This window comes from Hordeum vulgare, chromosome 3H (genome assembly GCF_904849725.1).
Source record: "Hordeum vulgare subsp. vulgare chromosome 3H, MorexV3_pseudomolecules_assembly, whole genome shotgun sequence".
NCBI classification, from domain to species: domain Eukaryota; kingdom Viridiplantae; phylum Streptophyta; class Magnoliopsida; order Poales; family Poaceae; genus Hordeum; species Hordeum vulgare.
The window spans coordinates 281,414,947-281,559,125 of record NC_058520.1 but is presented as its reverse complement, the minus strand read 5'-3'; the positions used below and the strand labels follow the sequence as shown (position 1 = coordinate 281,559,125).

Here is a 144,179-nt window from a genome sequence, read left to right as displayed (position 1 = left end):
TATGGAATAGGGATTTTCATGCAAATGATGCACTAGAGCTATAAGTGTATGGAAGCTCCACTAAAGCTAAGTAAGGTGTGCATCCAACTTGCGTGCTCATGAATACCCCGGGAATTTGAGGAATCCCTTCATCACAATATACATGCCAAGTTTATGAAAAAGTGATTCCCACTAGCATATGACTGATGGAACATGAAACTCTCTATATAAAGAACAAGGCGAAAGTTCGAGGCACAAGTGTGGCAAAGGATAGTAGCAAAGTCCCTTCTCTATTTTTCTATCGTTCATTCATAATTTGATGGTGGGATCATATGGCCTCCCCCATTTTTATTTCCTCACTCGGACAATGCTCTAATAATGATGATCATAACACTTTTATGTACTTACAATTCAATATGAAAACTAATAGGACGATATGACTATGTATGAATGCCTCTGGAAGTGTACTAGGATGTGCAAAGATCTAGAACGACATTTATCTAAAATATGATGAACGGTGGCTTTGCCACAAATACTATGTCAGTTCTATATGATCATGCAAAGCATTATGATGATTAAGGAACTAGTCATGGGAAGTGACGATGGCAATTGCATGGCAATATATATCGGAATGGCTATGGAAATGCCATGATAGGTAGGTATGATGGCTGTTTTTAGGAGGATATAAATAGTTTTATGTGCAAGAGAGCATGTCATGTCACGAGGTTTGGATGCACCGGCCAAATTTTCACCAATCCTCAAGGTGAGAACGAGCGATTCACGGTACCGAAGAGGCTAGCAAATATGAGGAGGTGGGATTGCGTATGTCCATGGTGTCACATTAGTCAAGAAGAACTCCTGTACTTATTGCAAAGTTTTATTAGTTTTATCACAAATCAAAGTACTACACGCATGCCCCGAGGGAGAGGTTGGTAGGAAGTAAACATCGTGTGACTCCGACTCAAAACGACACTAGGATTTGAAGAGGAAAAGAAATGATAACACATCATCACCATGCCCTTTTATTTTTATTATACAAACAAGAAGTTTAGCATATCTTAATATCGACACCTCTCTAAATTAATAATAATGCACGCACACCTTTTTCATATCACCACATCAATATCATTAACCCACAATTTCTCTATATGTGCTACATGATGGTTTTAATTATCACTCATCGAATACCCATTATTTTTGATCTAGTCTTATGACCCATGCAAATTGTCGTCACTATTTATCGAACTCTCAAACAAATATAAGTGAAGAACAATAGCATAAAATTTCTGTAAAATCTACGCGCCACCATGCTAAAAAAATATAGAAGTGGAGTACTAAAGCATCTGCTAAGCTCAAAAGATATAAGTGAAGCACATAGAGTATTTTTAACTAATTGTGATGTTATGGTATCTCCCGCAAATACGTGCGTACAAAAAAAATGATTGTGATGAACTGAAAGTAAAGAAAACAAAAGCAAACAACGCTCCAAGAAAATCTCATGTCATGTCATGAATAAAAATATAGCTCCAAGTGATATACCGATGGATTAAGAAGGAAAGAGGGCATTCCTTCCTGGCCATCCCCAAGCTTCGACGCTTGAGTATTCCTAGAATATTACCTTGGGGTGCTTTTTTCATCCCCAAGCTTAGGCTTTGGCTGCTCCTCAATCCTTTGTCCATCAGGATAATGCCCAAAACTTGAAAACTACAATCACATAAAACTCAACAAAACTTTGTGAGATCCGTTAGTATAAGCAAAATATCAAATAATTCCAGGTGTTATTATAATTTTCATATTATTTTATATTAATATAGGATACTGTATTCTAACTTTTCCATGGATTATACCACCCGATACAATCCATAGAATTATCAAAACAAGCAAACTACAAACGCGAAAACATGATCTGACCGAAACAGATTAGTTTGTAGTAATCTGTAATGAACCTACACTCTGTAACTCCAAAAATTCTGAAAACTTAGGATGGCCTGAGTAATTTGTATATGAATACTTTGTTAAAAAGTAATCTTAAAAATACGTTCTAGTAAAATCACAGAAATTGTGGACTGGAGGTCAAAGTTTCTGTTTTTGCACCTTATCAATTCTAATCATCATGCAAATCATCCCAAAGGCTTTACTTGGCACAAACACTAATTAAAACATAAAAACAAAATCATTACAAAGGCAATAATCATGTTATCAGAAATAAACATGAAGTAAAAAAGCAAAAATAAAGATAACTATTGGGTTGTCTCCCAACAAGCGCAAATGTTTCACACCCCTACCTAGGCATATTGCATAGTTTCAAGTGTTGGATCCCTTCATATATTTCAAAATTAGTTCCTCCAAAATATTACTTTATAAATCACCCTTTTACAACATGGTTGAAGCACTCAAGTACTCAAAGGGGTTTATACAATCATTTCTAATATTACTTTCATCTAAGGGTTCTTAATATAAGACATGGATTTCATCACTAATAGGGTCCCTAAAAGTGTTTTCTTGCCAATCTTCACAAAACCCTTCATTAATTACTTTAGCAACCCATTCAATTTATCACATGTATGGAGAAACAAAATTGTGTTAACTCTTCGGGAAGCACATTCCTCCTCATATTCATGTGAAATATGTGAAAGTCATTAGATTCCAACCTACACATTGCGTCTTTATTATGGTGGATAGCTTCCATGGGAGGACATTCCGATTTTATTCCATAGAAGTTAAAAAACTTCCTTTGCTTACAAAAATATAGTAAAATTCATCCATAAGGATGGTGATGGCAAATTTCTTAATCTTGGGATCATGCAAGCTAGGGAGTCCCAAGAATATCTTTTGAAGCAAATGATGGATATGCACAATTTTTCTTTCCATTTTCAATATAAGCATGGTTATAGCATCCAAATAACAATTTGTTTCCTCAAGTATAGATATTTTAATGAGAGGGGAAGCTAAAAATACTCAGAGAATTCTTGGATCAAATGCTTTCCAATAATGTTCCCACTACCCATATGATAAATTTTAGAATTTAGATTTGTGTGAGTTTTAGTAGTAGGGACTTGATCCATAGAAGGATCATGAGTGGAATCAATAAATTTTAGTCCTGCTTCCCAAGTCGTTAGTGCTATCTTCTATATCATTTTCAACAATAACTTTCTCAAATTCAAACATGGTAGAAACTTTCAAGCAAACTAGAGAGCAAAGATGATATCAAGTGACAAGCTAAGCAAGCAAAGGTAAAAAAATCTATTTTTTTATAAGACAAGCTGAATATAGCAGCAAATAAAAATAGGAACAAGTGAATGAAAACATGTGTGGAGTTACTTGGTAGTTGGTGATGATACTCCCCGACAACGGCGCTAGAAATCCTTCCTTATACTTGTGATTTGCGTTGGGTTTTTAGTGAAGAGGAACGTGTTATCGCAGCACAATGTGGGTAAGTATTCCCTCAGTTATGAAACCAAGGTTTATCTAAACAATAGTAATATCAACCACAACCCTGTTCAGCGGCTACACACAAAAGAACAAACAAATTTTACCAAGCACGGGCAACAGGGTTGTCAATCCTCTTGTCTTGTTATTTGCAAGCAAGTGAGGTGTGCAGATAATTGTAGATAGCAAAATAAAATAAAAACAAATGAGTGACAACAAGGTATTGAAGGTTTTATCAATGTGTTGTGAATAGACTAGGAGGGGCATATTTTCCCCTAATGGCATCTCTCATGAAAAATAGCATACGGTGGGTAAACAAATTATAGCTGGGAAATTGACTAGAAAAACGGATAGTTATGCGATATTCACGATGATGATCATGTGTATATATGCATCACGTCCATAAAAGAATAGACCGACTCCTGTCTGCACCTATTACAATAACTCCACTCATTGTGTGCTATGTATCATGCATCTAGAGTATTAAATAAAACAGAGTAATGCATGGAGAACAATGACTTGATGTAGACAAAGTAAACTCAAACAATATGAATAAACCCCATCGTTTTATCATTAGTAGCAGCAACACAAAGATACATCTTGTCCCCTTCTGTCACTTGGATATAGAAATTCGGTAGGTTGAACCTACCACAACGCACTTCTCTCACCGAAGAAATATTGATCTTTTTTCCAAACTATTTCAATATATCAGAGAAAATTACGAAGCTATCATAATCATGCACGTAAGAATCATATAAGTATTCAGAGGAGACTCAAATATTTATCACGAATAAACTGAACATAAAACCACAATTCATCGGAGCCCAACAAATGCACCACGCAAAAGGAATTACATAATGTCGATCATAGAGAAGATGTGATAATCATTGTATTGAAGATCAAGAGAGAGAGAGAGCGATTGCCATCTAGGTACTCGCCATGGATCCATAGGTATGTGGTGAACTACTCACACATCATCGTCAAGACAACAAGGTTGATGAAGAGGCCCTGCGGATCAACCCCCCCCTCCAACAGGGTGCCGAAATAGAGCTCCACATAGCGTCTTGTGAAAACAAAGACTTGCGATGGCTTAAAAAGTGTTTTGGGACTTCTTCTCGTGTTTCTAGGCTCAAAGATAATATATAAGACAAATAATGGACTTGGCAGGGCTAGTTGGAGGCACAAGCCATGAGGGCGCACCCCCCAGGCCTCGCCCTGTTGGCTTGGGGCCCATCATGCGGCCTCCAGCATTCTTCCGATACTCCTCAGTCTTCTTTTGGTCCAGAAAAAATCACAAAAAAGTTCCAGGTCAATTCGGCTTCATTTGGTATTCAAAACCTAAAATGTGAAAAATGCAGAAAACAACAACTCGCACTGGGCACTGTGTTAATAGGTTAGTGCTAAAAATAATATAAATTAGTAAATAAATACCCCAAAGTATTGTAAAATGATAATATATCAGCATGGAACAATAAAAAATTATAGATACGTTAGAGATGTATGAGCAACCGAAGACCCAACAAGCTCCGTGCACTACTGGAATCAGAGAATTTGCCATGAGCTTGTTCTTTGCTGTGTGTTGGCTGATGGCAAAGACCGTCGTTGTTGTCAGCTGCCAAAAACCAGACGGCAAAGAGAAGACTGATGGCAAATATACTCTTTGCCATCAGTGACCATTTTGTCGTCTGCCAGCTGACGGCACAGAGATGAATGGCACACGACAAAGAACTGACCGCTCACTGATATTTCATTTGCCATCTGTGAGCAGCTAACGACAAAGAACAAGCAGGAGGACGGCAAAGAGCATGGGTTGGCCCACCCCACACCCCCTCTCTCCCCCATAACGGTCTCTCTCTCGGTGCCGTCTGCCTTATACCTCTTTGCCGCCGGGGACAGACGACAAAGAGCCAAAGAGCCCTAACGAACGTCGCCCCACCCCACACCCCTCTCTCCCCCATAACGGTCTCTCTCTCTCCCGCACCCCAGAAACCCACCGCGCCGCTGGAGCTCGCCCTGCCCTCATCCCCGAAACCACTGCCGGAGCTCGCCTTCCCCACCTCCCCGTGACCCGCTACCGGAGCTCGCCCTCCCCGCAGCCCTCCTCCACCATTGCCCCTCCTCCACTACCGTCATCCTCCACCCCGGGCCCTCCTCCTCCCTGCGACGCCCACCTCCACCACCTCCCTCTCCTCCCCGCGCGCCCTCCTCCACCACTGTGCCCCCATCTCCACCACCCCTCCTCTCTATGACCCTCTCCTCACTGCGATCCCCTCCTCCACAACCACGCCACCCCTCCACCACCACTGCTCCCTCCTCCCCAGGAACCCCCTCCTCCCTGCGCCCCTCCTCCTCTACGCCCGTCCTCCCTGCACCGTCCTCATCGCCCGACCGCCCCCTCCCATGATTCCCTCTTTTTTCCTCTTATTTGTTTAAGTTATTACTTAGCTTAGTTAGGTTAGTTGCTAATTAGCTACTATTAATTATCTTAGTTAGGTTAGTTGCTAATTATCTTAGTTAGGTTAGTTGTTAATTAGCGACCATTAGTTAGCTTAGTTAGGTTAGTTCATAATTAGTTATTGTTAATTAGCATAGTTAGTTAGTTGTTAATTAGCTTAGTTAGAGGAGAAGAAAAGAAGAATAAGAAGAAGAAGAATAGTAAGAAGAAGAAGAAGAAAAAGAGGAGAGAGGAGAAGAAGAAAGAAGGGGAAAAGGAAAAGAAGGAAGAAGAAGAAGAAGATGAAAAAGGAAAAGAAGGAAGAAGAAGAAGAAGAAGAAGAAGAAGAAAAGAAGAGAAGAAGAAGAAGAAGAAGAAGAAAAGGAAGAAAAGGAAGAAGAGGAAAAAGAAGAAAATGAAGAAGAGGGAAAAAAGAAGAACATGCAGAAGAGAACGACACCACGACACAATGCCCCGACACCCCAAGGTGACGCCCCGACTCCCCGAGATGACGCCCCGAGACCCTGACACGACGCCCCGACATGACATCCCGACATCCCCGCACGAAACTTCGCGCAGCTGTTAATACGCCGCCCCCGACGGCACTTACCCCCAACCCCCGACACCTCTTCGGCCTCTGATTGAACGATAACGTGCTCTTCCGCCTTCCAGAAGAGAGGAGAGGCAGAGTGGAGAGATCTCCGGAACCGGAAGAGATGGCATGCTCACCCTTCGATCGTACGTCGCCATACCTGAGGGCACCGGGGACGAGCGAGTTATGGTGTTCCTCGGCGTCGATGGAACCCTAAATGACATCTATATAGGTTAGGGGTTCCTCGAAGTTGATGGAACCCTGAATGACATATATTTCGTGTAGGGGTGCCCGATATCTTTACAAAGTCACTTGATGAGAACGTTTTGATAAAGGATATATTAATTTCAAGCATGTACATACTGATAGACAAGCGGAGGTGGAGAAGTGCGAGATGTTTTTTTATAACATGGCAGTGGCATCCTATTGTAAATTATTTAGTTAGGTTGATAGAAAAACAATAATGATATGTTACTCATCTTTGGAATTAAATGTGCACTTATTTTAATCGTTGCGAGGGTCTGGTGTTCGACGAGCTCCGCCCCTGCGTTCGACTAGGCAAGATAAGTGATCGTGCATGGATGTACACCGGTCACCCTACTCAGAAAGAGATGACCAAATAATGGTTTCTAAAAACCAAGGAGTTTGTGAAAGCCGCATTTTCAAATGGCCAGGAAACAAACTGGTGCCCCTGTCCTAGGTGCGAAAACTATAAAAAGAGGACAAAGCCTGAAATGATTAAATACCTGCAGAGGAGGGGTTTTAAGACTAATTATATGGTGTGGAGATTTCATGGTGAGTGTATACAACGCACCAGAGCTGAGGTGGTTCGTCGTTGCACCGACGAGCATGGTATTGGGATTGAAGACATGGTGCACTCGTAAGGTATTCGGACGATGAAATGGAGGAATCTGCAAAGGCCTTCTATGAAATGTTGGAGTCTTCAAAACATCCTCTCCACGAGCACACTGAGCTTTGTCAGCTGGATGCCATTGCACAAGTAATGGCTCTGAAGGCTCAGTTCAACTTGGGAAGAAAATGCTACAACGTGATGGTGACACTATTTGGACGCTTTCTACCCAAAGGCCATGTCATCCGTGCAAACATGTACTAGTCAGATAAAATACTTAAGATGCCCTATGAGAAGATACATGCCCGTAAGAAAGGATGTGCCTTGTTTAGGAAGGAGTATGTATTGGAAATATGCCCTAGAGGCAATAATAAAGTGGTTATCATTATATTTCCTTGCTCATGATAATTGTCTATTGCTCATGAATTGTATTAACCAGAAACCGTAATACATGTGTGAATACATAGACCACAACATGTCCCTGGTGAGCCTCTAGTTGGCTAGCTCGTTGATCAATAGATGGTCATGGTTTCCTGATCTTGGACATTGGATGTCATTGATAACGGGATCACATAATTAGGAGAATGATGTGATGGACAAGACCCAATCCTAAGCATAACACAAGATCATGTAGTTCGTCTTCTAGAGCTTTTATAATGTCAAGTATAATTTCCTTAGACCATGTGTTTGTGCAGCTCCCGGATACCTTAGGAGTGGTTTGGGTGTATCAAACATCAGAACGTAACTGGGTGATTATAAAGGTGCACTACAGGTATCTCTGAAAGTATCTGTTGAGTTGGTATGAATCGAGATTGGGATTTGTCGCTCCGTGTGACGGAGATGTACCTCTGGGCCCACTCGGTAATACATCATCATAATGAGCTCAATGTGACTAAGGAGTTAGCCATGGGATGATGTGTTATGGAACGAGTAAAGAGACTTGTTGGTAACGAGATTGAACAGGATATAGGGATACCGACGATCGAATCTCGGGCAAGTGTCATACCAGTAGACATAGGGAATTGCATACGGGAGTGAGTGAATCCTCGACATGGTGGTTCTTCCGATGAGATTATCGTGGAACATGTGGGATCCAACATGGATATCTAGACCCCACTATTGGTTATTGGCCGGAGAGATGTCTCGGTCATGTCTACATGTTTCCCGAACCCGTAGGGTCTACACGCTTAAGGTTCGGTGACGCTAGAGTTGTTATGGGAATAGTATATGTGGTTACCGAAGGTTGTTCGAGGTCCCGGATGAGAACCTGGACGTCATGAGGAGTTCCGGTGGTAAAGATCTATATATGGGAAGTCCAGTTTCGATCGCTGAAAAGGTTTCTTGGTTTATTGGTATTATACCGGGACCACCGAAAGGGTACTGGGGGTCCACCGGGAAGGTCCACCTGTCCTGGAGGGTACTTGGGCTGAAAGGAGAAGGGAACTAGCCCCTAGTGGGCTGGTGCTATGCAAGGAGGGGGCCCAAGGCGCACAAGGAGCCCAGGGAGGCTAAACCTAGGGTTTCCCTAGGGGTGGCCGCACCCCCTCTCCCTCCCTCCTACATATAGTGGAGGTATTGGGAGGGATGCACACACACGTCTCTCTCTCCCTCGGCAAAGCCCTACCTCTCCACCTCCTCTCCTCCACGGTGCTTGGTGAAGCCCTGCCAGAAAGCCATGAACTCCATCGCTACCACGCCGTTGTGCTGCCGGGTTTCTTCCTCAACTTCTCCTCCCTCCTTGCTGGATCAAGAAGGAGGAGACGTCCCCGGGCTGTAGGTGTGTTGAACGCGGAGACACCAAACGTTCGGTGTTTGGATCGGATCACCGCGAGTACGAATCCATCAACCGCGTTCATAGTAACGCTTCTGTTTGCGATCTTCAACGGTATGAAGATGCTCTTCACAACTCGTTGCTGGTTTCTCCTAGATTATGTTGGTGTGATGTAGGATTTTTTTTGAATTATTACTACGTTCCCCAACAGTGGTATTAGAGCTAGGTTCTATGCATAGATTCTATGCACATGTAGAATACAAAAGTTGTGGACGAGGATTTTGTCAATTGCATGCCGTTACTAGTCCAATATTTTTTGGCGGTATTGTGGGATGAAGTGGCCCGTGCTGACTTTACACGTACGCTTACGTGAGACTGGTTCCACCGCCTTACATGCACTTGTTGCATAAGGTGGCTAGCAGGTGTTTGTCTCTCCCACTTTAGTCGAATTGGATTCGACGAAAAGAGTCCTTATGAAGGGTAAATAGCTTTGGAATATCAACGTTGTGGCTATCACGTAGGTAAGAAGCGTTCTTTCTAGAAACCCAAATCAGCCACGTAAAACTTGAAACAACAATTAGAGGACGTCTAACTTGTTTTTGCAGGGTATGCTATGTGATGTGATATGGCCAAAAGGATGTGATGTTATATATGTGATGCATGAGATTGATCATGTTCTTGTAATAGGATTCACGACTTGCATGTCGATGAGTATGACAACTGGCATGAGCCATAGGAGTCGTCTTAATTTATTGTATGAGATGCAATGCCATGTGATTACTTTACTTTATTGCTAACTGTTAGCCATAGTAGTAGAAGTAATAGTTGGCGAGATGACTTCGTGTAGACACAATGATGGAGATCATGATGATGGAGATCATGGTGTCATGCCGGTGACAATGATGATCATGCCATGCCCCGAAGAAGGAGATCAAAGGAAGAAGATGATATTGGCCATATCATGTCACTATATGATTTGCATGTGATGTTCATCATGCTTTCATCTTATTGCTTAGAACGAAGGTAGCAAAAATAAGATGATCCCTCATTAAATTTCGAGATATGTATTCCCCTAAGTGTGCACCGTTGCGAAGGATCGTTGTCTCGAAGCACCACGTGATGATCGGGTGTGATAGATTCTCACGTTCGAATACAACGGGTGTAAGCCAGCTTTACACTCGCAAAACACTTAGGTTGACTCGAAGAGCCTAGCATGCATAGAGATGGCCTCGGAATACGAGAGACCAAAAGGTCGAACATGAGTCGTATGGATTATACGATCAGCATGGAGATGTTCACCATTGATGACTTGTCTGTCTCACGTGATGATTGGACACGGGCTAGTCGACATGGATCATGTATCACTTAGATGACTGGAGGGATGTCAATCTAAGTGGGAGTTGATTATATAATTTGATTAGATGAACTTAATCATCATGAACTTAGTCTAAAAATGTCTTTACAAATATTGTAGATCCAATGGCCAACGCCCATGTCAACCTCAATTTCAACGTGTTCCAAGAGAAAACCAAGCTGAAAGACGATGGTAGCAACTATGCGGACTGGGCTCATAATTTAAAGCTCATCCTCATGGCTCCCAAGAAGGCATATGTCCTTGATGCACCGCTAGGTGACCCTCCCATTCCCATGGAATCCCAGGACGTTCTGAATGCCTGGCAGTCGCGAAGTGATGACTACTGTCTGGTTCATTGCGGCATGCTTTACAGTTTAGAACCGAGGCTCCAAAAGCGTTTTGAGCATCATGGAGCATAGGAGATGTTCGAGGAGCTGAAACTGGTTTTCCAAGCTCATGCCCAGGTCGAGAGATATGAGGTCTCCGACAAATTCTTCAGCTATAAGATGGAGGAAAATAGTTCTGTCAGCGAGCACATACTCAGAATGTCTGGGTTGCACAATCGTTTGTCTAAGCTGGAGGTTAATCTTCAAGATGACACGGTTATTGACAGAATCCTCCAGTCACTTCCACCTAGATACAAGAGCTTCGTGATGAATTATAACATGTAAGGGATGGAAAATACCATTCCCGAGTTATATTCAATGCCGAGATCAGCGGAGGTGGAAATCTAGAAGGAACATCAAGTGTTGATGGTGAATAAGACGACCAGTTTCAAGAAAGGCAAGGGTAAAAAGAACTTCAAGAAGGACGACAAAGCAGTTGCCGCGCCCGGTAAACAAGTTGCCGGGAAGAATCGCAAGAATGAACCTAAGCCTGAGACTAAGTGCTATTATTGCAAGGGAACCGGTCACTAGAAGCGGAACTGCCCCAAGTAGCGGATAAGAAGGCCGGCAACGTCAAAGGTATATTTGATATACATGTTATTGATGTGTACCTTACTAGCGTTCGTAGTAGCTCCTAGGTATTTGATACCGGTGTTGGTGCTCACATTTGGAACTCAAAACAGGAACTGTGGAATAAGCGGAGACTCGTAAAGGACGAGGTGACGATGCGCGTCGGGAATGGTTCCAAGGTCGATGTGATCGTCGTCGGCACGCTACCTCTACATCTACCTTCGGGATTAGTTCTAAATCTCAATAATTGTTATATAGGACCATATTTGAGCATGAACATTGTATCGAGATCTCGCTTGATGCGAGATGGCTACTCATTTAAATATGAGAATAATGGTTGTTCTATTTATATGAGTGATATATTTTATGATTATGCCCGTTGGTCAATGGTTTATTCTTAATGAATTTTGAACATGATGCTACACATATTCATAGTGTGAGTACCAAAAGATGTAAGGTTGATAATGATAGTCACACATACTTGTGGCATTGCCGCCTTGGTCATATCGGTGTCAAACGCATCAAGAAACTCCATACGGATGGAATTTTGGAGTCTCTTGATTTCGAATCATTTGACACGTGCGAACAGTGCCTCATGGGCAAGATGACTAAGACTCCGTTCCCTGGAACAATGGAGAGAGTAACCAACTTGTTGGAAATAATACATATTGATGTATGCGGTCCAATGAGCGTCGAGGCTCGTGGTGGCTATCATTATGTTCTCACCTCACTGATGAATTGAGCAGATATGGGTATGTCTGCTTAATGAAACACAAGTATAAAACTTTTGAAAAGTTCAAGGAATTTTGGAGTGAGGCAGAGAATCAACATGACAAGAAAATAAAGTTCCTACGATCTGATCGTGGAGGAGAATATTTAAGTCACGAGTTTGGCACGCACTTAAGGAAATGTGGAATGGTTTCACAACTCACGGCGCCCAGCACACCACAGCGTAACGGTGTGTCTGAACATCGTAATCGCACTCTATTGGATATGGTGCAATCTATGATGTCTCTTACTGATTTACCACTATCATTTTGGGGATATGCATTGGAAATGCCACATTCACTTTAAATAGTGTACCGTCTTAATCTGTTTAGGCGACACCGCATGAATTATGGTATGCCAAGAAACCTAAGTTGTCGGGTATACCTTCTATCTTAGATCCGAAGACAACATCTTTGTTGCCAAGAATAGATCCTTTCTAGGGAAAGAGTTTCTTTCGAAATAGGTAAGTGGGAGGAAAGTACAACTTGATGAGGTAATTGTACCTCCTCTCTAACCGGAGAGTAGCGCAGCGCAGGAAAATGTTTCTATGGTGCCTGCACCGACTAGAGAGGAAGTTAATGATGATGATCATGAATCTTCGGATCAAGTTGCTACTGAAGCTCAAAGATCCACAAGGACACGTTCCGCACCACAGTGGTATGGCAACCCTGTCATGGAAATCATGTTGTTGGACAACAGTGAACCTTCGAACTATGAAGAAGCGATGGCGGGCCCTAATTCGAACAAATGGCTTGAAGCCATGAAATCCGATATAGGATCCATGTATGAAAACAAAGTATGGACTTTGGTGGACTTGCACGATGATCGGCAAGCCATAGAAAATAAATGGATTATTAAGAAGAAGACTGACGCGGATGGTAATGTCACCATCTATAAGGCTCGACTTGTCACTAAGGGTTATCGACAAGTTCAAGGAATTGACTACGATGATACTTTCTCACGTGTAGCAATGCTGAAGTCCGTCCGAATTATTTTAGCAGTTGCCGCATTTTATGATTATGAGATCTGGCAAATGGACGTCAAAATGGCATTCCTGAACGGCTTTCTTAAGGAAGAATTGTATATGATACAGCCGGATGGCTTTGTCTATCCTAAAATGTTGACAAGGTATGCAAGCTCCAGCGCTCCATCTATGGGTTGGTGCAAGCATCTCGGAGTTGGAACATTTGCTTTGATGAGGTGATCAAAGCGTTAGGTTTTGTACAGACTTATGGAGAAACTTGTATTTACAAGAAAGTGAGTGGGAGCTCTGTAGCATTTCTCATATTATATGTGGATGACTTATTGTTGATGGGAAATTATATAGAACTTTTGGAAAGCATACATGCCTATTTGAATAAGTGATTTTCAATGAAGGACCTCGGAGAAGCTGTTTACACATTAGGCATCAAGATCTATAGAGATAGATCGAGACGCCTCATTGGTATTTCACAAATCACATACCTTGATAAGATATTGAAGAAGTTTAATATGGATAAGGCCAAAACGAGGTTCTTGCCTGTATTGCAAGGTGTGAGGTTGAGCATAGCTCAACGACCGACCATGGCACAAGATAGGGAAAAGATGAGTGCCATCTCGTATGCTTCAGCCATAGGCTCTATTATGTATGCCATGCTGTGTACCAGACCTGATGTGAACGTTGCCATAAGTTTGGCAGGGAGGTACCAAAGTGATCCAGGAGTGGATCACTAGACAACGGTCAAGAATATCCTTAAGTAGCTGAAAAGGACTAAAGATATGTTTCTCGTTTATGGAGGTGTCGAAGAGCTCGTTGTAAAGGGTTACGGTGATGCTAGCTTCGACATAGATCCGGATGACTCCAAGTCACAAACCGGATATGTGTATATTTTAAATGGTGGGGCTGTCAGCTGGTGAAGTTGCAAGCAAAGCGTCGTGGCGGCATCTACATGTGAAGCGGAGTACATAGCTGCTTCGGAAGCAGCACAGGAAGGAGTCTGGATGAAGGAGTTCATCACCGACCTAGGAGTGATTCCCAGTGCGTCGAGCCCGATGACTCTCTTCTGTGACAACACTGGTGCTATTGCCATTGCCAAGGAGGCGAGGTTTCCCAAGAAGACCAAGCACATCAAGCACCGCTTCAAATCCATTCGTGGATACATCCAGGATGGAGATATAGATATTTTAAAGTACATACGGATCTGAATGTCGCAGATCCGTTGACTAAACCTCTTCCACGAGCGAAACATGATCAGCACCAGAACTCTATGTGTGTTTGATACATCACAATGTAACTAGATTATTGACTCTAGTGCAAGTGGGAGACTATTGGAAATATGCCATAGAGGAAATAATAAAGAGTTTATTATTATATTTTCCTTGTTCATGATAATTGTCTATTGTTCATGCTATAATTTTATTAATCAGAAACCGTAATACATGTGTGAATACATAGACCACAACATGTTCATAGTGAGCCTCTAGTTGGCTAGCTCGTTGATCAATATATGGTCATGGTTTCCTGATCATGGACATTGGATTTCATTGATAACGGGATCACATCATAAGGAGAATGATGTGATGGACAAGACCCAATCCTAAGCATAGCACAAGATCGTGTAGTTCATCTACTAGAGCTTTTATAATGTCAAGTATCATTTCCTTAGACCATGAGATTGTGCAACTCCCTGATACCATAGGAGTGCCTTGGGTGTATCAAACGTCACAACGTAACCGGGTGATTATAAAGGTGTACTACAGGCGGGTGCTTCTTCGTCCACGGTGTTGCCCACTCGGAGAGGAGGTCAGGCAAGGAAGAAGAGGTAAGGTACAGGATGTGGCTGCGGGAGAGGTAAGCGGACTGCTACGCCGTCCTCGCCACCACCACCAGCTCATTCACTCGAGCACATGACTAGTATAGTGGACCCGTTTGCGGTGGATGCTATGGGGACTCCAGTCCAGGAGCCTTGGTTCGGCGGGCATTCGGCCCGTGAGACTATCATTCCTAAGGCTACATCCAGGGAGACTCCCACCACATAGGCTTTGGCTAATGTGGAGACGTCCGGATGGGGTGCCTGGCCGGATCGGACCAAGGGGTCGGGTGGCCATTCTGTTGGTCACAGGGATGAATCTATGTATAGTGAGGGTGATATGGTGGACAGATCTCCGTGTACAAGCGTGGTAGTACACGTCTCCCGATCGTACCAGCGACCCACGAGCAGAGGCCAGTGACTAATCCTGAAGGGGAGAGGTAAGTGCATTTCCTCTTTTATTACTTTTTGCCTTGAAGTTTCTTCAAATATGTAATGTGTTGACCTTGTCATACTGTAGGGGTTGGAAACACCCCCCTTGGATTCCGCAAGGCGAACCCCTCCTTGGTGTGCTTTGCCGGTAAATTTCCTGGGGTTTGTCACGTTGCCCGGTGAGGGTCATGTTCCTACACTAGGATTTACCTGGGAGCACTACTAGGCTACGCAGGCCCCGCCGAAGGATATTATGGATGGTGCATTGTTCTACATGAGGGCCGAGATGGTGATCAACACCTTTGGGGTTAATTCTCCATTTACACAATCTAAAATTAACACTATAACTAATTATTGTACTAATCAGTGTTCTCTCGTTTGATTGCAGACCTTCTACACGTGTGAGGAGGGATATGAGGAGGTGACACCCAATGTTCTCGAGGCCGAGTGCAGGCGGCTATTACAGAACATGCGCCACGAGGCTCAGCCGCATGCTATTTGAGACTACTATGCCACGCTGGTGTTAAGAAGCATAAGAAGGAGTGTCTAGGAAAGTATCTGAAGAAGGAGCAGTACATGAAGGTAATTACCTATTCAAAAGGCCTTGAAGGTGTAGCATTAAAAATTCTTTTTACTAACTTATAGGTTCCCCCGAGATGGTGTGCAGATAAGATGGATTGTTGGGAGGCGTTGGTGGATGAGTGGTGCATGGGCAACTGGCTAGCCGTCCACGACAATGAGAAGGATCGGCGTGCCCAAATGGTTGGTGTGCCACACCATCAAGGCAACACCAACTTAATTTAGTTCGGATAGAACTGGGTATGTGGTTTGCTTCCTTATTCATGCAATTAATTCTTCATGCTAGCTTGATCCCTTTACTAATACTTTGTTCCTCTCTTTTAGCCGCATCACAATGAAACGTAGGTTCCAAAGTTGTACGACCTTTATGGAATGGCCCATACTGCCTCCTACGAGAAGGCCAAGGCATTCAGTGAGTCTGACCTGGAACATCCAGAGAAGTTCACCAACATCTCGTCCCACCACAAACTCGTGAAATACAGGTACGTGGGGAAGGCTAGGAAAGGGGAGGACTTTAACCATAGCCAGGAACCTTTGGATCCAGAGCTGGTGATGATATCTCGTGGCGGGAGACCCCATGGCTCAATAGCCATTGGAGATGGGATAATACATTGTCCACTCACTCTCCCGAAGATCAAGGCGCGACAGTCGAGCTCCTGTCCTGAGATAACGCCTCGTCCGCGGCCAGTCGATCTCGCCATCGAGGTTAGTTGTACACAATCAAAAAACTTCCATCCATTTCATTGTGTGTGTGACCATCGATCATTATAGTGGTAGCAAGGAGTGGTGTTGCAGGCTGCTCTTCTTAAAGAGAGAGCATAAAACCAGGCTACTCTTGAGAAAGAGAAAGCGGCAAACCAGGCTCCACTTCAGCTGATTCTGCATGAGAGGGACTGGACCACGGCTCGGTTGTTGGAGGAGGAGAGGGCCCGAAATGATGCGAGTCACCTGGCCATGTACGAGATTATTGTGGTAAGTTTCCTATTCACATTAGCCAAATCATGCGTGTAATATCATTTTCATTACTAACTAATACAACCGACTCTTTGATATGTCTCCAACGTATCTATAATTTCTGTTGGTTCCATGCTATTATCTTGTCAAACTTTGGATGTTTTGTATGCCTTTTATATATTTTTTGGGACTAACTTATTAACTCAGTGCCAAGCGCCAGTTCCTATTTTTTCCGTGTTTTTGACCCCTTTTAGAGGAGAATTTTAAACAGTGACCAAACAGAGTAAAACATCCGAAAAGATTTTTCCGGAACAGAAGATACGCACGGGACGTCAGAACCAAGGAGAGGCCATGAGGGGAGGCCACAAGCCCCTTAGGCACGGCCAGGGGGGCCCGCGCCTAGCAGGCTTGTGGTCCCCCTGTGGCTCGTCTGCCCTACCTCTTCCGCTTACAAATTCCCGAAAAATCCAAAACTGTCGTGGAGATCTACGAAAATACTTTTCCGCCGCCGCAAGCTTCTGTCTCCGCAAGATCCCATATGGGGCACGTTCTGGTGCCCTACCGGAGGGGGAATTCAGATATTGAGGGCTTCTTCATCAACACCATGACCTCTCCGATGATGCATGAGTAGTTCACCATAGACCTTCGGGTCCATAGCTAGTAGCTAGATGGCTTCTTCTCTCTCTTGGATCTTCAATACAAAGTTCTCCATGATCTTCATGGAGATCTATCCGATGTAATCTTCTATTGTGGTGTGTTTGTCGAGATCCGATGAATTGTGGATTTATGATCAGATTATCTATGAATCTTATTTGAGTTTCTTCTGATCTCTTATATGCATGATTTCATATCCTTGTAATTCTCTTCGAGTTGTGGGTTTTGTTTGGCCAACTTGACCTATGATTCTTGCAATGGGAGAAGTCCTTGGTTTTTGGTTCATACCGTGCGGTGACCTGACCCAGTGACAGAAGGTGTAGCGAGGCACGCATCGTGCTGTTTCCATCAAGGGTAAAAAGATGGGGTTTACATCATTGGTTTGAGTTTATCCCTCTACATCATGTCATCTTGCTTAAGGCGTTACTCTGTTCTTCATGAAGTCAATACACTAGATGCATGCTAGATAGCAGTCGATGTGTGGAGTAATAGTAGTAGATGCAGAAAGTATCGGTCTACTTTCTCGGACGTGATGCCTATATGTATGATCATTGCCTTAGATATCTTCATGACTTTGCGCGGTTCTATCAATTGCTCGAAAGTAATTTGTTCACCCACCGTAATATTTGCTATTTTGGGAGAAGCCTCTAGTGAACACTATGGCCCCCGGGTCTACTTCACATCATATTTTCAGCCTTACACTTTTACTTCGTTGCACTTTCCGCCTTCAGATCTCACTTCGCAATCAATCATGAAGGGATTGACAACCCCTTTATAGCGTTGGGTGCAAGCTCGTTTGTGTTTGCGTAGGTACTCTGGACACTTGGGTTGATTCTCCTACTGCATTGATGTTGGGTAACGTAGCATAAATTCAAAATTTTCCTACGCATATTCAGATCTTCCTATGGAGAGACCAGAAATGAGAGAGGGGTAAGAGCATCTTCATACCTTTGAAGATCGCTAAGCGGAAGCGTTGCTAGAACGCGGTTGATGGAGTCGTACTCGCAGCGATTCCGATCTAGTGCCGAACAACGGCACCTCCGCGTTGAACACACGTGCAGCCCGGTGACGTCTCCCGCACATTGATCCAGCAAGGAGGAGGGAGAGGTTGGGGAAGAAATCCATCAACACAACGGCGTGGTGTCGATGGAGAGACGAGGTCTCCCGGCAGGGCTTCGCCAAGCACCGGCGGAGAGGAGGAGGAAGAAGAGCAGGGCTGCGCCGAGAGAGAGGGAAAAACCGTGTGTCTCAATGGCCAAAAGTGCCCGATATATATAGGGGGAGGGGAGAGGGGGTGCCACCCCTAGGGTTCCCATCCTAGGGGGTGCGGCAGCCCCCCCAGATGGGAGGTGCGGCGGCCAGAAGGGGGAGGAGAGGTGGCGCACCATCTGGTGGGCCTTAGGCCCACCTGGCCTAGGGTTTGCCCCCCCCTTTTCTCTCTCTTGCGCTATGTGCTGGGTGAGGAGGCGCACCAGCCCACCTAGGGTCTAGTTCCCACCCCCACTTGGCCCACCTTATCTCCCGGGGTCGTTGCCCCCCTTGGGTGGTTCCCTTGGGCCACCTCCGGTGGTCCCGGTGGTCCCGGTACGTTACCGGTGATGCCCGAAACACTTCCGGTATCCGAAACCATCCGTCCTATATATCAATCTTTACCTCCGGACCATTCCGGAGCTCCTCGTGACGTCCGGGATCTCATCCGGGACTCCGAACAACTTTCGGTAACTTCGTATAACAATTCCCTATAACCCTAGCGTCATCGAACCTTAAGTGTGTAGACCCTGCGGGTTCGGGAGACAGGCAGACATGACCGAGACACCTCTCTGGCCAATAACCATCAGCGGGGTCTGGATATCCATGGTGGCTTCCACTTGCTTCACGATGATCTCATCGGATGAACCACGATGTCAAGGATTCAATCAATCCCGTATACGATTCCCTTTGTCTGTCGGTATAGAACTTGCCCGAGATTCGATCGTCGGTATACCTATACCTGGTTCAATCTCGTTACCGGTAAGTCTCTTTACTCGTTCCGTAGCACGTCATCGTGTGACTAACTCCTTAGTCACATTGATCTCATGATGATGTTCTACCGAGTGGGCCCAGAGATACCTCTCCGTCACACGGAGTGACAAATCCCGATCTCGATTCGTACCAACCCAACAGACACTTTCAGAGGTACCCGTAGTGCACCTTTATAGTCACCCAGTTACGTTGTGACGTTTGATACACCCAAAGCACTCCTATGGTATCCGGGAGTTGCACAATCTCACGGTCGAAGGAAAAGATACTTGACATTAGAAAAGCTTTAGCATACGAACAATACGATCTAGTGCTATGCTTAGGATTGGGTCTTGTCCATCACATCATTCTCCCAATGATATGATCCCGTTATCAATGACATCTAATGGCCATGATCAGGAAACCATGATCATCTATTGACTAACGAGCTAGCCAACTAGAGGCTTGCTAGGGACACATTGTGATCTATTTATTCACACATGTATTACTGTTTCCTGTTAATACAATTATAGCGTGAACAATAGACGATTATCATGAACAAGGAAATATGATAATAACCATTTTATTATTGCCTCTAGGGCATATTTCCAACAGTCTCCCACTTGCACTAGAGTCAATAATCTAGTTACATTGTGATGTATCGAACACCCATAGCATTATGGTGTTGATCATGTTTTGCTCGTGGAAGAGGTTTAGTCAACGGGTCTGCAATATTCAGATCCGTGTGTACTTTACAAATATCTATCACTCCACTCTGGACATGGTCCTGGATGGAGTTGTAGCGGCGCTTGATGTGCTTCGTCTTTCGATGAAACCTAGGCTCCTTGGCTATGGTAATGGCTCCAGTGTTATCACAGAAGAGTGTCATAGGACCCGACGCGCTTGGAACCACTCCAAGGTCGGTGATGAGCTCCTTCATCCAAATTCCTTCATGAGCCGCTTCTGAAGCAGCTATGTACTCCGCTTTACATGTAGATGCCGCCATGACTTCTTGCTTGCTGCTGCACCAGCTCACTGCCCCACCATTCAACACATATACGTATCCGGTCTGTGACTTAGAGTCATCCGGATCTGTGTCGGAGCTAGCATCGACGTAACCCTTTACGACGAGCTCTTCGTCACCTCCATAAACGAGAAACATTTCCTTAGTCCTTTGCAGGTACTTAAGGATATTCTTGACCGCTGTCTAGTGTTCCGTACCGGGATCACTTTGGTACCTCCCTACCATACTTATGGCAAGGTTTATATCAGGTCTGGTACACAGCCTGGCATACATTAGAGAGCCCACGGCTGAAGTGTAGGGGACATAACTCATCTTCTCTCTATCTGCTGCCGTGGTCGGCGACTGAGTCTTACTCAATCTCATACCTTGCAAAACCGGCAAGAACCCTTTCTTTGAGTTTTCCATATTGAACTTCTTTAATATCTTGTCAAGGTATGTACTTTGCGAAAGACCTATGAGGCGTCTCGATCTATCTCTATAGATCTTGATGCCTAATATGTATGCAGCTTCTCCAAGGTCCTTCATTGAAAAACTCTTGTTCAAATAGGCCTTTATGCGCTCCAACATCTCTATATTATTCCCCATCAATAATATGTCATCCACATACAGTATGAGGAAAGCTACAGAGCTCCCACTCACTTTCTTGTACAGACAGGCTTCTCCGTAAACCTGTATGAACCCAAATGCTTTAATCACTTCATTAAAGCGAATGTTCCAACTCCGAGATGCTTGCACCAGCCCATAGATGGAGCGCTGGAGCTTGCACACTTTGTTAGCACCCTTAGGGTCGACAAAACCTTCTGGTTGCATCATATACAACTCTTCCTTAAGGTTCCCGTTAAGGAACGCTGTTTTGACGTCCATTTGCCAAATTTCATAATCATAAAAGGCGGCAATTGCTAACATGATTCGAACTGATTTCAGCTTCGCTACGGGAGAGAAAGTCTCTTCGTAGTCAACTCCTTGAATTTGTCGAAAACCATTTGCGACAAGTCAAGCTTTGTAAACGGTTACATTACCATTTGCATCAGTCTTCTTATTGAAGATCCATTTATTTTCTATGGCTCGCCGGTCATCGGGCAAGTCCACCAAAGTCCATACTTTGTTCTCATACATGGATCCTATCTCGGATTCATGGCCTCAAGCCATTTGTTGGAATCCGGGCCCGCCATTGCTTCTTCATAGTTCGAAGGTTCACCGTTGTCTAACAACATGATTTCCATCACAGGGTTGCCGTACCACTCTGGTGCGGAGCATGCCCTTGTGGACCTTCGCGGTTCAGCAGTAACTTGAGCCGAAGCTTCATGATCATCATCATTAACTTGCTCTTCAGCCAGTGTAGGCGCCACAGGAACAACTTCCCGCGCTGCGCTACTTTCCTCTTCGAGAGGGGGTGTAATTACCTCATCAAGTTCTACCTTCCTCCCAGTTACTTCTTTCGAGAGAAACTCTTTCTCTAGAAAGGATCCGTTTTTGGCAACAAAGGTTTTACCTTCGGATCTAAGATAGAAGGTATACCCAATAGTTTCCTTAGGGTATCCTATGAATACGCATTTCTCCTCTTTGGGTTCGAGCTTTTCTGGTTGAAGTTTCTTCACATAAGCATCGCAGCCCCAAACTTTAAGAAACGACAACTTAGGTTTCTTGCCAAACCACAGTTCATACGGTGTCGTCTCAAACGATTTAGACAGTGCCCTATTTAAAGTGAATGTTGCAGTTTCTAATGCGTATCCACAAAATGATAGCGGTAAGTCGGTGAGAGACATCATAGATCGTACCATATCTAATAAAGTGCCATTACGACGTTCAGACACTTCGTTGCGCTGCGGTGTGCCAGGCGGTGTCAGTTGTGAAACGATTCCACACTTCCTTAGGTGTGTGCCAAACTCGTGACTCAAATATTCTCCTCCACGATCAGATCGTAGACATTTAATTTTTCTGTCACGTTGATTCTCAACCTCACTCTGAAATTCCTTGAACTTTTCAAACGTCTCAGATTTGTGCTTCATCAAGTAGATATACCCATACCTACTCAAATCATCGGTGAGAGTGAGAACATAATGATAACCACCGCGAGCTTCAACGTTCATTGGACCACACACATCAGTATGTATTATTTCCAATAAGTCAGTTGCTCTCTCCATTATTCCTGAGAATGGAGTCTTAGTCATCTTGCCCATGAGGCACGGTTCGCATGTGTCAAATGACTCAAAGTCAAGAGACTCTAATAGTCCATCAGTATGGAGCTTCTTCATGCGCTTAACGCCGATATGACCAAGGCGGCAGTGCCACAAGTATGTGGGACTATCATTATCAACTTTGCATCTTTTGGTACTCACACTATGAATATGTGTACCATCACGATCGAGATTCATCAAGAATAAACCATTCACCAGCGGAGCATGACCATAAAACATATCACTCATATAAATAGAACAACCATTATTCTCTGACTTAAATGAGTAGCCGTCTCGCATTAAGCAAGACCCTGATACAATGTTCATGCTTAAAGCTAGTACTAAATAACAATTATTAAGGTTTAAAACTAATCCCGATGGTAGATGTAGAGGTAGCGTGCCGACGGCGATCACATCGACCTTTGAACCATTCCCGACGCGCATCGTCACCTCGTCCTTGGCCAGTCTCCGCTTATTCTGCAGTTCCTGCTTAGAGTTGCAAATGTGAGCAACAACACCAGTATCAAATACCCAGGAGCTACTACGAGCGCTGGTAAGGTACACATCAATAACATGTATATCACATATACCTTTAACGTTGCCGGCCTTCTTGTCCGCTAAGTATTTGGGGCAGCTCCGCTTCCAGTGACCCTTTCCCTTGCAATAGAAGCACTCAGTATCAGGCTTGGGTCCGTTCTTTTTCTTCTTCCCAGCATCTGGCTTAACGGGTGCGGCAACAGCTTTGTCGTCTTTCTTGAAGTTCTTCTTACCCTTGCCTTTCTTGAAACTAGTGGTCTTGTTGACCATCAACACTTGATGCTCTTTCTTGATTTCTACTTCCGCAGACTTGAGCATCGAGTACAACTCGGGAATGGTCTTCTCCATCCCTTGCATGTTGTAGTTAAGCACAAAGCCTTTGTAGCTTGGTGGGAGAGACTGGAGGATTCTGTCAATTATAGCATCATCCGGAAGTTCGACTCCAAGTGAAGTCAGACGACCGTGTAACCCAGACATTTTGAGTATGTGCTCACTGACAGAACTGTTCTCCTCCATCTTACAGCTGAAGAACTTGTCGGATACTTCATATCTATCGACACGGCCATGAGCTTGAAAAACTAGCTTCAGCTCCTGGAACATCTCATATGCCCCGTGTTGCTCAAAACGCCTTTGGAGCCCCGTTTCTAAACTGTATAACATGCCACACCTGACCAGAGAGTAGTCATCACTCCGCGTTTGCCAGACGTTCAGAATGTCCTAGGCTGCTGCGGGAGCGGGAGGGTCACCTAGCGGCGCATCAAGGACATAAGCCTTTTTAGCTGCTTGAAGGATGAGCTTCAAGTTGCGAACCCAGTCCGCATAGTTGCTACCATAATCTTTCAGCTTGTTTTTCTCTAGGAATGCGTTGAAATTGAGGTTGACGTTGGACATCTACAATATTTATAAAGACAACTTTTAGACTAAGTTCATGACAATTAAGTTCATTTAATAAAATTAAGTCTGAACTCCCACTTAAATTGACATCCCTCTAGTCATCTAAGTGATACATGATCCATGTTGACTAACCCGTGTCCGATCATCACGTGAGACGGACTAGTCACCATGGTGAGAAACTTCATGCTGATCGTATTCAACCATACGACTCATGTTCGACCTTTCGGTCTCTTGTATTCGAGGTCATGTCTGTACATGCTAAGCTCGTCGAGTCAACCTAGGTGTTTCGCGTGTGTAAATCTGGCTTACACCCATTGTATGCGAACGTTAGAATCTATCACACCCGATCATCACGTGGTGCTTCGAGACAACGAACCTTCGCAACGGTGCATACTTAGGGGAATACGTTCTCGAAATTTTAAGAGGGATCATCCTATTATGCTACGGTCGTTCTAAGCAATAAGATAAAAACATGATAAACATCACAATGCAATCATATAGTGACATGATATGGCCATTATCATCTTTGCTCTTTCGATCTCCATCTTCAGGCATCGCATGATCATCATCGTCACCGGCATGACACCATGATCTCCATCATCGTGTCTCCATGAAGTCGTCACGCCAACTACTACTATCACTACTACTATAGCTAACCGTTAGCAATGAAGTAAAAGTAGTAAGCACATGGCGTTGCATCTCATACAATAAATTAAGACAACTCCTATGGCTCCTGCCGGTTGTCATACTCATCGACATGCAAGTCATGAAACCTATTACAATAACATGATCATCTCATACATCATACATGCAACATCACAACTTTGGCCATATCACATCACATGTCAAACCCTACAAAAACAAGTTAGACGTCCTCTAATTGTTGTTGCAAGTTTTACGTGGCTGATTTGGGTTTCTAGCAAGAACGCCTTCTTACCTACGTGACAGCCACAACGATGATATGCCAAAGCTATTTACCCTTCATAAGGACCCTTTTCATCAAATCCAATCCGACTAGAGTAGGAGAGACAGACACCCGCTAGCCACCTTTATGCACGGTGTGCATGTCTGTCGGTGGAACCAGTCTCACGTAAGTGTACGTGTAAAGTCGGTCCGGGCCGCTTCATCCCACAATACCGCTGGAAAAGAATAAGACTAGTAGCGGCAAGAAAATTGACAAATCATCGCCCACAACTTTTGTGTTCTACTCGTGCATAGAATCTACGCATAGAAAACCTCGCTCTGATACCACTGTTGGGTAACGTAGCATAAATTCAAAATTTTCCTACGCATATTCAGATCTTCCTATGGAGAGACCAGCAATGAGAGAGGGGTAAGAGCATCTTCATACCTTTGAAGATCGCTAAGCGGAAGCGTAGCTAGAACACGGTTGATGGAGTCGTACTCGCAGCGATTCCGATCTAGTGCTGAACAACGGCACCTCCGTGTTCAACACACGTGCAGCCCGGTGACGTCTCCCGCACCTTGATCCAGCAAGGAGGAGGGCGAGGTTGAGGAAGAACTCCAGCAACACGACGGCGTGGTGTCGATGGAGAGACGAGGTCTCCCGGCAGGGCTTCGCCAAGCACCGGCGGAGAGGAGGAGGAAGAAGAGCAGGGCTGCGCCGAGAGAGAGGGAAAAACCGTGTGTCTCAATGGCCAAAAGTGCCCGATATATATAGGGGGAGGGGAGAGGGGGTGCGACCCCTAGGGTTCCCACCCTAGGGGTTGCGGCAGCCCCCCCAGATGGGAGGTGCGGCGGCCAGAAGGGGGAGGAGGGGTGGCGCACCATCTGGTGGGCCTTAGGCCCACCTGGCCTAGGATTTGCCCCCCCTTTTCTCTCCCTTGCACTATGGGCTGAGTGAGGAGGCGCACCAGCCCACCTAGGGGCTGGTTCCCACCCCCACTTGGCCCACCTTATCTCCCGGGGTCGTTGCCCCCATTCGGTGGTCCCCCGAGGCCACCTCTGGGGGTCCCGGTGGTCCCGGTACGTTACCGGTGATGCCCGAAACACTTCCGGTATCCGAAACCATCCGTCCTATATATCAATCTTTACCTCCGGACCATTCCGGAGCTCCTCGTGACGTCCGAGATCTCATCCGGGGCTCCGAACAACTTTCGGTAACCTCGTATAACAATTCTCTATAACCCTAGCGTCATCGAACCTTAAGTTTGTGGACCCTACGGGTTCGGGAGACAGGCAGACATGACCGAGACACCTCTCTCGCCAATCACCATCAGCGGGGTCTGGATACCCATGGTGGCTCCCACTTGCTCCACGATGATCTCATCGGATGAACCACGATGTCAAGGATTCAATCAATCCCGTATACGATTCCCTTTGTTTGTTGGTATAGAATTTGCCCTAGATTCGATCGTCGGTATACCTATATCTTGTTCAATCTTGTTACCGGTAAGTCTCTTTACTCGTTCCGTAGCACGTCATCGTGTGACTAACTCCTTAGTCATATTGAGGTCATGATGATGTTCTATCGAGTGGGCCCAGAGATACCTCTCCGTCACACGGAGTGACAAATCCCGATCTCGATTCGTACCAACCCAACAGACACTTTCAGAGGTACCCGTAGTGCACCTTTATAGTCACCCAGTTATGTTGTGACGTTTGATACACCCAAAGCACTCCTACGGTATCCGGGATTTGCACAATACCCAGTTACATTGTCGAAGGAAAAGATACTTGACATTAGAAAAGCTTTAGCATACGAACAATACGATCTAGTGCTATGCTTAGGATTGGGTCTTGTCCATCACATCATTCTCCCAATGATGTGATCCCGTTATCAATGACATCTAATGCCCATGATCAGGAAACCATGATCATCTATTGACTAACGCGCTAGCCAGCTAGAGGCTTGCTAGGGACACACTGTGATCTATTTATTCACACATGTATTACTGTTTCCTGTTAATACAATTATAGCATGAACAATAGACGATTATCATGAACAAGGAAATATGATAATAACCATTTTATTATTGCCTCTAGGGCATATTTCCGACAATTGATACCTTGGTTCTCAAACTGAGGGAAATACTTACTGCTCCTGTGCTGCATCAAACCAACGCAAGCTCAAGAGGTAGCAAAAGGATTTCTGGCGCCGTTGCCGGGGATGATCAAGTCAAAGAATAGTCTCCCGTCAACGTGTCAATCTCTGGCACCGGGGATTATTCTAGGTGAAGCTCATCCAAGTAAGTGTCGCAAACTCATCTCTTGCATTTACTTTTTTGCCTCTCGTTTTCGTCTCCCCCACTTGTGAACAACAAAAATTTACGAAAATATTTGCCTTTTTTGTTCACCCTTTTCTCTCGCTTGCTTTGTGTTCGGTTGTGTGATTGTTTGCTTGCTAAAGTCACCATGACTGAAAACACCAAACTTTGTGACTTCTCGAATACTAATAATAATGATTTTATTAGTACCCCAATTGCTCCCGCCACTAGTGCGTAATCATACGAAATCAATCCTGCTTTGCTGAATCTTGTTATGAAAGAGCAATTCTTCGGCCTTCCTAGTAAAGTTGCCGCATCCCATCTTAATACCTTCATTGAGTTTTGCGATATGCAAAATAAGAAAGATGTGGATAATGATGTGATTAAATTGAAGCTTTTTCCATTCTCATTGCGAGATTGAGAAAAAACTTGGTTTTCATCTTTGCCCAAAAATAGTATTGATTCTTGGAACAAGTGCAAAGATACTTATATATCCAGGTATTTTTCGCCGGCTAAGATTATCTCTCTCCGTAATGATATCATGAATTTTAAGCAACTTGATCATGAACATGTTGCACAATCTTGGGAGAGAATGAAATTAATGATTAGAAATTGTCCCGTTCATGGCTTGAGTCTTTGGATGATTATACTACGCTGGTTTGAATTTCGCTTCTAGAAATATCTTGGACTCTGCCTGAGGTGGAAGATTCATGGAAATCACATTAGGAGAAGCCACAAAACTCCTAGACAATATCATGACAAACTACTCTGAGTGGCACACTGAAAGGTCACGTACTAGTAAGAAGGTAGACGCTATAGAAGAAATTGACTCATTGAGTGCTAAGATGGATGAGTTAATGAAATTGGTTGCTAGTAAAGGTGCTCCTTTAGATCCTAATGATTTCCCTTGTCTTCCTTGATTGAGAGCAGCAATGCGAGCGTGGACGTTAATTTTGTTGGTAGGAATAATTTCGGCAACAACAATGCTTTTAGAGGAAACTATGTTCCTAGGCCTTTTTCTAGTAACCCCTGTAATAACTTTGGCAACTCCTACAACAATACTCATGGAAATTACAATAAATTACACTCTCATCTATAGAGTAATATCAAAGAGTTTATCAACTTGCAAAAGATTTTCAATGCGTCCATATAGGAAAAACTACTCAAAATTGATGATTTGGCTAGGAGCGTTGATAGAATGTCTCTTGATATTGATGCTTTGAAAGTTAGATGTGCTCCTCCCAAGATCAATATGGATGAAACTTTGAAAGCTATGCGTGTTTCCATGAATGAGAGCAAAGAAAGAACCGCCCAAATTCGTGCTAGACATGAATGGCTTAAAAAGGCGTGTTCTCGTAATGAGAATCACGAAGATCTTAAAGTGCTTGGTGTGACTCCCATTGAATCCTTGTTTTCTTGTGTCAAACCTAATGATGATGGGACTGGATATGAATCCACTTTGGTTGAAAAACGCCCCAATGATTCAGAGTCTATCTATCTTGATGCTAAAAGCATTGAAAGTGGAGTAGAAGATATCAAAACTTTGAGTAGTAATGAAACTACTACTTTGGATTTCAAGGAATTCAATTATGATAGTTTCTCCTTGATTGAATGCATTTCCTTGATGCAATCCATGCTAAACTCTCCACACGCTTATAGCCAAAACAAGGCCTTTACCGATCATATCGTCGAAGCCATGATAAAATCTCTTGAAGAGAAACTTGAGTTGGAAGCTTCTATTCCTAGAAAGCTTCGTGATGAGTGGGAACCTACTATCAAAATCAAAATCAAAAACTATGAATGCAATGCTTTGTGTGATTTGGGTGCTAGTGTTTCCGCGAGTCCAAAGTCTTTATGTGATGTTCTAGGCTTTAATGAGATAGAGGAGTGCTCTCTTAATTTGCATCTTGCGGATTCTACTATCAAGAAACCCATGGGAAGGATCAATGATGTTCTTATTATTGCAAATAGGAATTATGTACCCATGGATTTCATTGTGCTTGATATTGATTGCAATCCTACATGCCCTATCATTCTTGGTAGACCTTTCCTAAGGACTATTGGTGCTATCATCGATATGAAGGAAGGGAATATTATGTTTCAATTTCCTTTAAATAAGGGCATGGAGCATTTTCCTAGAAATAAAATAAGATTGCCTTATGAATCCGTGATGAGGGCTACTTATGGTTTGAGTACCAAAGACGACGATACGTGATTCCATCACCTTATGCCTAGTTAAGGGCGTTAAACAATAGCGCTTGTAGGGAGGCAACCCAATGAATTTATCTTTTTCTTTCTGTTTTTTTGCGTCCGCACCATCATAATTCTGTTAGGATTTTGTTTTTGTGTTTCTTTTTGTGTTTGAGCCAAGCAAAAGCTTTATGACTAGTTTGGTGTTGGTTGTTTGATCCTGCTGGAAAAAGACAGAAACTTTTCGCTCACGACATTATTTTTCATTTTTATCTAGAAAGAAATTTTGAGTTGATTCTTTTTGCTTCTGGTTGATATGCATTTTTCCCAGGCTGTCGTAATTTTTCAGAATTTGTGAGGTACCAGAAGTATACGAAGTATACAGATTTCTACAGACTGGTCTGTTTTTCACAGATTATGTTTCTGTTATGTTGGTTGCTTGTTTTGATGAAACTATGGATAGTATCGGGGGGTACTAGCCATGGAAAAGTGAGAATACAGTAATCTAACAGCAATATAAATAGAAATCAAGATTGCTACAGTACCTCAAGAGGTGTGAGTTTGTTTTCTTGTGCTAATGATATCACGAGTTTCTGTTTAAGTTTTGTGTTGTGAAGTTTTCAAGTTTTGGGTGATGTTCTCATGGACAAAGGGATAAAGAGTGGAAAGAGCTCAAGATTGGGGATGCCCAAGGTATCGCAAGAAAAATTCAAGGACACCAAAAAGCCTAAGCTTGGGGATGCCCCGGGAAGGCATCCCCTCTTTCGTCTTCAATCCATCGGTAACATTACTTGGAGCTATATTTTTATTAACCACATGATATGTGTTTTGCTTGGAGCGTCTTGTATCGTAGGAGTCTTTTTTTTTGTCACAATCTACCTTGCTGCACACCTTTTGATAGAGACATGCACTCATGGTGAATTCGCTAGAATACTCATTGTGCTTCACTTATATATTTTGAGCTAGACAATTTTGCTCTATGTGGTTCACTTAGATCTTTTAGAGCACGACGGTGCGTAACTTGGTAGTTGGCTTGTGCTATCAAAGTAGTCCCAAAGATGATAGGTCCCCAAAGAGGATACAATAAAATGTCCATCTTCATGTGCATTGAGTAGAAAGAGAAGTTTGATTCCTCTCAATTAGTTTTGAGACGTGGATTTGGTAATATTAAGAGTTATGTTAGTAGGGTGTTGTCAATCTAGAAATACTTGTGTTGAAGTTAGTGATTCCCGTAACATGCACTTATGGCGAACCGCTTTGTTGGGAAGTCAGAGCATAATTGATCTATTGATTGTCATGCTTTGTGTTGCGGTCGGGATCGCGCGATGGTTAACACCTACCAACCCTTCGAGTATGTGTTTAGCACTTTGTTTTGATTACTAATAAAAACTTTCGCAACAAGTATGTGAGTTCTTCATGACTAATGTGAGTCCATGGTATATATGCACTTTAACGTTCCACCTTTGCTAGCCTCTCTAGTGCCGCGCAATTTTTGCCGGTGCACAAACCCACCATATGCCTTCCTAAAAACAGCCACCATACCTACCTACTATGGCATTTTCATAGCCATTCCGAGATAATATTGCCATGCAACTCCCACCGTTCTGTCTCATGACTTGTGACGTCACTCTCATATTGCCATTGCATTATCGTAAGATAGCTAGCGAGATGTTTCAACGTCATACGCCAAGCTAGATCGTTGCACATCCCGGTACACTGCCGGAGGCATTCCCTATAGAGTCATCATCGTTCTAAGCTTTGAGCTGTGCGTAAATAAAAGTGTGATGATCACCATTATTAGTGCATTGTCCCATGTGAGGAAATAAAAAAAAAGAGGCCAAAGTTGCCCACAAAAAAATAGATATAGGGAAAGAGGCCAAAGAGCCCAAAAAAAGAGGGAGAGAGAAAAAGAGAGAAGGGACAATGCTACTATCTCTTTCCACAGTTGTGCTTCATAATAGCACCATGTTCTTCATGATTGAGAGTCTCTTGTTTTGTCACCACCTTATTCTAGTGGGAATTTTCATTATATAACTTGGCTTGTATATTCCAATGACGGGCTTCCTCAAAATTGCCCTAGGTCTTCGTGAGCAAGCAAGTTGGATGCACACCCACTAGTTCTCCTTTTGAGCTTTCACATACTTATAGCTCTAGTGCATCCATTGCATGGCAATCCCTACTCTTTCACATTGATATCTATTGATGGGCATCTCCATAGCCCTTTAATACGCCGAGTCGATGTGACCATCTCCTCCTTTTTGTCTCACAACCTCCACCACACTCTATTCCACCTATAATGCTATATCCATGGATCACGCTCATGTGTTGCGTGAGAGTTGAAAAAGGTTTGAGAAAGTAAGAGTGCGAAAACAATTACTTGGCCAATACCGGGGTTGTGCATGATTTAAATTTGTTGTGTGAGGATGATGGAGCATAGCCAGACTATATGATTTTGTAGGGATAACTTTCTTTGGCCTTGTTATTTCAAAAGTTCATGATTACCTTGCTAGTTTGCTTGAAGTATTATTGGTTTCATGTCAATAGCAAACTATTGTTTTGAATCTTACGGATCTGAACATTCATGTCACATGAAAGAAGTTACAAAGGACAAATATGCTAGGTAGCATTCCACATCAAAATTCAGTCTTTATCACTTCCCTACTCGAGGACGAGTAGGAGTTAAGCTTGGGGATGATTGATACGTCTCCAACGTATCTATAATTTTTGTTGGTTCCATTCTATTATCTTGTCAATCTTTGGATGTTTTGTATGCCTTTTGTATCTTTTTTGGGACTAACTTATGAACTCAACGCCAAGTGCCAGTTCCTGTTTGTTCTGTGTTTTTGACCCCTTTCGGAGGAGAATTATAAATGGTGTCCAAACGGAATAAAACTTACGAAAAGATTTTCTCCGGAACCGAAGATACGCAGGGGACGTGAGAACCAAGGCAGAGGCCACCAGAAGAGGCCACAAGCCCCCTAGGCGCGGCCAAGGGAGCCTGCACCAAGCAGGCTTGTGGGCCCCCTATGGCTCGTCTGCCCTACCTCTTCCGCCTATAAATTCCCGAAAATTCCAAAACTGCCGAGGAGATCCACGAAAATACTTTTCCGCCGCCGCAAGCTTCTGTCTCCGCAAGATCCCATCTAGGGCACGTTCCGGTGCCCTGCCGGAGGGGGAATTCGGATACGGAGGGCTTCTTCATCAACACCATGACGTCTCCAATGATGCGTGAGTAGTTCACCATAGACCTTCGGGTCCATAGCTAGTAGCTAGATGGCTTCTTCTCTCTCTTGGATCTTCAATACAAAGTTCTCCATGATCTTCATGGAGATCTATCTGATGTAATCTTCTTTTGAGGTTTGTTTGTCGAGATCCGATGAATTGTGGATTTATGATCATACTATCTATGAATCTTATTTGAATTTCTTCTGATCTCTGATAACCCACAAGTATAGGGGATCGCAAGAGTTTTCGAGGATAGAGTATTCAACCCAAATTTATTGATCCGACACAAGGGGAAGCCAAAGAATATTCTCAAGAATTATTAGTTGAGTTGTCAATTCAACCACACCTGAAAGATTTAGTATCTGCATCAAAGTATCAGTAGCAAGGTAGTGTGATAGCAACAGTAGCAACCGTAGTAGCAGCAAAGTAACAGTAGCAGCAGTGACAGCAGTAGCGACAGAGTAACAGTAGCAGCAGTGACAACAGTAGCGGCAAAGTAACGTAGCAAGGACTAGTAGGAAAAACTCGTAGGCATTGGATCGGTGATGGATGATTATGCCGGATGGTATTCATCATGCAACAGTTATAACACGGCGAGATTTGTAACGAGCTCCAGTTCGTCAATGTAATGTAGGCATGTATTCCGTATGTAGTCATACATGCTTAGGGAAAAGAACTTGTATGACATCTATTGTCCATCCCTCCCGTGGCAGCGGGGTCCTAATGGAAACTACGGGATATTAAGGTTCTCCTTTTAATAGAGAACCGGACCAATGCATTAACACTTGGTGAATACATGAACTCCTCATACTATGGTCATCTCCGGGAGTGGTTCGGGCGATTGTCACTCCGGGGTTGCCGGGTCATAACACATAGTAGGTGACTACAACTTGCAATATAGGATCAAGAACACACATATATTGGCGATAACTTAATAGGTTCAGATCTGAAATCATGGCACTCGGGCCCTAGTGACAAGCATTAAGCATGGCAAAGTAGTAGCAACATCAATCTCAGAACATAGTGGATACTAGGGATCAATCCCCATAAAAACTAACTCGATTACATGATAGATACCATCCAACCCATCACCGTCCAGCAAGCCTACGATGAGATTACTCATGAACGGTGAAGAGCATCATGGAATTGGCGATGAAGGAAGGTTGGTGATGACGATGGCGATGATCTACCCTCTCCGAAGCCCAGAACGGACTCCAGATTTGTCCTCCAGAGGAAGAACAGGAGGTGGCGGCGCCTCCGTATCGTAAAACGTGATGCACTCTTCTCCTTTATTTTTTCTCAACGAAAGGGACTAAATAGAGCTGGAATTGGACGCGGTGGAGCTTCGTGGGCCCCACAAGCCTGTCAGGCGCAGCCTGGGGGGCGCGCCTGGTGGTCTTGTGGGCTCCACGCTCCACTTCTTTGGTTGATTTTTGCGCCAATATTTTTTATATATTCCACAAAAAATCCTTGTAAATTTTCAGGTCATTCCGAGAACTTTTATTTGTGCGCAAAAACAACACCATGGCAATTCTGCTGAAAACAAGGGCAAAAGAGTTTGTAAAAGTAGATACGACGAATACGTATCAACTCCCCTAAGCTTAAAGCCTTGCTTGTCCTCAAGCAATTCAGTTGACAAACTGAAAGAGACAAAAGAAAAACTTTTACGAACTCTGTTTGACCTTGTTGTCGCAACTATGTCTAACTCATATCCAGAATTTCAGCAAGATCATAAGCTAACCACATAACCAAATGACATCTAGGTCTCATGGTGAACTCATATCAATGGCATAATCAACTAGGAGCAATACTAAGAAGTTTCGAACGACAACACTTCAATCAAAATAATCATGAAGCAGTACAAACAGATGGTATCTCGCTAGCTGTTTCTGAGACCGCAAAACATAAATGAAGAGCACCTTGTAAGACCAAGCGCTGGCTAAACATTGTAATTCATGGCAAAGAAGATCCAGTCACAGTCATACTCAATATCAGACAAAAGCAAAGCATAAAAATGACAGAGGTGCTCTCTAATTGGTGCTTTTATAAGAAGAGGATGACTCAACAGAAACATAAATAAACATGCCCTTCGCAGAGGGAAGCATTAATTTGTAGAGGTGCCAGAGCTCAAGCTTTTAAAACAGAGATAATAATTTTGGGTGGAATGCTTTCATTGTCAACGCAATGACCAAGAGTTTTCACCATCTTCCATGCTACACATACTATAGGCGGTTCCCAAACAGAAAAGTAAAGTTTTGACTCCCCCACCACCGATCAATCACACTCCACGACTAGCCGAATACTCAGGTGCCGTCCATATCAACATCAATCCAGGGGAGTTTTGTTTGCAATTATGTTTTCGATTTGAGCATGGAACTGGGCATTCCAATTACCGGCCCCTTTCTCGTGAATGATAGTGAATAAACACATATCGAGGATAACATGCCTGGCATGGAAGATACTGATAGTCCCCTGTCACCACATGAGCGGTTCAGGCATGCAAAAGAGATTATTTCTTGAAAATTTAGAGAGTGGCACATGCAAATTTACTTGGAACGGCAGGTAGATACCGCATATAGGTAGGTATGGTGGACTCATATGGAACAACTTTGGGTCTATGGAAGTGGATGCACAAGCAGTATTCCCGCTTAGTACAAGTGAAGGCTAGCAAAAGACTGGGAAGCAACCAACTAGAGAGCGACAACAGTCATCAAAATGCATTGAGATTAACCAACACGGAGTGCCAGAATGAGTAGGACATAAAGCACCATGAACATGAATATCATAGAGGCTATGTTGATTTTGTTTCAACTACATGTGTGAACATGTGCCAAGTCAAGCCACTTGAATCATTAAAAGGAGGATACCATCCTATCATACTACATCATAATCATCTCAAAATTCATGTTGGCATCCAAGACAAACCATTATAAGCTCCTATCTAATTAAGCATGGCATCAGAAACTACGATCTCTAAGTTGTCATTGCAAACATGTTTCTCTCACAACAAAGCTGAACTAGAAACGATGAGCTAGTCATATTTACAAAAACAAAATAGATCGATTTCATACCAGCTTTTCCAGGCTCAGTCACTTCATCATACAGTACTGGAATTGATAAATTTGCCGTCTGCCTTGCCTTTGCCGTCTGCTGACGCATGGCAAAGATGCTCTTTGCCGTCAGTTCGTACAAAGCGGACGACAAAGAGGTTGCCGATGGCAAAGGTCTTATTTTGCCGTCTTCCTTGCCTTTGCCGTCTACTGACGCATGGCAAAGGCCATAAAGGCTGGCGGCAAAGATCACGCGGACGGCAAAGGGGCGGCCAACTCGCGCCGCACCCCACCCACCCCTTTGCCGTCTGCCTCCCGGCCTTAGCAGACGGCAAAGGAGCTGCCCCTAACGGCGCCCAGCCCCCACCCCCCGCTCCCCTAACGGCCCACTCCAGCGCATAGCCCCCTCCCCGCGCACTACCCACTCCAGCACCGCCGCCCGCCCCTCCTCCCCGCGCAACTCCTCCCCTCGCCGGAGCTCGCCCTCCCCTCCTCCCCTCGCCGGAGCTCGCCATCCCCTCCTCCCCGCGCAACTACACCCCGCGCAACTCCTCCTCTCACCGGAACTCGCCCACCCGAGTGCCGCCGCCGCCACCACCGGAGCCGCTCCGGCCCACCACCGCCGTGCGGCCGGAGGTCGCCCTCCCCTCCTCCCCCCGCACCTCCTCCCCGCCGCCGAGGGTCGGAGCTCGCCCTCCCCTCCTCCCACTGTCCTCCGCCCCGGCCTCCCACTGCCCCTACACAGGTAAGGTTTTTTTTTTCTTTTTCGCTTTATTTCTTGTTTTTTCTTTTAAATTAGATAGTTAATTTAGATAGTTAGTTTATTTTGTGTTTTTCTGTTAAATTGGATAGTTAGTTTTTTCTTCTTCTGTGTTTATGTTAAATTAGATAGTTAGTTTATTAAGTAGAAAAAGTAGATAGAAAATAAAAAATAGATAGAAAAAAGAAATGATAGATGAAGAAGGGTATGGGCCCCAAAAAGAAATGATAGATTTGCATTTGAAGGGTATCCTCCTACTCTACATGCTTTATCTACTCAAACTTAGAAGAAAATAAGAGAATAATAAACTAGAATAAGAAAGAAGAAGAAGAAGAAGAAGAAGAAGAAGAAGAAGAAAGAGGAGAGGAGGAGAAAGATAAAAGAAAGAAGAAGAAGAAGAAGAAGAAGAAGAAGAAGAAAGAGGAGAGGAGGAGAAAGATAAAAGAAAGAAGAAGAAGAGGAGGAGGAGGAGGAGGAGGAGGAGGAGAAAGAAGAAGAAGAAGAAGAATATGATGATCAAGAAGAAGAAGAAGAAGAAGAGGAGAGAGGAGAAGAAGAAAGAAAAGGACCCCGACCCCCGACCCCCGGCCCACGACCCCCGACGCCCGACGCCACCAACCCCCGACCCTCGACCCCCGACCTCCGACGCCATTGAGACCCGACTCCCGACCCCCGACGCCCGACACCCTTGACCCCCGACCCCCGACTCCACTAACCCCCGACCCCCGATGCCCGACGCCATTGACCCTCGACTACAGAAGCCACTAACCCTCGACCCTCTACCCCCGACGCCCGACGCCACTGACCCTCGACTCCCCACACCACAGACCCTCGACCCCCGACCCCCGACGCCCCTGACCCTCGACCCCCGGCCCCTTACCCCCGACCCCCGACACCATTGACCCCCAACCCCCGACCCCCGACACCTCTTCGGCCCCTTGTTGACCAAAGAGACCCCAACCCCCGACGCCAGTGATCCTCAATCCCCGACAACACTAACCCCCGACCACGGACACAACTAACCCCCGACCGCCGACGCCACCGACACCCGACACCACCGACCATCGACGCCACCGACACCCGACACAACCAACCATCGCCGCCACTAAGCCGACGGGGTCATAATTTTGTAAATTATGAGTTAGGTCACATATTTTCCGAGTATGTTAATTATAAAAACATCATATTTGTGTTGATCGGGTGAATTTCAATGTGCAGTTGTTCGACGACCTCCACGTGCGTTGGACGAGCTCCGCCCTTGCGTTTGTTGGTGAGCACAAATGACTTCTCCTCCTACCCCCTTACTTTGCTCTGTCCCGGTCTTCGTGCCGATGAAACTTGCTAGCTATAGGTTTCTTCAATCATTAGTATGCGTGACCAGTGTGCGTCTCCCGTTCGAAAGGGCGACATCTATAAATATGCATTTCTTTGCATATTTATAACCGACATCCTTTTGAATTGTCCAACATTATCCACGGACAGCCCGAGTATGTGTAGATTGGGTTTGTTTTCCCGTATGCTGTGCTCCGGATCCGATGCGGAATTTCGTCAGCGCCTCCCCTGTTGTTCTCCGGGTACTCATCCTCTCTGCTTATTGTCGAGACGTGTATCAGGAGAACAGCGGGGAGGTGCTGCCGAAATTCTACGTCGCATCTGGAGCAGAGCATGGGAAAACGAACCCAGTCTACACATACTCGGGTGGGATTAGGACCTATCTTTACCTATTAGCGCGTAGGTTGCATGGACGTAATAAAACTGACAAACTTGATTAGCGTATGAATATAGATGATGAATTATATATTTATTTCTTGTGCCCCCATAGGTAGCTAGGCAACATGAGTGATCGTGCTTGGATGTACACTGGTCACCCTAGTCAGAAAGACATGACCCATGAATGGTTAACAAAAACCAGGGGGTTTGTGAGAGCCGCATTTGCAAATGGCCAGCATAAAACATGGTGCCCCTGTCCCAACTGCGACAACTGGAAAAAGAAGACATAGTTTGAAATGGGTAAACACCTGCAGAAGTGGGGTTTTACGCCTAATTATATGGTGTGGACTTTTCATGGTGAGTCTGACCAACGTGCCAGAGCTGAGGTGATTCGTCATCGCACCGACGAGCATGGTACCAGGATTGAAGACATGGTGCAAGACTTTGATGATGCTCGTGATTCGGACGATGAGATGGAGGAATCTGCAAAGGCCTTCTATGAAATGCTGGAGTCTTCAAAACGTCCTCTCCACGAGCAGACTGAGCTTTGTCGGCTCGATGCCATCGCACAAGTAATGGCTCTGAAGGCTCAATTTAACCTAGGCAGAGAATGCTACGACGTGATGATGACGATATTTGGACGCTTTCTACCCAAAGGACATGTACTGCCTGCAAACCTGTACCAGTCAGAGAAAATCCTCCGTGTACTTAAGATGCCCTATGAGCAGATACATGCCTGTGAGAATGGATGTGCCTTATTTAGGCTTGAGTATGCGGCCTTGAACTATTGCCCCATTTGCAATTCTTCCAAGTATATTGTGGTAGACAACGGCATGGGCAAAAGAACCGAACTAGATGCGGATGGGAACAAGATGCTGGTACACACTTCAGATGGTTTTGCATGGAGGCACTTTGATGCATTACATAAGGATAAATCGGAAGATCCGAGGCAACCTAGAGTTGCCATCAGCACGGATGGGTTGAATGTGTATGGTATGACGGCAGCACAATACAGTTGTTGGCCTGTATTTGTCATTCCACTTAATTTGCCACCCGGAGAGATTATGAAAAGAAAGAACATATTCCTGACGTTGATAATTCGAGGGCCCAACTATCCGGGGAAGAATATGAATGTGTACATACAGCCGCTTAAGGATGAGTTGCAAGAAGCCTGGGATAATAGGATCAAGACCTACGACGCGGCTACGAAAACAAATTTCAAAATGCATGTGTGGTACATGTACTCGACGCATGATTATCCGGCGTTTGCACTATTCGCTGGCTGGTGTGTGCATGGAAGGTTCCCGTGCACCACATGCAAGGTAGCTCTTCAGTTCCGTTGGCTGCAGGCTGGTCGCTAGTATTCTTTCTTCGACATGCATAGACAATTCCTGGATCCTGACCATAAGTTCAGAAAAGACAAGAAGAATTTCATCAAATGTAGAGTTGTCAAAAACACTACACCAGCTGCGTTGACAGGCCAACAAACCCTTGATCAGTTAAACGCTCTCGAGCCTGATCCTTTGCGTCCAGGATACTTCAAAGGGTATAATACGGAACACGCCTGGACTCACAAGTCATGCTTATGGGATCTCCCTTACTTCAAAGACCTCCTTTGCCCACACAACATTGACGTGATGCACACTGAAAAGAATATTGCGGAGGCCATTTTTGGTACATTGTTCGGCATAGAGGGGAAGTAAAAAGATAATACTAAGGCTAGAATCGACCTGGAGGCTCTATGTGATAGACCGTTGCAAAACTTGCGACAACGGAAAGGAAAGCAAAGCATAGCGAAGCCAAAGGCATGGTTCAATCTTGAAAGGCCAGCTATGAGGGAAATGCTATTGTGGGTGAAAATGCGGTTGATGTTCCCCGATGGGTATGCTACGAATCTAAAGAGGGGAGCGAGTCTTGAGAAATTGAAAATATTTGGGCTCAGAAGTCATGATTGGCACATATGGATTGAGCGGGTAATGCCGGTGATGTTGCGTGGCTTTATCCCTGAGGATGAATGGCTAGTACTGGCAGAGCTGAGCTATTTCTTCCGTTCTCTTTGTGCGAAAGAACTATCGCCTGGCGTGCTAGATGAAATGGAAGAGTTGGCGCCGGAGTTGATCTGCAAATTGGAAAAGATCTTTTCACCGGGCTTCTTTAATCCAATGCAACATTTGATTTTGCATCTCCCGATCGAGGGAAGAATGGGGGGCCCGTTCAAAATCGATGGTGCTACTCAACTGAGAGGATGCAGAAGACGCTTCGAGCTAAGTGTAAATATGAACGTAGAATTGAAGCATCGATGGCCGAGGCATTCATTACTGAGGAGGCGGCAAACTTCGTGACAGCACACTACGAAGCCAAAAATCAATATTTGCATAACCCGAAGCCTCGGTACAGTGATGGCGCTCAAGAAAAAGTTCGATCCAATCTCAGCCTATTCAAAGCTAAGCTCGCACCATCCGGTGCTTCGAAAGGGAAATCGTTGGATGTCGAAGAATGGCGGATCATTTCATTGTATATCTTCACCAACCTAACAGAAGTGCGGCCGTACATCAAGTAAGTTCTCGGTAATTTATTGTTCCGCAACTTCTAATTGCTTTGAAATACTCTTATTCCCGGATATTTGATATAGTCGATATGTCGCCGAATTCTCGGATGGAGCGGTCATCGAAAAGGATTCCGTCGAAGAGTATGAGCTTCTCGCAAAGCATGGAGGCGACTATCCCGGTTTCATCTCTTGGTTCAAACAAAGGGTAATTTATTACCATTAAGGGCCCATTTGATTTATTGGTCTAATTTGCGGCTAATGCATCCATTCTTTCGTATTAAACTTGTAGGCTGATGCAGAGTCTATGGACGCCGAGTTGAGACAAGTCGCTAATGGTTTTGACTATAAGGTCCGTTCATTTGACAAATACAACATCAACGGGTATCACTTTCGTACCTTTGGCAAAGAGCTATCTATGCCCGACCTAAAGACTACAAATTGTTCTGTCTCTGCTATCGGCGAAGGAGACACCGAGTATTATGGAAGAGTTGAAGCAATTTATGAACTTCTCTTCTATGGTGAAAACCCACCGAACGTCGTAGTCTTCAAATGTTATTGGTTTGAGCCGAGGGAGACTAGAAGGACTCATGAACATATAGGACTAGTCGAAATCAACCAAAACACCCACTTAGATGTTCCCGATGTCTATATTACGGCTCAACAGGAGACACAAGTTTTCTATCTACCGTGGGCCTGCCAAACTGATCCAAATCTCAAAGGTTGGGATGTCGTTTATGAAGTGCCTCCACATTTTAGACCACCTACCCTCAATGAAGAGGATTACGAACCTCACATTAACCCAGACACATATGAAGGAGAATTCTTCCAAGAAACACGTTTGTCCAAGAAATTTTTCAAGAACCTCTCTACTTCACCCCAGAACGTTGAAGTAGACAGCGATAGTGAATCCGTCTTAACCCCTGAGCCCGAACAGGAAGAGCTGGAAGAAGAAGAGGTTACTGTTGCGGATGACCTGTCACTTCTTGACCAATTACATAATGGTGGCCTTCCACATGTTCTTCGTGATAGTGATGATGATGATGCATTTATTGATGATAGTGATGATCATGATGCATTTATTGACCCCGAAGCATATATAGACGAGGACGATTGTTATTAGTTCATGTCAGGTATTCAACTATTATACTATATATAAATTTTGAGTTCATGTTAGGTATTCAATTTTTATTAGTCATGTTGGTATTTATGATGATGATACACTTAAATTATATACATTTTATTACTCCTGTTTGTATTTATGTTGTACTAATTTCATTTACTCTTTGTCATGACAGGTGTTGAAAGATGGTGGGAAAGGGTCGAAAGCACTCCGCGGCTGCTTATTCATCGTCGGGTGATGGGATGGGTACTTCCATTCCTGTCTTGCCTCTTCGGAGAGTGTTGCTCTCTACTTTGCAAGGAGCGGCCCCCGTGAGAGGAGGTCGACCCCCCGCGAAGCCGAGAGGCACTAAAGGTACACGTTGTATTCATGTTGGTATTTATGTTGTACTCATGTTGTATGCATTTTATTACTCATGTTGTATGCATTTTATTACTCATGTTATATACATTTTATTACTCATGTTGGTATTTATGTTGTACTAAAGGTACACGTGGCCGCGGGAGAGGTAGGGCTACACGGTCTCCACCACCAGCCCAAGCTGATTCACCTGAGCACAGGACTTCTAGGGTGGATTCGTCTGAGGTGGAGGCTACACGGTCTCCAGTTCACGAGCCTCGGGTCGACGAGCCTCAGGTCGACGAGCCTTCGACCCACGAGACTCCTGTCCCAGAGGCTTCCTTCCAGGCGACTCCAGAGCAAGGCAGGGATGAGGGTACGTCCCAAGAGACCCAGTGGGATACCTGGCCTGAGGCAAGTGGCCATGCTGGTAGCGACGAGGAGCTGGGTGAGGGGCCTACCGTGTACCAGCGTGGTAGTTCGGGGCTCCCGCTCGTGCCAGTGACCCCCGAGCAGAGGTGGTCGATTAGGCCAAATGGGGAGAAGTAAGTTAATTTACTCTTATTTAACCTTTTGCCTTCGGGTTTCTCTAATATCTAATATTTTGGCTTTAATTTGTCATACTGTAGGGGTTGGATAGTTGCCAAGGGTGTCCGCAAGCCCAACAGCGTCGTTGGTGTTCTTTGCCGTCAAAACTTCCGAGGGTTTGTTACGTTGCCCGGTCGGGAGCGAGAGGTAGGAATGACCTGGGAGCACTACTTGGGTGCCCCGGCCCCGCCGGAGGTGGAGATCGACGGTGTTTTGTGTGACACGAGGGCGGACATGGTGATCCGAAAGTTCTGGATAATTTCTCCTTCACACAATTATAAATCAACCATAGCTATTTATTGTACTAATCGGTGTTGTCTCGTTTGCAGACCTACTACAGGTGTGAGGAGGGATACGAGGAGGACGCGACAAAGGTTATCGAAACCGAATGTCGCCGCCTACTTCAAAACTTTCGGCACGAGGCTCGGGTGCAGGCTGTTCGAGACTACTATGCCACGCGGCGTATTAGGCTTGACAAGGCGAAGTGCCGTGATGCTAAGATGGACAAGGAGCATTACATGAAGGTAATTACATATTATTAAGGCTTTGTAGTTAGTTTCCTTGATTTGGTTCTTACGCACTCAAATTTCTCTTTATTAACTTAGGTGCCCCCGAGATGGTGTGTGGCTAAGATGGATTGTTGGGAGGCCTTGGTAAATCAGTGGTGCTCCGAAATGTGGGAGGCCAACCACAACAACGCCAAGGAGAGGCGTGGCAAAATGGTTGGCGTGCCACACCATAAAGGGAGCGTCAACTTAATCCAATTTGGCGAGAAATGGGTATGTGGTTTGCTTCATGCCTCATGCAATTCAATTTTCCTTCTCCTTTACCAATACAATTTTCCTCTCTCTCTCTCTCTCTCTTTTAGGTGCGTCACAATAAGACTGAGGCGCCACAGATGTACGACCTGTATGCGATGGCCCATACTGCCTCGTACAAGAAGGTCAAGGCATTCTCTGAGTCTGACCTCGAGCATCCAGAAAACTTCACCAACATCTCCTCGCACGACAAGCTCGTGAAGTACAGAGATCACGGGAAGGCGAGGAAAGGGGAGGACTTTAACCCGAGCGAGGGGCCTATTGATCCAGAGCTGGTGATGATAGCTGGCAACGGGAGGCCCCATGGCTCGATCGCCATTGGAGACGGCCTTATACGTTGTCCTAGCTCTCTCCGGTAGATAAAGGCACGCCAAACGAGCTCTTGTCCGGAGATAACACGTCGTGCACGGCCAGTCGAGCTCGCCATCGAGGTTAGTTTAATGGACTCAAATATCTTTCCGCATTATGTTGTGCGTTGGAACCAATATGCTAACAATAAGTTGCGTTGTAGGCTGCTATTCAGAAAGAGAGAGAGACAATGCAGGCGGCTATGGCGGAGAAGGATAAGGAAATTAGGGAGCTGGAGGAGAGGACGACTGCATTGGTGGAGGCGGAGAGGGCACGGAATGATGCGTCTACCAGGGCCATATACGAGCTCTTCGTCGTAAGTTTATTCTTCATGTTATTTCAAATCTTGCATTTGAATGTCCGTTTCATTAATAAATAAAAAGTTTGACTTGTCGAAACCAAATGTTCAGTCTATGTGCGAGAAGAACGTCCAAGTCCCTCCGCCGATGCCAGTTGTTAACGTGGCGGGGACGGTGAGTTTCATTTCAGTGGAGTGATCTTAAGAGTGTCCTCATGCTAACTACATATTGCAAACGATGTTTGGTGCAGAATATGTCCCGAAACGCAACGCACGACCCTTCTACAATCGAGCCTTCTCCAGGGGAGCCTTCTCCAGGTGAAACAAGCCAAAGCCACCGCGCTTGACCCTAACTTAGGTATGTAATTTCTAGTGTTTTAATAAAAGATAGCTAGATGACATAATTAGCTTAGTTAGCTCCAAAAAGACCTATTTAATAAAATATAGCTAGATGACATAGTTAGCTTAGTTAGTTTAGTTAGCTTAGTTAGCTTAATTAGCTTAGTTAGTTTAGTTAGCTTAGTTAGCTTAATTAGCTTAGTTAGCTTAGTTAGCTCCTCCTTCTCCTTCTTCTTCCAACAAAGCCTAAATCGGCTAATTATCCATATAAATGACATAATTAGCTTAGTTAGCTCCTAAATTGTCTATTTAATAAAAAATGACCTATACTTAGCTAATTATCCTCGAAATGACATAATTAGCTCCAAAAAGGCATTCTTAGCCAATTTAGCCCGAAGAAGGAGATGAGAGGAGAAGAAAGAGGAAAAATGAAAGGAAGGAAGAAAAAGAAGAGGAGAAGAAGGAGAAGGAGAGGGAGGAGGATAAGAAGAAGGAGGAGAAGGAGGAGAACAAGGAGAAGGAGCTCCTCCTTCTCCTTCTTCCTCCTTCTTCCTCCTTCTCCTTCTCCTTCTTCTTTTCTTCTTCTTCTCCTCTTCCGTCTCCTTCTCCTCCTCCTCCTCCTCCTCCTCCTTCTTTTACTTCTTCTTCTCTTTCTCTTATTCTACGTAGCTTAATTAGACTCATCCAACAAAGCCTAAATTGGCTAATTATCCATCTAAATGACATAATTAGCTTAGTTAGCTCCTAAATGGTCTATTTAATAAAAAATGACCTATACTTAGCTAATTATCCTCGAAATGACATAATTAGCTCCAAAAATGCATTCTTAGCCAATTTAGCCCGAAGAAGGAGACGAGAGGAGAAGAAAGAGAAAAAATGAAAGGAAGGAAGAAGAAGTGGAGAAGAAGGAGAAGGAGAGGGAGGAGGATAAGAAGGAGGAGAAGGAGGAGAAGGAGCTTCTCCTTCTCCTTCTTCCTCCTTCTTCCTCCTTCTCCTTCTCCTTCTTCTTTTCTTCTTCTTCTCCTCTACCGTCTCCTTCTCCTCCTCCTCCTCCTCCTCCTTCTTTTACTTCTTCTTCTCTTTCTCTTATTCTACATAGCTATATTAGACTCATCCAACAAAGCCTAAATTGGCTAATTATCCATCTAAATGACATAATTAGCTTAGTTAGCTCCTAAATGGTCTATTTAATAAAAAATGACCTATACTTAGCTAATTATCCTCGAAATGACATAATTAGCTCCAAAAAGGCATTCTTAGCCAATTTAGCCCGAAGACGGAGACGAGAGGAGAAGAAAGAGAAAAAATGAAAGGAAGGAAGAAGAAGAGGAGAAGAAGGAGAAGGAGAGGGAGGAGGATAAGAAGAAGGAGGAGAAGGAGGAGAAGGAGATCCTCCTTCTCCTTCTTCCTCCTTCTTACTCCTTCTCCTTCTCCTTCTTCTTTTCTTCTTCTTCTCCTCTTCCGTCTCCTTCTCCTCTTCCTCCTCCTCCTCCTTCTTTTACTTCTTCTTCTCTTTCTCTTATTCTACATAGCTATATTAGACTCATCCAACAAAGCCTAAATTGGCTAATTATCCATCTAAATGACATAATTAGCTTAGTTAGCTCCTAAATGGTCTATTTAATAAAAAATGACCTATACTTAGCTAATTATCCTCGAAATGACATAATTAGCTCCAAAAAGGCATTCTTAGCCAATTTAGCCCGAAGAAGGAGACGACAGGAGAAGAAAGAGGAAAAATGAAAGGAAGGAAGAAAAAGAAGAGGAGAAGAAGGAGAAGGAGATGGAGGAGGAGAAGAAGAAGGAGGAGAAGGAGGAGAAGAAGGAGAAGGAGCTCCTCCTTCTCCTTCTTCCTCCTTCTTCCTCCTTTTCCTTCTCCTTCTTCTTTTCTTCTTCTTGTCCTCTTCCGTCTCCTTCTCCTCCTCCTCCTCCTCCTTCTTTTACTTCTTCTTCTCTTTCTCTTATTCTACGTAGCTATATTAGACTCATGCAACAAAGCCTAAATTGGCTAATTATCCATCTAAATGACATAATTAGCTTAGTTAGCTCCTAAATGGTCTATTTAATAAAAAATGACCTATACTTAGCTAATTATCCTCGAAATGACATAATTAGCTCCAAAAAGGCATTCTTAGCCAATTTAGCCCGAAGAAGGATACGAGAGGAGAAGAAAGAGGAAAATGAAAGGAAGGAAGAAAAAGAAGAGGAGAAGAAGGAGAAGGAGAGGGAGGAGGATAAGAAGAAGGAGGAGTAGGAGGAGAAGAAGGAGAAGGAGCTCCTCCTTCTCCTTCTTCCTCCTTCTTCCTCCTTCTCCTTCTCCTTCTTCTTTTCTTCTTCTTCTCGTCTTCCGTCTCCTTCTCCTCCTCCTCCTCCTTTTACTTCTTCTTCTCTTTCTCTTATTCTACGTAGCTTAATTAGACTCATCCAACAAAGCCTAAATTGGCTAATTATCCATCTAAATGACATAATTAGCTTAGTTAGATCCTAAATGGTCTATTTAATAAAAAATGACCTATACTTAGCTAATTATCGTCGAAATGACATAATTAGCTCCAAAAAGGCATTCTTAGCCAATTTAGCCCGAAGAAGGAGACGAGAGGAGAAGAAAGAGGAAAAATGAAAGGAAGGAAGAAGAAGAGGAGGAGAAGAAGGAGAAGGACAGGGAGGAGGATAAGCAGAAGAAGGAGAAGAAGGAGAAGGAGCTCCACCTTCTGCTTCTTCCTCCTTCTTCCTCCTTCTCGTTCTCCTTCTTCTTTTCTTCTTCTTCTCCTCTTCCGTCTCCTCCTCCTCCTCCTCCTCCTCCTCCTCCTTCTTTTACTTCTTCTTCTCTTTCTCTTATTCTACGTAGCTTAAATAGACTCATCCAACAAAGCCAAAATTGGCTAATTATCCATCTAAATGACATAATTAGATTAGTTAGCTCCTAAATGGTCTATTTAACAAAAAATTACCTATACTTAGCTAATTATCCTCGAAATGACATAATTAGCTCCAAAAAGGCATTCTTAGCCAATTTAGCCCGAAGAAGGAGACAAGAGGAGAAGAAAGAGGAAAAATGAAAGGAAGGAAGAAGAAGAAGAGGAGAAGAAGAAGAAGGAGAGGGAGGAGGATAAGAAGAAGGAGGAGAAGAAGGAGAAGGAGCTCCTCCTTCTCCTTCTTCCTCCTTCTTCCTCTTTCTCCTTCTCATTCTTCTTTTCTTCTTCTTCTCCTCTTCCGTGTCCTTCTCCTCCTCCTCCTCCTTCTTTTACTTCTTCTTCTCTTTCTCTTATTCTACGTAGCTATATCAGACTCATCCAACAAAGCCTAAATTGGCTAATTATCCATCTAAATGACATAATTAGCTTAGTTAGCTCCTAAATGGTCTATTTAATAAAAAATGACCTATACTTAGCTAATTATCCTCGAAATGACATAATTAGCTCCAAAAATGCATTCTTAGCCAATTTAGCCCGAAGAAGGAGACGAGAGGAGAAGAAAGAGAAAAAATGAAAGGAAGGAAGAAGAAGTGGAGAAGAAGGAGAAGGAGAGGGAGGAGGATAAGAAGGAGGAGAAGGAGGAGAAGGAGCTCCTCCTTCTCCTTCTTCCTCCTTCTTCCTCCTTCTCCTTCTCCTTCTTCTTTTCTTCTTCTTCTCCTCTACCGTCTCCTTCTCCTCCTCCTCCTCCTCCTCCTTCTTTTACTTCTTCTTCTCTTTCTCTTATTCTACATAGCTATATTAGACTCATCCAACAAAGCCTAAATTGGCTAATTATCCATCTAAATGACATAATTAGCTTAGTTAGCTCCTAAATGGTCTATTTAATAAAAAATGACCTATACTTAGCTAATTATCCTCGAAATGACATAATTAGATCCAAAAAGGCATTCTTAGCCAATTTAGCCCGAAGAAGGAGACAGAGGAGAAGGAAGAGAAAAAATGAAAGGAAGGAAGAAGAAGAGGAGAAGAAGGAGAAGGAGAGGGAGGAGGATAAGAAGAAGGAGGAGAAGGAGGAGAAGGAGCTCCTCCTTCTCCTTCTTCCTCCTTCTTACTCCTTCTCCTTCTCCTTCTTCTTTTCTTCTTCTTCTCCTCTTCCGTCTCCTTCTCCTCCTCCTCCTCCTTTTACTTCTTCTTCTCTTTCTCTTATTCTACGTAGCTTAATTAGACTCATCCAACAAAGCCTAAATTGGCTAATTATCCATCTAAATGACATAATTAGCTTAGTTAGATCCTAAATGGTCTATTTAATAAAAAATGACCTATACTTAGCTAATTATCGTCGAAATGACATAATTAGCTCCAAAAAGGCATTCTTAGCCAATTTAGCCCGAAGAAGGAGACGAGAGGAGAAGAAAGAGGAAAAATGAAAGGAAGGAAGAAGAAGAAGAGGAGAAGAAGGAGAAGGACAGGGAGGAGGATAAGCAGAAGCAGGAGAAGAAGGAGAAGGAGCTCCACCTTCTGCTTCTTCCTCCTTCTTCCTCCTTCTCGTTCTCCTTCTTCTTTTCTTCTTCTTCTCCTCTTCCGTCTCCTTCTCCTCCTCCCCCTCCTCCTCCTCCTCCTTCTTTTACTTCTTCTTCTCTTTCTCTTATTCTACGTAGCTTAAATAGACTCATCCAACAAAGCCAAAATTGGCTAATTATCCATCTAAATGACATAATTAGATTAGTTAGCTCCTAAATGGTCTATTTAACAAAAAATTACCTATACTTAGCTAATTATCCTCGAAATGACATAATTAGCTCCAAAAAGGCATTCTTAGCCAATTTAGCCCGAAGAAGGAGACAACAGGAGAAGAAAGAGGAAAAATGAAAGGAAGGAAGAAGAAGAAGAGGAGAAGAAGAAGAAGGAGAGGGAGGAGGATCAGAAGAAGGAGGAGAAGAAGGAGAAGGAGCTCCTCCTTCTCCTTCTTCCTCCTTCTTCCTCTTTCTCCTTCTCATTCTTCTTTTCTTCTTCTTCTCCTCTTCCGTGTCCTTCTCCTCCTCCTCCTCCTTCTTTTACTTCTTCTTCTCTTTCTCTTATTCTACGTAGCTATATCAGACTCATCCAACAAAGCCTAAATTGGCTAATTATCCATCTAAATGACATAATTAGCTTAGTTAGCTCCTAAATGGTCTATTTAATAAAAAATGACCTATACTTAGCTAATTATCCTCGAAATGACATCATTAGCTCCAAAAAGGCATTCTTAGCCAATTTAGCCCGAAGAAGGAGACGAGAGGAGAAGAAAGAGGAAAAATGAAAGGAAGGAAGAAGAAGAAGAGGAGAAGAAGGAGAAGGAGAGGGAGGAGGATAAGCAGAAGGAGGAGAAGAAGGAGAAGGAGCTCCTCCTTCTCCTTCTTCCTCCTTCTCCTTCTTCTTCTTCTTTTCTTCTTCTTCTCCTCTTCCATCTCCTTCTCCTCCTCCTCCTCCTCCTCCTCCTTCTTTTACCTCTTCTTCTCTTTCTCTTATTCTACGTAGCTTAATTAGACTCATCCAACAAAGCCTAAATTGGCTAATTATCCATATAAATGACATAATTAGCTTAGTTAGCTCCTAAATGGTCTATTTAATAAAAAATGACCTATACTTAGCTAATTATCCTCGAAATGACATAATTAGCTCCAAAAAGGCATTCTTAGCCAATTTAGCCCGAAGAAGGAGACGAGAGGAGAAGAAAGAGGAAAAATGAAACGAAGGAAGAAGAAGAAGAGGAGAAGAAGGAGAAGGAGAGGGAGGAGGATAAGCAGAAGGAGAAGAAGAAGGAGAAGGAGCTCCTCCTTCTCCTTCTTCCTTCTTCTTCCTCCTTCTCCTTCTCCTTCTTCTTTTCTTCTTCTTCTTCTCCTCTTCCGTCTCCTCCTCCTCCTCCTCCTTCTTTTAGTTCTTCTTCTCTTTCTCTTATTCTACGTAGCTTAATTAGACTCATCCAACAAAGCCAAAATTGGCTACTTATCCATCTAAATGACATAATTAGCTTAGTTAGCTCCTAAATGGTCTATTTAATAAAAAATGACCTATACTTAGCTAATTATCCTTGAAATGACATAATAAGGCTTACGTAGCTGCAACATGACCTATTCCCCCTAAGTTAGGTATTAAATGGCCTATGATTAGCCTAGCTAGATCAAAAATGGCTTAATAAGCATAGTTTGCTCCGGAATGACCTATTTTACCCAAGTTAGCTCTGAAACGACCTATAGTTAGCTAGGGTTCCACCTAAATGACATAATTAGCTTAGTTAGCTCCTAAATGGTCCACACTTAGCTAATTTCTCTCCGAAATAACCTATATATACACTACTTCATCTACTATTATTCTTCTAACTTTCTTATTTGTCATTTTGCAGATTACCTTCACTTCACGGGAAGCTTGGCAAATATTGATGGAGTGCTTGAAGATGATTTCTTGTAACATGGATTGTATTGAAACTATTGTAGTATATGAATATATGAAACTTTGTATGCACATGGATGAAACTGGTGTAATATATGAAACTTTGTATGCACGTGGATGCAACTTGATAGCTGGATATAAGAGGTTATTTTAATATGGTTATGAGTACGGAAACAAATTTATTTATGTCAAATATATATATATATATATATATATATATATATATATCTTGATTATTGTTAAAAATGCTGGATATAACAAAAAATAAATAAAAAAGTGGCTGGTTCCTCTCTTTGCCGTCTGCCCCCACATGGCAAAGGGTGGGAGGCAGACGGCAAAGGGGGGAATCTGCCCCCTCTCTCTCCCCTCTTTGCCGTCTGCCCCCGCATGGCAAAGGGGGGAGGCAGACGGCAAAGGGGGGGGAATCTGCCCCTCTCTCTCCCCTCTTTGTCGTCTGCCCCCACATGGCAAAGGGGGGAGGCAGACGGCAAAGGGGGGAATCTGCCCCCTCTCTCTCCCCTCTTTGTCGTCTGCCCACGCACGACAAAGGAGGGGAGGCAGACGGCCTGCCGTTAACACTTAACAGGGACGTTGCACCCTTTGCCGTCCCAGCTAATTTGCCGTCAGCCCACTCATGGCAAAGATTCTTTGCCGTCCCCTTTGGGAAAGCTGACGGCAAAGAACCTCTTCACCGGATTTTTTTTACCGTCTACTTTGCCGTCTGCTGACCGACGGCAAAGCCTTTGCCGTCCGTGGTTGCACCCTTTGCCGTCCGCTTTGGCAGACGGCAAATTTATGAATTTCAGTAGTGATATATCGTCATTATTGCCTTTCACTTGCACAACTAAATGATGTGAACAATAATAAGAGTGCTCGTGCATTGGACTAAGATGGAATCTGCAAGCAAACACAAAGGAGAAGACAAAGTAATATGGCTCTTTGACGAATAAACAGATATGCATGCGAGAGCCACTAAACATTATAACCATGGTCTTCTACCTTGACCCAAAGAAAAAGAAAACTATTTACACGGGAAAGCTCCCAACAAGCAAAAGAAGAACAAGAAATCTTTTTGGGTTTTCTCAACTAGACAAACACACGAGAAGAAAGCGAGAAAAAGAAATAAACTAGCATGGATGATACAGTGGCAAAGTGTGAACACCCACTAACAAAGTGAAAGTGTGAGCAAGAATATAAAGTCGGTGAATCACTCATACTCCCCCAAGCTTAGGCTTTTGGCCTAAGTTGGTCTACTCCCAAGGAGGGAAATAACCGTCTCCGGGGTACTCCGGAGTGTACTGAGGGTGCCACTTCTGTGTGAGCTCCTCTGGCTCCCACTCATAAACTGGCATCTGGTACTCGACTGGTAGCTCGGATACGGGCGCCTGTGCTTGGGCTATGTCCCAATATGTGTAGATGTCCAAGGGCATAATAATGTACCTGCCTAGATGAAGATTGAACAAAGAAGGAGCAGGCAAGGTAATAGTCTCACGAGTACCCTGACTAAATACCAGGTTATAAATCATCCTCTTATTTATATCATTATCAAGAAAGTCATGGCGAACCATGCTATCATAATCTATATATCTCTCAGGAAGAAGAATCTCTTCTTCCTCGTGCATTCTAATAGGTAACTTAAAATGTCTAGCAAGACGGGTAGCATAGATACCTCCATAAACAACGCCTTTAGAATGGTTCGTGTTCAACCGTTGAGCTACTATAGCGCCCAAGCTATAAGTTTTATCATTATAAAGGGCTTCGCGCAAAACCGCAAGATCTAGGGAGTTAAGGGCCCCAGCTTTCCCACGGCCAATCAAGCATTTTCCCACGAATAATGAGAAGTACCGAAGCACGGGAAAATGTATGCTAGCAGGTCTAGTGCAAGACACTCCTCTCTCCTCTCCTACAGCAATAGTAACTATGAAAGCCTCCAAGTCCCGTGGACGAGGTTCATGAATATCTCCACCATAAGGTAATTTGCAAACATTGCAAAAATACTGAAGTGACATGCGCTGGGGCATATCATATAACTTGAACTCAACCATAGGAGGATTCTTCCTTGGATAGAAGTTAAAGCTTTGCACGAAAATATTAGTGAGGAGGAGGTATTGCGGACACTTATCTTCAACGAAGGCGGTAAGGCCTGGGTTCTCCACCAAGTAGTAAAAGTCCTCATAAAGTCCGGCGGCACGTAAGAACAAATCGCTTGGCCACTCGCACACTCGAACTTCTGCAACTCGGGGGACCGGTTACTCGGGTTTGTTCTTCCCATGTTCATCATCCTTGGGATCACGGCTTGAAGAGCCTCTTAAGAACCTCCTCATCTTTTCCTTTTTCTAACTCTAAAATTTTTTGAAATTTTTAGTGATTCTAAGGAAAAGTGAACAAGGCACAACGAAACTCATAGCAACTACTCTGACAAGTGCCTAGAGGCCATATCACGCATCAAAACTACTTGGGACCAGTTAAAATTAGCATGCAAAGCTCAAGAACAGGGTCACCAAGGCAGCAAAAATATGCGATGTATAAGGCACTAGAGCAAAAACTAATTTGACCTAATGGAGGAGTCACATACCAAGGAGTAATTTCCCCAAAACAGTTTGGTGAATGGGGCTTTAAACAAGGAGATCAAAAATTGCAGCAAGAAGAGCAAGAACACGGGTTTGAGCTGCGAAACGATTTTTTCTGGAGGTAGGAGAAGGTGATGGGAGCTAGAATAAGTGGAGTGGGTACACGTGGGCCCCACAAGCCTGGTAGGCGCAGCTAGGGGGGTGCCCGCGCCTCCAGGGCTTGTGGCCCACTAGTGCAGCCCCCTCACTAGATCTTCGTCTCAGAATTTTTCAAAAAATCCAGAAAAAAACATACTTGATTTTCACAGCATTTGGAGAACTTTTATTTTCGGTTCACTTTTCTAGGGGACGCTAAATGCAGAAAACAGGAAAAACTAAAGCTAAATCTATGATTTTTCTTCTAAGAAACCGAAGGTGAAAGCTTGGAACAGAGGTTTGTGACTCCTCGATTCATCCATCCCATGGTCATCGAAAGAAATCTGTCAATGAGGTTGATCAAGTCTCCTTGACAAACTTTTTTGAATCGCAAAAGGAAACAGAGAATTTTTCGAATAGTCACTAGGTTACCTCAATGGGTATATGCATCTCCCCAACAAGCAAATCATACTTCATCTTAACAGTAGGTATAGGTCATTCGAAGCTCCCAATAAGAATCGATGAAGTTTTTTCGATAGCATTGATGCAATGTACTCGATATTGTTTCTTCGGAAAGTGCACGGTATGCTCATTACCATTGACATGGAAAGTGACATTGCCTTTGTTGCAATCAATAACAGCCCCTGCAGTGTTTAAAAAGGGGTCTTCCGAGGATGACCGCCATGGCATCGTCTTCGGGAATATCCAGAATAACAAAGTCCGTTAAGATAGTAACGTTAGCAACCACAATAGGGACATCCTTGCAAATGCCGATACGGAAAGCAGTTGAGTTGTCGGCCATTTGCAGAGAGATTTTAGTGGGTGTCAAGTTATCCAGTTCAAGTCTATGATAAAGAGAGAGAGAGGAATAACACTAACACCGGCTCCAAGATCGCATAAAGCAGTTCTAACATAGTTGCCTTTAATCGAGCAAGGTATAGTGGGCACTCCGGGATCACCTAGTTTCTTAGGAGTTCCACCCTTCAAGGTACAATTAGGGAGCATGGTGGAAATCTCAACCTCGGGTATCCTCCTCTTATTAGTCACAATATCCTTCATGTGCTTAGCATACAGAGACATTTTGAGCATATCTATCAAACGCATTTGCAGAAAGACAGGTCTAATCATTTCAACAAATCGCTCAAAATCCTCATCATCCTTTTTCTTGGATGGTTTGGGAGGAAAGGGCATGGGTTTCTAAACCCATGGATCCCTTTCTTTACCATGCTTCCTAGCAGCGAAGTCGTTCTTATCGTACCTCTTATTCTTAGGCTGTGGGTTATCAAGATCGACAGGTTCAATCTCCACATCCTTATCGTTGCTAGGTTGAGCATCAACATGAACATCACTATTGATATCTTCATTAGGCTCATGTTCATCACCAGATTGTGTTTCGGCATCAGAGACAGAGACATCATTTGGATTCTCACGTGTAACAGTGTTGCTAGCGTGCAAGTTCCTATCATCTTTCTTTTTCTTTCTAAGATGACTAGGTGCATCAGTGCTAACTCCTTGAGAATCTTGTTCAATTCTCTTAGGATGACTCTCAGGATAGAAAGGTTCCTCGGTCATTCTACCGCCTCTAGTGAAGACTCTGACATAATTGTCATTCAACTCATTGAGCAAGTCATTCTGAGCTTTAAGTACTTGTTCTACTTGAGTAGTAACCATAGAGGCATGTTTACTCAAAAGCTTAAGATCATTGACATTTCTGTCCACACAAGCACTTAAATGACTAAGCATACGAGCATTCTGTTCCAATTGTCTGCTAACATAATCATTGAAACTCTGTTGTTTGGCAACAAAGTTATAAAATTCATCCATGCATAAGCTAGCAGGTTTGTCAAAAGGAATATCACTCTCATTGAATCTACGAAGAGAATTTACCTCTAGTACCTGTATCGGGTTATCAAGGCCATAGATCTCTTCGATAGGTGGTAGATTTTTGACATCTTCAGATTTAATGCCTTTCTCTTTCATAGATTTCTTAGCTTCTTGCATATCTTCAGGATTGAGGAATAGGATACCTCTTTTCTTAGGATTGGCTTCGGAGGTGGTTCGGGAATAGTCCAAGCATTCTCATTGCACAAGATGTTATTCAATAGGATCTCAGCTTGTTCTACAGTCCGTTCCCTCAAAACACAACCGACACAGCTATCTAGGTAGTCCTTAGAAGCATCGGTTAGACCATTATAGAAGATATCAAGTATTTCATTCTTTTCGAGAGGGTGATCAGGCAAAGCATTCAGTAGCTGGACGAGCCTCCCCCAAGCTTGTGGGAGACTCTCTTCTTCAACTTGCACAAAGTTGTATATTTCCTGCAAGGCAGCTTGCTTCTTATGGGCAGGGAAATATTTTTCAGAGAAGTAGTAGATCATATCCTGGGGGCAACGCACACAACTAGGAGCAAGAGAAGTGAACCAAGTCTTAGCATCATCCTTTAGCGAGAAAGGAAACAACTTAAGGATATAGATGTGGCGGATCTTTTCCTCAATCATGAATAGGGTGGCTATATCGTGCAGTTTGGTAAGATGGGCTACAACCGTTTCAGACACATAACCGTGAAAGGGATCAGATTCGACCAGAGTGATTAGCTCAGGGTCGACAGAGAATTCATAATCCTTATCTGTCACAAAGATAGGCGAAGTAGCAAACTTCGGGTCGTATTTCATCCTAGCGTTCAAAGATTTTTCTTTCCACTTGCGCAGTAACTTCTCAACATCATAGCTATCCTTACAAGAAATAAAGTCCTCAGCTATCTCTCCCTCCATAACATAACCCTCAGGCAAATCAGGCGATTCATATCTAGGAGAGCTAGTTCTAACAAGCGAAATAGAAGGTTCTACTTCAATAATCTCAGTAGTTTCAGAAGTATCATCACATCTAGCAGCAACTCTAGAAATTTGTGCATCAAGAAATGCACCTAATGGCAAAGTAGTATCAAGCATAACATCACCACAAGCATCGTGGATAGCAGAAGTAGCATCATCAAGCACAGCCGACACATCAAAATTTCCAGCAAGAGGTGGTGTCGCAAACTTACTCATAACTGAAGGTGAATCAAGTGCATAGCTACATGGCAGTTCCTTACTTGTCCTCATAGTTGAGGGCAAGACTTTAGTTTTTGGATCTTTCGGATTCCTCATAGTGATCAGCATGAGTAAATCCCAAGTGACTCAAAGAATAGAGTTATGCTTCCCCGACAACGGCGCCAGAAAAAGGTCTTGATAACCCACAAGTATAGGGGATCGCAACAGTTTTCGAGGGTAGCGTATTCAACCCAAATTTATTGATTCAACACAAGGGGAAGCCAAAGAATATTCTCAAGTATTAGCAGTTGAGTTGTCAATTCAACCACACCTGAAAGATTTAGTATCTGCAGCAAAGTATCAGTAGCAAGGTAGTGTGATAGCAACAGTAGCAACAGCAGTAGCAGCAAAGTAACAGTAGTAGCAGTGACAGCAGTAGCGACAGAGTAACAGTAGTAGCAGTGACAGCAGTAGCAGCAATGTAACGTAGCAAGGACCAGTAGGAAAAACTCGTAGGCATTGGATCGGTGATGGATGATTATGCCGGATGGTATTCATCATGCAACAGTTATAACACGGAGAGATATGTAACTAACTCTAGTTCGTCAATGTAATGTAGGCATGTATTCCGTATGTAGTCATACGTCCTTAGGGAAAAGAACTTGTATGACATCTATTGTCCATCCCTCCCGTGGCAGCGGGTTCTTAATGGAAACTACGGGATATTAAGGTTCTCCTTTTAATAGAGAACCGGACCAACGCATTAACACTTGGTGAATACATGAACTCCTCATACTATGGTCATCTCCGGGAGTGGTTCGGGCTATTTTCACTCCGGGGTTGCCGGATCATAACACATAGTAGGTGACTACAACTTGCAAGATAGGATCAAGAACACACATATATTGGCAACAACATAATAGGTTCAGATCTGAAATCATGGCACTCGGGCCCTAGTGACAAGCATTAAGCATGGCAAAGTAGTAGCAACATCAATCTCAGAACATAGTGGATACTAGGGATCAATCCCCATCAAAACTAACTCGATTACATGATAGATCTCATCCAACCCATCACCGTCCAGCAAGCCTACGATGAGATTACTCACGAACGGTGAAGAGCATCATGGAATTGGCAATGAAGGAAGGTTGGTGATGACGATGTCGACGATCTCCCCTCTCCGGAGCCTAGAACGGACTCCAGATCTGTCCTCCACAGGAAGAACAGGAGGTGGCAGCGCCTCCGTATCATAAAACGCGATGAACTCTTCTCCTTTATTTTTTCCGGACGGAAGGGACTAAATAGAGCCGGAATTGGAGGCGGTGGAGCACCGTGGGCCCCACAAGCCTGCCAGGCGTGACCATGGGGGCTCCTGGTGGGCTTGTGGGCTCCACGCTCCACTTCTTCGGTTGATTCTTGTGCCAGTATTATTTATATATTCCACAAAAAATCCTCGTAAATTTCCAGGTCATTCCGAGAACTTTTATTTCTTTGCAAAAACAACACCATGGCAATTCCACTGAAAACTGCGTTAGTCCGGGTTAGTTCCATTCAAATCATGCAAATTAGAGTCCAAAACAAGGGCGAAAGAGTTTGGAAAAGTAGATACGACGGACATGTATCAATCTCTTATATGCATGATTTCATATCCTTGTAATTCTCTTCGAGTTGTGGGTTTTGTCTGGCCAACTTGATCTATGATTCTTGCAATGGGAGAAGTGCTTGGTTTTGGGTTCATACCGTGCGATGACCTCACCCAGTGACAGAAGGGGTAGCGAGGCACGCATCGTGTTGTTGTCATCAAGGGTAAAAAGATGGGCTTTACATCATTGGTTTGAGTTTATCCCTCTACATCATGTTATCTTGCTTAAGGCGTTACTCTGTTCGTCATGAACTCAATACACTAGATGCATGTTGGATAGCGGTCAATGTGTGGAGTAATAGTAGTAGATGCAGAAAGTATAGGTCTACTTGTCTCGGACGTGATGCCTATATGTATGATCATTTCCTTAGATATTTTCATGACTTTGCGCGGTTCTATCAATTGCTCGACAGTAATTTGTTCACTCATCATAATATTTGCTATTTTGAGAGAAGCCACTAGTGAACACTATGGCCCCCGGGTCTACTTCACATCATATTTTTAGCCTTACATTTCATTTCGTTGCACTTTCCGCCTTCATATCTCACTTTGCAATCAATCTTGAAGGGATTGACAACCCCTTTATAGCGTTGGGTGCAAGCTCGTTTGTGTTTGCGCACGTACTCTGGACACTTGGCTTGATTCTCCTACTGGATTGCTACCTTGGTTCTCAAACTGAGGGAAATACTTACGGCTCCTGTGCTGCATCACCCTTTCCTCTTCAAGAGAAAAACCAACGCAAGCTCAAGAGGCACCACTCTTTAAAACTAAATGTATAGTCTATGTGCGAGAAGACCGGTCATCCCCCTCCAACGATGTCGGTCTTTTCTGCGATTGGCACGGAGAGTTGCATTTCAATGGTCATTATAAAATAGTATTAACATTTGAGTGTCAACATGCTAACGAGACATTGCAGAATATCTTTCCTAAAGAATAAATCCCGAGCAGCATCGAACGACCCTTCTCCAGGGCAACCGTCTCCCAACGCACAGGCCCGAGCAACCGTGGTGCTTCTCCTTGATGACCACGCGGTAAGTTTTCTCTAGTTCATTTAAGACATAGGTAGCTTATTTAGTTCATTTATGACATAATTAGTTAATTTAGTTCATTTATGACATAATTAGCTTAGTTAGGTAAAAACATCACAAGAACCCTGGTTAGCTCATAACTTAGCGTATCTTCCTCCTAAATGACATAATAAGCTCGAAATAAGAAAAGTATTGTAATCATCCTCTACCTCTCCTTCTCCTTCTTCTCCTTCTTCTTCTTCTTATTCTTGTAATCATCATCTTCTCCTTCTTCTTCTTCTTCTCGTCCCCCCTTCTCCTTCTTCTTCTCCTCTTTCTTCTCCTCTTTCTTCTTCTCCTTAGCCTATTTTCCCCAATAAAGACAAATTTATCTAATTATCCTCCAAAATGACATAATTATCTAATTTAGTTTATTTATGACATAATTAGCTTAGTTAGGTAAAAACATCACAAGAACCTTGGTTAGCTAATAACTTAGCATATCTTCCTCCTAAACGACATAATAAGCTCAAAATAAGAAAAGTATTGTAATCATCATCTTCCTCTCCTTCTCCTTCTCCTTCTTCTTCTGCTTATTCTTGTAATCATCCTCTTCTCCTTCTTCTTCTTCTTCTCCTACTCCTTATTCTTCTTTTTCTCCTTCTTCTTCTCCTCTTTCTTCTCCTATTTCTTCTTCTCCTTAGCTTATTTTCCCCAAGAAAGACATACTTAGCTAACTATCCACCAAAATGATATAATTAGCTAATTTAGTTCATTTATGACATAATTTGCCTAGTTAGGTAAAAAACATCAAAAGAACCTTGGTTAGCTGATAACTTAGTGTATCTTCCTACTGAATGACATAATAAGCTCAAAATAAGAAAAGTATTTTAATCATCCTCTTCCTCTCCTTCTCCTTATTCTTCTTCTTGTTGTTATTCTTGTAATCATCCTCTTCTCCTTCTTATTCTTCTTCTCCTCCTCCTCCTTCTCCTTCTTATTCTTCTTCTCCTCCTCCTCCTTCTCCTTCTTATTCCCATCTTTCTTCTTCTCCTTAGCTTATTTTCCGCAAGAAAGACATACTTAGCTAATTATCCTCCAAAATTACATAATTAGCTAATTTAGTTCATTTATGACATAATTAGCTTAGCTAGGTTAAAAACATCACAAGAACCTTGGTTTGCTCATAACTTAGCGTATCTTCCACCTAAATGACATAATAAGCTCAAAATAAGAAAAGTATTTTAATCATCCTATTCCTCCTCTTCTCCTTCTTCTTATTCTTATTATTAGTATAACCATCGTCTTCTCCTTATTCTTCTTCTCCTCCTCCTCCTTCTACTTCTTCTTCTCATTCTTCTTCTCCTCTTTCTTCTTCTCCTTAGCTTAATTTCCCCAAGAAAGACATACTTAGCTAATTATCCTCCAAAATGACATAATTAGCTAATTTAGTTCATTTATGACATAATGAGCTCAGTTTGGTAAAACACATCACAAGAACCTTAGCTAGCTCATAAGTTAGTGTATCTTCCTCCTAAATAACATAATAAGCTCAAAGTAAGAAAAGTATTGTAATCATCCTCTTCCTCTTATTCTCCTTCTTCTTCTCCTTCTCCTTCTCCTTCTCCTTCTTATTCTTCTTCTCCTCCTCCTCCTCCTCCTCCTCCTTCTTCTTCTTCTTCTTCTTCTTCTTCTCCTCCTCCTCTTTCTTCTTCTTCTTCTTCTCCTCCTCCTTCTTCATCTTCTTCGTCTTATTCTCCTCCTCCTCCTTCTTCTTCTTATCCTTCTACTTCTTCTTCTTATTCTCCTTCTCCCCCTCCTCCTCCTCCTTCTTCTTCTTCTTCTTCTTCTTCTTCTTCTCCTTCTTCTCCTTCTCCTCCTCCTTCTTCTTTTTCTCCTTCTTCTTCTTCTTCTTCTTCTTCTTCTTCTTCCAGTTTTATTCCTCTTCTAGTTTTATTCTTCTTCCTCTAACTTTCTTATTCTTATTTTGAAGGTATCATTCACTCATGGAATCTGCCATACATGGAAGCCGACATTGATAGACTGCTACTTTTAACCTTTTTTTATGATCAGTATGAAACTATGTGTATGTATGGAGATAAGATGTTCGATACATGGCCTATGGCCTATATATACGATGTTCTTGATCTTATATGATGTTCTATACATGGCCTAAGGGGCTTATTTGATGTTTGAAAGTATATGTCGATGTTTGAAACTATATGTTGTTAAAAACTATATGTGAAACTATATGTATTTTAAAAATGCAGGGAAATACATAAAAGCAAACAAAAAAGTGACAATATGTCCTCTTTGTCGTTTGCTCGCTGATGGCAATGACCTTTGTCGTCTCCCCGCATATGACAAAGGGGACACGTGGCACCCACACGTGCATCCTGGGGCAGCAGTGGCTAACCCATATGGTCACCTTGCCATCTGCTGCCGTCTCTGCAAAGAGCCGCCACCTGGCGGCAGTGGGGGGCTCCCCATGTTAACGTATGGCTGACGACAAAGCTTTCCCAATAGGCATACGACAAGGCCTATCAAATAGAGCACACGACAAATACTCTATCAGCACCTAACGGAATAGTTGCCTGTTGGCTGCTGTCTAAGGGGCTTTGCCATCTGCTAGCCATGGCCCTTTGCCGTTCGCTTTCACTAGGCATACGGCAAAGAAGGGCCTCTACCGACAAAATTAGTGGTAGAAGTTTTGCCGACCGGAGGCTGACGGCACATCCCTTTGCCGTCTGTGAACTACCCCTTTGTCGTCCGTTATGGAAGACGACAAAGAAGCCGATTCTTGTAGTGGTGACGACACTACCTACACACTACTCCACCTCACGAGCACACACTCACTAGTCAGGCAGGTGTTGAGCGGCCATGCGGTTTGGTGAGGCTTGTTGGGGTATTTGTGAGCTAACCTGTGAAGAAGGAATTTTATTCCCACCCGTCCAAGTGGCATGTCAATAGAATAGAATGTAGCTGGGTGAACGGGGCAAGATGAGAGACTCCTCTGAAAAGGGTCAAAAACACGGAAAAAACAGGAACTCGCACTTGGCACTGAGTTTATCAGTTAGTCCCAAAAAAGATATAAAAGGCATACAAAACATCCAAAGTTTGACAAGATAATAACATGGAACCAACAAAAATTATAGATACGTTGGAGACGTATCAAGCATCCCTAAGCTTAACTCCTGCTCGTCCTCGAGTAGGGAAGTGATAAAGACTAAATTTTTGATGTGGAATGCTACCTAGCATAGTTGTCCTTTGTAACTTATTTCATGTTACATGAATGTTCAGATCTGTAAGATTCAAAACAATAGTTTGCTATTGACATGAAAACAATAATACTTCAAGCAAACTAGCAAGGTAATCATAAACTTTCGAAATAACAAGGCCAAAGAAAGTTATCCCTACAAAATCATATAGTCTGGCTATGCTCCATCATCCCCACACAACTAATTTAAATCATGCACAACCCCGGTATTGGCCAAGTAATTGCTTTTGCACTCTTACTTTCTCAAACCTTTTAAAACTATCACGCAATACATGAGCGTGAGCCATGGATATAGCACTATAGGTGACATAGAGTGTGGTGGTGGTTGTGAGACAAAAAAGGAGGAGATGGTCACATTGACTCGGCGTATCAAAGGGCTTGTGAGATGCCCATTATTAGATGTCAATGTGAATGAATAGGGATTGCCATACAAAGGATGCACTAGAGCTATAAGTATGTGAAAGCTCAAAAGGAGAACTAGTGGGTGTGCATCCAACTTGCTTGCTCACGAAGCCCTAGGGCAATTTGTGGAAGCCCATCCTTGGAATATACAAGCCAAGTTATATAGTAAAGATTCCCACTAGTATATGGTGGTGACAAAGCAAGAGGCTCTCAATCATGAAGAACATGGTGCTATTATGTAGCACAAGTGTGGAAAAAGATAGTAGCATTGTCCCTTCTCTATTTTTTTGTCTTTTTTGTTTGGGCTCTTGGGCCTATTTTTCTCTCTTTTTTTATTTTATTGTGGGCAACTTTTGCCTCTTTTTTTATTTCCACGCATTGGACAATGCTCTAATAATGATGATCATCACACTTTTATTTACTCACAGCTCAAAGCTCAGAACGATGATGACTCTATAGGAAATGCCTCCGGCAGTGTACCGGGATGTGCAACGATCTAGCTTGGCGTATGACGTTGAAACATCTCGCTAGCTATCTTACGATCATGCAATGGAAATATGAGAGTGACGGCACAAGTCATGAGACGGAACGGTGGGAGTTGCATGGCAATATATCTCGGAATGGCTATGAAAATACCATAGTAGGTAGGTATGGTGGCTGTTCTGAGGAAGGCATATGGTGGGTTTGTGCACCGGCGAAAACTGCACGATACTGGAGAGGCTAGCAATGGTGGAAGGTGAAAGTGCATCTATACCATGGACTCACATTAGTCATGAAGAACTCCACATACTTGTTGCGAAAGTTTTATTAGTAATCAAAACAAAGTGCAAAACACATACTCCTAGGGGAAGGGTTGGTAGGTGTTAACCATCGCGCGATCCCGAGCTCAACACAAAGGATGACAATCAATAGATCAATTATGCTCTGACTTCCTAACATAGCGGTTCACCATACGTGCATGTTACGGGAATCACTAACTTCGACACAAGTATTTCTAGATTCACAACACCCTACTACATAACTCTTAATATTACCAAATCCACGTCTCAAAACTAATTGAGAGGAATCAAACTTCTCTTTCTACTCAACGCAAATGAAGATGGAAGTTTATGTATCCTCTTTGGGTACCTACCACCTTTGGGTCTACTTTCATAGCAGAAACCAACTACCAAGTCATGGACCGCCGTGCTCTAAAAGATCTAAGTGAAGCACATAGAGCAAAATTATCTAGCTCAAAAGATATAAGTGAAGCATGATGAGCATTCTAGCAAATTCAAGATGAGTGCATGTCTCTCTCAAAAGGTGTGAAGCAAGGATGATTGTGACACAACAAAAAGAAAAGACTTCTACGATGCAAGACGCTCCAAGGAAAACACATATCATGTGGTGAATGAAAATATAGCTCCAAGTAATGTTACCGATGGATTGAAGACGAAAGAGGGGATGCCTTCCCGGGGCATCCCCAAGCTTAGCCTTTTTGGTGTCCTTGAATTTGTCTTGGGATGCCTTGGCATCCCCAAGCTTGAGCTATTTCCACTCTTTATCCCTTTGTCCATGAGAACATCACCCAAAACTTGAAAACTTCACAACACAAAACTTAAACAGAAACTCGTGATATCATTAGTAGAAGAAAACAAACTACCACCTCTTGAGGTACTGTAGCAAACTTGATTTTTATTTATATTGGTGTTAGATTACTGTATTCTCACTTTTCCATGGCTACTACTCCCCGATACTATCCATAGTTTCATCAAAACAAGAAACCAAATCAACAAAAACAAAATCTGTCAAAAAACACACCAGTCTGTAGCAATTTGTATACTTCGTATACTTCTGGTACCTCAAACATTCTGAAACATTACGACTGCCTGGGAAAAATATATATCAACCAGCAGCAAAAAGAATCAACTCAAAATCTCTTTCTGAATAAAAATTAAAAATTATCTCGTGAGCGTAAAGTTTCTGTCTTTTTCCAGCACGATCAAACAACCATCACCAAGACTAGTCATAAAGGTTTTGCTTGGCTCAAACACAAAAACAAACACAAAAGACACAATCATAACAGAATTATGATGGTATGTACGCAACAAAACAGAAAGAAAAAGATAAATTCGTTCGGTTGCCTCCCAACAAGCGCTATTGTTTAACGCCCTTAGCTAGGCATAAGGCGATAGAATCACGTATTGTCGTCCTTGGTGCTCAAGTCATAAGTAATGTGATCACTCATCATCTTAAGGTCTTCGTCTTTCTTACTAGATGATTCACCACTATTTTTAGTAACAAAAATAAGCTTGCTGGCCTTATTGTGGGCAAAGTTTGGAGTATTCTGCACAATGACAAAAGCGAAACCCAAGTTAGTTATAACATCCTCTAGTTTGCCAATCATAGCGGAATCATGACCTAGTTTTTCGTTAAATGTGGTTTCCTTCTCCTTTAAATTTTTCAAAATCATTCCCACCTTGGATCCGTACTGAGTGATTTGATTGTGGATATTTTTATCCAAATTCTCAATGAGTTTGATCGTAGCAACTTTATTTTCAATGACGTCCAGCCTACGCATCACATGTTCCAGAGTTAAGGTAGTTCCATTAACCATGAGTGGGGGTGATCCTACCAAATTTATTACACCTCAGCAAGAATCAACGGTATGGCTACCCAAGAAATTTCCGACTACGATGGTGTCAAGAATATACCTATTCCAAGGATAAATACCCACATAAAAACTGCGAAGCAGGACAGTAGTGGATTGCTTACGAATAGATTTACTCTGAGCATTGCAAATCCTATACCAAGCGTCCTTTAAGTTTTCTTCCTTATTCCGCTTGAAACTGAGAACTTCGTTCTCGGGACTATTGTTCGAAGCAGTGGGTCTAGCCATGAGGACAGGTAGACTATCCCACACAAGCGAACAGGAAGGAGGTGAGAGAAAAGGGCAAACGAAAAAGGCGAACGAAAAAGGCAAATATTTTTGTAAATATTTGTTTTTCAGAAGTGGGGGAGAGGAAAACGAGAGGAAAAAAAGTAAATGCAAGAGAAGAGTTTCCGACACTTACTTGGATGAGTTCTTGACTTGATCCCCCCCGGCAACGGCGCCAGAAATCCTTCTGCTACGGCGATAGAAATTGGCACATTGACGTGAGATATTCCTGAGTTGATCCTCCTCCCCGGCAACAACGCAGAAATCCTTCTGCTGCCTCTTGAGCTTGCGTTGGTTTTTCCCTTGAAGAGGAAAGGGTGATGCAGCACAGGAGCAGTAAGTATTTCCCTCAGCTTGAGAACCAAGGTATCAATCTAGTAGGAGAATCGCGTCAAGTCCAGCGTACCTGCGCAAACACAAAAGAGCTTGCACCAAACGCTATAAAGGGGTCGTCAATCCCTTCAAGATTGATTGCAAAGTGAGATCTGAAGGCGGAAAGTGCAGCGAAGTAAAAGAGTAAGGCTGAAAAAATGGTGTGAAGTAGACCCGGGGGCCATAGTGTTCACTAGAGGCTTCTCTCAAAATAGAAAATATTACGGTGGGTGAACAAATTACTGTCGAGCAATTGATAGAACCGCGCATAGTCATGACGATATCTAAGGCAATGATCATACATATAGGTATCAAATCCGAGACAATTAGACCGATACTTTCTGCATCTACTACTATTACTCCACACATCGACCGCTATCCAGCATGCATCTAGTGTATTGAGTTCATGACGAACAGAGTAACGCCTTAAGCAAGATGACATGATGTAGAGGGATAAACTCAAACTAATGATGAAACCCCCATCTTTTTACCCTTGATGGCAACAACACGATGCATGCCTCGCTACCCCTTCTGTCACTGGGTGAGGTCACCGCACGGTATGAACCCAAAACCAAGCACTTCTCCCATTGCAAGAATAATAGATCAAGTTCACCAAACAAAACCCACAACTCGAAGAGAATTACAAGGATATGAAATCGTGCATATAAGTGATGAGAAGAAACTCAAATAAGATTCGTAGATAATGTGATCATAAATCCACAATTCATTGGATCTCGACAAGCACACCGCAAAAGAAGATTACATCGGATAGATCTCCATGAAGATCATGGAGAACTTTGTATTGAAGATCCAAGAGAGAGAAGAAGCCATCTAGCTACTAGCTATGGACCCGAAGGTCTATGGTGAACTACTCACGCATCATCGGAGAGGTCATGGTGTTGATGAAGTAGCCCTCCGTATCCGAATCCCCCCTCCAGCAGGGCACCAGAACGTGCCCCAGATGGGATCTTGCGGAGACAGAAGCTTGCGGCGGCGGAAAAGTATTTTTTTGGATCTCTCTCGCAGTTTTGGAATTTTTATGGATTTATAGGCGGAAGAGGTAGGGAAGACGTGCCACAGGGGGCCCACAAGCCTGCTAGGCGCGGGCCCCTGGCCGCGCCTAGGGTGCTTGTGGGGTCCCTTGCTGGCCCCTGCCTTGGTTCTCATGTCTGGCGCGTATCTTCTGTTCCGGAAAAAATCTTTTCGGAAGTTTTATTCCGTTTGTACACCGTTTAAAATCCTCCTCTGAAAAGGGTCTAAAACACGGAAAAACAGGAACTGGCACACCGTCTCCAGCTTGCATCTAGTGTATTGAGTTAATAATTTAGTCCCAAAAAAGATATAAAAGGCATACAAAACATCCAAAGTTTGAGAAGATAATAGCATGGAACCAACAAAAATTATAGATACGTTGGAGACGTATCAAGGATCCAGGTCCTCCCTCTCTCCCCAGACATCTTGCGTGAGTTGCTCCGTCGACTGGCGGTGACGTTCCTAACGATCTTCCCAGAATGGCCTCCCATTATATAACTTCAAGGCTCTGAAAGCTCTCGCCACGGAGATGCCGCTCTTTGATGAGTGAGGGTTCCTCCCGGGGGGAATGGACGCCCCCAAGGGGCCTCGACCCATGGTGCCCAGGCCCACGAAAACTACGGTTGTGACACCCCTCCCGCAGCTGGGGTGGGCGGTGTATCGTCGCCTTCTCCCCTGGGTCTTGCTCCAGGTTGAGCCGGGGTTGGTGGTGACGACCGGTCGACGGTGGAAGCTTCCGCCCACATTTTCAAGCTTCGGCCGAGGGCCGTTGGGTCTCTTCGCCACGCCACCCGTGTCGGCAGGAAAAGGAGGTCGCCTAATGGCGGCCACCCCTCGATGTGGTTTGCTCCGATGAGGAAGAAGTGGGTCGCCGTAGACGAGTAAGCGCCCGTATCTTCCTTCGTCCTTTATTTCTGTGCCTCCCTTTTGAACACTTGTTATGGAGGCTCCCCATTGGTCACAAGGGAGGAGGGTCGGCACCGCTCGCCCCCGATATCGCCGAGCATCTTGTGGTTTCTACCCTTGCAGTACACGGGGTTCAACCTCCCGAGTCCTTCGCGTGTGAGCCTCCCGCGGCCTTCCTTGCCCGCGGCCTCCGGCTTCCGAGAGGAGTGCCACTCCCCTTGCCTGTAGCCCCTCATAGCGTCGTGCTGCAGCTCCCTTCCAGACCCTTATGCTTGGTAATGTGGGGCCTTAGGGGGCGCTTCCTTCTGACGAAGCACCCCGCGCGAGCCCCCAGACCTCGAGCATGGATTCGGATCGAGAGGCTCCTCGCCTGCCTCTCCCATTCATCATGTACAAAGTGAGAACTCTTGTTGGCCACTTGAGCCTGTGGGAGGTTCGCGTGCCGCGCCGTAGAGTTTGGTACACACCTGGTGAACGCACTTCAGTATCTAGGGGCGGGGCTTGCCAGCAATGAAGTCCGCCTGGAGGATGAACGCCGGCACCTTGCACCAAAGTGGCGCCAGCTTGAAGTCTCCGTGAACCTTGTCCGCCTGCAGTGTGAGTGCGCCTGCGCGGGGGCAGAGGGGTACCTCCCCGCAGCGGAGGAAGCCCGCGAGCGTGCTTTGTCCGAGGCTCAGGAGGCTGATTGTCAGCGCAGGGCCTCCGAGGATCGCCACAGGGAGCTTTGCACCGTCAACACCGATCCGAAGAGCGGGCTTAGCTGAGGGCCGCCCTGGGGGCCTTCCTGCTAAGTTCTTTCCTGCCGGCGTGGGCCTTCGGCCACCCGCCGATTCGCTGGTGCTTGTAGAGGTGGAGCAGAGCCTGGAGCAGGAGCGTCTGGAGGTGAGGGAGCGCCATGTGTCGCTTGTTGAGGAATTCCTTGCCTCTCGTGAGGCGAAGGTTCAGTAGGACGTCGACAGGGGGGTGGTGGAGGCCTGACATTCCCTTCTTCTTGACTATCTTCGAAGTTGAGGGTCCAAGAGTCTCGCTTCCACAAGCTCTATGGCCACCTGAAAATAGAGGACGATGCCCTGTGGAGAAGGTTGGATCAGGAAGTGATACATTGGCATGCTGCACAGGACACCCAGGCTGTAGCTGAAGGTAAACTTTAGGAACAGGTGAAAGGTGCGGCTTCTATGGTGGAGAGGCCTCAGAAGAGGTGGCCCATGCTCGCAGCCTCCAGCTTGAACGTTCCCGGATGTTCCAATCCCTCGAGAGGAGAGCTTCCCGAGCTTTGAGCGACATCTGTGGCGAGGGTGTCTCAAGCCCTCTGGTCCCCAACGAGGCTGGGTACTTGGGATTCTTCCTTCGTGTTGTTGAGTGTCTTGAAGCGGGCGCCGAGAAGTCCCACGCGCTCGCTGAGGAGAGGAGTCATGACCTCTTGGGTCAAGCTACCTCAGACATCTTCAGCGCCCTCCTCCGCCTCGGCCCAGACTCCGACTTCGGCGGAGTATTGGATCCGGTGCCAGAGACGATCCGTGCTGCCCTGGCTGAATGGGTCGAGGTCCACGTGGAGGGCCTAGTGACAAGGTTTGTTCCCGAAGGCTGCGGCGCGAGCTCTGGCGATGATATGTTCTCCAGATCTGCCGCCTGTTCCTCCTGATAGGGTTATGTAATAGGTTTAACAATAACTTTGATGTATCTAGGTTACCTTTGAATGCGTTCTCCGAAGTCGTGGTGTGCACAATGCCTCCCCATGTCGTCACGATACTGACGGCCCCATGTCGTCGCGATACTGACGGCCTAGCCTGCGAGCACGGCTCCTTTCGTGGCCCTGTCTCCCTGCTTGTGGGGTGGTTTGAGGACCCTTTGGACACTCTGTGTCTAAAGGTCCTAGTGCCGCATGGTTCCCTGCCATCGTGAGGCCCAACCCGTTACCAAGGTTGTTCCTCATGGGGCCAAGCCCCGGCGCCCTAGGTGACAACATGGGCGGCACCTCGGTGGCCGGGTGGCCTTATGACCGGTAAGCCTCCCGAGGCATGTCGCTCAGGATTCCCCCTTGACACTCAAACCGCTCTACGTCGACAGGTCCCAGTCCTGCACATTTCCCCACCACCATTAGGCATGGCCACAAAGGGCGTGTCTAAAGGGTGGGGCCCCGCCTACCCTAATACCGAGCAGAATTACAAGACGACATCAAAGAGGGCAAGTGGCATTATGACCAGTAAGGCTCCTGAGGCGCACCTCAGGAGTCCCCTTTGTTGCTCGAGCGATTCCCCATTCCGCCCCTCTTTTGGTTGCCTCGGGAGGCGGGCGGTCTCCCGAGGTTTCCGTGAAACACCAATCAAAACAAAGGTAGAAAAAGAACTAGAGTTCGGTAAAATGAGAGAATGATAGAGAAAAAATCCCCGCCCTTCTTTTCTTTTCTTTTCAAAACATTTAGGAAAGAGATCCCCGACCCTTTGATAGCTCAAAATACAAAATGGGAGACCCTTGAGGGTCACAGCTTGAAACGCAAGAAAGGAACAAGAAAACTGCCGCGTCCGGCACATAAGCTATTCTCCGCCTCCTTCTCCCCCCAGCGCAGAACGTAGGGCTTCCACCAGGCGTGGGATGGACCCCTCTGCGTCCTCCGGGGGGCCTGGGCGTATACAGCCTTAGCTTGTTATTACATGAGAGTGTCACGGTGGGGGTGTATATGGGAGGTCGCGAGGATGCCTTGGCCTCGCAAGTGTCCCTACCCCTGAGGCATAGGCGCATGATTCTGGAAACGATTGATGGACTGTGTTGATTACCTCCATCTTCTCCCTAGCGCGGAGCGTAGCGCTTCCACTAGGTTTGGGATGTACCCCTTCCGTGTCCTCGGGGGTCCCTGGGCATATACAACATCGGCTCGTTATTACGTGAGAGTGTCACAGGATGAAGTATGTTCCGGAAGGATTGAAGGACGATGCAGATGTGCTATGGGTTGATGCAGGTCTTGGGGACACTACGGGAGCCCCATGCCTCACAGGCGCGTGCCCCGCTCGTGGTCTCCGATCTCGTAGCGGCGTGGCATGGCCCCTCCTGAGCAAGCCCTCGAGCGTGGGAGGACCCACGGCACTCGCTGGCCGGAGAGCCCGCCAACATGGTACGTCCTGGGTTCCGGGGGCGTTGCCCCAATGCACCTTGCTAGGGCCCCCATGTTCCTTCATTGGTACCCTGGGCCATGCCCCCAGGCCGGCATGCCCATCCTGAGGGCAACGACGGGAACCCGAACACCCGCTGGCGATCGAACGAAGCCCGCACTGGCGACATGGGCATGTGTTCCACCCTCAGTCCCCAGGCGGGTGTCGCGCGCCCCGGACGTAGGGGCGGATATACCACACCCGGCCTCAAGGTTAGAATCATCTAGCCCAGGAACATGGGCGTATGCTTCACCCTCGGTTTCCAGGCTAGGGCCCCTCGGCCTGGATACCAGGGTGCGTCCACCTGCCCAAGGCGAGAGGCTCACGGTCCCCAGACCGAGACATCTGCCCGAAGCAGCTTCTCGGTCAGCTAGTGTGCCCCGCGAGGACACCCGCGTTGGGCATCCCAGCGAAGCCACCCCCGTGGGCCACCCCCGCGATGTTATTCATACCTGTTTGCGTAGAGGTCGCCCTCGGGATCACGCGCATGCCTCCTGACGTAGCGATGGTCTATGCTGGTCCCTCCATAGCCCGGACGTGTGCCCACGCGGTCGTTGTTGAATTGTGCCTCCCTCTAGAGGTTGATGTTGTCGGGCCTCCGGTAGTCCCTCCTCGTCCCGTGAAGTATGCCGGGGACGCTAGATTATGCCCTCCTAGCGCAGCCAAGTCCCGTGTCTCTGGTAGCTCCCGCTGGATCCCCAACGGGGCGAGCGTGATGGACGTTTGTGACGCGCCCATGTGGTTCTCCCGTTGTAGCTCCTCGCGATGCGGGCCTACGAACGTGGCTCCCACCGGGGCGTGCTTGGGTCTCGTAGGGGACGTCGCGCCCAGGGGCGCGCCTGTGCCCACCGACGCGATGGCGGCTGGTGGCGGGCGGCGTGTCTGCGTCTGAGCTCATGTGCCACTCGGAGCGCGACGTGTCGGTGCGTTTGGTGCTGACAAACTCGGAGGGGGAAAGGAACAACATGGGCGTGTGGAAGAGTCGGAACGACGGGGGGATGCCATATGATTAGTGAAGGCGGTAGCCCTCGGCGCTCGTTGGAAACCTGTCCGACGTGAGCGCCGGCCGACGGTTGGCGGAGCGTTGCAGGGCGTCTTGGCCCGCCTACACCGTCCGTGCCACGCAAGCGGCCCGCCTCTCTGCGTGGATTCGCCATCTCCCTACCATGAGTGCGACCACCTTCAGGAGGCCGAGCCCTAGACGAGACCTTCACACACCCCTACCTAGCGCGCAAAATATCGGATTTCGGGCACCGCAAAACCCTAAAATTCGAACTCAAGGGCGTGTGGGAAGATCTTTCTCGGACTCGCCTCACCTAGCTCGCTACTCGATGGGCAATGGTGGAGAACTCACTCAATGTTGAGGGAGACACAAAACACATCAGTTTACCCAAGTTCGGGCTGCTGGGAAGCGTAAGACCCTACTCCTGCCTTGTTGGATTGCCTCTCTTGGAGGTGGGTGGACGAACTAGTACAGTGCTCGGGAGCCTCCGGAGGCTGGGTGGCTTTGTGTGGTGCTCGTGGGTGAATGAATCAATCCCCCTCTACATAGTAACCTACCCTCTATATATAGTGGTTGCCCCGGTCCTCTTCCCTTATCGTTTTGGCGGGAAGGGATCCCACAACAGCCAATTTTGAAGGGGAACATGGGAACGTGCTCCCCTGCCCAAAGGTGATCTTCGCCAGCAATGTGGCTGCCAACGCTGTAGGGACGGGTCCAGGGGTGACGTTTGTCCTGCTGGTGGGCGGCGCCGGTCTGGTTGCACTAGAATGGAAACCTTTAGAAGATGCCTTGGGAACCCCGATACGTCCTTGCCCCCTTTGCACTAAAGGGGAAACTGCACCGCCCTGTTGTCTACAGGTCGCCCGTCCTTCCTCTGCGTCATCCTTGATTCCTGAGGCCGAGCCTCGCCTCGGAATATCCGCCGCTTCAGAGGGGTCCTGAGGAGTCCCCCTACTGGTCTTGATGCTCCTCCTCCTCGCGTGGCTTGGCCCCTTGCGATGGCCTTGCGTTGTGCTGTGCCGGGCCTGTCGATTTTCGGTCGCGGACAGGAAGGTTTGTGTACCCCATTCCCAGAATGCCGACAGTTGGCCATGTCCAAGCTACCCAATCTGACAGCTACAAGAGACGGGTATGTTGGCCAACATCGCCCTCAACACACTAGTGAGCATAGCTACGGCACCAACATCATTCGAAGTGCTGGGATTCAAGACCTAGCGGACCCTGCTGCAATTACCTCCAAGGGTGTGGACATGATGTCCATGGATGTCACGACAATATCCAAGGGTGTCACAATAGCGGCAATGAAGCACATGTCGCGTCCATCACAAGATTGCCATGACAAGCTTCCTCAAGTTGCTCACGGCTCCGGACGACGAGGAGATAAATACTCTAAGAGTCGTGCTGAGGATGCTCATGGGCACCCTCCATGCCAAGTAGATGGTGAGTATTGGACACGGTTGCAGGAGCGAGACGGGACTGCTCTCGCTTTTTCACAAGCAAATGTATCACCCACTCTTTGCACCATGCTATGCCGAAGGCGAAGGCATAAGCTTTGACATGAGCCAGTTGTTGTTGGAATTCCTTCCCCGCCGCACAGGATGGAAGAATGGAGAGCTACTATATAGAGCCCACTCAGCTTCGCCAACAGTGACAAGACTGATCAGGTGGGGCCTTCTCGACATCTTACAGCGTCGGAAAATCTGGATGGTGAGCATACCGGAGGTGGTGCACCAACGGTGCAATCACCCCCACAATAGTAGCAAAAAGGCTAGCAGGACAACACACGGGACGAGGGAATCATTGCATCGTAGGACTGCACATACACGAAGATCAATGCCAAGTTCTACGGGACTGGCGAGTCGAAGACGCCTACACTACAATCGAGCGACACCAGGAAGACACCGTCAGTCCAATGACCATGCCGGGCCAAAAGTTGACGATCCTGTGTTCGAGTTACCGATAAGTTTACCTTAAGAGGTAGGCTGCCCTGCATTTACCCGCGATTTGTGGCAAGTATGCTGGCCCTTCTCGAAAACCTTCAAGCTGGACCTACCATACAAATACGACGACAAGATCAGCCCGTCGAAGTTTCTTGGCATCTACACCATTGTGGTGCAATCTACCAAGGGACACGCCGAAGAAGTATTCTCCAACTACTTTTTGTTGGCACTCAAGCCCAACATGAGAAGCTAGCTAATGAACTTGTTGGAGAACTCCATCTCTTCTTGTGCTAATTTATGTAACCAGTTCCTTGGTGCGTACCATGGAGGCCACTAGCTTCCTAGGCAGCCCAGCGACATGCACGTACTTACCTAGAGGGAAGGCGAGTATCTCCACAGGTACATCGAGAGATTCAGCCATGTACATCAAAACATCCCTTACATCCATCCTACCACAGTTAGTGTTGTGGTCCACATGAATCTACGCAAGAGGAGAATGAGGGAGGAGATGAGCATCAACAAGGTGTAGGACATCATCAAGCTCTACGTTCTGGATGATAAATGGAAGTACGCTGAAGAGGGGAGGATACTTCTCGGGGAGGATGCCGACCTGGAGGTCGACTCTGACGATGATGATGCATTTACCCCAAAGAAGAAGGGATGCAAGCGCAAAGGATGGATAGTGATGGTTGTTACGGGCTCCGGCAACTCCAGCACCAGCAAGAAGGCCAAGATCGACGGCTCCGACAAGGATGCCGCCGTGTGTTCTTGTGACCACGAAGCCACCACTATCGATGAGAATGGCAAGACTGATGGCCCGTACTGCCAAACTCACCGCACCAAGGGCCACGACCTCCATGAGTCCCGTGAAGTTGAGTAGCTTATGGAAAAGCAAAAGCAAGAATATGAAAAACGCGACAAGGAGAAGGGCCAAGATGGTGATGATGGTTCCAGCAAGAAGAACGATGGTGGTCATGGAGGACGTCGCGGCAAGGCCAAGTAGCAAATAGAGAATCCTGCACGTGGTCATGACAAGAAGGCGGATGATCAGGATGAGGACAATGACGACAAAGAAGAGTCTGGCGATTAGGAATACCATAAGCAACACACGCCATGTGGATTGACGAAGGCACATCCTTGCACTCCTCTCCTCGACGGCTCAGACGATGGGCGTGTGAGATCAATGCGACTGAACCGGTAGTGGAGGTGCTGAAGTGGAGCCAACCATAGGGGAATATTACCTTGCCGGTGAAATTTGACGGGGAGCTCAACTTTAGGACGGAGAAGATCATCTTCAACATGATTAAGATGCCACTACCATACAATGGAATCCTGGGTTGCCTCATGTCGGTGAAGTTTATCGCGGTGTCCCATGATGCCTACAACACTCTCAAGATGGCTGGGCCGATCAGCATGATCACCATCCCCTCTGACAATAAAACACAATTATTTGTGCTAAGAAGCTCTACCAGGAAGCAATGACAACATATGCCTACAAGGCACTTGATCCTGCCAACAAAGCTCCCAAGGGGAAGAAGGACAAGAAGAGTAGCATGACATCTAGCAAGGACATTGAGAAGCGAACTACAGAGAGCGACACACCGGTTGAGGCCTTATCAGTGATCTCTGCCATCAAGAGCAAGAAATACAAGGTGGCTACACCCAAGATGAAGAATGTCTTTGCAAGGGAAGATGGATCGGGAGGCACATTCACCATAAGTGCCACACTTGATGACAAATAGGAAAACATGCTCATTGCCTTCCCGTGGGCGAATGTCGATGTGTTTGTATGGCAACCATCTAACATTCCCGACGTTCTCAGGGAGGTTATTGAGAACCACCTTGCCGTATGACCTCATTCAAGGCCCGTCAAGCAGGAGATCAGAAAGCAAGCCTTGGAGTGGCAATATTTCATTGCCGAAGAAATTAAGAAGCTAGAAGCAACATGCTTGATAAGAGGCATTATCCACCCGACATGGTTGGCCAATCCAGTTGTAGTGTGCAAGGCGAATGGGAAATGGCGGCTTTGTATTGACTTTATTGATCTTATGTCATATCCTGTGTTTGTACCACTTTGCCACATTATGATTTTTGTTAAAATTAGAACCATTTAAAACTTTTTGAGTGCTTGTGATGATTGAATTGGTTGCTATATGCTTGTTTCCTATTTGGGTTTTTATTCACAAAAATTGCCCTTCTATCAAAACTCATCTTCTTGCTCCAAATCCTTACCCAATGACCATACCATGTGTATAGGACCTAAAACTATTTTTTTGAAATACTATTTTGACCAAAAAGCTTTTCTTTAATTTATGTTTTCAAAAGCCCCTGAATTGAGGTTTGTACTACAAGTCCTCAAATTAGGGCAGATGGTTTGCCCCAAAGATTTTATTTGGATCCTATTATCAAAAGGAATTCCCAAAACCACAAAATTATTATTTTAAAATTATTTTATTATTTTAATTAAATACCTTTTTCTCAGTCTAGAAATGGTCTTTTATAGGGAAAAAATTATTTTAACGTGTTCAAAATATTTAAGAAATTTAGAGAAACTCACTGGACATATATTGTCCATATATAAGAGTTTCAACACATGGTCATGTTCTAAATATTGGGCAAAAACCTTCAAAACCTTCCGTGCCTATTTCAAGTATGTGAAATATTTCTATAAGAAATATTCTAAAATAGTTCTAGGATAATTCTAGCAAGACACACATGATATATGTGAACATCTTGCCAAGTTTCACCTCAATCCAAATTGATTTCGTGCAGCAAAATATTTCAAAACCCTGTGTGTCCAGAACCAAATTTGAGCAACTCTACATTGCCAAGTTCTCTCAAATAATCCTAAACTTTTTGGACATGCTCTAATCACTAAATTATGCCACCACACCAAGTGGTGCATTAGGAAGAGTAGTTTTGCATGACTCGGTCTATAGAAACCTAATTATGTTGATTTCTATGGTTTTCAAAGTTTTCACTGTCAACTTTCCTCAAATGAGTTCAAACCTTGTGCCCCCTCTCATTTTTAGCCATCATTGGATCTTGTTTCTTCACACAACACATTGGGAAGTTTACCCTGCCCAAACATCTATCAATTACCTTTTGCATAATTCCAAAAATCACTGTTTTCACCTCTTACACCATTCGTCTTTGCCTCCAATTTCTACCACAGCTTCACCTAGACCCCAGCACCTCCAGTAGTAACCCGAGGGATTAAGCTCAATTATTGATGGGGTAAAACCCCATTTTCCCCCCGTGGAGCATCACCCCCCTTTGTTTTCTCCCACTTGTGGTCAATCTAGGAGCATCTCAGGACACATCCCCTTTTTTTACTCCTCTGTGCCTCTTCCAAACACTAAAGGACATGGCCAAGCGCACCAGAGCATGCCACGTGATGCCCATGCAGGCTAAAATGCTCCTGTGGAGCGTGCAGCCGTGTATGAGACAGTTGACCTCCCGCCCTGCCCACACCGTGGCCAACTCAAGCCCCTCCTCCTCACCAGCCGTGGCATCTCGACGTCTGTGTCGTGCCAAGGCAACGGCCACCTCCTCCTGTGCCCCAATTGTGTGTGCCAAAGAGCCACCCTACTCGTCCAACGAGCAAGATCGCACGTGCGAGACTCTGGCTGCCTCCCCACACTCCCTCTACCTCCCTAGACTTCTACACCACTTCCCCTCCCACCCCAGAGCCTCCCATTCCTCCTCATGTGACCTCCAGCACCTCTGCAGCCAACTCCGGTGGTCCACACACATGGTGGACCATAGCCCTTAGTATATATAAAGCCTCCCCGAGCCCTCTCTTCCCCTCTGGTCTCTCTCTTCACCTCATAATCAAGCACCAACACCCTCCATTTTCTCCCTAGAGCCCTCGAGATCGAGATTGAGCTCGTTCCGCTACGTCCGTACCACCACCATCTGGCCAGTGTAAGCCTCCTCTCCCTCGCCTTTCGCTCGATCTGGAACGACAGGAAACCCCTGACCCTTTCCCCCATCTCTCCAGCTCTGATTGCAGCTCCATACATCGATGATAATTGTTTCCCGTAGCTCTCAGTCGCGGCCTCCTCATCACCGCCGACCATCTCGACAACCACCCGAACAACGGGAGCGCAAGGAACCCATTCCTTCCCTTAGCTCCCCTAGTTGTGCCCTGCCTCGCCGACGGTGAGCTCACAGTTCTCTGGACAAAGTTGACAGCGACCTGCCTATGGGCCCCGGTCATCGGCCTCTGCCTCGCCATGCGCTTCTCTCTCTCTACTTTCTATCACTGACAGCCGGGTGAAAGTGCGTTATATGAACTAGAGGGATGGGGTGAATCTGCGTTTTTTATGAATTCGTCACTCAAGAATTTCCCTATGAGGAAATTGCTAAGTAACAAACTACTTGTAGCAGAATAGGCACTCAGGTGTAAGTGTAACATGGCAAAAGCATGGTCATCATGATGGAATAAAACAAACACCTAATTTGAGTAGCCTGACGAGGATAAACAGGTGAAGAACAAGTTGTGTGAAGAATTTGAGATGAGGAAATTGAGAAAGTCTTCATTCAAATTCTTCAAACAGTAATGATCAATTTTATCAACACGTAAATGACAAAATACAAGAATTTAGGAAATAGAACCAGGTACTCGATGAATACATTGATTTGATGACCCAGCTCCAACTGATGTGATATTCGTACGTCTATTTGGAGTGGCTTAGTATTAAACCAAAGGACACACAATCTCAGGACACACAGTCCTTACCATATTCTCCTTGAGCTAAGGTCACATAGACCTCACCCAACACTCGTGGTAAGTCTTCGGGGTAGAATTCCAAACCCTCACAAACTTGGTCACCCGAAATCCACAATTTAACGCTGGATGCTCTATACCAATGATGCTTAGCTGTCTGAAGATGATAGTCTTGAAAGGTAACAAGCATTGGTCCCACACGGGAACAATCTCTATAGTGATGCTCAATCACATTGGATTTCTGGTTTTGCTTTGGGTGTTTGGGTTTTCCTCACTAATGATTTTCTATCAAAGTCCTCAGAGGAAGGGATGCTCTCAAATGACAACTGTCATGTTTTGTCTCAGAGCAGCCACCAATCTAGTGGTTATGGGAGCGGCTATTCATAGCCGGGGAGCTATCCCAACATGATTTCACATAAATGCCCCAATGATATGACCGTTATGTGGATAAGATTTGTAGACATCTAGCGCTTGGCGAAGCAAATGTTGGAACTTTCAAGCTATGGAAGTCCTCATGTCTCTCGTGTTCCTCACTTTTAGGCAATTTGCACTAGCAAAATCTTAACTTCTCAGTTAGAGCAATTTCCTCAAAGACCAGAAGATCTTTGTGTGTGTCACTGAAGAAATTGACTAAACTGTAAAATATTTCCAAATGCTTCACTTGAAGGATTGGGTATGTGTAGGATTTGAGATGAGCATCACATGGAAACTTTTCCTTGGTATTACCTCGACACCCTCTAACAGTATGGTGTTCCTATGACTCAAAAGAAAGGAAATGAAACTACAAAAAAGAAAAGTCTTCACACTTCAAAGTCCTCGCATCAATATCTTCATGGACACACCAATTTCCTCACTTTCAAAATCATCACGAAAGTATCAAAGTCTCAAGTTGAAGACATTCATTTTTACAGGTCAACCTTATTCTAAAATCTAAAACTCCTGAGCGACATATAGAACATGTGTACACTCACAAACATAGTAGTCCCTTAACCTACAAGTCTTCAATACACCAAAACCACTTAGGGACACTAGATGCACTTACAATGTCCCCCTTTTTGGTGATTGATGACAAATAGGTTAAGTTTTCAATGAGGATAAATATGTGAAGTGTAAGTACAGATTTTGCGGAATTTGATAGCAAGATATAAAGAAACTCCCCCTCAAGATGTGCATATTTGAATAATTTGTTTTTGACTAAAAATACACATTGTAGGTTTATACCATGGATATCTCCCCCTATATCTTGTAATCCATACACACATTTAACATAAACCATGAGGAAATTGATATGCATGATGGAAAGTGGTGTGTGAAGAAATTTAGCATGCGTGCATTAATCAACATGAGGAATAAGCATGCGAAGAAAATGGTTCAAAAGTGTTAGACCACCATCGGACATAAGTTTACAACTCATATAGCCAAACACTTCAGAAGAACGAGAGTTGCAACTTAACAAAAATATAACCCATATAGGTAGACTCGCTTGAGGACTAACTCAAATTTCACCCCCTTTGTCATAAAGTGACGAATAGGGACGAAATTTAGCACTAATGCCCCTAAAGAATTGCATCTTGTTAGTTGTGGAGGAGCGTGAGCATTGTCGGGTCGTTTGTCGATGAAGGGACGGCAGCAGTGTCATCAAGATCCTCAGCTTCATTCGTTGAGCGCAATGAAGAAAATGAATTGGTCACTAGCAGAGGAACTTGAACCTTTTTGAATTTATTCTTGGGCAGAAACGACCAATTGAAGTCGTGATGAAATTATGTCTCCTTGAGTTCTTCAGGAGTCTTCAGGTCAGACAGAATGGCCCATGTGCGATCGAAGATTTCATGAATATAATAGTGATTCTTGTGCACATCATTATGTGTCACAGTGAGGTCACGGACAATTGCACCAAACTGACGCTTTACCCACTCGTGATTTTGATCGACCTTATAGTGAAGACTTAGTAGAAGTTCATGGTTAGTCGTCACGCGTGGGGCAGTTTCATGAGGAATTTGAGTTGATGCTTTTGGACCAGAATATTTTGGTGCATTGTCATCATTGGTGGAGTAAGATGTTCCTTGATGAAATTTTCCATGAAGGGGGCGAGATCCCTCATCAATGACAGTTTTTCCCTTACTTTCAATTTGGTTGAAGGTCTTCTTGATGACTTTGATTGGGGGTAGGAAACTGAAGTGATTTTGGAAATTAGCTTTGTAAGGAATTGAGGATTTGGCCGTGCTGAATTTCATGATCCACAGCGCATAAGGCTTCACTTCAAAAGGTGTCAGAGTAATATTGGCCAAAGTCCTTATGAAGAAATCGCGAAGATTTATGGGAATCCCATGAATCATGTTGAACAACAAATTCTACATGATTCCCACAACATCTTTTTCAGAGTTATGACCCTTGATAGGACCGGGGTTTTGGTCAAGATATGATAGATTGTCCTTGGCACATAAAGCACGTACATGACAAGGAATGTGGTTCTTTGTGGTTTGCCAGGATCCAAAGGCTTCATCAGCACTTGCATCATGTGATTGGGTAGTTCAGGTTCATCATAGATGCATCTCGCTCGTTCTGAGGTGATACCAACTCGGACCACATGAAGCAATTCCATTGCAGGCGCAGTGCAGTATGTGTGTTTGGTCATCATTCAAGTACCCATGTGGTTATGTCCTGTTCTTCACTAGAGAGATGCAAGGTTGCATCGAATTGAAGAATTAGCTCTTCATTGCAGTCGCAGATATCCATGCAGAACGACAAGGGGCTAGCATCATGAAGAACACTAAGGACTGGAGTGAAGCAAGGAATGAATTCCATGTCTGCATGAGGAATTTGATGGTGCTGCAAGAGTATGTTCTTTCCAAAGAGTACAACTTCGTAGAAGTTCACTTGAGTGCTAGTCCAGAACCTCTTGGGCCTTATCCTTGCAGAGTCATTCAGATTTGCACTTGTGAAGAAATGATGTTCATCATAAGAATTCCCCATGAGGAATTTGTGTCGATTTGTTCCTTTGTATGGCTGAAGTGGCTTGGGTTGAAGATTTGGCTTGTATATTGCAACAAGTCCTCTTAGATCATATTCAATTTGAGGAACATGAACCACAACAACTATTGACTGAGGATTTTGAGCAAGGGCCTCATCACCAGTAGTCTCAAGTTGAGGAATGTGAGGTGCAACGTCTTCAGTCACTGGTTCTTAAGTCTGAGGAATATTGGAAGCAGATTCATCAATGACAGTGTGACTAGTAGTGTACTGATTGACATGAGCAACAAAATCTTTAATAGCAGTTTGGCCAACAGTTTCTTCAGCTGATGTAGCTGGTACTTCTTCCAGAATTGATTGCATCCGAGTATGACGGTCATCAGACCCAGTATGAACTTCGTGAGTGACGACAAGGGACCGAGGATTTTGATGAAGTGTTGTGGCTAGTGGTGAATTGGGGTGAGATATTTCCCAATATTCATCATTGATTACTCATATGTGGCAGCCAATATCCACATCTTCTTCAATTTCTTCAATGCCCGCCTCTTCATCATTGGATTGAAGTGTTCAGATCCACTGCAATTTCTTCATCCATTGGCTGTGTGGAAGCACCAGATCGATTTTCTTCATCCACTTCAGGGATGATATATTCTTCACCAAATGGCACCATCTTGTAAGATGGTATCATACTAATGGGAGTAACATCAACTAGTTTACTTGAGAACTTTGTCCTCAAGCGTTTGGCTTCTGAGGATTCTGAGCTTGTTGATGCTTTCCACTTCTTAGCGGCTTCCTTTTCAGTAGCTTTAGTTTTCTTTGCTTCTGATGCAGAAGGAAGTGTCAATTTCTTTACCTTTGAAGGTTTTACAATTGGAGCGGATTCTTCAGGCACGACTGATGCACTCGTCCATGCACGAGCATTTTCTTCACGCGCAACATGTTCTTCAACTGGCTAGTCAGGTTCTTTAGGTAACACAGTGGATGTTTTCCTGGAAGTTTCTTCTGGTGCTTGAATTTCTTCACCTGGCCGAACAATTTCTTTAGCAGGTTGGGAAGATGAGCTTGCCTGAGTAATTTGTGGTTGTCAAGGAGCTCCCACCCTGGTGTTTTGATCTGATATGTCCTTGGTTGCCAAGTTGAAGAATCTAACCTTGGACCCTTTCCACTCAACATGATAGCGGTTGTATTCTTCACTGAGGTTTTTGATCTCAGTGTACAAGGAAACGAGTTGTTCAGGAGACAAAGAGAGGAGATTGTTCTATAGAAACCATTCCTTCCGAGTTTGTTCCTTTCTAGCCCTCTTGGCCTTCTCAACCTTCCACTTTTCTTTGGCAATGAATGCCGTCAGCACATGGCTTGGCCCAGGTGGAAGCTTCAAATCATCAATTGGAGTTTGAGGATTTCGATACCATACGTCAATGAAGTCTAGCACCACACTGGGGTCCAGCTTCAGAGGAATGTTTGTGCCTTTGGCCTGAGAAACCCTTTCTTGTTTGCTTCTGATGATTTGAGCAAGTTCTTCATCATCTTCAGATCTCGAGGGAACGTTAAACACCACCTTGTTGGCACTCGGTCTTTTGCCTCGCCCAGTAGGCATCTTTTTCTTCATAGTTGCACTTGAAGAAGTGAGTGCAGATCTAGATGAAGAAGGTCCTAAGGGAATTGCGGTTCAGTGACTTATATCAAGTCGCACTAGTGTTGAGGACTTTTCAGCAGTTGTAGAGGAAGTTGCAGCCACAGTCGGAGATGGTTGAGGATTTTGCTGTGAGGATTTTGAAGTTGAAGATTTTGTCTTCACAACAGATTTCTTCAGAGCTTGTTTTGGAGCTGTTTAGTGCCATATGCTTTAGCGGTAGAGGAGGTGGCAGCAGCAGCTGCAACAACAGTCTCCAGGTTGAAGTTCCTCACTGCCTCTTTGGCAATCTTATTCAGCTTTGCTTGACGTTTTGACCATTCTACGAGAAATTCTTCACCACTAATGATGCTAGTGGAATCAGCAACTTGTCCTTCAACAAGTGGAGGTCTTGAGCATGGAGGGTTCATTGCGATTTCTTCATGTACTTTGGAGTCACATATGTGTACTCCTTCCATTCTCTTGCCCATCGCCTCTCAATTTTATGTATGCGAGTTTTGTGCTTTTCCTTGGTTTCCTTGCCATAAATTTCCTCATGTGGAGTGCAATATTCATTATAGATGTCCTTAGGGATTTCAAAAGCAGTGTTGGTCTCTACCTTCTTTCCTCCTTTCCAAGGTCTTTTCCCTTCAGCCATTTTCTTCATTTGGGGAATTTGAGCTTTTGATGATTTTGAGGAAGTGTGCAATTTTTGTTGAAGAAATGTTGCAAATGAGTTAAGGTAATGAGAACCTAGAGATTCACGAGCAGCCATTTTGTACCTGTGAACAGAGTATAGGTGCGAAGAATTTGAAGAGGTCATATGCGTTCTCAGAAGCTTTTCAAAAGTAAATCTAGTTGAAGAATTTGACCAAAGGTGTGTGGAAGATTTTCGCTAAGTGTTCTTGACTTATGTTCCAGAGTTGTGCAGAGCTGAGAATTTACACAATTGAGGAATCTTTTGAAGAATAACATGTCTTAGTGAAATAACTCAAGTGAATTAAGCTTAGGAGGTGTTCCTATGATGAATTGTTGAGGAATAAACACGTTTTGAAGATTTTTTAGAAATCATAAAGATCTACTAGGGCAGTAAAATTAGATTTTAATTACCCTTGCTTGTGAACACGACAAGCATGGAGAAGTGGAGGAGGAGAAGTTCGTCGGTCTAGATCTTCTATGCCCTAACTTGGCGGCCGAAGACAACTACTGCGGCGGTGGAGTGAAGATGAGTTTTAGCGGCGGCGCTAGGTCTAAGCTTTAGCGGTGGAGAGTCAGATTGAGAGGAAAAGAGTTACTCAAGGGGGTGAAGGGGTATTTATAGCTCACGTAAAAACAATCCGGCCCGAATATTTTGGACTAGATTACCTGTGACAGTCCGAGACCGACGCTCCAGAAGATTCGCCTTTTATTCCATTCTTGTCGTGTGGTTCGTTTGTTTGTCGCATTCATCATCGCATTATTCGCATCATCACCATTGCATCGGCACTCCGTTGCCGCCAGTTTTTAAAACTGCATCCGTTATTACTTGCCGGTTCTCTCCGTTCTCGTTGTTGCCCGTTTTGAGCTCGACCACAACTGCACGCGCCCGCGGCATCGTCAAAACCTTGTTTTTAAAAGTGTGTATAAAATATTCTTGGATTGGGATGAAACTTGGCGTGCGGCCTTATTTTAATATAGGTAGGCCGCCTGCGAATTTTCGTCTCAATATGAGTCCGTGTGGTACCCGATAGGTCGACCGTAGCGGCACCGTCTTCGGTTATTCCTCGGACGTTTTTGGTGTTTTAAAATACGTTGCCGGGTGTTGTTTTCCCTCTCATCTCCGGCTAGCCTACTCTACACAACCACTTAGACCGTCCCCACGTTCGGGATTGTCCGATTTAGATCGTGCAGTTGGAACCGGGGCGAAAATCTGCTAACCCTAGCCCCTCTATCTATAAATAGACATCCATCCTCTCTCTCTCCCTCGGTTCTCGTGCAAACCCTAACCCTAGCTGCTACTTACACCTCCTCTCACTCCCACCTCCAGCGCCGCGGGCCCGCCGAGCCCATCTAAGGACCGCCCCGGGCCCAAACCGCCACCGCAAGCTAGCCCCGCACCCACCTCCTCCTCGAGCACCCGAGGTGGCCACAACCAAGTAGCTCCTCGAGGCCGCCGCCGCACTACGTGCCGCCGCCGTCCTCGCACTGCCCCGAGCCCTGTCGGAGCCACCCCGCGCCACCGCCCTCCGCTCGCCGGAGTAGCACCGCAAGATGCTTGCGCCGCCCGCCTCCCTCCCTCACCCTAGAGCTTGTCGCCGCCTGCACCTCGCCGCCTCCCCTTGGCTGGAGCCAGCTGCACCGCCCCTTGCCTCCCAGCGCCGCGCCGCGTCTCACCGCCCCATCGGAATTCTCGCACCGCCCCAAGTCGCCATCACCCGAGCCCTCTCGATCGGGATCCAGATCCAGAGCGAGGCGCTGGCACCGCCCGTTGACAGCCGGCTGGGCTGCGTGGCCTACGCCCCGGCTCCCGTGGGCCGCGTTGGCCACTCCTCGGCCCAGCCGGTCCGAGCCGGCCCAGCTCCGCTGCCCCTTCATCCTTCCCCAGCTCCTCTCCTCCGACCGGGCCGAAGCCCACTCAGGTGAGCAGCCCCCAAGCCCGCTATTAAGAGCCCGTGGCGCGTTTTATTAAACTGCGCCATGCTTTGTAGGCCCATTAGGAATTCGGCCTGCGTAGATTTTTTATTTAACCGCGAATTATTCTTTTTTCAGGAATAGTAGTAGATATTTCAAACGCCCGTAGATTATTATTCATGCATCGGATCGCGACGTATTATATATGGAACTTGATTAGTTTTTTGCGTAGAACATTATTTTGCAACTTGCATGCATGTTTGGAGTATTTTGACCCGCCATTTTCCTAGAATTGCTTGTTGTCCCAATAGGTTAATTATTTTGTAGCTAATTTTGTGCACGTCCGGATTGTTCAAATTCCATATATGAAATGTTCATGTTGTTCGGGACCCTTTTCCATGTATTTTAGCGTAGGTGTTTCCATTTTTGCATGTAGGTTCCGTCGCTTGTTTGCTATGTCGTGTTTAGGACATATTCTCGCATATATGTGTGACATTGGTTTTATTTTTCAACCTCACATATTATATATGTTTTCGGGGTAGAAAAATCCATAGAATTTAACTGTGCATCTAGTTTTAGCTTTTGAGCAAGTTAGCGTGCATGATATTTCTGCCATGTTGCCCTCTTGTCTATTTTGTGGGATTTATTCCGTGCAGGATATTAATGAGTTGTCAACTAGAGGTATGCCCTTGGATATGCATGCTAGCCCCTGGTAATTTTGGTTGCAATAAAAATCCATGTTTAGTTGTTGTTTGCTTGTTGTCAACATGCTAGAAAATAGTGCTGATTTGGAGATGCTGAAATATTTCTAAGTCTAAGATCTCTATTATTTTGTTGTTGTGTTGCCATGAGTTTTTCTAGTGATCTACAACTCCTTTTGGGGTGGTATAATGGAGTTATTTGTAGTACTTCAGATTCTACAGCATGATATAAATTTTCATGTCATTCGGTGCCTCGTAGCATACAGTTTTGCTGCTGTCAATATGCCTTCAGATCGAAAACTGCACTGTCAACAATGTTATCTTCACTAAGTCTGGAACTGTGTGTGAGATGCCATTTTGTGAGTTCTTTTCCTAGTGATCCATGCTTCCATGCTAGATGTTATTAGTAGGATGTTGTTGTGCATATTGACTACTACTGTCCCATGCCTTGTTTGAGCATTTTAGGATTATGTAGCTTGTTTTTTTGGGTGTAGAAAATGCCATGTTGCTGTTTTTGGCAGATTATGACTATTTCTTGTGTATCATATAGTTGTTGAACCGTTGCTGCATTTTGATCGTGCCCTACATGAAACTTTCTTAGAATATCGTGCAGGTTCATATTATCTTGTTGTTTGTATGTTTTGGGATTCTTGTGACTGTCATTGCATACATATTGCATTCATGCCATCATATCTTGCGGTGATCATATCTTTTGAACAGTAGCTCCGTTGAAGATGTTCTCCATGTGTAAATTGATTGGAACGACGCATAGAATCATGTGAACCTATTTATTTTGTTGTTTAACAATTATTAAAACATGTTAGTTCAGATGTGGACAAAATTATAAATTAACGTATGAGGTCAGTTCGGAGATGCTATATGTCGTTTCCGACCTCATTTAAAATGCCTAGATAGGTAGTTTAATTACACTTCACCTCTTGCCATGTTTAATAACATTTAATATTGTCGTGTACCTAGTCGGGATAGAATGAAATAATTCGTATGTGGAGTTTCGTCAATATGCAACTCGTTGCATATTGAACTTCACTTAATGTGTGGTGTTTGATTGTTGTGAATTGACATGCCATGTCTTGCATATATGCAACTGACCATGCATCATATGTGGATTGCATCTTGTAGTGAATGTGTCGTGGTGAATATCTGTGTTGATGCTTGTTTCTGGTTTGCTTCATCTCAATACAGTTCCGCAAGCATGTCGGAAAGTGAGGACCTGTTCGACTACATCGGTTCGTCTGCTTCACGGAGTCATTCTTCTTCCAAGCGGGTTCTCAGGCAAGATGACCATTTCCCTATATACCATTACTATCATTGCCATGCTAGTTTCATCGTTTCTATCGTTGTCTCGCTGACTACCACCTGTTAAATATCAGCCTCCCAACATTGCCATGAAAACATTCTACCCGTTCACAACCTAGCAAACCACTGATTGGCCATGTTACCGCTTGCTTAACCATGTAGCGTTGCTAGTTGCAGGTGCAGTTGCTTCCATGTGATAACATGGGTTCCTTGTTATATCACCCTATTAATTGTTATTTAATTTAATGCACCTATATACTTGGTAAAAGGTGGAAGACTCGGCCTTTCTAGCCTGGTGTTTTGTTCCACCTTTTCCCCCTTAGTTTCGGCTACCGGTGTTATGTTCCATAAATGAGCGCTCCTAACATGCTTGGGGTTTTTATGGGGACCACCTAGATGCTCATCTTAGGATAAAGCTCGTCTCGCAAGGCCCAACATTAGTTCTCTATTTGCCCAACATATTAATTATGTTAATACTGAAAAACATAGGGAGTTAGCGCAACCCGAGGAGTAATTCAACATAATACAGGGGGGCCAGTGCTGATGGTGTTGGTCCCAAATGGTCTGCCTGCGGGGACACTGCGAGGAAACTCAAGGTTTGGTTCTTGTAGCTAGTTCCATCCGGTCGTGTCCTGAGAACGAGATACACGGCACCTATCGGGTTCGTCGACACGACGGGAGGCCTTGCTGGACTTGTTTACCTTTATCGAGCGTCTTGTGCGAGGGATTCCAAGGATGCTTTGAGCTAACTCGAGGTTGAGGTTTTCCAATAGGGATCCGAGGATATCACGGGTTTCCCTGATCGAGGTCATTCCATCGCAGCGTGTTGTAGTTTGTGATAGACTAGTTGGAGCACCCCTGCAGGGTTAAATATTTTGTAAAGCTGTGCCCGTGGTTATGTGGCAACTTGAAGTAAGCTTAATTAAAATATACCAACTGAGTGCGTAACCATGACTGTCTCTTTCGTGATATCCTTCTCCGATCGAGGACACGGCGGAGTTATGTCTGACGTAGGTAGGTGTTCAGGATCATTCTTTTGATCATCAGTAGTTCACATCCGTATGCATAGATCATCCCCTCTTAATTCTTGTACTCGTAAGTTAGCCACCTCAAATAAATGCTTAGTCGCTTGTTGCAGCCTCACCACTTAACCTTACCTCACCCATTAAGGTTTGCTAGTCTTGATACCTTTGGAAATGAGATTGATGAGTCACGTGTGGCTCACAAATTACTACAACACGAGCTGCAGGTACATGTAAAGGATATTAAGACGTGAGTGCGATAATTGTTCATTTGGAGCTTCTTCTTATTCTTCTTCATCGATCTAGGATGGGTTCCAGGCCGTCAGCCTGGGATAGCAAGGATGGACGTCGTTATTTTCTCGTTTGTTTTTCATCCATAGTCGTACCCTGCTCTTCTTCATGATGATTAAGTATTTTACTGATGTGACTCTGATGTAGAGTGTGGCGAGTGTAAGCCAATTTCATATACTCATCTTTTCAGTACATGTACTTGTAACGATATCCATTCTTGCAAAACGATGAGATGCGCTTCTATCCTTGTCGAGGCCCTCGTGCCAAAATAAGGATAGGATCGCATCTTGGGCGTTACATTACCCCTGACTCTTCCTCTGTACGTGACATGTGTCACCCATGTATAAAGAGGTGGAGTGAGTGGGGGATCATACATTATCCAGTCGATGGAAGTGGGAGCGGTTTGAGAGGCAATGGACGAAATATTTCATAAGATATTTTTGAAAATTTTGTTCGCAAATACTTTTGCTGACATGGACTGGGTGAAGACTTTGAATGAGTTTCAAGTAGAACGCATATGAATAATTTGAGAATGGACTGGGTTGAGATTAGCATAGAGGGGAATGAGTGTGATCACATTCACTTACACGAAAATCAACATGAAGAATTAACAATAAGTGAATGTTGTCGAGGACTTTGAAAGCTCAAACAGATATATATATATATATATGTATATATATATATATGTATACATATATATATATATGTATATATAGTCAATGAAGAACACATCTTGAAAAATTTCAAGAATTTGAACTTTTGAGGAATTTGAGAACTTGAGGAATTTGAAAATTGAAGAATTTTGCAAAACTCTCAACTTTGAAGAATTTCAATTTTGGTTGGTGGCGTAACCCATCGTGTAAGAATAATGATTTCAGGCACCGCGTACAATTGTCGTAGGGTTGTGATAATAAAATTGTTCATTAATTTCTTAACACTTAGAGGGTTAGTCTTCATTGATTGAAGAAAAATGTTACGTCGTGTGTTGTACATCTAAGTCGTCAATTTTGCATAAGTGTTAGGATGTGTGTCCTTTCACAGAACATTTGAAGATTCTAAGATATTTAGCTCACACTACAATTTGCAAAATCTCTTTTCATCCAAGGTCTTAGTGAAGATATCTACCACTTGTTCTTCTGTCTTCACGTGGTCGAGGAATATGTCGCCCTTGAGTACATGATAACGAGGAAAATGGTGACGAATCTCGATGTGCTTGGTCTTTGAGTGTTGTGTTGGATTGTTCACAATGTTGATTGCACTCTCATTGTCGTAGTAGAGTGGCACATTCTTCACATTGATGTCGTTGTCCCTGATAGTTTGCTTCATCCATAGTAGTTGAGCACAACACGAAGTAGTAGTAGTATACTCAGCTTCAGCAATGGAAAGTGACATGCAGTTTTGTTTCTCCGAGGACCAATAGACTAAGGGTCGTCCTAGAAAATGGCATGTGCCTGATGTTGACTTGCGATCCACACGATCACTAGCGTAGCCAGAGTCAGAATATCCAACGGTATGAAGATTTGAGCCCATGGGGTACCATAATCCAAGCGTTTGTGTGTGTGCTAGATATCGAAGAATATGCTTCATAGCCTTATGCTGTGATTTCTTCGGTGCTGCTTGGAAAGTGCACACATGCAAACACTAAGCATGATATCTAGCCTAGATGCACATATGTATAATAAGGAGACAATCATGGAGCGATATACCTTCTGATCGGAATCTTGTTGGGGAACGTTGTAATTTCAAAAATATTCCTACGTCACACAAGGATCTATCTATGGACAAACCAACAACGAGAAAAGGGGTAGATCATATTCATAGCTTTGGAGATCTCTAAGCAGAAGCGTTGCTAGAACGCAGTTGATGGAGTCGTACTCTCAGCGATTCAGATCGCGGTGGATTCCGATCTATGCACAGAACAACGGTGCCTCCGCATCCAACACACATGCAGCCCTGCGACGTATCCAACGCCTTGATCTAGCAAGGAGGGAGGAGAGGTTGAGGGAGAGATCCGACAGCACGACGGCGTGGTGATGGTGGAGCTGCATGGTAGTCTGACAGGGCTTCACCAAGCACCATGGAGGACGAGGATGAGCAGGAGTAGGGCTTCGCTGAGAAAGAGAGAAGTTGTCTCAAATCAGCCCAAAACCCTCACTATATATAGGAGGAGAGGGAGGAGGGTGCCCACCCTTCACGGTTTCCCGCCCTAAGAGTGCGGCAGCCCTAGATGGCTTTGAGTGGTGGCCAAGGTGGTGGAGGCGCCCTAGGGTTGGCCTTGAGGCCCAAGGTGGCCTCCCCACGCCTAGGGTTTTGCCTCCTCCACCCATTGGAGCACCTTGGGCTGATTGTGGAGGCGCACCAGTGCACTTAGGGGCTGGTTCCCACCCACTTTTGGCCTATGTAGCAGATTGGGGATGGTGGCCCTTGCCGGTGGACCACTGGAACCCTTCCGGCGGTCCCGGTACATTTCCGGTGTCGCCCGAAACACTTCCGGTGACCAAATCCTCAATTCATATATGTGAATCTATACCTCCGGACCATTCGGAACTCCTCGTCACGTCCGGGATCTCATCCGGGACTCCAAACAACCTTCGGTAACCACATACACTACTCCCTATAACCCTAGCGTCATCGAACCTTAAGTGTGTTGATCCTACGGGTTCGGGAAGCATGCAGACATGACCGAGACACCTCTCCGGTCAACAACCAACAGCGGGGTCTGGATATCCATGTTGTTCCCACATGTTCCACGATGATCTCATCGGATGAACCATGATGTCGGGGATTCGATCAATCCCGTATGCAATTCCCTTTGTCTACTCGTATGATACTTGCCCGAGATTCGATCGTCAGTATCCCTATACCTTGTTCAATCTCGTTGCCACAGGTCTCTTTACTTAGTCCATAACACATCATCCCGTGGCTAACTCCTTAGTCACATTGAGCTCAGTATGATGATGGATTACCGAGTGGGACCAGAGATACCTCTCCGATACACGGAGTGACAAATCCCAGTCTTGATTCGTATAACCCAACACACACTTTATAATCACCCAGTTACATTATGACGTTTATACACCCAAAGCACTCCTACGGTATCCGGGTGTTGCACAACCTCATGGTCTAAGGAAATTATACTTGACATTAGAAAAGCTTTAGCAGACGAACAACATGATCTAGTGCTTGTTTAGGATTGGGTCTTGTCCATCACATAATATCCTCAATGATGTGATCCCACTATCAATGACATCCACTGTTCATGATTAGGAAACCATGATAATCTATTGGTCAATGAGCTAGCCAACTAGAGGCTCAGTAGGGACACATTATGATATATATATTCACACATGTATTACGTTTTCCGGTTAATAAAATTATAGCATGAATAATAGACAATTATCATGAACTAGGAAATATAATAATAATCAATTCATTATTGCCTCTTGGGCATATTTACAATAGTCTCTCACTTGCACTAGAGTCAATAATCTAGCTCATATCACTATGTGATTGCAATGAATCCAACACCCATACAGTTTTGGGGTTCGATCATGTCTTTCTTGTCAGAGAGGTTTTAGTCAAAGGGTATGAACCTTTCAGATCTGTGTGTGCTTTACAAATCTTTGTCTTCCTATAGATACTGCTACCATGCACCATTTGGAACTATTCCAAATGACTGCTCCACTATACGAATCCGGTTAACTACTCAGAGTTATCCAGATTAGTCTTAAATCTTGCATAAACGTAATCCTTTATGACAAACTCTTTAATCACCTCCATAATCGAGAAAAATTCCTTAGTCCGATAGTTACTAAGGATAACTTTGACTGCCTGTCCAGTGATCCATTCCTGCATCACTTTTGTACCCCTTGACTAACTCATGGCAAGGCACACTTCAGGTGCGGTACACAACATAGCATACTATAGAGCATATGGTTGATGCATAGGGGACGACCTTCGTCCTTTCTCTTTCTTCTACAGTGGTCGGGATTTTGAGTCTTACTCAAATTCACACCTTAGAACACAGCCAAAAACTCCTTCTTTGCCGACCTTTTTGAACTCCTTCAAGACTTGTAAAGGCATGTATTTCATTGAAAGTTCTATCAAGTGTTTTGGTCTATCTTTATAAATCTTGATGCTCAATGTGCAAGAAGCTTAATCCAGGTTTTCCTTTGAAAAACTCCTTTCAAACAACCCTTTATGCTTTCCATAAATTCTACATTATTTCCGATCAACAATATGTCGACCACATATACTCATGAGAAATTATATAGTGCTCCCACTCACTTCTTTGGAAATACAAGTTTCTCATAAACCTTGTGTAAATCCAAAAACTTTGATCATCTCTTCAAAGCATATATTCCAACCCTGAGATGCTTGCTCTAGTCCTTAGAAGGATCGCTGGAGCTTTGCATACTTGTTAATTAGCATCCTTTAGGATCGTCAAAACCTTCTGGTTGTATCAGATACAGCATTTCCTCAAGGAAACCGTCCAGGAAACAATATTTGACATCCTATTTGCAAGATTTCATAAATGATGCAACAACTGCTAACATAATTCCGACACACTTTCAACGTTGCTTCAAGTGAGAGAGTCTCATCCAGTGAACTCTTTGAACTTTGTCGAAAACATCTTTGGGATAAGTCGAGATTTCTTAATGGTGACATTTCATCATCATCGTCTGTCTTCCTTTTAAAGATCCATCTGTAGTTAACAGTCTTACAATCATCAAGTAGTGCTTCGAAAGTCCATACTTTGTTTTCATACATGGATCCTCCACTCGGATTTCATGGCCTCCATCCATTTGTCGGAATCTGGGCCCACCATCGCTTCTCCGTAGCTCGTAGGTTCATTGTCGTATAGCAACATGGTCTCCAAGACAGGATTACCATACCACTCTGGAGTAGTACACGTCCTCGTTGACCTACGATGTTTGGTAGTGACTTGATCCGGAGCCTCATGATCATTATCACCATCTTCCATTTCAATTGGTGTAGGCACCACAGGAACAACTTCCAGCGCCCTACTACACCCACTTGGTTGAAGAGATGGTTCAATAACCTCATCATGTTTTCACCATCCTCCCACTCAATTCTTTCAAGAGGAACCTTTCCTCGAGAAAGGACCCGTTTCTAGAAAAAAACGATTTTGCTTCATGATCTGAGATAGGAGGTATACCCAACTGTTTTGGGTGTCCTATGAAGATACATTTATCCGCTTTGGTTTCGAGCTTATTAGGCTGAAACTCTTTCACATAAGCATCGTAGCCCAAAACTTTTAAGAAATGACAGCTTAGGTTTCTCCAAACCATAGTTCATACGGTGTCATTGATACGTCTCCAACGTATCTATAATTTTTGATGGTTTCATGCTATTATCTTGTCAAACTTTGGATGTTTTGCATCCCTTTTATATATTTTTTGGGACTAACTTATTCACTCAGTGCCAAGTGCCAGTTCCTTTTTTTCCGTGTTTTTGACCCCTTTCAGAGGAGAGTTTGAAACGGAGTCCAAACGGAATAAAATCCCCGAAAAGATTTTTTCCATAACAGAAGAACATCGGGAGATTTGAGAGCCAAGGCAGGGGGTCCCCAGGGGCCCCACAAGCCCTCATGGCGCAGCCAGGGGGGATGCCGCGACCCCCACGCTTGTGGGGCCCCTGGACCTCCTTTGCCCTAGGTTTTGCGCCTATATATCCCCAAAAATTCCATAAAAAATCAGGAGATCATCGAAAGTACTTTTCCGCCGCCGCAAGCTTCTGTCTCCGCAAGATCCCATCTGGGGCACATTCTGGTGCCCTGCCAGAGGGGGGAGTCGGGTATGGAGGGCTTCTTCATCAATACCATGACCTCTCCGATGATGCGTGAGTAGTTGACCATAGACCTATGGGTCCATAGCTAGTAACTAGATGGCTTCTTCTCTCTCTTGGATCTTCAATACAAAGTTCTCCATGATCTTCATGGAGATCAATCCGATGTAATCTTATTTTGCGGTGTGTTTGTCGAGATTAGATGAATTGTTGATTTATGATCATATTATCTATGAATCTTATTTGAGTTTCTTCTGATTTCTCTTATGCATCGTTTCATATCCTTGTAATTCTCTTCGAGCTGTGGGTTTTGTTTGGCCAACTAGATCTATGATTCTTGCAATGGGAGAAGTGCTTGGTTTTGGGTTCATACCGTGCGGTGACCTCACCCAGTGATAGAAGGGGTAGCGAGGCACCATTGTGTTATTGCCATCAAGGGTAAAAAGATGGGGTTTTCATCATTGGTTTGAGATTATCCCTCTACATCATGTCATCTTGCTTAAGGCGTTACTCTGTTCGTCATGAACTCAATACACTAGATGCATGCTGGATAGCGGTTGATGTGTGGAGTAATATTAGTAGATGCAGAAAGTATCGGTCTACTTGTCTCGGACGTGATGCCTATATATATGTTCATTGCCTTAGATATCGTCATGACTTTGCGCGGTTGTATCAATTGCTTGACAGTAATTTGTTCACCCACTGTGATATTTTCTATTTTGAGAGAAGCCTCTGGTGAACACTATGGCCCCCGGGTCTACTCCACACCATATTTTCAGCCTTACACTTTTTACCTCATTGCACTTTTCGCCTCTAGATCTCACTTTGCAAACAATCTTGAAGGGATTGACAACCCCTTTAAAGCGTTGGGTGCAAGCTCTTTTGTGTTTCCGCAGGTACTCTAGACTTGACGAGATTCTCCTACTGGATTGATAACTTGGTTCTCAAACTGAGGGAAATACTTACTACTCCTATGATGCATCACCCTTTCCTCTTCAAGGGAAAAACCAACGCAAGCTCAAGAGACGACAGAAGTATCTCTGACACCACTGCCAGGGAAGAACTTTTGTTGTCGTAGCAGTCATCTCAATGGAATTACGTGGTGCCCTATTTAAAGTGAATGCAGTTGTCTCTAATGCCTAACCCACAAATGATAGTGGTAGTTGGATAAGAGACATCATAGTATGCACCATATCTAATAGGGTATGACTATGACATACACACCATCATACTATGGTGTTCCAGGTGGCATGAGTTGTGAAACCATTTTCACATTGTCTTAAATGTTTACCAAACTTGCAACTCAGATATATATGTTTACCTCCACGATCACATCATAGACATATTATCTTCTTGTCTCGATGATCTTCAACTTCACTCTGAAATTACTTGAACCTTTCATTAATTGAGACTTGTTTTTCATGGATTAAATATACTATTATCTACTCAAATCTTCCGTGAAGTAAGAACATAATGCTATCCACTGCGTGCCTCAGTACTCATTCGACTGCACAGATCAAAAATGTATTACTTCCAACAAGTTACCTTCTTGTTCCATCCCACTTGAAAACGAGGTCTTCAGTCATCTTGCCCATGTGGTATGACTTGGAGGTCTCAAGTGATACAAAATCAAGTGAGTCCAAATGACCCATGTGCATGGAGTTTCTTCATGCGTTTATACCAATAGACATGGTTTGGATGTCTCAAACTTTTTAAAAACGAGTGAGTCCAAAGATCCATCAGTACGGAGCTTGTTCATGCGTTTTACACCAATATGACTCAAGTTGCAGTGCCACAAGTAAGTGATACTATCATTGCTACTTTGTATCTTTTGGCAACAATATTATGAACATGTGTATCACTACGATCGAGATTCAATAAACCATTCATTTTAGGTGCAAGACAATCGAAGGTATTATTCAAGTAAATAGAATAACCATTATTTGCTTTAAATGAATAACGATATTGCAATGAACATAATCCAATAAAGTTCATGCTCAACGCAAACACCAAATAACAATTATTTAGGTTTAAAACTAATCTCGATGGTAGAGGGAGCGTGCGATGTTTGATCACATCAACCATGGAAACACTTCCAACACAGATCGTCACCTCGCCTTCAGTTAGTCTCCGTTTATTCCGTAGCTTTTATTTTGAGTTACTAACACTTAGCAACTGAACTGGTATCTAATACCCTGTTGCTACTAGGAATACTAGTAAAGGACACATCAATATCATGTGTATCCAATATACTTTTGTTGACTTTGCCAGCCTTCTCATCTACCAAGTATCTAGGGTAGTTCCTCTTCAGTGATTGTTCCCCTCATTACATAATCACTTAGTCTCAGGTTTGGGTTCAACCTTGGGTCTCTTCACTAGACATTACAAGAAATATGCTCATACATGACGTTCTTTAAGATGTCGTTGATGAATTCGTCATAAAGCTATGACGATTTCATCCGAGATTGTCGTAAGCCATTTGAGGGGATCAAATCTACATATAAATTACGACGATGTGAGTCAAAAACGTCGTAACCACATAAGATGAGATCGTCATAACTTCTACAACGATAATAAAATGTCGTAACATGTTCTAACTATGTTGACATGTCACTCGTGGGTCCATTCTATCCCAGCTCATCCTAGTTTGTGAACCAACCTACTATTCTGTCATTCCAAAAATTCTCAAAAAATTCTCATAAATACTTTCGATCATATATTCCTCAAATATGTGAAAACCCTTCCTTCCATAGTTCAAAAATAATTCAGCAATATTCATGTTCCTATTGTGTTCAGAATAGCACTTTGTAAAGGAAGTGATATTTCTATTTCTTTGATTACCCCCATATTTTTGGGCATTCTTTCCTACCCAAATCATTGCCTCATGTAAAGTTCCGTAACGATTTGCCTAGTAAATATTTCTCAGCAAATTTCCAAATTTGTGTTCAGCTAAAAGCTTTGTGAAGGAAGTACTAGATAGGAATATCGTGATGAATTGAATTTTTTCCACATCTTCTATGTGCCCAAAACATAGCTCTCCACAAAATATTAGCCCCATCTAACAATCCATGAACTCATCATCCATTCTTTGTTTCTGAGAATATTTTCATTTTGTGAAACAACTACATTATATATTGCTTTATAGTTGATGAAAATTTACCACGGGATGAAACTGACCATATAACCTCACTCCACCAAATTTTAGCTCATTTAATTCATCATGTTTCCCTCAATATTTTTCCAATATTCTGTTCAGTAGAGAGCAGTGAAGGAAGTACAATTTGTGTTTATCCAAATTTTATGAAATTTTTATAGTGCCTTAATGTGCCCAAATTATCACCCTCCTCCAAATTTCAGCTCAATCCAATCATCTATGTGAGCCAAGTTTCAATTACCATTTTCTATCCAGATTGGCACATTGGGAAGGAAGTGTCACTTTGGAATGTACATATGGTATATTTTTTTTACAGTGCCTTCATATGCCCAAATTAACATCATACACCAAATTTCAGCTCTATCCATTCATTCATTTGATCCCAGCTCCAACATCCATATCTTTGCATAGTGTGTTAGTTTGCAAAGAAAGTTCCACCTAGATTCATCCATTTGAGCTAAAATTTTGCCAAGAGAGTCTCCGTAGTAGATGATCATCCTCAGCCAAATTTAGGCCCATTGTCTATGTTCATTACCCGCACCGCTAATCAAACACTTGGCTGCCAATTCATGTTTAAGCTTAGTTGAGTCTCCTCGTGAGATTATTCTATTGTATTCTTCTTCCTAACACCTACCAAGGGATTGTCCAACCCACCATACATGCTTATTCCACAAAGAACGCGTGGCAACGCAACAATCACGCGATGACCATACGGCTGGCACGCAAGTTCACGCGCTCGGGAGTTGGGGCCCTCGACCACCATCTAAACCTCGACGTCAAGGCACCACACCATGTATTTCTGATTAAATATATATACTTATGTACCTATAAATGATTTTTGGGAAAAAATAAAGAGCAAACTATAATGCAGCTGCAGTTCAAATTTGACCCGCTTCCAACTGAATCGGCAGAAATTTGTCTTTTTCATGAGAGGTGGATAAAAGGTTTTAACACTCAACCATTTTGTCAATTGTAAATTAAATATGTCCTATTATTCTATAAAAATGATTCGGTCCAATTTTGAAACAAATATATGGTAGGTCCTTCACAAAAAACTCATTTTGGTCACATGAAAAATGAAAAATGAATTTTTCATATAGTGAAAATGAAAACTTCCTTAATCAACATTGTTTGTCATTCCAACATGCACCCTTCTCCAAAATATGAGATCATTTGAATAAACTATGCCATGAATGCTACCATAACATTGATCATTTGACTTGAAATCCATTGTTCTCCACACATGATGGCTCATTTCTAAGAAACACTTTTTTAAAATAATTACCGTATTACAGGTTTACTATTTTTCCTCGTAACTTAGTCACATATGATGACACAATGCGAAGTTTTTGCATTTTTGATTTTTTTTAATTTGTTATGCCCGTTACAAAATGGGGTCGAAAAAGTGGGCATGGCCGTTCATAGCTAGGAGTGGAATCTTGCCAAAATTTTGTTGGATGTCTGATTAAATAGATAATTATTTACCTAAAAATAATTTTTTGGAAAAAAATCATGAGAAAACTATTAGGCACCTCTAGTTCAAATTTGACCCGCTTCGTGCTGAACCGGCTGTAATTTGTCTTTTTCACTAGAGGTGGATCGAAACCTTTTGGCACCCAACCATTTGCTCAATTGTCCATTAAATATCGACTAATATTTCAGAAAAATAATTTGGTTCAATTTTACAACAAATTTTTGGTAGGTCCTTCACAAAAGAACTCATTTTGGACACTCGGAAAAAGAAAAATGATTTTTTTGTGCAAAGAAAATGAAAAGTCCCTTTGGCAACATTGTTTGTCATTCCAACATGCACCCTTATGCAAAATATTAGATCATTTTAACAAATTATGCCATGAATGCTACAATAACATTGATCGTTTGACTTGAAATCCATTGATCTTCACACATGATGGCTCATTTCTAAGAACACTTTTTTAAAATAATTACCGTATTACAAGTTTATTATTTTTCCTGGTAACTTGGTCACATATGATGACACAATGTGAAGGTTTTGTATTTTTTGATTTGTTTTTGAATTTGTTATGCCCGTTTCAAAATGTGGTCGAAACAGCGGCCATCACCGTTCATAGCTAGGGGTTGAATCTTGCCAAAATTTTGTTGGATCTCTGATTAAATAGATACTTATTTACCTAAATAAGATTTTTTTGAAAAAAATCATGAGAAAACTATGAGGTACCTCTAGTTCAAATTTGACCCGCTTCGTGCTGAATAAAAGTTTTTGACACCCAACCATTTGGTCTTTTTCAAGAGAGGTGGATAAATTTGTCTTTTTCAAGAGAGGTGGATAAAAGTTTTTGACACCCAACCATTTGGTCAATTGTATATTAAATATGGACTAATATTTCAGATAATTGATGGAGTCAATTTTGCAACAAATATTTGGTAGGTTCTTCACAAAAAACCCATTTTTGCCACTCGGAAAATGATTAAAAAAGCTAGAAAGATCGGAAATGCATACAAATTGGTCCTCATACATAAAATCTGGTCTAACTCTAGTAAAAATTTGTGTGGTGCCCTTTTGCAAAATATTTTTGATAGATGCTTCACAAAATTTCTCTATTTTTAGTACTTGAAAATTATTTTAAAGCATTTATTTTCCGAACCAATGAGAAGTCTTCCCACGGATTGATGACATGGCGTCCATCCATCCATCCATCCATATCTCCATCCCACATCCATCCATCCATCTATCTACTGATTTTTTTAAGAAAGAGATACCCCACCCGCAGCCCAAACCCAAGCTCACACCCCCCATCGCACGCTTCTTCCCGATCAGGCGCCGCCAATCCTCTCCCCTCCGCCAGAGCCAGCGGCTCCCCCCACCTCCGATCGGGTGCCGCTAGCCCAATCTTCTCCTAGATCCGGCGCCGCCATATGCTCTCCTCTCCTCCTCCTCCCAGATCCGGAGCAACCGAGCCTCTCCAAGCCGCCCGCGCCTCTCTGGGATGCGTCTGTCGCAGCCGGCGGTGGAGTTTACGTCGGCGGAGGAGAAGCGGCTGTTCGCAGAGGCGCTGTAGGGCGGGACCATGGACGACTTCTTCAACTTCATCTCCAACTTCTAGACGCATTCGAAGCTGGCCTTTTGCGGCCTCGCCTCCCTCTACATCGTGCTGAACACGCTCGCCATCGACCTCGGGCGGCCGTGGAAGGGGCCCAGGCGGTGGTTCGACGAGTTCATGCTCGATTGTTGCGAGCCCCTCCACAAGGTCAAGGCCGAGGGCATTCACCTTCGGCAAGGTGGTCTACCTCGCCCACTTCGCCGGCGCAAGAGTCCAGTCCTTCCCGGCCGACCAGACCACCATCCACAACTTCTGTGCCCACCTCGCGGCGCTGTCGCTGGACCCGAGCAGCCTCACCATACCGGTCTACCTACTCCCGCGCTCCACGGAGGCTCTGGCCAGCGGCCGCGACTGGACCGTGCCCGTGGACGCGCCGGCGCAGATGTGGTCGCTGCACGTCGGCAACGCCTTCGAGGAGGACAATTATCGCGGTGGCCTGGACCTCCACCTGCACATGTCGGGGTACTCCTACCACTGGTTCCATTTCCATAGGATGTTCGGTAACGTCTCACCGTCGGCATAGCACCAACTCAATAAACATTCAGTTGATCTTCCTCTGCACTTGTATTATTACCCGGGAGCAATCATGATCCCTGTGAGTGACTGACATGTCTGCGCTCCAAGGAAGTAGAACTGGCCACACTTTTTTTTGTCTAGTAAAGGCCTCCTGATTTTCAGTGCTTCATGTGGCAAGAATTGACATCGCCGTAACTTACGCAGAGGGACTAGGAAGGCGCGCACGCCTTGATGCCATCACTATATATATATTGTTGTAGAGATGCTTGAGGTGGTTTTCTTATTGTGGTACACAATTGAGTTTGTCAGCTAAGCATATGATGTTACAAGGAGATGCTACTGAGATGTCACCCATCGTTGAAGTATCTTAAACCGGGCTTTTTAAAACTGCTGCTTGGGTTAGCTAGTGCTAGTAGCTTAGAGTGAGTATTGCTTATCTGCTTGTCAATCCAAATCCACAACACACTTAATCTAGCAGTGGTCCATTGCTTGTCTAATTAGCCCTTCCAATTGCTATTAGGTGGGTCACCGATTGAGAGTGCATTTGCTGCACAATATCCATGAGCTTTGCTCTAAATATTTGTTGTTGGATGAATGTATCCAATGAAGGCAAGGGAAAGGGGTCAAACTATGTCCAAACTATTGATGAATTAAGAAATTCCTTATGGTTTTGGTTTCTAAATTCAGTATATCTTGTTCATTACCAGTGCATCTAAAATAACTTGTTGTGCATAGTGTCAAAATATTCATGTGATCTCAAACCTGTGGCCAAACTGTTGTATATTATGATTTCAGTAAGGAGCTCAAGTTCTTAACACAAACTTGCTAAGTTTGGAGCACTAACTTTAATTTATGTTCATGCAAGAAATGGACTGATTCCTTTGAAATTCCTGTGTTGGAAACAGTCCCTTACTCTAGTCACGTAACTGTATAATCTGTCCCGCTTCTAGGTTTCCAGCACTTGAATCTTTCGTTAGGAGAGTTTGAAGCTGCTCGTATATTCTCAACCATTGAACGCTTTTAGTCATCCTCTTCGCTCGAGTAACAATGCTCAGTACAACTCTTGTCTAGTCTCCAGGATAATAAATCATGTTCTTTCATGGTTCCAAAAATACTTGTACTCCATGTTTCCAGAAAACAGTAACATCACACATGTCGAAAAATACTGGAATAAATTAGATGTAAAAAAACTGGAATAAATTAGAAGTGGAGCATTGCTTGATTTATATACTTGATGACCAGAACTCGTTCACGAGCTAAAAACAAGGTCTTGATGTCCCCCTTACAGAAAAATTATCATATATGTTCCTGCATGATGCGTGTATGCATGTTCGATGGTCACGTTCTAGTGTACTAGCTAGCTAGTAAGCATTGTTTGCTTAGTGCTCTCCTGCTTGGTTGGCTAAACATATTCATTTGTTTGATTTGGCTTCACAGTTACATATTTTGATTTGAACTTGGCCTATGTTTGTGCTCAGCTCAGTTTCTGTTAATTATCTTGAATGGTGTGGTACCGTGTCTATGCGCGCACAACTTCCTCTCACAAAAAAAAAACTAAGTGCATGTCTCTCTCACTCTTGTTCGCATTTATTTTAACATCATATTCATGTAGAACACAAATATTTTTAGTTGTAATATTTTTCATATTTATTTCCTTTTGATTGATTCATGTGAAGTGTAATGTTCTTGTAGGATGACAAGTTGTCGCATCTCGAGCATGTCTCATAGGAGAGTGGAATGAAGTCCATTGTACTGTTGGGATAGTAGCAGATGTGCCATTGTTCTATTGTGCAATTATGTCCGTTCTTGCTATATTCCTGTGTAAGGAAATGTATTCATGAGATGAGTTATTGTGTTATGTAAACCTGGGAGATGTATAATGTGATGTTATATGATGGATGATTTTAATTCGACTTGGAGTTTGCTTGATTTGAATATGAAATAGTGTTGGATTTAATATTGGACAAATAATTGGGTTGAAAAGGCCCAACTAATAGAAATGAAACCAAGTTCTCGAACAAAAAGTTGCTGAATTCAAAAATGAAAAAAAGGCCGAAACTGAAACTGGACCAAATGTATTTGGACACTAAAAGGCCAGGGCCCAAATTATAATGATACAAAAAAATTCGAAAAAAAATACTAGAATTGGGTGTAAATAGGCTAAGGCCCAAAAATAAGCCCAATAATAAAAAGCCCAAAAAAATAAAACCAGCCCATGTGATCACTTGAAATGGGTTGGGCTGATTTCAACCATGACGTTTTGATTTCGTCGTAATTTTGCCACGTAGGACTAGGTTAGATTGCCAATGATGATTTAGGATCATCGTAAAGGTTAAGATGATCCAGGAATCATCGTACAAGTTACGACGATTTCGATCAAAGCGTCTTTGCTGTCAGTTTTTGACGCTTCGTTTTTCGTCGTAAGATCGTCGTAAACTAAAAACCGTGACGATGTAGTGACGAAAATATAGCGTCGTGTATTAGCATATTTCTTGTAGTGATAGCAACAACTGGTTTGCCGTTTTATGAATTATCCCTTCTTGCCCTTGCCCTTCTTGAAGTTAGTGGTTTTACTAACCATCAACAATTGATGCTCCTTTTCAATTTCTATTTTTGTGGTGTCAAACATCACGAATAGCTCAAGGATCATCATATGTATCCCTGATATGTTATAGTTCATGACGAAGCTCAATCAGCTTGGTTGCAGTGACTTTGGAGAACCATTACTATCTCACCTGGAAGATTAACTCCCACTCGATTCAAGCGATTGTAGCACTCAGACAATCTAAGCACATGCTCAACGATTGAGATTTTATCCCTTACTTTGTAGACAAAGAATCTTGTCGGAGGTGTCAAACCTCTCAACAAGGCCACGAGCATGAAATCGCAATTTCATCTCTTGGAACATCTCCTATGTTCCGCGATGTTCGAAACGTCTTTAGCACCTCAATTCTAAGCCGTTTAAGCAATGTGCATTGAACTATCATGTAATTATGAAAAACATGTATGTAAGATGTTCGCAACATCCACATACCACGCTTGGGGTTCAGCACATCGAGCGGTGCATTAAGGACATAAGCCTTCTGCGCAGCAATGAGGACAATCCTCAGTTAATGGACCAAATCCGCATAATTGCTACTTCTATCTTTCAACTAAGTTTACTCTAGGAACATATCAAAAACCCATAGATCTATAGCGAAAGTTATAACATGATTTGCAATGACCTTTTGACTATGTTCATGATAATTGAGTTCATCTAATCAAATTACTAATGAACTCGCACTCAGATCGACATCCCTCTAGTCATCCAAGTGTTACATGATCCACGTCGACTAGCCCATGTCCGATCATCACGTGAGACGGACTAGTGATTAATGGTGAGCATCTTTATGCTGATCGGATCAACCATATGACTCATGTTTGACCTTTCTGTCTCCCGTATTCGGGGCCATGTCTATACATGCTAGGCTCGTCGAGTCAACCTAAGTGTTCTGCCTGTGTAAACTGTCTTACACCCGTTGTATGCAACGTTAGAATCTATCACAACCGATCATCACGTGGTGCTTCGAGACAACGATCCTTCGCAACGGGGCACACTTAGGGAAATACATATATCGAAATTTTAATGAGGGATCATCTTATCATTGCTACCGTTGTTCTAAGAAATAAGATGAAAAACAAGATAAACATCACATGTATTCATATAGTGACATTATATGGCCAATATCATCTTGTTCCTTTGATCACCATCTACGGGGCACCATGATCATCATTGTCACCGGCAAGACACCATGATCTCCATCATTGTGTCTCCATGAAGTCGTCACACTAACTATTACTTCTACTACTATAGCTAATGTTTAGCAATAAAGTAAAGTAATCACATGGCATTGCATGTCACACAATAAATTAAGACAACTCCTATGGGTCATGCCGGTTGTCATACTCATGGACATGCAAGTCGTGAATCGTATTACATGAACATGATCAATCTCATACATCACATATGTAACATCACATCCTTTTGGCCATATCACATCACATAGCATACCCTCCAAAAACAAGTTAGACGTCTTCTAATTGTTGTTGCAAGTTTTACGTGGTTGATTAGGGTTTCTAGCAAGTACGCTTCTTACCTACGTGACAGGCACAACGTTGATATGCCAATGCAATTTACCCTTCATAAGGACCCTCTTCATCGAATCCGACCCGACTAAAGTGGGAGAGACAAACACCTGCTAGCTACCTTATGCAGCAAGTGCATGTCGGTCGGTGGAACCAGTCTCATGTAAGAGTGCGTGTAAAGTCGGTCTGGCCCGCTTCATCCCACGATGCCGCCGAATCAAGATAAGACTCGTAACGGCAAGCAATTGACAAAATCAGCACCCACAAGTTTTGTGTTCTACTTGTGCATAGAATCTATGCATAGAACCTTGGCTTTGATGCCACTATTGGGGAACGTAGTAATTTCAAAAAAAATCCTATGTCACACAGGGATCTACTATGGAGAAACCAGCAACGAGCAAATGGGTAGAGCATCTTCATACATTCGAAGATCCCTAAGCGGTAGCGTTGCTAGAACGCGGTTGATGGAGTCGTACTCGCAGCGATCCAGATCGTGGTGGATTCCGATCTATGCACCGAACAACGGTACCTCTGGGTTCAACACACATGTAGCCCGGTGATGTATCCAATGCCTTGATCCAGCAAGGAGGGAGGAGAGGTTGAGGGAGAGCTCCGGCAGCACGATGGTGTGGTGACGGGGGAGCTGCATGGTATTCCAACAGGGCTTCGCCAAGGACTACGGAGGACGAGGAGGAGGAAGAGTAGGGCTGCGCCGAGAGAGACAGAGAGAGAGAGAGAGAGAGAAGTTCTCTCAAATCATCCCAAAGCTCTCACCATATATAGGAGGAGAGGGAGGAGGGTTTTCCACCCTAAGGGTGCGGCATCCCTGGATGGCTTTGAGCGGCGGCCAAGGTGGTGGAGGCGCCCTAGGGTGGGCCTTGAGGCCCAAGGTGGCCTCCCCACGCCTAGGGTTTTGCCTCCCCCACCCCTTGCTGCGCCTTGGGCTGATTGTGGAGGTGCACCAGCCCACTTAGGGGCTGGTTCCCACCGACTTTTGGCCCATGTAGCAGCTTCGAGCAGGTGGCACTTGCCGGTGGACCCCCAGAACCCTTCCGGTGGTCCCCGTACATTACCGGTGTCGCTCGAAACACTTCCGGTGACCAAATACTCACTTCGTATATATGAATCTTAACCTCCGGACCATTCCAGAACTCCTCATGTCCTTCGAGATCTCATCCGGGACTCCGAACAACCTTCGGTAACCACGTACACTATTCCCCTATAAACCAGGCCTCATCGAACCTTAAGTGTGTAGACCTACGGGTTAGGGAAGCATTCATACATGACCGAGACACCTCTTCGGTCAAAAACCAACAGCGGGTCTGGATATCCATGGTGGTTCCCAGATGTTCCATCACGATCTCATCGGATGAACCACGATGTTGGGGATTCGATCAATCCCGTATGCAATTCCCTTTGTCTACCGGTATAATACTTGCCCAATATTCGATCGTTGGTATCCCAGTACCTTGTTCAATCTCGTTGCCGGCAAGTCTCTTTACTCGTTTCGTAACACATCATCCCATGGCTAACTCCTTAGTCACATCGAGCTCAGTATGATAATGGATTACCGAGGGGGCCCAGAGATACCTCTTCGTCACACGGAGTGACAAATCCGAGTCTCGATTCACACAACCCAACAAACACTTTCGGAGATACCTGTAGTGCACCTTTATAATCACCCAGTTATGTTGTGACGTTTGATACACCCAAAGCACTCCTACGGTATCCGGCAGTTGTACAATCTCATGATCTAAGGAAATGATACTTGACATTATAAAAGATTTAGCAGACGAACAACACGATCTAGTGCTATGCTTAGGATTGGGTCTTGTCCATCCACATCATTCCCCAATGATGTGATCCCGTTATCAATGACATCTAGTGTTCATGATCAGGAAACCATGATCATCAATTGATCAACGAGCTAGCCAACTAGAGGCTCACTAGGGACACATTATCATCTATATATTCACACATGTATTACCATTTCCGATTAATACAATTATAGCATGAAGAATAGACAATTATCATGAACTAGGAAATATAATAATAACCAATTTATTTGTGCCTCTAGGGCATATTTCCAACAAATCCTTACCATTTTCTTTAGTGTAGAGGTGGCCGTTTGTGGGCATTGGAATCTTGACGCTTTTGCAGTCTTGCATGCCGAATTTCTTCAGGACATCCTTGAGGTATTTCTCTTGAGAGATGAAGATGACATTGCATTGTTGACGAATTTGAAGACCTAGGAAGAATTTCAACTCCCCCATCATAGACATTTGATATTCTTCACCCATCATATAGACAAACTCGTCACTCTAACGTTTGTTAGTATAACCAAAGGTAATATCGTCTACATATATTTAGCACACGAATAGTTCATTGTCATAGGATATTGTGAAAAGAATTGGGTCGAGTGAACCTAGTTTGAGGCCTTTCTTCATGAGGAATTCCTTCAACGTGTCATACCACACCCGAGGGGCCTGCTTGACGCCATAGAGAGCCTTGTTGAGTCTAAAGACTTTGTTAGGATGCTTTGGGTCTTTAAAATATGGGGGCTGAGCAACATATACTTCTTCCTCAAGCTTACCATTTAGGAATGCACTTGTCACATCCATTTGACGTAATATTATATTATGATGGTTAGCATAAGAAAGCAATATACGAATATATTCAAGTCTAGCAACACGTGCAAAAGTTTCATGAAAGTCAATTCCATCAATCTGTGTAGTCTTGTGCTACAAGCCGAGCCTTATTCCTTAATACCTGACCATCTTTGTCTTGCTTGTTTCGATAGGTCCACTTGGTATTGATGATATTGTGGTTGTGAGGATCAGGCCGTTTGACAAGTTCCCACACATTGTTAAGTTTGAATTGATGTAGTTCCTTTTGCATTGCTTGAATCCACTCAGGATCCATAAAGGCTTCATCAATATTTAAGGGTTATGTGATACACAGAAAGAAAGAGTGCCCACAATAGTTATTGAAAGGTGAAGTTTTTGAGCGAGTGAGGGGACCTGGTGCATTGATTTCATCGAGGATTTTGTCAATTTGCACATCATTTGCAACCCTTGGATGAGCAGGTTGACGACTTTGTTGGGGTTGAGGATTTTGATTAGCAACAATTTCCTCAAGTGCACTAGCATGAATTTATTTATTGTTTGGGATGACTTCTTCAACAAGTAGAGGTTCTTCAGTGGGGATGATATCTTTAGTTGCCTTGAACCTAATGGGTTCCTCAGGAGGCATTTCATCTAGCACAGGAGGCGTGTGCTCTCTTTGCGAGCCGTTAGTTTCATAGAACCACACTTCTACAGTTTCAACAACTTTGTTGTGGTAGTTGTTGAAGACTCTATATGTATGCGAGTCCTTTCCATAACCAAGCATAAAAGCCTTATGTGCTTTCGCTGCAAATTTAGAACTGTGGTGATGATCTCTAATTCAGCATCTTTCACCGAAGACTTTGAATTAACTTACGTTGGGTTTCTGGTTAGTGAGGAGTTCATATGATGTCTTTTTTAGGAATTTGTGAAGACATACCCTGTTGATGATGTGGCAGGTAGTATTGATTGCCTTAATCTTGAAATGACGAAGGGTATGATATTCGTCAGGCATAGTGCAAGCCATCTCAACAAGAGTCATATTCTTGCGCTTGATACGTCTCCATCGTATCTACTTTTCCAAACTCTTTTGCCCTTGTTTTGGACTCTAATTTGCATGATTTGAATGGAACTAACCTGGACTGACGCCGTTTTCAGCAGAATTGCCTTGGTCTTATTTTTGTGTAGAAATCAAAGTTCTCCAAACGTCCTGAAAATTTACGGGGAGCATTTTTGGAAAATATGAAAAATATCTGCGCCAAGATCCACCTGAGGGGGTGGGCCAGTGGGTCACAACCCCTGCCTCCGCCACCCCCCTGGTGGCGGTGAGCAAGCTTGTGGGGCCCACACAGCCCTGCCGCCCCCAACCTCAGGTCTATAAGTTCACTTTCGTCCCAGAAAAAAGAAAAAGAGAACATTTCGTCGCATTTGAGATACGGAGGCGCCGCCACAACCTGATCTTCATCTGGAGGGCAGATCTGGAGTCTGTCTTGGGCTCCGTAGAGGGAAATCGTCGCCATCGTCATCATCAATATTCTTCCCTCTCCAATTCCATGAAGCTCTTCGTCGTTCGTGAGTAATCTATTCGTAGGCTCGCTGGGCGGTGATGAGTAGGATGAGATCTATCATGTAATCGAGTTAGTTTTGATGAGGATTGATCCCTAGTATCCACTATGTTCTGAGATTGATGTTGCTACTACTTTGCCATGCTTAATGCTTGTCACTAGGGCCCGAGTGCCATGATTTCAGATCTGAAATTATTATGTTGTCACCAATATATGTGTGTTTCAGATCCGATCTTGCAAGTTGTAGTTACCTACTATGTGTTATGATCCGACAACCCCGGAGTGACAATAACCGGAACCACTCCCGGTGATGACATAGTTTGAGGAGTTCATGTGTTCACCAAGTGCTAATGCGTTGGTCTGGTTCTTTATTAAAAGGAGAACCTTAATATCCCGTAGTTTCCTTTTGGACCCCGCTGCCATGGGAGGGATGGACAATAGATGTCATGCAAGTTCTTTTCCCTAAGCACGTATGACGACACACGGAATGCATGCCTACATCACATTGACGAACGGGAGCTAGCCACATATCTCTCCGTGTTATAACTGTTGCATGATGAATACCATCCAAACAAATCACTAACCCATTGCCTACGAGTTTTTCCTACTGCTGCTGTTACTTGTCTTGCTCTGCTGCTGTTACTACTGTTGCTGCTGCTGTTACTTGTTTTGCTCTGCTGCTGTTACTACTGTTCCTACTGCTATTACTTGTCTTGCTCTGCTGCTGCTACTGTTGCTACTATTGTCGCTTGCTACTGTTGCTACTTGCTACTGCTGTCACTACTGTTGTTCCTGGCCACTGTCGTTACTCGCTACTTTGTCGTTACTACTTTGCTTGTAGATACTAATCTTTCAGGTGTGGTTGAATCTGACATATTCAGTTGCTAATACTTGAGAGTATCCTCTCACCTCCTATAGGCGTACCAACAAATTTGGGTTGAATAGTCTACCCTCAAAAACTGCTACGATCCCACGCGCTGGTGGGCCGTCAACAACATTCTTCTAGTTTCGATTGCTGGAGACTGCTAGCAGCATTCTTCTGGTGCCGTTGCAAGGGAAGCACAACTGACATCAAGCATTTTTCTGGCGCCGTTGCTGGGGAGGTATTTCTATATTCTCTGAGTGACTTGGGATTTATATCTGTTGATCACTATGAAGAATCTGAAGGACCGAAGACCAAAGTCTTGCCCTCAACTACGAGGGGAGGTAAGGAATTGCCATCTAGCTCTGCACTTGATTCACCTTCAGTTATGAGTAAGTTTGCGACATCACCTCCTGCTAGAAATCTTGATATGTCGCATGTGCTTGATCATGCTACTACTAGAGATGCTATGCTTGATACTATGCTTGATACTATGCCTGATACTGCTAGAGATGCTATGCTTGATACTATGCCTGATACTGCTAGAGATGCTATGCTTGATACTATGCCTGATACTGCTAGAGATGCTATGCTTCATACTATGCCTGATACTGCTTTGCCTGATATTGCTAGAGATGCTATGCCTGATACTGCTTTGCCTGATGATGCTAGAGATGCCATTTTGCCTGATGATGGTAGGCTTGATACTGCTAGAGATACTACTTTTCCTGATGTTCCACTGGGGGTATTCCTTGATGCTCATATTGCTAGAGTTACTGCCAATGCTCGTGATGCTTCTGAAACTACCGATACTATTGAGATAGAACCTGCTTTTGCTCCTGTTAGATCTAGCTCTCCTAGATATGAATTGCCTGATATACCTGAGGGTTACGTTATGGAGGGAGAGATAGCTGAGGACTTTCTTGCATGTAAGGATGCCTATGACGTTGAGAAATTACTTCTCAACTGGAAGGAAAAATCTCTGAAAGCTAGGATGAAATACGACCTGAAGTTTTCCACTTCACCTATCTTTATCACCGATAAGGATTATGAATTCTCTATCGACCCTAAGATAATCTCTTTAGTCAAATCTTATCCTTTTCACGATTGTGAGTCTGAGACGGTCGTAGCCCATCTTGCCAAACTACACGATATAGCCACCCTTTTCCCTAATGAGTAGAAGATCCGCCACTACTATATCCTTAAGTTGTTTCCTTTCTCAATAAAGGATGACGCTAAAGCCTGGTTCACCACTCTTGCTCCTGGATGTGTGAGTAGTCCTCATGATATGGTCTATTACTTCTGTGAGAAATATTTCCCTCCCCATAAGAAGCAAGCTGCCTTGTAGGAAATATACAACTTTGCTCAACTCCAAGAACACAGTCTCCCACAAACTTGGGGGAGGCTCGTCCAGCTACAAAATGCTTTGCCTGATCACCCTCTTAAGAACAACGAGATACTTGATATCCTCTATAACGGACCTACCGATGCCTCTAGAGACCACCTAGATAGTTGTGCCGGTTGTGTTTTTAGGGAACGAACTGTAGAACAAGCTGAGACCCTACTAAATAACCTCTTGATCAACGATAATGCTTGGACTATTCCCGAACCACCTCCTAAGCCAACTCCGAAGAAAAGAGGTATTCTATTCCTCAGTCCCGAAGATATGCAAGAAGCCAAGAAATCTATGCAAGAGAAAGGCATTAGATCTGAAGATGTCAAAAATCTACCACCTATCGAAGAGATCCATGGTCTCGATAACCCGATACAGGTAGTAGAAGTGAATTCTCTGTGTAGGTTTGATGAGAGTGATATTCCTTTTGACAAACCTGCTAGCCTATGCTTTTATGAATTTGACAACTTTGTTGCCAAGCAACATAGTTTCAATGATTATGTTAGCATACATCTGGAACAAAGTACTCGTATGCTTAGCCATTTAAGTGCTTGTGTAGACACAAATGTCAATGATCCGAAACTTCCGAGTAAACATGCCTCTATGATTACTACTCAGGTAGAACAAGTACTTAAAGCTCAGAATGACGTGCTGAATGAATTAAATGACAACTCTGTCAGAGTCATTACTAGAGGAGTCAAAATGACTCAGGAACCTTTGTATCCTGAAGGTCATCCTAAGAGAATTGATCAAGATTCTCAAGGAATCAATGCTGATGCACCTAGTCATCCTAAGGAGAAGAAGAAAGATGATAGAAACCTACATGCCAGTTCACAAAATACTGTCAGACCTGAAGAACCTAATGATATTTCTGCGTCTGATGCAGAAACATAATGTGGTGATGAACATGAACCTGGTGACAATATGGACATTAATGTTCATAATAATGCTCAACCTAGCAATGATGAGGATGTGGAGATTGATCCTTCGGTTAATCCTGATGACCCACAACCTAAGAGATACGATAAGAATGACTTTACTGCTAGGAAGCATGGTAAAGAAAGGGAACCATGGGTTCAGAGATCTATGCCCTTTCCTCCTAAGCCATCCAAGAAAAAGGATGATGAGGATTTTGAGCGCTTCGTTGAGATGATAAGACCCATCTTTCTACAGATGCGGTTAACTGATATGCTCAAGATGTCTCCGTATGCCAAGTATATGAAAGATATCGTGACTAATAAAAGGAAGATACCGGATCTTGAGATCTCCACCATGCTTGCCAATTACACTTTCAAGGGTGGAACTCCTAAGAAACTTGGTGATCCCGGAGTGCCCACTATACCTTGCTCCATTAAAAGAAACTACGTAAGAACTGCCTTATGTGACCTTGGAGCTGGTGTTAGTGTTATGCCGCTCTCTCTTTATCGTAGACTTGAATTGGATAAGTTGACACCCACTGAAATTTCTCTGCAGATGGCCGACAAATAAATTGCTTTCCCTATCGGCATTTGCGAGGATGTGCCTGTTGTGGTTGCTAACACCACTATCTTAACAGACTTTGTTATCTTGGATATTCCCGAGGATGATGCCATGGCTGTCATCCTCGAAAGACCCTTTTCAAACACTGCAGGGGCTGTTATAGATTGAAACAAAGGCAATGTCACTTTCCATTTCAATGGTAATGAGCACACAGTGCACTTTCCGAAGAAACGATATCAAGTACATTGCATCAATGCTATCGAACAGACTTCGTCGATTCTTAGTGGGAGCTTTGAATGCCCTATTCCTCGTGTCAAGATGAAGTATGATTTGCTTGTTGGGGAGATACATATCCCCATTGAGGTGACTTAGTGGCTATTCAAAAATTCTCCATTCTCTCTTGCGATTCGAGAGGGTTTTGTCATGGGGACTTGATCAACCCCATTGACGGATTTCTTTCGATGACCATGAAATGGATGAATCAAAGAGTCACGTACCTCTGTTTTGAGCTTTCATTTTCTGTTGCTTAGAAGAAAATGATAGAATTAGTTTAGTTTTTCCTATTTTCTGTTTTAGCGTCCCGGAGAAAAATACCTCGAAAATAAAAGTTCTCCGATGGTCCTGAAAATTTAGTATGATTTTTTCTGGAATTTTTGAAAATTACTGGGCCTGAGAGATCGCTTGGGGCCCAAACTAGTGGGCCACAAGCCCTGCCACCGCCACCCCCTGGTGGCGGAGGGCAAGCTTGTGGGGCCCACAGGGATCCCCTCCATTCATTCCAGCTCCCACTCTCTTCTTCCACCTCCAGAAAAAATTGTTTCACACCTCAAACCCATGTTTTTGCTCATTTGGCTGTGATTTTCGATCTCCTTGCTCAAAGCACCATTCTCCATACCATTTTGGGGAAATTACTCCTTGGTAAGTGACTCCTCCATTGGTCCAATTAGTTTTTGCTCTAGTGCTTTATCCTTCGCGTATTCTTGCTACCTTGGTGACCCTGTTCTTGAGCTATAAATGTTGATTTTAGCTGGTCCCAAGTAGTTTTAGCGCGTGATACGGTCTCTAGGCACTAGTAGGAGTAGTTGCTACAAGGAGTGGTGGGTCTTCATTCACTTTTCTGTTGAACTTCAAAAATTTCAGCAAAAGGAAATTATGTTCAGGAGGAACTTTCATGGTGGTTCCTCAAGTAAGAAGGGTCCTCGTCTTTCTTTTCGGGAGCCCGAAGCTTTTCAACTAAGGGACACACCGGTACAACCATGTGAATGGCCTTCCGATGAGTTTATGATCGAAGCATTTTCAAGGATGAGTTTGATAAACTTGTCCGCAATGTCGGGTTAGAAGAATTCCTCTCAGATAAATGGGAACAGTATGCTATGCTCACTGCCTCTTTCGTGTGTAGATTTAGATTTTCAGTTATCCTTGACTCATCCATACTGTTTGATATGTACATTAAATACTATACTGTGGATTTGGAGGATTTCAATAGGATTTGCAAGATACCCGATGGGGGTAGTATTAATGATCCTTCTAAGTCTTTGGTCAGAGACTTTGTCTCCAGTATAACTGTTGGAGAAACCAGAGATATCACGCAAGCCACCATAGGAAGCATCCATTTCCCTGCCTTGCACTACCTTGCCCTCTTCATAGGTAGGTGCATTAACGGCAAGGGTGCACATTGTCACCTATGCGCTTCCGACCTTAGTATCCTTAAGAGCGCAGTAACAGGTGACAGGAGCTTCAATATGGGAGCTATAATAGCAAGGAGGCTGAATAAAAATGCCAGTGAGGGGGATTTCTCTCGTGGAGTTTATGCTACACGCTTAGCAAATTTTCTTGGAGTATCCATCCATCCAGAAGACCCTCCTCTCCGTACAGCCTACATTGATCGTGTCGCTCTAACACGCTACCAGTTCCTTGAGAGAGATCATGGAACCCTCCTATATTGCTTTATATTTAACCGGCAACGTGTTTTCCATATTACCCTTCCTGCTCCTACTTTCTTTGACTTTCAGGCAAAATGAAGATACTACATAACCATAGGAGAGGCACAGGAGTATGAGAGGGAGGCGACGACTGCTCGAATTCGTGAGGCAGCTATTCAGGCAGTGGCTGCAGCACTCCCGTATAACACCCATTATGACTTTGGGTTTCGCCAGGATCATCCATGTGAGTAGACCAAGCTAGGCCTAAAGCCTAAGCTTGGGGGAGTACGTGTTCTCACCGACTTTACATTCATGCTTATGCTTTCACTTTGTTAGCCGATGTTTACAGTTTGCCACTGTATTATCCATGCTAGTTTATTTTCGTTTTCTTGTTTTCTTGTTTTGTGTCCTTTTGAGAAAAACCCAAAATGATTTTTCTTTCTTCTTTTGCTTGTTGGGAGCTTTCCCGTGTAGATAGTTTTCTTTTTATTTGGGTCAAGGTAGAAGATATTGGTTTCAATGTTTAGTGGTTCTTGCATGCTTACCTGTTTAGCTTTCAAAAGAGCCATATTACTTTGTCTTCTCGTTTGTGTTAGCCTGCAGATTCAGCTTAGTCTAGTGCACGAGCACTCTTATTATTGTTCACATCGTTCGATCGTGCATGTGAAAGGCAATAATGATGATATATGATGAAGTGACTAAGACTGAAAAGCTGGTATGAACTCTATCTATTTTGTTTTTGTAAATATGACTAGCTTGTCGACCTAGATTCAGCTTTGTTGTGAGAGAACCATGTTCGCAATGACAACTTAGAGCTCATAGTTTCTTATGCCATGCTTATTTAGCTAAGAGTTTATAATGGTTTGTCTTGAATGCCAATATAGATTTTGAAATGACTATGATGTAGTATGATAGGATGGTATTCTCCTTTGAATGTTTCAAGTGGCTTGACTTGGCGCATGTTCATGCATGTAGTTGAAACAAAATCAACATAGCCTCTATGATGTTCATGTTCATGGTGATTTATATCATGTTCATACTTGCATTCAATGTTAGTCAAACTCATTGCATCTTGATGACTGTTGTCGCTCTCTAGTTGGTCGCTTCCCAGTCTTTTGCTAGCCTTCACTTGTAGTAAGCGGAATACTGCTTGTGCATCCACTTCCATAAACCCAATTTTTTTCCATGAGAGTCCACCATACCAACCTATTTGCGGTATCTAATTGCAGTTCCAAGTAAATTTGCATGTGCCACTCTCTAAACCTTCAGGAAATAATCTGTTTTGCATGCCCGAACCGCTCATGGGTGACAGGGGGCTATTGGTATCTTCCATGCTAGGAGTGTTATCCTCCACATGTGTTTATTCACTGTCATTCACGAGAAAGGGGCCGGTAATTGGAATGCCCAGTTCCACGCTTAAATCGAAAACATAACTGTGAAACAAGACTCCCCCCGGACTGATGTTAGTATGGACTGTACCCGAGGATTCAGCTAGCCGTGGAGTGTGATTGATTGGTGGTGTGGGAGTTAAAATTTACTTTTCTGTTTGGGAACCGCCTATAGCATGATTAGCATGGAAGATATTGAGAACTCTTAGTCATTCTGTTGACAATGAAAGCATGCCACCCAAAATTATTATCTCTGTTTTCAAAGCTTGAGCTCTGGCACCTCTGCAAATCAATGCTTCCCTCTGTGAAGGGCATGTCTATTTATTTTCCTGTTGAGTCATCCTCCTCTTTTATAAGCACCAATTAGATAGCACCTCTGTCATTTTTATGCTTTGCTTTTGATTGATATTGAGTATGACTATGAATGGATCTTCGTAGCTATGAATTACAATGTTTAGTCAGCCCTTGATCTTTGAAAGTGCTCTGCATTTATGTTTTGCGGTCTCAGAAAGAGCTAGCGAGATACCCCCTATTCATTTTGCTTCATGCTTATTTTGATTGAAGTGTTGGTATTTGAAACTCATTATTATTTGCTCTTTAGCTGATTATGCCATTCATATTAGTTTACCATGAGACCTTTGTGTCATTTGCTTATGTGGTTAACTTGTGATCTTGCTGAAATTTTGGTTATGAGTTATAGTTGCAACAACAAGATCAAACAGTGTTTGTCAAAGCTTTTATTTCTCTCTCAGTTTGTCAACTGAGTTACTTGAGGACAAGCAAGGTTTTAAGCTTGGGGGAGTTGATACGTCTCCATCGTATCTACTTTTCCAAACTCTTTTGCCCTTGTTTTGGACTCTAATTTGCATGATTTGAATGGAACTAACCTGGACTGACGCTGTTTTCAGCAGAATTGCCTTGGTGTTATTTTTGTGCAGAAATCAAAGTTCTCCAAACATCCGGAAAATTTACGGGGAGCATTTTTGGAAAATATGAAAAATATCTGCGCCAAGATCCACCTGAGGGGGTGGGCCAGTGGGCCACAAGGCCTGCCTCCGCCACCCCCCTGGTGGCGGTGGGCAAGCTTGTGGGCCCCACACAGCCCTGCCGCCCCCAACCTCAGGTCTATAAGTTCACTTTTGTCCCAGAAAAAATAAAAAGAGAAGATTTCGTCGCGTTTGCGATACGGAGGCGCCGCCACAACCTGTTCTTCATCTGGAGGGCAGATCTGGAGTCTGTCTTGGGCTCCAGAAAAGGGAAATCGTCACCATCGTCATCATCAACCTTCTTCCCTCTCCAATTCCATGAAGCTCTTCGTCGTTCGTGAATAATCTATTCATAGGCTCGCTGGGCGGTGATGAGTAGGATGAGATCTATCATGTAATCGAGTTAGTTTTGATGATGATTGATCCCTAGTATCCACTATGTTCTGAGATTGATGTTGCTACTACTTTGCCATGCTTAATGCTTGTCACTAGGGCCCGAGTGCCATGATTTCAGATATGAAATTATTATGTTGTCACGAATATATGTGTGTTTTAGATCCGATCTTGCAAGTTGTAGTTACCTACTATGTGTTATGATCCGGCAACCCCGGAGTGACAATAACCGGAACCACTCCCGGTGATGACCATAGTTTGAGGAGTTCATGTTTTCACCAAGTGCTAATGCGTTGGTCCGGTTCTTTATTAAAAGGAGAACCTCAATATCCCGTAGTTTCCTTTTGGACCCCGCTGCCAAGGGAGGGATGGACAATAGATGTCATGCAAGTTCTTTTCCCTAAGCACGTATGACGACACACGAAATGCATGCCTACATCACATTGACGAACGGGAGCTAGCCACATATCTCTCTGTGTTATAACTGTTGCATGATGAAAAATCATCCAAACAAATCACCGACCCATTGCCTACGAGTTTGTCCTGCTACTGGTGTTACTTGTCTTGCTCTGCTGCTGTTACTATTGTTGCTGCTGATGCTACTTGTTTTGCTCTGCTGCTGTTACTACTGTTGCTACTGTTGTTACTTGTCTTGCTCTGCTGCTGCTACTGTTGCTACTACTGTCGCTTGCTACTATTGCTACTTGCTACTTCTGTCACTACTGCTGTTCCTTGCCACTGCCGTTACTCGCTACTTTGTCGTTACTACTTCGCTTGTAGATACTAATCTTTCACGTGTGGTTGAATCTGATATATTCAGCTGCTAATACTTGAGAGTATCCTCTCACCTCCTATAGGCGTACCAACAAATTTGGCTTGAATACTCTACCCTCGAAAACTGCTACGATCCCACGCATTGGTGGGCCGTCAACAACATTCTTCTAGTTTCGATTGCCGGAGAGTGCTAGCAGCATTCTGCTGGTGCCGTTGCCGGGGAAGCACAGCTGACATCAGCGCTCCACGACACCATCCTACTAAGGAGTATATGAGGCAGATAGCTCATGAGTAATACCAAGTTCATCAAGATAGTCATCAAGACTAGTGTTTTTGAACTCAGTCCCATTATCACTCCTGATGTGATTGTTCTTGACACCAAAATTAGTCGAGGCTGTTGAGATTCTTTTTGAAGACTTGCTTCACCTAAGTTTTGTAACAGATAATATGCACCCAAGTGTAACGTGAATAATCATCAACAAAGACAAAGACATATAGAGATGTTGCATTGGTTAGTGTTGCATAATGAGTAGGGCCAAAGAGGTCCATGTGAATAAATTCAGAAGGATGAGCAGTAATCATGATATTCTTTGAGGGAAGCTTGTATCTAGTCATATTTCCACACTCAAAAGCCTCACACAGATGATCCTTGAGGAAATTGACACCCTCGATGCCAATGACAAGCTTCTTCTTCACGAGAGTGTGCAGGTTCCTCATGCCAGCATCACCAAGTCGTCGATGCCATAGCCAACCTTCTGAGGCTTTTACAAGTAGACACGTGGCTGGCTGTGGACCTGTAGAGAAATAAAAAATATAAAAATTTCCTCTCCTAAAGCCTTCTTAGACTTTGGATTTGTTAGACACAATGATATATGCCAAATATGACAATCATATCAAGATCACAAAGCATTGAGACTGACATGAGGTTGGACCCAAGGGATTCTACAAGCATGACTTTGTCATTGTGTCGGTCCTTGGAGATAGTGTGGGGACCCCCACTTACGAGTCAACATTGCCGAATGAACATCTCAGTGATCCCAGAGATCAATGCTCACCGAACACACATATACTGAATATTAAGAGTCTTACATCCAACATACCGAAATGATACAACATATGACCAACAAGGTCAAGTTCTCACAGGTAGGGCCTATAAGGACAAATCACATCGATGCAACTACTAGCAGAAATCTTGGGTCTAAGCGGGTGCCCATGCCATCAGCCTACACCGATAGGCATTCTAACTGGGAAGCGTCCTAGTGCGCAAGTCCATCTCCGATGACATATTCTTCTCCAAACTCCGGTCCTTCCATGTCTGGTCAATAACATAACCAGTGGCAAGCCAGTGAGTACTTTGAATGTACTCGCAAACAACCCATGATATGGATAATGTAATATGTATGATAACAAGTTATATGCAGTATTGGTGGATAGTAGCTTAACTGTAATATACATGATCATAGATGGATGTGCAACATAAGCTAGATGGTATTTAGAAGAAGATGTTACAGATATCAACATATCTGTTACGGGCTGAACACCTCGGGTTCACCCAATATGCCAAGTCACGATACTTGGACATATCAATCATTTCTCATATATCACTTTGAACAAACACACACACACACACTTGGTTTATGCAGAAACGACTGGCCGTAGTTTAAGCAGGATTACCCAACTGTCCTTCATCACGGACACGGCTATTCGAATAGTTTTACACTTTGCAGAGGTTGTATGCTGTACCCACGAGATCCGGGAAATTTTGGTGTCATCCACGACTCGCACTATATAACATAATCGAGGTAACTACCCGATCAATGCCTTTCCCTTGATGATACTATACAAAGAGTTCCACTTGATTGGTACCCAACCCACATAATGTATGTATTACGAGCACCAACTCTGGATAGTACCATCCATGCAGCGACCAACGGTGGGCCCGGAACACGTAAAAACGACATAGTCGACCTACCTGGTATGGCCCCGTCATGAGAGTGACCACATATCACTCCCTCCACTAGTAATCTGGCTCTTTGCTAGCACCGACAGAAGTAATCAACAAAGCCCCATACCATAAAGGGGTAACGTGGTCACACATGTGAGGTTGGGACAATCGACACATCATAAATCTATTCCCATTTTCGAAAGCACTCACACCAAAATACACCCGGTGCACCACTTCTTCATAAGTGTCCACCTAACTCATCATCACCCTCGAGCAGTAGTGGCACCCGACGGGGTTTTCTTAACCCTTTGATATTTACCATCATCATACTCATGCTTCTACCATGCTTAGCTCTACTGACTACATGTCAACATAATATTAGTGTGACCCTCATAGGTGGTAGGATCATGCTCAAATGCAATTGCTCCGGAGAGCCACCGGAAACATTGTATTGATGATCATATGCAACGGGAGTACTTGCTCTACTAGCATGCAATATAACATATGCTAAAACATGGTCAAAGGACTGCTTGCCATGATCAGCTAAGTATCCGGTGTCTTCGGGGTCTTCAAGTCCAACTCCTTCGTCAATCGTGGTATCTATCGTCATAGTAAATAATAAAATAATAAGTAGCTCACACAAAAACAGAGCACAAACTCACTTTAAAAATGTTACTCTATTCTGATAAATCTACATTACTATTTTGAAAATATTTGTCTCTGGTTTTGGTGAAAAGAATATTTTTGAGAATCATTTTAACATAAGCTAAAGTATTCAAATTAGCCTTTTTAATTATTACTAATCATAAAAGTTGTCTTAAAAATTGTCTCAATGGCTCTATTAAATTCTACCCATTTTTATAAGAATTGTGGTGGAAAAATAATTAATTAATGTTGGGTAACAACTTCTACAAAAATCCTTGAAAACAGGATTAAATAGAAAAAAGAAAAAAAAGTTTAGCTCAGGCCTGGCTCGGCGTGTGGCTTGGGCCGGCCCAGCTGGCTAGCCAGCCAGCCAGCCCAGGCGAGCGTTGTGCCAGGTTCAAACCAAATGTGCGGGCCCCTACGGTCAGCGGCAGAGAGGAGAGAGGGGGAGAGAGAAGATCCATGGACAGGTGAAGCACACCTGTCGGGGTCGTCTTCCACCTCACGACAGAGGGGTGGGGATGCACGTCGGCGGCGATACCGACGCCCTCGAGCCCAACTGATGGCAGGAATGGAACCAGCACATCATTGCCTACCTGCTGGTGGTCAAATGGACGACGGGGGGGGGGGGGTCCTGGTTCACCGGCGACGATGTGGCTGCGGCGGAGCCGATTCAGGAGGTTGATGAACATGGTGCTACGGGCAGGGACTAGCTCGGGGAAGTGGGGGGAAAGCTTCCTGAGCTCACTACGGTCATGAAGGAGAAGAAAGGAGCGTCGGAGCTGGCTTGTAACCCGAGATCGACGGAGCTTCGAAGTGGCGGGGCCTCGGTCGATCTTGAGCACTTGGACTCGTTGTTATCGAATGGAGTGGCTAGGGGCTCAATATAGGCTATGGAGGAGTGGGATGAGGGTGCTGGAGCGAGGGGGAAGGACGATTTATAGTCCCTTGAAGGTGCATCGAGTGGGAAGCGCTGGTGGTTTGATCGTAGCTCGCACGAGGGGTAGTGAGAGCTCGGGGCGAAACCATTGTATTGCGGACGTGGTTTAGGACCCATGTGACTCACTGAAAGGGAGAGAAAGCGAGGAGGAGCATGCATGCGTGGCCGCGGTCTTCTAGCCGAATCTGGTGCACGCGGGAACGCATCGCTCCGGTCAACAGAGCGAGGGAGGAGGGGCCCTTTGGCTGCCCTGATGTAGAGGGATTGTGGGGGACGCGAATGGCCGATGGGGGAGGCTTGAACCGGCCGGGACTGGCCACCTTTGCCTCGGGTCAGCCCTATAGCATGCCTAGAGCGTAGTTTTGGCATGCCACGGCATGCTGGCGCAATCTGGGGTGCCTTTGGCCATGTCTGGCGTGTCCTGGGGTTGAGTCTGAAGATACTCAGTTGTTTGAGAGCCGAGAGACTCCCTGTTGGTCATGGGAAGTGATTAAAGGGGTTATGTCAGATTGAACCAGAAATTAGAATGGGGTTTTTGGCTCTTCTACTTGGATGCAAGGAGGGGCCACTCACCTGTGGTTGGGGAGTGGTGCTGGCTGTTTGGTCTATGAGGTTGAAGGAAAGTGTATGGGTGTGGAGTGAGGTAGGAGCTGTTTTACTAATCTGGCAGAAGGTGTTCGACAGGTGTTTGGGGTAGATACACTTCACCACTCGGGATGAAAATTAATAGGATTGAGTTTGATGCAAAAATAGGATGCTCCACAAAATTTGAGCTTCATTGGACAAGTTTGGCAACGCACACCTGAAATCACCCCCAAATGGGCAGATATGTCCCTTCCAAAGAGAATATGGATAGATTACCCCCTGCAAATCCATTTTTGGCAAAGACTCCTTATTTGGGGTGTTGAACACTCCTTTAAAGTTTCAACCCATTTGGATAAACTTTGCAATGTAGAGATGTTTCAACTTGATTTTGGACACATGGGGTTTTAGGATTAGTTAGTGAACCAAACCACCTTGGAATGAGATGAAACTTGGTGTGGCCACCAAATATAGCTTGGGAAGGTTGCTGGAATTTTCTAGGAATTTATTGGAAATACAAACGGTCAAAACAGACAGAGTTGGTTTTCAACGGTTTGCTCACATATTTTGAATATAAATAGTGGTTGAAAACCTTATGTATGGAAAATATATGTCCTCTGAGTATCTCCAAATTTTCTCAGATTTTTCTAAGGCAGAAATGTAATTTTTCATACAGAAATATCATTCCTGGCCTCAGAAATGGACATGCATCTAAAATAAGAAAATAATTTGAAAAATAATTATCTTATGATATTGGAGAGTTAAAATAGTTCTAAAACCAGATTACCATCTTTGGGTAAAGGCACTCCCTTGTCATGACGGACTTGTACTGCAAACCCAAGTTAGGTTTCAAAATAGGCAAAATAAGAAAAAGAAACTTTGGGAATAATCATGTTATAAGAATATGGTTTTTGAATCCACTCACTCAAGCATACAAGCACACAATGACAATCATGGCACACACATCATTGGTTTTGGAATTTTTTAAGTTAACTCAGATTTTGGAACTACAGTTGAAGTGAGGTAAAAATAGGGTGTGACGGACCTATCCACCTTACAAGAATCTCGTCCCTGAGATTCCTAAGCTAGGTGCTAAAAAGGTGAGGAAATTCGGATCGGAGATAGTCGTCACGCTTCCATGTTGCCTCTCCTTCGGTGTGGTTGCTGCACTGAACCTTGAAGTACTTGATGGTGCGGCTTCTGGTGCATCGCTCTACTTCATCCAGGATGTGGATCGGCCTCTCACGATAAGTGAGACCTGGTTGGAGGTCGATGGCTTGATGCTCAACGTCCTTATAAAGATCTGGACGGTTCAGCGCTTGCAGAAACTTCCGAAGTTGTGACACGTGGAAGACGTAGTGCACACCCGAAAGTTCTGGAGGTAGCTCCAACTGGTAAGCAACGTCTCCACGCCTTGTCGTCATCTTAAAAGGTCCAATGAACCATGGATCAAGTTTCCCTTTAACGTGGAAATGCTTGGTTCCCTTGAGAGGTGTGACGCGGAGGTACACCTGGTCTCCGAGGTTGAACTCCAATTCTCTGCGGTGAGAGTCCGCATAGCTCTTCTATTGCAACTTGGCCGCCTTCAAGTTTTCCCGGACAAGTTGCACCTTCAACAGTCTCGGACCAGTTGATCGGGGTGCGACACCTTCGTCCATATAGCACTTCAAATGGAGCCATATGGAGACTAGACTGGTAGTTGTCGTTGCATGAGAACTCAGCGAACGGCAGACAGTCCTCCCATTTGGTCCCATGTGCCAAGACACAAGCGCGGAGCATATCTTCAAGTATCTGATTCACTCTCTCCGTCTGTCCGCTTGTCTGCGGGTGGAAGGCGGTGCTGAAAGAGAGCTTGGTTTCAAGAGCTTCTTGGAACTTCTTCCAGAATCTGGAGGTGAACTACGTGCCTCGGTCAGATACTATTTCTTTGGTAACTCCATGGAGGCCCACAATACACTCAATGTAGAGGCTAGCTAGCTTGTCGCCCCATAGGTGGTGCTAACCAGAATGAAGTGATACACCTTAGTCACGGGGTCGACGATGACCCATATAGAGTCATGGCCTCTGCTGTACCAGGGTAGACCGGTTGTGAAGTCCATGCAAATCTGGCCCCACTTCCATTCGGGCACATGGAGAGGTTGTGGTAATCCAGCAGGTCGTTGGTGCTCAACCTTGACTCTCTGGCATATGTCGCACTTGGCGATATTGGACGCTATTTCCCTCTTCATGTTGTGCCACCAAATTTTTTCCTGGAGGTCCTGATACATCTTGGTGCCACCGGGGTGAATAGAGTAGGGTGTGTCATGAGCTTCATGCAAGATCAAGTCCTTAAGTTTTGCCTTGTTGGGTACCCATAAACGTTTACCAAACCACACTACTCCTTGTTCATCCACCGAGAATTCGGAGGCCTTGCCTTCGTGGATCTTATTCTTGATGCCTTTGATACTCTTGTGCCCCTTCTAGGCTTCCTTGATGTCGTCTGCCAGCGTGGGTTTGACTTCGAGGTTAGCTATGAATCCTCGTTCAACTAGCTCCAACCCGAAGCTTTCCATTTCTTCATATAAGGGGGGGGGGTAGCCTTCCCTTGAGCATAACATTCAAGGTGCTGACCTTCCAGCTTAAGGCATCAGCCACCACATTGGCCTTACCGGGGTAGTATTGAATGCTAAGGTCGTAGTCTTTGATTAGCTCCAACCATGTTCGCTACCTCATATTCAATTCCCTTTGAGTAAAGATATACTTTAGACTCTTGTGGTCGGTGTATATTTCACATTGCTTCCCTAGAAGGTAACGTCGCCTTGTCTTCTGGGCATGCACTACGGCTGCCAACTTAAGATCATGTGTGGCGTCGTTCTCCTCATGCGGGCGCAGTTGCCGTGACAGGTAAGCCAGAACCCTGTCGTCTTGCATTAGGACTCCACCGAGCCTGGTTCTCGAGGCATCACAATATATCACAAACTCCTTGCTGATATCTGGACTAGCCAATACCAGGGCAGTAGTCAATCTCTTCTTCAATTCCTGGAAGTTTTTTCCCACTCTGGCGTCCATTCAAACTTCTTGCCTTTCTTCAGGAGTTGAGTCATTGGTCGGGTGATGCGGGAGAACCCTTCCATGAAATTGCGGTAGTATCCCGCAAGTCTGAGGAAGCTTCTGACCTCCTTCCCATCGATTGGCGACTCCGAGTTTGTTACCGTGGTAATCTTGGAAGGATCGACTGCCAATCCGTTTGCCGTCATGGTATGACCCAAGAATCCAACTTCGTGCAGCCAAAATTTGCATTCGTTAAACTTGGCATAAAGCTGGTGCTCTCAAAGCTTTTCTAACACTAACCTCAAGTGTTGCTCATGCTCTTCTTCAAACTTGGAGAAGATTAATATGTCATTGAGGAAGACGAAGACAAACTTATCTAGGTATTCCATGAAGACTTTGTTCATGAGGTACATGAAGTATGCTGGGGCATTGGTCAACCCAAATGACATGACGGTGCACTCGTATAGACTGTATCGGGTCACGAATGCAGTCTTAGGTATGTCTTCGGGTCAGATCTTCAATTGGTAATATCCAGATCGGAGGTTGATCTTGGAAAATACCTTGGCTCCTTTAACCCGTCAAATAGGTCTTCAATCTTGTGGAGTTGGCACTTGTTCTTGATCTTGACTTTGTTGAGAGAACGGTAATCGACGCAGAGTTTGATAGTCCCACCCTTCTTAGACACAAACAAAACATGTGATCCCCAAGGTGATGCACTCGAACGGACAAATCCCTTCCTGAGTTGCTCATCCAACTACTTCTTCAACTTTGCTAGCTATTCAGATCCCATCCTGTAACGCTTCTTATAGATAGGCTTTGATCCAGGCATGAGCGGAATGATGAACTCGATGTCTCGGTCAGGAGGCATCCCTGGCAACTCGTCAGGAAAGACGTCCGGGTACTAACAAACTATTGGCACTCGGTCCAGCTCTTCTCCCGACAGGAAATTTACTTGAGGGACTTGAGTGGATGCAGGCTCAGGGACATACTTGACTTTGACCCCTTGGTCGCTTGTCATGGTGATAGTCCTGTTGGCACAGTCCAAGATGCTCTGAAGCTTGGTCAACCAATCCACTCCATGGATCACTTGCAAGCCTTGCGACTTAATGACGATGAGATCCGTTGTGAAGCTTATCCCATTAATATTGATCCTGACTCCTCTACATCCTAGGTTGGTCCTTAGCACTGCTCCCAAGGTATGTACTGCCATTTGTCCATTAAGTAGGGTAGGCTTCAAACCACATCTTTTCACAAACTTCTGAGTAATAAAAGAATGCGAAGCACCACAATCAAACTATGCTTTGCCGGGGTGGAGTTGACGAGGAACGTACCCAGAATGCAGTTTGGGTCTTCCTGTGCTTCTTGTGCGGAGATGTGAGTAATACATCCCCTATTGTGGTATTGCTGATTGTGGAGAGCTTGGTTCCTGCCTGGCACTCCATGACCTTGTCCATGATTTGGCGCATTGAGGCGCTATCCATCGGGCTTCTTGTTGGGGCACTGACTTAAATAGTGCCAGTCTGACCACATCCAAAGCAGGTAACCTGCCCTGGGATGCCGGGCTTGACTCCACTGTTATTGGGCGGGTTGATTGCTGGCTTGGTGTTGACTTGCTGCTGGGTTTGGTAGTTCTGGCGGAACGTTGGTGCCTTGTACAGCTGTTGCTGATAGTTGGGTCTTGCTGGGGCTGACTGCCATTGGTGTGGCTTCAGGTTACTGGGTCCTCCACTACCCATTAGCGTGCGCTTACGGGCGTCATCCATTGCACGACACATATCCTCCAACATGAGGGCCTTGTTCACCAGATCGCAAAAGGTCTGGCATTCACAAACAACCAGCTGATACTGGAGCGACTGCTATTGTCCTTCCATAAATCGTTCCACCTTTGCGGCCTCAGTGTTGAAGTCTTCCGGTGCGTATCTTGACACGAGGTTAAACTTCTACAGATTCTCCTTGACGGTCCCACTACCTTGCCTCAAGGCTCGAAATACCCACTTCTTAATGGTCATTGTTCGAGGGGGAATGTGAGCAGCACAGAATCCTTCCTTGAATACTGCCCAAGTGATAGCTTGCCCTTCTTGCATGATCTGGAACCCAGCCCACCAAGCTCTGACCATGCATCTAAGCCAGTGAGAAGCATAAAGGACTTTCTCACGATCATCGGTGCACTAGACCAGCGCGAGGATGTCATCGATGGTGCGGATCCAGTCATCGGCATCCAATGGTTCAGTTGTCTCCGTGAATATAGGAGGCATGGTCCGCATAAACTCGGACATAGTAGAGCGACCGTTGTCATTTTTGTTTTGCGGTTGATTGTTCACAAAGACTTGAGCCAACTGTTGGATGGCGGCATTGTTTGCTTGACGTTCCTCTCGGAGAGCTTGGAGGAATTGGGCCACAGTCAAGATGTCAGGAGGAGGCGGTGGCAGGGGAATATCGCCTTGTCGCTGCTCGAGGTGATCTCCAGCTTGAGCGTTCCTGCTGGTTTCCTGCTGCTAGCGAGAGGTGGCAGAGCTGGGGTTGCCAAAGGTGCTAGTGCGTGTTGAAATCACCATCCTGTCAGGGGAGTAGATTGGTCAATATACCAAATTGGTAGAGGAATCACGAGGGATGGAGTTCCTAACTAAGGGGGTTTGGTACCGTGCTAGTGTGCGAGTTAAACAAGGGTTTTTGGGAATTCTAATGCATTGAATTAAAACAAGTGATGTAGTCGCTTACATGGTGCCTAAGGCAGAAATGCAGCTTGCATCATACATGATCACACAACACTCATGGTTCTCATGAACCGATACATGGACTTAACTACGCATGGGGGAGACTCCTAATTGCCTAAAACGTTCCTCTAAGAGGCGGAGTGCTCGGTCTCGTATGCAGGCTCAGCAGGATCTTCGTCTTCATCCTCATCGGTCCCTTCCTCCTTCAGAGGTGTGGGAGATGGGAGTGGTCCATGACGGCGTCTCTTTGTTGGCGAAGAGGTGAGGAGCTCAGTATATTCTTCCGCTTTTAGACGGCGACTCTCGATAGGAGTGGCCTAGAGCGATGGTATCCCTCCTCGGAAGTCAATGGTTGACTGCCCTCCGGGTGCTCCTTCCTTCTTGACCTTGCGGGTCTTCATCTTTTCCAGGTGAAGTAGGTCCTTGACTTGGTGTAGTTCTTGGCGAAGTGTCACGGACTCCTTGATCAGAAGGTGAGTCAAGGTGTCAGGGGAGAGGCTGAAGTAGGTCTCAAACCTGAGTGGCGTCCCATCCTCTGAGGATGACTTGAGCGTCCAACTCCCATCAGTCCCGTCCTTAATAAAAAGGAGGTGACGGGTAGCCGGCTCGTTAGCCATCTCGGGAAGGAGGTTGCGGAGATGCACGAGCGCCTCTCGTGCGGATGTCTACACTGGCAACATCAGATTCTCCATCTGTGGTCCTTCAAAGAACCAACTAGTTGGGGAGTCGTTAGCCTTCACTATCATGTCCACGTGATATTCTTTTGTGTCGTCGTTGACCCAGTGCTCGTGGTAGAGAAAAATGGGCGTCCGACGTTCTTGTCACTTCTCGAGGCTATCTCCCAAGAGTAGGGGAAAGCCTGTTCTGAGAAGCATCTCAGGTACGGCGGCCATCTACAAGGTTGTAGGATAGGGTTAGAAACACTACAAGAAATAAGCTCGTTTATGATAAAAAAGAATGACGGCGGTTGAATTGGTCATAGATCTATGACTAAAATTTACGAAAAGGTCATGAGGTGTCTAAGAGGGTTCAAACACTAGAATTTTTTGACCATCTCTATCAAGAAGGTCATAATCCCATTGCACAAAATGGTCACTGGCATGCGTATCTCTATTTATGCCCGCATTGTAGGTCCTCCTTGACAAAATTAAGAAGGTCATAGGCTTAAGTAGAAGTGACTGGCAGACAAGTCGACAATTTCGCCTACGTGTCTTGTAGGTGTCGACAAGGCCACAAAGGATAAGTACGTTCACAGGTCAGAATTTATAATTTCTTGATTGCCCTCAATATTTTGGGCACCCTTTCCTACCCAAATCATTGCCTCATGAAAAATTTTAGCTCTATTTGCCAATTAAATCGTCCTCACCAAAACTCCAAAGTTTTTGTTGAGCTAGAAGCTTAGTGAAGGAAATACTAGCTAGGCATCTCCTAATGAGCTGCATTTTTGCCACATATTTTATATGCCAAAATCATAGCTCTCCACAAATTTTGGTCTTCACCTAACAATCCATCTAAGCTCACAATCCAATATTTGTTTCTCGTAATATTTTCAGTTTGTGAAGCAACTATATTTTATATTACTTTATAATTGCTGAAAATTTATCCAACCATTTTGTCAACTGGACATGAAATATGACCTAGTATTTTATAAAATTCATCTGGTACAATTTTCCAACAAATATATGGTAGATCCTTAAAAAAAATCATTTGGGTCACTCAAAAAATGAAAAACGAGGCCCACATACCACATGATGGCCAAAATATATATTTTTTATATCTATTTGCTTTTGGGATGTGAATTTATTGTTATTATTGGGTTATCATAGATGTCATACACGTTAATGTTTTACTGTAAGAAAATCTTCAATTATGGACAATAAATTTATTGCTATACCATATATTAATTTGGTTTATTAGGTTACTACTTGTTGTTGAGAAAAATGAAGAGGGGATGAAAAAAGGAAAACAAATAGGTGAAGGTTGGGAGTTTGGATGAAGGGATGGAGGGAGAAAACATAGTAAAAGATAAAACCTTAGGTTCTTTTTAAATAGTGTGGCGAAAGAGATATACATAGAAACATTCTTTTAATTTTGAAACATTTTAAATCTTTTGTGTATTCAAAATTGTTTTATACTTCTATAAAATTTTGTGATTTTTACTGGGATTATTCCATCCAAATAAAACGACGCCCTTGACCTCATCACCGGTGCGCACGAGGGCGGTTATGAGTCTAGGGACACGATGAGACAGTGTGTCGCAGGCTGGCTGACGTCGTCTTTTTTATGTACACAATTTTTGTGAGTAGTTGGAAAAAAATCGGCAAACCTGTTTTTGTTTGGTTCTCACCGTCCATCCATGCATGCACTTCTCTTTTGAGTGGCAGAGCAATGCTTCCTTTTTATCCTTTGTTGAGTGTCACCGAAACTAGGCACAATGGTCAATTTTGGTAGTCTTATCACCCTACTAATTTTACGTGCATATATTTAGTTTTTTGACGATTTTTTAGAAACATAAGATTTATATTGATTTTCTAAATATATTATTTTGAGATAAAGTTTTCTAAATAGATGACATTTGGATTAACCTTTCCCGTTTATGATGGGCCGAAGCCCACCAAACTAACTAGGGTTCCCAGGAGACGTACTTAAGCTGCTCCCACAGGTGTCTCCATCTTCTTCTTCTACCCTAGCCGCCGGTGCCTCGACTCCCTCACTCTGTTCTTCCTCCGACGCCCCACCCCTTCCCGTGCAACTTATTTTGCTACCCCCACCTCGCAACATTGGCCATGTCGGTGATTTCGCCCCATCAGAGGACCTCAATCCCGCAGCCCCTCGCCTCAGATCTCGATTTCCTCACCTGAAGGCTTGCTCCCCTCGCCCCGCTGGCTCGGCGTGGAGCTTCATACCATCGCCATCGACTTCGATAGGGCCTTCAAAATCCACGGCAAGGTACACCTCGGCATGAATCCCTTCCTTTTACCACTATTTATCCAATGTGATTTTAGGGATCGTCTGTGTCGACGTGCAGGTAACAACACGCGGAGGAGTTGCTGACTTAGCGCCAACAAAGAAGGATGCCATCACGAGGCAGTACGCTGTAATCCAAAATATGAGCCTCCATCGATGACTCCTCTGATCCGCGTCCCAGGCCTGTGGCTGCCTGCAGGGGTCGTACACCATGGTTTTGAATCGGCCTACAATGGTGGTTCTATTACCGGCTGCTACAGGTTGCGGGTGGCTACTTCTTGGCCTCGATGTAAGAAACATGAGTCCCAGCTCCATGTGACGTAGGCCATCATGAGGCACTTTAGTGGTATTGTGCTAGTTAGCCTAAATTATAGTGCTGTTTTCCCTATGACAAAAGCTATGACTTAGTGTTTAGACTCGGTAGTAGTTGGTCCATGTTCAATTACTATATCAGACCAGATAAGTACCCTAGTAAATTTTCTTTCTACAGATAAAATTCTACCATGCATCTGTGTCGCTTTTTTTCTCCATGAGACGAAATGTACTTGGTAGCAGTGAGACGAAATGTACTTGGTAGTAGTGGCATGCAGCTAGGATCGTGATGAATCCATGCTCATTTAATGTATTTTTGTGCTGAATTAATTAAATATATAGTACAATATATATATATATATATGTGTGTGTGTGTGTGTGTGTGTATGTGTGTGTGTGAGAGAGAACAATGGGTCAATAAAATCCAAGCTAACTTTCTTTTCAAGCATGTCTAACATTTATGTTTGATCCTTGAGATAAAATAATACTCCCTCCACAAACGAAATGCAAGATGTTTTTATGCATATGCAAAACCAAAAATGTTTTAAATTTTGATAGAGGGGCATTATATGGATATTTTGGTGGTATGTGTGCATGAACTTTTAGTTAGTTAGTATTTTCTCCTCATTTGTTTATTCTATGTGCCTCGATGTATAGAGCCGATTTTCTTGGTGTGCCTTTTGAGCCATATACCATCCTAATTTTTCTTGCAGCGAGAGGCGACAGTTGGAGTGCCATTTGGGCGGTGGAACGGAATGAGAAAGGAGAAGACTTGGGTGTGAGTGAGCGTTGGGTGGCGACATCCATCTATTATCTGCCCTTGCCATCTCATTTTATTGTGGTAGCAAGTACTCACCGTCCAAAATAAGTGTTTCCGACTTAGTAATTTTGCGACTGAGGGATTAACTCTACTTGAACTCTCTAGCCTCCTATGTGGAGGTATTTACGCCACTTACCACAAAACTTTAGATTTAGTTTGCTTTGTATAAATATGATCTAAATAGAAATTTCAAGTGGGTAATTATAGATTAACCAAGTTGATATTGTTTAAGAGGTCACCATAGAAAAATATGTTATTTGTTGTTGTTCTTTGCTATTATCAGCCATATGTGTAGTTTTTCTCTTCTTGTTGCAAGTCTAGAATGAATGTCATTTTCTTACTGCCTTGCCTTTTCCATATAAAACATTTTTGTAGCTGAAGGAAATTTATCCCTTGCCATGCTATACTTGCTATTGTGCACTGTGGGATCGAATTATTGTATTATAAATAATCTATTAAAAGTAACATGTATTCTCATAGTACCAAACTATGTAAAATATGATATAGTGTAGATGTGAAATCTGTATTTAGATATTGTAGCAGAATCTGTTCTAATCAAAGTTAATGTGAAATGTGCTATTTATATGTTGCGTCCAGAATTTTTCTTTGTAAAGCACAACTTGATTTCTTAATAGCAGTTGTGCGAAAAACTATGTTTTTGTAGGAACAAACTACGAAAAGTATGGTTCTAGTTAGGTTATTGGAAGTTCTCGCTTTTTAACGTGTTTTATGATGTTTAACGACTCAAGTTCTCTGTAAGCACACGCCAATAAACCCCATCAATAATGGGACGTGCCGCTGCTCCCGATCCATTTGTAAAACAATTCTCCAGGACTGGGTCAAAAACTTCTCCACATTGTTGTAGCTTATTATCTTTGTGCGTTTTTCCCATAGGGTTACCCCCTCTGTGTAAAACTCCCTGTAAAGAAACTATTGATTGTGTAAGCAATTTAATGGAAATCGTTCAGGCGGGCAGTCGCCACTCGTAGACATTTAAAAAAAAGTTCAGCTTAGTAGGTGCGGTATTGAAATGCAGTCTGTGAAATACTGATTATATGGAGCCACCTAAACTACAAAAACCAGATGCTTACTAATGTCGTTCCATTAGTTAAATTATAGCTTCAGGGGTTAAGCCAAGTGTTTGTTTAGCCAGTATCCACGTCCTATCTGTATGTAACCTTAGTCCACTACTTGCATTTGCTTGCTTGATTGATCATGTCACTGTTTTGGTTTTGCGCCTTTGCAAAACTACCAGGAGATGGCTAGACATTTTCTTAAAGTAGTTATATATTTTTCCCTGTGCTTGCTGAAATCATTGCCTACGAAATGTGCAAGATACATAAAGAATATTCCGGGGCGTCCCCAAAGAAAATGGTTCCTTCAGTTCAAAGGTATTCAGAATTTTCATGCTTTCCTAGTCGTTTCTAAGTTAAGTTTAGATGTTTTACACTTTTTTTAGTCGTGATCAAAATTGTATCACTACCTGTTTTAGTTGTTTTCTCGTATAAACGTGAAAATCAAACATAATACTTCAAGAAGTTCACGCTTTATATGATACAAGAGTGGCAAGGGGAGAAACACAAAAATGTTCTTTGGCTAATATTTTAATTTTAGTATCAGGTCCTTTATAGAATGCTAGGTTAAAAAGATTGCAGAAGAAGAAATTAGAGCTATGCATATAGATAGCTACTGGGTCATTTAAACTAAAGAATGCTGAAAATTATGTCATGTGAAAGAACTGTAGGAAACCATATAGGGGTAACAATGCAAGTTTACTGTGGTCTCTAGTTGAGTTGATCGGTCCCTTTGGCTCACGTGTCCAGAACAGTACAACTTAAATCATCTTACTGTGCCCAGTTTTAGTGATTTTGGAGAGCTGGAAGTAGCATCTGATGTTCTCTCATCTGAAGAACATAGGCTTCTATAGCGTTTTGTCCATGTCTAATTAAATCTTGATCCTGTAGTACTTCCTGTTTGAGAAATAGACATTGAGGATCAATTTTACATATATTTTATCAACCCTGTTGGGATGCTTTGCAGGATATACTGAACATAATTCCTGACCCGTATCTCCATCTCAGAGATCTACCTTCTATCAACATGTATCTATCAATCCCTTCTACTTGCAAGACAGAAATAATATATGTAGTTCAAATGGTGAAATCCATATAAGTTTTAAGATTATGTCCTGTTAATTGTTCCATTTGGTAGAGAGAGTGATAACTCAAAACTGCTATGGAGCTGATGTAAATTTAGTTGGCCACAATGGCTCATAAGTTTATTCCTTACTACATATATAGGCCAGTTAATCTTAATTTAGTGCAAGCTACTATTTTCTATAGATTGGAGTGCTGATGAGTCACCCAAAAGGTGTTGGCATTCATGGAGTAACTTACTAACTGATACCTACATTATACTGTATCTTTTGATTTTGAATGTGTGCACATGAATTTTAGATGGAAATTTATCGGCCTCGGCTGGGAAGATAATGGAGACTGCTACACATGTTCCTTCGTTCCTCCAGAGAAATAAAGAAGATATGGTAGCTGGGGCTTCAATTGTATCACCCACACTTAGTATACACACATGAATACAGTTACAAGTCAAATCACATATTTTGCTCATTTCACAATGTAATGTAGGACTAGTTAACTATTAGTCATTGTAACATGTTTGACTGAGATGAAGCTTCATTGCACCTTTCATTCTCTTTATGTGCTCATTTTAGTAATAGTTACTATGTTCTAGGACTCTAGTTGTAACTGGATGAAGCTTCATTGTAACTGGATTTGTAGTGGAGTTGAAGGCCGAACTATTTTGTGTGGTGCATGTTTGTAAAGTTTGTGCAATGATGCTTATTGCTCAAATGACCGGAACTATTTCACGTAATGTTTTCTCGTCGGAATTATCTACGATGCCTAGTGTATGAAAACTGTGCAAAAATAAAAACTGGTCCTAGATAAAAATAGTAATGGGATGAAATATCAAATATTGATCTGAATTGTTGGGCCTGGTCCTAGATAAAAATAGTAATGGGCTGAAATATCAAATATTGATCTGAATTGTTGGGCCTAGCCCATTTATGTGTCTGATTTGGATTGGGCTAGTAAAATAGTGACCTTATTTTTCAGTCATTGGTGATCCGCCACATCATCAGCTTAGCCACGTGGCAGATGCCATGTCTGCTCCTATGTGGTTCAGGTACACATGTAATGACCCAAAAAATGGTCAAATATTTTATGACCTAAGTTTTTTGGTCAAAGAATACTTGACCAAAATACTGAAAAGGTCATGGTTGTTCGTTCTTGACGGCCAACTGTTGACCCTCTGAATTTGGTCAAAACAGGTCGTAACATGACACCAATGACGGTTCTTTGACCAAAATGGTGGGTCATTATCGATCATATTTCTTGTAGTGAAATTTTGCGCAGGTAGAAAATCTCAAGTGTAAGGGCTGAGTGATCTACTCGTCTCAGCTATCATCCATGCTACCTAAGGCTTCCTACAGTCAGGATGGCTCTGATACCATCTCTGTGGGGACCCCGACTTCCGAGTCGAGATCGTCGAATGAACGTGCTCAGTGATCCCAGAGATCAATGCTCACAGAACACACAGATACTGAATACTAAGAGTCTTACATCCAACATACCAAAATGATACAACACATGACCAACAAGGTCGACTTCTCACAGGTAGGGCCTATAAGGCCAAATCACACCGATACAACTACTAGGGGAAATCTTGGGGCTAAGTGGGTGCCCATGCCATCAGCCTACACCGACAGGCATTCTAACTGGGAAGCGTCCTAGTTCGCAAGTCCTCTCCGATGATGTATTCTTCTCCAAACTCCGGTCCTTCCATGTCTGGTCAATAAGATAACAAGTGGCAAGCCAGTGAGTACTTTGAATGTACTCGCAAACAATCCATGATATGGATAATGCAGTATGTATGATAACAAGTAATATGCAGTATTGGTGGATAGCAGCTAATCTGTAATATAAAAGATCATAGATGGATGTGCAACATAAGCTAGATGGTATTTAGAAGAACAGGTTACAGATATAAACATATCTGTTACAGGTTGAACACCTCGGATTAACCCAATATGCAAAGTCACCAAACTTGGACATATCAACTCTTTCTCAGATATCAATTTGAACACACATACCCACACACTTGATTTATGCGGAAACGACTGGACGTAGTTTAAGAAACACCACCCAACTGTCCTGACCGTGGACACGGATATTCGAATAGTTTTACACTCTGAAGAGGTTGTATGTTGTACCCACGAGATCTGGGAAACTTCCGTGTCATCCACGCCTCGCGGTATATAAATGTCACATCCCTCACACCTTAAGCAAGTTAGTCTTGTGCTCATGTCTTCTTTGCATTTTGCATCTAAGAAGTTTCAACAAGAACAAGAAAGTGGCAAAGGAAAAACTCAAAACCCTAGCCACTACTTTAAATAAACGAAATCTCAAACTAGTTGAAATCAATGAACCCAAAATGGGCTCAAGAAATGTTCAAATTTTCTGATAAATCATGAAAGTAAATGAGCATTGGAGAAAACTATTTTCTTGACACTTTAAGCATTTTAAATTAATGCAAAAAGCCACTGGTTTCAAATTTTAAATTTGAAATCAGAAACTATAAACTTTCAAAAATGTTGAAAACTTTGGAAATGGTTGGGAATATTATAACAAATATTCAGGTGTGTCTAAAATAGTTTTTACTTTCTGTTTTGGAGCTGAAATAAATAGCAAAATATTGAAGTAGCTAAAACAGAAACAAAACTAGAAAAAAAATGCGAAACTCTTACCTGTCGCCTAGCCTGGCCCGGCCCATCTCCCCGAGTCATCTCCTCCCTCGCGCTAGTAGGAGCAGGAGGTGGCCGCCGCCTTCTCCGGCGCGGCCACGCACCTCTGCGCCTGCCTGGCCGCCGCCTCGCGCTGGCAAGGCCGGGGATAAGCTCCCCGAGGCCACCCCTATCCATTCCTAGCGTCGGTTCCTTCCCCTCCTCTCGGATCTCTCCTCCCCCTCATGCCGCCATTGGAGCCAAGCAAAGCTCGAGCTGCGTGTGCCCCTAGCCATAGGGTCCCCTCTCAGAGCACGCCGTTAGCTCCGCCTCGTCGGTCTGGTCCTCCCTGCAGAAGCCGAAGCCACCCCGAGCCCTGCAACGCCCGCGGCACCGTCGTCTTCAACCTCCGGCCGCCGGCGAGCTCTGCTCGATTCGTCGCCCCCAGGCCTCCCCCGAGCCGTTTAAGCCCTGCTCTGCACTCCCCGTGAGCATGCGGTCTTTTCCCCTAAGTTTTCCCCGCTGATCCCCTCCTCTAGCCCTAGTTTCACCAGAGCCCGACGAGGACCGCCGCTGCAGCTCGTCACCGGTAGCCCTCCGATGATCAGCTCGTCCTTCCGAGGGCACCAGCAGCTTCAGGTCGACGCGTAGATGCTGTAGGAGCTAAGAACCGAGCGTAGTCCCCTGTGAATCAAAGACCCCGATGACGCCCGAGCCTTGGCCGCCGCCAAGCTCGTCGCCGGCGTCATCCCCGGCCAGTTCAGCCCCATCTAAGTGCAGAAATGGAGCTGCGGGAGGTGTGCCGTTCTTCTGGTGCTCTCCGCGCAGCTCTTGGCCCCCTGTGCGCCGTTTCCGAGCCCCTCCGCCGTGCTAGTGGTCGCCGGAGGCTCCCCGCCGGCGAGGACGACCTCACCGCCGGTGGATCTCGGCTGGACTGAGCCACTGACTGGTGGGGCCAGCCTCTGGCAAGTTTAAAGCTAATAAAAATAAATCAAATAAGTTAATCAGTCACTGACATGTGGGTCCAGCAAAGTTAAACAGTTAATTAAGTTTAAACTTAATCTAAAATTGACCAGAGAAACTGACCAGTGGGTCCCACTGGTCAGGTTTGACTTTCAACGGCCAGATGGACCTGCTGATGTCATGCTGATGCAATAAAGAGAATTTCCAGTATAGAAATAATTCCAGGAAATTGCTAAAACTTGTAAAAATCATAGAAATTAATCTGTAACTCCAATGAAAATAATTTATATATGAAAAATTATCAGAAAAATTCAAGGATTCTGAATATGCTATTTTCAACCATGTTTGAGAATGTTACAGGACTCTAACATATAGAATAAGGAATAATTCAATTTTTATAATTACTTTTTAAATGGAATTTGGAAAATATTCAAATTTCATTATGAATGCCATGATCACACACTGTCCTAATTACAAATCAGTACATTAACATGACATCTCATGCATGCTAACATCAAGTTGATCTGAGCATCAGGTCGAATCAATTAAACCGGTATCCGAGAATACCCCGTTTGAATTGATATTCGAATGTGATTCAAATCAACTCTAAACCTAATACATGTTGATTATAATAACTTATCACCTTGCATTCTCATGCCATGATCATGCATCATTTTGATTGCATATGATTGTTATTGAATGTTGCCATTCATTTTGGCAGGCTCCGCACCCCCGGATTCCACCGAATATCCGTCTGACGGATATCGTCCCTCCTCTGAACAACAAGGCAAGCAACCCTTTTGATCATCCCGATAAATCCCATGTTCTTGCTCCTGCACCTATTTATTGCATTAAGATCAAATGCTTCAACTGCTTTTGCCACGATAGTTGAACCCACTTCCTTTGCATGACCTAACCTTGTCACAGTAAATAGCCGAACCTTGCAACCTAGCATACCTGGTAGTTGCTCGAGCTATGATGTGCCTTATCCTGCTATGCATGCTATGCTTAGAGTTGTGTATGGTCTGTCATCTAGGAGATGAACAGAATTGTGGAAATGTGTTCGGTGAGCAAAGGTTGTGTGTTGAACTTGATTTGGTAAAGGTACCGGTGAAAGGCTGTGTAGGAGTACATGGCGGGTTGTTTCATTGGAACCATCCATAGGCACTGAGTTCCGTGTATGTAATCCAAGACTAGATACTACCACATGCTGGGCCCTGAAATATGACCCCGCTCGGCCTATTAATCGCGTAGTACTCGGTCCAGGAGTTGCAAGTAGTTTCTGGTGTTTATAGTAATGCTGGAGGCCGTGCATGACGCTGACCTGAGAGGTGGGCCATGATGCGGTAGGCAGTGGCACGGTCTACCAAGTGGCACCTGGATGGTGGGCTTGGGAACCCTGCGCACATCGTTTGAGGCCGTGGCGGAAACCTCGGCCGGACTTCCGTACGGGTTACTCTCAGATAGGCGATAAACCTGGACTAGGTACTAGTGTGGTTAACGGTCGTGGCCGACTCCCTCGCTGGGCTTCCGCTTGAAGGTTGCCGAGGTGCATGACGTGCACATGGCGATAAGTGGCGAGAGCGTGTGTGACGAAGTACACCCCTGCAGGGTTATGATCTATTCGAATAGCCGCGTCCGCGGATATGGACTACTTGGAGACATATGTTGTTCATAGATAATTTCAATGGCTACTCATAAAATTGCCAAGATAAGCGTGAGTGTCGTGGACGGCATCTCCGTACAGAGACGGAATGATTCCACGATAGTGTATTGTTGTGGTGTTAGTGGACTCGTGTGCGAGAAGTCAAGTTGTCAAAATTATTTAAAAATGCAAGTTGTCTAACCACGAGTCAAATGCTGGCTTTCCGCATGAAACCCCACAATACCTTTTGATACCTTGCATGAGTAGTTAGTTGTCCTAAAGTCTTGCTGAGTACCTTCGTACTCATGTTTGCTTTATAAATGTTGCAGAGGTTGCTAATGACCCTAATGGAGGGTTCTTCGTAGACATCGACGACGACGAGTAGCTGGTGTCCCAGCTGCGATCTGGCCCTACGTTGGATTTGTAGTATAGTCAGGCCATGTGCCTTCTAGTTGCACTGTCTGTACTCAGACAGTTTATAACTCTTCCGCTGGCTTGTAACTGAATGACTGCTATTATGGGTCGTGAGACCCTTAATGTGTAATATTATGTGTGTGGCTCTTCCGATCCTCTTAAATAAAGCTTGTATGTTTATGGTTATGTTGTGATGCCATCGATGTATCTATCCATATTGGTATGCCATGCGTACGTGTGTCATGCTTGATATGTATGGGGTTCGATTACCTAGTCGTGAACTTTAGTAGCACTCCTTACAAGGAAATGCCCCTTTGTGATCCAACGAGCCTTGGTAGTTCGCTACTGCTCCGGACACATTGGTTGACCGGCATGTGTCCTTCTTAGCTGCTGTGTCTGTCCTCTTTAGGGAAATGTCACGCGATGTAAGGGAGTCCTTGTAGCTTGCTACGACTCGTCTACATTCGCTGATGACCGACACCTGCTTTGTTGGGTCATGTATGCCTGTCCTTGTGCGGTACTGCCACTTTGGTTTATGACTAGACATGTCGATCCGGGTTCTTTGACATTGGATTGCTAGCGACACTATCACATACGTGAGTCAAAAGACGCAAACGGTCCTGTCTAAGGTAAGGCTGCAGCCCTGGGGTTAACCGTGCGTGAGACCACAAAGGGATGCGTTGTGTTACAGGCTGGATTCCTATGGCTTAGAATCGGGGTCCCGACAGCGTTGTTATCAGAGCCTGATTGACTGTAGGATTACTAAGCCAAACTGGTCGAAGTTGAGTCTAGAATTGCTTCAGTTATATATAAGGGAATTGTTTGTGGAAGGGAACGTAAGACTCTTGTTCTCTTCTCAAGTTATTCTATTCTGGCCATCCTCGTCTTTTCTGCGGGAATTAAGGACTAGGTTACTCATCTTCTCCTAGGCTCGTGTTTCTGATCGGTACCTTATAGGACTACGGGACAAGAGATATTGGGTTTCTGTCATTCCTAGGAAAAGGAAGTAGGTTTGATGATCAGAGAGTTGAAATTGATAGTTGACTGGTTACGCTATTCCATTTTTGGGTTGTCTCAAAAATTTTTTTTGAGCATTTACAGCCGTTATGCTGCCCAATTTTTCATTCGGAGCTCTAATGCTTTTGCATTACTCTCTAATTACATATGCCTGGCCGTCCTTCTCGTCACGTGGAACGTCTGACCAGGTGCAATGATGTGTCGGGTCATATGGCCATGCTGGTCAGGGTGATGTCGGTGTGCGGTTACCCCTGGTACCCCGAGTACACAGTAAAGGAACAGTACCGAGACTTCAACCAGAGCCAGTACATCTGCACTGTTAGGGTATATCCAGACTACCCTGGAGCTGAGGAGCCAATCCATTGGTCCTATGGGTTGGGATTCACTGTTGACATGGCAGTACAAGATGCTGCCAATTCAATGCTGACTATTATGAGAGCGAGACATGCACTGCTGCAGAATTCAGAGTTCTGCTATGTTCCGGCTTCTCAGCCTGGTGAAGAGGGATACCTCAGCGGAGTCTATTTTGATTCTTCTATGGAGGATCCACTACTGCAGTCCACTGTTGAGATGCTAGAGAACAGAGACAGGGATGCTCGTGCTCTCCGTATGGAGCTTTATGCTACCCGTGCCCGTCTGTTGACGGCTTTGATGCAGCTGGCACCGGTAGTCCACACAGGGTATGGAGAGATGGAGATGTTGAACCCTGTTAGGACCCATCTTCTGGCTCACGTTGACTGGCCAGCTATAGGAGGAGTCACACCTCTTCGGGGACCCCTCTTACCACCAGTCAGGGGACCAAGGCCACATCCGTGTCCTTATGGATCCTAGGGATCTCAGGCTAGAGTGTTTCCTGATCCGCAGGTTGAGCTTCTAGGTCATGGAGGTAATCTCTATGAGATGTTTTATGCAGATGCCTGAGCTGTGAGCGGAAGGATAGTATGGTAGTAGCCGTACGTTCACAGTCCTGCATGACTTGTGAAGTATGCATGTAATGTGAAATGAATTCCAGAGGCCTAGATAAATAATGTATAGGAAGCTTGTAAGCCTCGGATGAGTAGTTTCATAATTTCAGTAGTTTGCTCTTCGAGTAAGTTTGTACTGAACTATGTAAGGGTGTGTATGAACCATGGTGTATATATAGCAGTTGCTTGTTACCATGCTGTTCGGATATTCATTTCCGCATTCCGTGTGTTCAGTACATTCTTAATCCATAGCTAGTATTGATATGATATTGGTCTAAGCTATGAGTTTGTTCGTCAGGATGGTGTTCACCAGGTTGAACCGTGCCCCTGCTCATGAGCAAGGCGAGGGTAGTCAAGCGTCGCAGGAAGACCTGCCTCACCCGCCTTCTCTGGTGGAAGTGATGTTGAGGTAGAGAGAAATAAAAGAGAGACCAACCGTCTGCTAGAGCGTATTGAGCAGAATATGGCTCGTCAGCCTAGGAATGCCGCAGTGTCCCTCAATGACATTGTGAAGTTGAATCCTCCAAAGTTTCATCATTCCGTCGATCCCCTCGACGCTGATGACTGGTTGTGCAGCATCTCACGCAAGATTCGCTCTGCGAATATGTCCGAGGCCGACAAGGTGACCTTTGCGACATATTTCCTAGAGGGACCCGCCAATCTATG

At 44.1% G+C, this 144,179-nt stretch overlaps 2 pseudogenes; both read left to right on the top strand.

The window, feature by feature from the left end:
* The first annotated feature begins 101,045 nt into the window (after positions 1–101,045).
* On the top strand, positions 101,046–102,273 carry LOC123441700 (annotated as a pseudogene).
* Positions 102,274–102,577: 304 nt separating this feature from the next.
* On the top strand, positions 102,578–102,663 carry LOC123445776 (annotated as a pseudogene).
* Positions 102,664–144,179: the final 41,516 nt, after the last annotated feature.